The sequence below is a fragment of the Myodes glareolus genome, chromosome 4 (genome assembly GCF_982192425.1).
Source record: "Myodes glareolus chromosome 4, mMyoGla1.1, whole genome shotgun sequence".
Lineage (NCBI taxonomy): Eukaryota > Metazoa > Chordata > Mammalia > Rodentia > Cricetidae > Myodes > Myodes glareolus.
In genome coordinates this window covers 104,893,837-105,016,634 of record NC_142029.1, presented here as the reverse complement: position 1 = coordinate 105,016,634, position 122,798 = coordinate 104,893,837, and the positions used below count along the sequence as shown (strand labels likewise).

At 50.2% G+C, this 122,798-nt stretch overlaps 4 protein-coding genes and 2 long non-coding RNA genes across 18 annotated transcripts; 3 read left to right on the top strand and 3 right to left on the bottom strand.

The window, feature by feature from the left end:
- Nucleotides 1-7,941: 7,941 nt before the first annotated feature.
- On the bottom strand, nt 7,942-20,022 carry Cdc37 (cell division cycle 37, HSP90 cochaperone). Of its 2 annotated transcripts, none has more exons than XM_087905813.1 (8): nt 19,807-20,022; nt 13,672-13,950; nt 13,175-13,430; nt 12,976-13,091; nt 12,774-12,896; nt 11,121-11,303; nt 10,958-11,029; nt 7,942-8,516 (listed from the first exon to the last, which is right to left on the bottom strand). In XM_087905813.1, exons 1-8 carry the CDS (start codon nt 19,906-19,908, stop codon nt 8,361-8,363), a joined length of 1,287 nt encoding a protein of 428 aa, XP_087761939.1. In that variant the 5' UTR covers nt 19,909-20,022; the 3' UTR covers nt 7,942-8,360. The 2 variants fall into 2 exon arrangements, with proteins under 2 accessions (XP_087761939.1, XP_087761940.1); XM_087905814.1 differs by having other exon boundaries at nt 13,175-13,283; nt 19,807-20,019.
- Nucleotides 20,023-34,184: 14,162 nt separating this feature from the next.
- Nucleotides 34,185-78,794, top strand: Pde4a (phosphodiesterase 4A). 9 transcript variants are annotated; one of them, XM_085689861.2, is made up of 16 exons: nt 49,653-49,849; nt 52,249-52,290; nt 58,667-58,858; nt 59,735-59,771; nt 59,858-59,928; nt 61,727-61,776; nt 61,894-62,006; nt 65,339-65,432; nt 68,366-68,562; nt 70,292-70,390; nt 70,485-70,649; nt 71,587-71,686; nt 72,180-72,334; nt 72,505-72,627; nt 73,514-73,696; nt 76,245-78,794. In XM_085689861.2, exons 1-16 carry the CDS (start codon nt 49,653-49,655, stop codon nt 76,887-76,889), a joined length of 2,463 nt encoding a protein of 820 aa, XP_085545987.2. In that variant the 3' UTR covers nt 76,890-78,794. The 9 variants fall into 9 exon arrangements, with proteins under 9 accessions (XP_048302413.3, XP_048302416.3, XP_085545987.2 ...); XM_048446456.3 differs by lacking the exons at nt 49,653-49,849; nt 52,249-52,290 and adding an exon at nt 34,185-34,648; XM_048446459.3 differs by lacking the exons at nt 49,653-49,849; nt 52,249-52,290 and adding an exon at nt 34,577-34,648 and having other exon boundaries at nt 58,667-58,985.
- A 10,150-nt stretch (nt 78,795-88,944) lies between these two features.
- Keap1 (kelch like ECH associated protein 1) lies at nt 88,945-101,171 on the bottom strand. 4 transcript variants are annotated; one of them, XR_015737746.1, is made up of 8 exons: nt 100,965-101,171; nt 99,002-99,687; nt 96,032-96,717; nt 94,486-94,691; nt 93,581-93,757; nt 93,061-93,255; nt 91,339-91,460; nt 88,945-89,155 (listed from the first exon to the last, which is right to left on the bottom strand). XR_015737746.1 is itself a non-coding variant. In XM_087905812.1 (7 exons), exons 2-6 carry the CDS (start codon nt 99,638-99,640, stop codon nt 93,089-93,091), a joined length of 1,875 nt encoding a protein of 624 aa, XP_087761938.1. In that variant the 5' UTR covers nt 99,641-99,687; nt 100,965-101,171; the 3' UTR covers nt 88,945-89,155; nt 93,061-93,088. The 4 variants fall into 4 exon arrangements, 3 of the variants coding, with proteins under 3 accessions (XP_087761938.1, XP_048302422.1, XP_087761937.1); XM_087905812.1 differs by lacking the exon at nt 91,339-91,460; XM_048446465.3 differs by lacking the exons at nt 88,945-89,155; nt 91,339-91,460 and having other exon boundaries at nt 92,049-93,255; nt 100,965-101,170.
- Nucleotides 101,172-102,924: 1,753 nt separating this feature from the next.
- On the top strand, nt 102,925-105,732 carry LOC148122414 (uncharacterized). Its single transcript, XR_015737745.1, has 2 exons — nt 102,925-103,057; nt 104,882-105,732. It is a non-coding gene; the product is annotated as an uncharacterized LOC148122414 (long non-coding RNA).
- Nucleotides 105,733-107,258: 1,526 nt separating this feature from the next.
- S1pr5 (sphingosine-1-phosphate receptor 5) lies at nt 107,259-111,755 on the bottom strand. The gene is made up of 2 exons (XM_048446466.3): nt 111,373-111,755; nt 107,259-108,846 (listed from the first exon to the last, which is right to left on the bottom strand). Exon 2 carries the CDS (start codon nt 108,769-108,771, stop codon nt 107,569-107,571), a length of 1,203 nt encoding a protein of 400 aa, XP_048302423.1. The 5' UTR covers nt 108,772-108,846; nt 111,373-111,755; the 3' UTR covers nt 107,259-107,568.
- Nucleotides 111,756-112,466: 711 nt separating this feature from the next.
- LOC146894732 (uncharacterized) lies at nt 112,467-116,177 on the top strand. Its single transcript, XR_015001579.2, has 3 exons — nt 112,467-112,551; nt 113,285-114,887; nt 114,995-116,177. It is a non-coding gene; the product is annotated as an uncharacterized LOC146894732 (long non-coding RNA).
- The last annotated feature ends 6,621 nt before the right edge of the window (nt 116,178-122,798 follow it).

Here is a 122,798-nt window from a genome sequence, read left to right as displayed (position 1 = left end):
AGTTCCTGAGGATCTGGCATTGTCACAGACAAATATGCATTAAAAAAAAAAAAGATGACTTGGGTCCACCTCTCACAGAAGTGATTCTCTCTCTGGATTCCAGAGAGTAAGTACTCTTGTCAAGCAATAGCCCAAGCTTCCCTGCCTATTGTTCATTCTCAAGGGGAAGTTTTAAATTTAAATTTCCTTTAAGTTCATTAACTCCGGTCCCCATTCTATATCTATCTCGGCAGAGTTCCACCTGGCTGGTGGACACCATCCAGAAATTGGCTGCAGACCACAAAAGCTCCAGTATGAGCCCTAGCCGTGCTGAATGCTGATGTGAATCAGTCCAGCTGATGCGATTACTCCCTGTCTCTTTAGCTGGGTCACCAAACCAGATGCTCCCACTGCCCTAATCTCCTTCTGACCTCTGACTAATACATCCTTCCTGGGCCCTGACAATGGTGTCCCAATTTCAGCAGGAAATAGTTAGCGTAGAGTACTTCACCCCTACTCCTCCAAAGGGCTGGAGGAGTATACCTTTGTTATACCCAAAGGAAAGTCCCTGGCAGCAGGGATAAATAGCTACCTGTAATATCCATTGCCATACCAAGATTATATGTGCTTAAAAATTTGTCCTTTCAGACGGGCAATGGTGGCGGTGGTGCACCTCCCAGTACAAAGGCAGGTGGAGCTATGTGAATTGGAAGCCAGCCTGGTCTACAGAGTGAGTTCCAGGACAGGCTCCAAAGCTGCACAGAGAAATCCTGTCTCAGAAAAAAAAAAAAAAAAAGGAATGCTAAGACCCTATCAAAGATTTGATAAGGACACATAAGACATAAATCTTACAATAAAAACAAACTAGATTCATTCCTGTTTATGATTAAATCTCTTTTTCTCAAGGATTGGGCTATGCCCAACTTGTAACCTTAACTAAAAATAATTCTGCGCTGCCTGTTCCAGGAAATGGCAATCATGTCTTTGTTTCAAAAAGCTGCTGGGCGGTGGTGGCACACACCTTTAATCCCAGCACTTGGGAGGCAGAGGCAGGTGGATCTCTGTGAGTTCAAAGCCAGCCTGGGCTACAGGCTAGAGAATGAGTTACAGGACTGCCAGGACTGTTTCACAGAGAAACCTCGTCTCGAAAGAATCTACAGGAAAAAAAGTTATAAACATCTTGCAAACCTACTATTGTTTCAAAAGGCTGTTCTGACTACCTGTTGCTAAGGTCACCTTACAGTCACATCATGACTGACTTGTTAATGCTTATGTTCTGCTTAAAACCCTGGCTATTTTGCCTGCAGATCCCCCATTTGGAAACCCCCTTACCCTGAGCTGTAAAGACCTTGTCCTCCTTATGTATGTCCAAGGTTGACCTCTCAAACCCCACCTTAGGGAGAGGCAGCCTGTGTACACAAATAAAAAAGCTTGCTTTAATTAATTTAGTCATGATGATTTGTTGTTGTTTTTTTCCCATCTTTGGGATTAACATCCCATTTTTGGGATTAACATCCCATTTTTGGGATTAACATTTTTAGTTACTTTTCTGTTTGTCTTCCTTTCTTTCCTTTTCTGTCTTGAGGCAGGGTTTCTCTATGTAGCCCTGGCTGTCCTGGAACTCACTCTGGAGACCAGTCTGACCTCGAACTCAGACATCTGCCTGCTTCTGCTTCCTGAGTACTAGGATTAAAGGTGTACATCACTGCCTGGCTTTTCTTTTTAAGATTTATTTATTCAGTATGTATACAGTGTATACTGCCTAGCAGAACTCATTGTAGATGGCCACCATATGGTTGCTGGGAATTGAACTCAGTACCTCTGGGCCTCTGAAAGCCAGTACTCTTAACCTCTGAGTTATATCTTCAGCCCAGAATCCGGGCTCTTAGAGTACACCCTTGGTGATGTACTTCTAGCAAGGCCACACTTCCTAAGCTTACCCAGACATCTACAACTGGGGATCAAGTATTCAAATGGTAGCCGGGCTTTGGTGGCACATGCCTTTAATCCCAGCACTCAGGAGAGACAGACAGGCAGATCTCTGTGAGTTCGAGGCCAGCCTTGTCTAGAGAGTGAATTCCAGGACAGGCTCCAAAGCTACAGAGAAACCCTGTCACAAATAAATAAATAAATAAAATTAAAAACAAAAAATAGAAAACAAACTATTCAAATGCTCAAGGTGATGGGTGACTTCATCATTTAAACCACCAGAAATAATAGATCAGACATCAGACTAAAACATACAAGCTCAGAGCTTTTTGTCAGCTTTGGGCTGGAACCTTGTTCTTCTTTCTTGAGCCCTTGTCATAACACGGAGGCGTTTTCTTCTCCACCTCTAGTGATGCTACAGAGTGGACCTTGGACCCAGAGCCCGGCACTTTCCAGCCAAGTGTTTACTGCTTACAAACATATTAGGCTCAATGGGAATTTCTTTTCACCTCCTCCTCCCCTCTTCTTTTTATTCTAAGTTATACTTTCAGATTTATTTGTGTGTGTGGGTACTTTGCCTACTTGTGTCTCTGTATACCACATACATGCTTGGTGCCTATGAAGGCCAGAGAAAGCACTGGATTCCCTGAAACTGGAGTTATAAATGGTGTGCACCATGTGTGCTGAGAACCAAATCCAGGTTCTCTCTAAGAGTAGTTAGTGTTCTTAACAGTCGAACCATCTCTCTGGTCCATAGACATCTCTTCTTGAGACAATTTGGCCTGAAATCCCCTGTGTAACTGAGGATGACTTTGAACTCCTGGTCCCCCTGCTGAAATGCTGTGTGTGTGTGTGTGTGTACGCATGTGCACACACTTGAGGATGGGACTCGACACCAGGTTCATCAGCGCGGAGGCTGGAACCTGGGTCTTGTATACACTAGGTATAGGCAAGCGCTTTGCTCATTGAGCCCTGGCCACTACAAATTTCTTTGAGTACCTGTACTCTTTCCTATTCTAGAATATCTGACCACCAGGGAGGGGAAGTGGGAAGACATTGAGTAATGTGAGCTGGAGACCCAGGCTGTTGTACTTTCCTGCTTCTGAAGGGCTGGCTGTCTTCGCCCTGCCTGACCCTCTGTGGTGATCAGAATGAGAATGGCCCCTTAGGTTCAAATATTTGAAGCCTGGCCCCCAGTTGCTGAATCTGTTTGGGAAGGATTAGGAGATTTGGTCTTTTTTGAGGTGTGTCACCTAGGGTGGGCTTTGAGATTTCCCAAGGCCATGACATTCCCAGGTAACTCTCTTTCTGCCACTTCCTGCTTGTCTATCAGGATGTAAGTTCTCAGCTATTGATCCAGCGGCAAGCCTACCTAACGTCATGCGCCTCACCATGATGGCAAGGGACTCTAGCCTTCTGGAACTTCGCCCTCCCCCCCCAAAAATATATGCTTTCTTTTATAAATTGCCTTGGCGCACGCCTTTAATCTCAGTAGTGAGGAAGCAGAGGCAGGTAGATTTCTGTGAGTTTAAGGCCAGTCTGGTCTAAAGAACTAGTTCCAGGACTAGCCCCATAGCTACTGAGAAACCCTGTCTTGAACCACCCCCCCTCCAAAAAAAAAATTGCCTTGGTCTCTTCATGGCAATAAAATTAATTAAGAAAACCTCTTCTGTCACTGCCCAGGGCCACCAAGAGCTCAGCAGCAGGAAGCAAAGTGTGCCAAATTCAAGAGTCAGCTCAGATGGGCGTAGCCCCCCTGGAGTTCTGAAGCTAAAATAGAGCCTGTGATCCTGTATCCAGCACTTCAGATGGTGACTCATAGCAATAATGATCATAATAGTCACAGCGATAATAAACAATAGCTCATGCCTGCCAGGGGATGCTGAGTCATGGGCCAGGGTTTGGCATTCTCCAGTAGTCCTGAGGTTTCTCCTTTCTTCATTGGTATTTGTGTGTCGTATTCATGCAGGTGTGTATCTGCTTGAGAAGGGCAGGGGGAACCTCCACTGTCATTCTTTAATTGCCATCCACTTTGCTTTCCTGCGACAAGGTCTCATTGGCCTCAACTGTCCCTGTTGGGTAGGGAAGCTGGCCAGTCCACGTCCATTTCCCCACACTGGGCACTGAGTAGGAAGCACCCCACCTGGTTTTTTGGTGTGTTCTGTGGCTCAAACCTCATTTCCTTCACAGTTCACGTTTTAGACTGAGCTACCTGAGTTGGCTGGCTTGGTTTCCTCCCTCCCTTCCATCTCCCCCCCCCCCTGTCACTGCATTTTTTTTTTGGAGGGGGGCAGGGTCTCTAAAGTTCACTTTGTAGGTTGGGCTGACCTCAGACTTAAAACCCTCCTGCTAGCTGGGCGGTGGTGGCATATGCCTTTAATCCCAGCACTCAGGAGGCAGAGGCAAGCTGATCTCTGTGAGTTCAATGCCAGCCTAGTCTACAAGAGCTAGTTCCAGGACAGGCACTAAAGCTAGAAAAACCCTGCCTCGAAAAACAAAACAAAGAAACAAACAAACAAAAAATCTCCTGCTGTCTCAGCTTCCCAGATGTGAGTGCCATCTCAATCCTGAGGTTCATTCCACGCAGGACAAATTCTTCTGAGAAGAAAAGGTACCCTAGGCTACTGGAAGGGCCTATGTTTACTCCTCAAGAGGTCTTGTAGAACTTTTGCATCCTAAATCTGGCCTGTCCAGGGATACCCAAGGGGTTTCCCCAACAGGGATTTTCCACACTAACAGGGGACAAACCCAGGCTAGTTAGATAATTTTCAGAAATGGCATGGGGGGGGGGTTTCCCCCTAAGCAGGGCAGGTTTTCAGCGAGGGGCTTCCCTAAAGTTACCACCAGGCCTGGGAAAAGCCAATTTAAGAGATTTAAAACAAAACCCTCTGTCTTCTGAACTGGGGAGGTCAGGGGACACTCAGGCCTCTCTCCTGAGACCTGTGAGGTGACTTGCTGTGAGACTGTCAAACACGGTTTCATGTTGGACGTGAGTGTGAAACCACATTCTCCAGAAAGCGCACAGCAAGCACAGGCAGCAGGGCCGCAAGAGACAGCTCACGTTCCAGCCACTCTGCTCTGTGACCCCCATGCAGCATCTTGACCTTGCTGTGTTCTCCTTCCCATCTCTGTGAAACCAGAGGTATATGTGAAGCACCAACTTAAATTAGTAAACGTGGAGAGCTTGGTGGTCGGCAAAGGGCCTGCTCTGCCCTGCAAGGAGACCCAGCTCAGTCCCCAGGACTTAGTAACTGTAGTACAACCTCAGGGCTAAGGCAGCAGGGACAGGCCACCAGAGGCTCAGTGACCAGTCTCTAGAAGGTGCTGAGATGGCCCAGAGGGTAAAGGCACTTGCCACCAACACCAACATCCTGAGTTCACATGGTGGAAACAAGACAATTCCACACATGTGCGGCCGCATGCATGTTCACAGGCACACACAGTAGATGCCAATAAAACTTTTAGACCTATATTTGTGGAACTATTGTTATGAAAAAAAAACCATAGGTTGAGACAAGATACCTACCCCAAGCTGGTCTTAAATGCTCTCCATGTTCTTGCCGCAGCCCCCCAAGTGTTGGGATTCTAGGCATGAGTCCCCTCACCCAGTTGTGATAGCTCACGGGACTAGGACGGTGATACAATAAAGTAGTCAAAGCAGCTCAACTCATGCTCATCACAGAACCCGCGAGAACGAGGTAGGATTGCCACAAGTCTGAGACTAGTCCGTGTTACAGTGAGTTGGTCTCAAAAAACATCATTGGAGTTGGAGGAATTGCTTAGTGGTTAAGAACACTGATTGCAGCTGGGTGGCGGTGGTGCACACCTTTAATCCCAGAACTTGGGAGGCAAGGGCAGGCGGAGGACAGCCTGGTCTACAGAGACAGTTCCAGGACAGATAGGGCTATAGAGTAACCTCGTCTCAAAAAACCAACACTGATTGCTCTTAACCTGGCTCAATTCCCAGCACCTACATGATGGCTTAGAATCTTTTCTACTTCTAACTTTATATATCTGGGATGTGCTGTCTGCATATACGTCTCTACATGCATTTGGATCCCCTCAGTTTGAACACTGAGGCTGCAGAGCTGTGTGGCTCACTGCTACCCCCTGGTGGAAATTCACTCGGAAAACAGCATTCAGGCTAATTCATCCTTCACTGCTTGGCCTATCTTTGCTGCTGGCCTACTGTGGCTTCAGGCCAGTGCTGTCTGGAGGAGAGTGTGCTAAGTGCTGAAGCTGCCTACAGTCCACAGGATGTGACAGCACCCAGGTTGGTGAGGCTGTCTGGACGGTTAGGTGTTGACAAGCTCAGAGAGGTTCTGGGACATTTCTGTAATGTGGTGGCACTGAGCCTCAACCAGTTAAAATGTTCTAGCTTTTTTTTTCTTTTCCTGATATAGGGTCTTATTGTGCAGCCCTGGCTGGCCTGGAACTCATCATGTAGAACAGGCTTGCCTCAAACTCAGAGATCAGCCAGTTGTTGACTCCCAAGTGCTAGAGTTTAAGGTGTGTGCCACTGCCTGGTGCTGACCTGGGTCTTGGTGTCAAGCAGCTCCCAGAGTGCAATGTACCCTGGAAAGGAGGGTGAAGGGGTCAGACATCTGGAAAGTCATGCCTGTTGCTGATGTCAGCTGAAGCAGCTCACTGTACCCTTTTTTCCTGTTTATTCATTTGTTCATCTATCTTCTGGGTATGTGCACATGTGTGGAGCTCAGAGGACAACTTACAGAGCTGGTTCTCTCCTACCAGGGGAGTCCTGGGAAGGGCCTTCAGCGGCTGGGCCACCTACCCAGCTCACATTAATTTACTGATTGACTTACTCTGACATGCTGTGTGTATTTGTAGGGTCCAGAGGATGCTGAATGCCCTGCTCTGTCATGCTCCTTTTTATTTCCTTAGACAGAGTCTCTCACTAAATCTAAAGTGAGACTAGTAGCCGGCATGCTGCGTCTCAATCCCCAACAGCACCAAGGCGACATAAACGCATATGGTCATATCCAGCATTTTCTAGTGGGTGCTAGTATTTGAACTTTGGTTCTCTCAGGCCTCTGCATCAATAGCCACCTTCCCAGTCAACTGGTCCTCGACCTCGGGTCCTGGGGCTGCAAGTGTGTGCTACACTCAGTTTATGCAGGCTGGGGCTGGAAGTCAGAGCTTCCTGAACCAGGCTCAACTTCCACTGAGACAGGGTCTCACTGGTCAGCCCAGCCTGGCCTTGAACTCAAGACCCTCCTGTTTCATTCTCCTACCTGCCGGATGATAGGTGTACACTATTTTTTGTTTGTTTGTTTTTTAAACAATGCTGGACTGAAAACTACACATTAAACTAAGCTCTCCATAGAACTCCAGCCTGAGTCCCATCATGTTCTTTTCAACAGCAGAAACACTTTCCAAATCCTTGAAACTGCTTCTCCAGTGGGCATGGACAAGGGTCAGGGCTGCAGAGGACACTGGTTCCACCGGAAGAAGCCACGTGGTGGGCTTCCAACACCTGTAACTGCAGTTCCAGGAGACACTCCATGTGCTCACACAACACTCACACACATAAAGTAAAAAATGAAAATTTAAGCCGGACGTGGCTTGTGCTTTTCATCCCACCACTTGAGAGGCAGAGCAGGTGGAATCTCTTTGAGTTTAAGGTCAGCCTGGTCTTTATAGTGTGTTCAAGGACAGTCAAGGTTACGTAAAAAACCTGTCTCAAAAAGATACACGCATGCACACACTCTCACGAGCACACATATGCACATACACAGAAACATACAAATCAATATTTAGAATAAGAAGCTACCCAAGCAGAGGCAAAGGCTACGTATTTTTCATGTAGCCCAGGCTGCCCTCAAACTTGGGCCTTTTGCCTCCATGGAATGCTTGCTAGGTGAAGAGAGGAGGAAGAGAGAGGAAAAGAGGAAGGACAGGCTGAAAAAGACAAGGAGCTGGAAGGACACTGAGGGCCGAGAGCACAGCTGTCAGGACTCTGGTCCTCCCCATCTAGGTTCACCCTCTGCCTCAAACAGCATTGAGCCATTGGCATCCAGCACCTGGAACTGTTTATTAGACATTGTTGCCAGTTGCAGGATAGAAAGCTAGACAGAAGAAAAACAGTGACCACAGATCCATAGGGACAGACCCTGCCCATCTGGGGACACGTGTATACTCAACCCAGTGGACCAATCTGGCAACTGTTGCCCCTCCCCAGACCCCCAGGACTTTGGCATAATGCTGATGGGGGGGAGGGGCTGCAGACAGTAGAGCCCCTCAACCCGAAGCAGGAAGTCTGATGAGTGCTGGGGAACAGGCTGGAGGAGAGGGGACATGGGGCACGCCAGGGTTGGGATATGAGGGGCAGCAGAAGTGAAGGAAGTCAGGAGCTAGGAACATGGTGTCTGGGTTTCCTTTTCTGGAGAAGGGCCCACAGAGGCCTGCAGGCCAGTGGCAGTGGCTGGGGCAGGTCACGCACTGATGTCTTTCTCGTTGCCCGCTTTGGGGACGGCTTCCAGCAATGGGTCCCCGGGGCCCGCCTCCTCCCCCTCCTTGGCCTCACCAGACTTGGAGTTGGGGACCCAGAGGCCAGAATCGATGCAACGTTGCATGTGATACTTGGCATCCTGTGGAGATAAAGCACAAACAGGTGAGGCTATGCCAGCATCATGGTAGCCCCACTGTCTCTGGCACCTTCTTCCAAGGTTGCTCAGCACCTACTCTACCCAGAATTGTCTAAAACAACAGAAAGGGCTGGTACTGTGGCTCAGCTGGTAGATCACTTGTGTTCCTGAGGCTCTGGGTTCCATTCCAGCACCACGTAAGACCAGATATGATGCACTTGTGATCCATCACTTAGGAAAGGGAGGCAGCAAGGTCATCTAGTTACATAGCATATCTGAGGTCAGCTTGGGCTACATGAGAGCCTGTCTCAAAAAATAAACACATGCACACAAAAAGGAGTAGGGGTTAGCTACTGAGTAGGTGGCTCTGCAGTTAAGAATGCTTTCCCTCAAATCATTAGGACCAGAGATCAGATCTTAGCACCAAAGTAACAAGTGAGGTTTCCTGAGCACTCAGAAAACAGAGGCAGATGTGTGCATTTGAGGCTAGTCTGGCCTAGATTTTAAGTGCACACTAAGCTGACCAATGCTGCAACCCATTCGCTGTGAAGCACAGCTATAAACAGAAAGGTATCCAGAAGCTGGAAACAGTCAAGATGGGACCATGTCTCAGCAAACATTATCTATGGTGCTAGGCATAGAGTCCAGGGCTGCACAGAAGCTTTCTAAGTGTCTACCACTGAGCCACAGATTTGTCAAAAAATTAGTCTTTACACTTCTTTGTCTGTGCAAGCATGTAGAGGTCAGAGAGAACTTGTGGGAGTCAGTTCTCTCCTCCACCATGTAGGTCCCTAAGATGGAATGTGGCTACCAGGCTTGGGGGTAGGCACCTTCTTCTGCTGGGTATCTTGTGGCCTTCACTTGCTTACTGAGGCAGGGAATCAGAATGGAGCCCACACTGGTCTCAGCTCACAAGCCTCCTCCCACAGCTTGAAAAGCATATCAGAACACCTGTCTTCTAATGAACTACGTTTCTCTTTCAAACAATTTTATGTGTATGGGTGTTTTGCTCATATCTCTGTCTGTGCACCAGCTGCATGCCTGGTGTCCACAGAGACCAGAAGAGGGCACGGGATGCCCTGGGACTGGAGCTACAGGTTGTTGTGAACTGCCATGGGGGTGACAGGAATTGAACCTGGGTCTTCTAGAAGAGCAGTCAGAGCTTTTAATGACCAAACCATCCCTATAGTCCTTCTCTTTTGGTTTTAGTGACTGTCCTTAATGTATCCCAGGCCTCACTATGTTAGCAGACTTCATTCCCAATCGTCCTGAGTGCTGGGACTGCAGGTATGTACTGCAGTGCTAGGGACAGAACCCAGGGCATCCTGCATGCCAGACAAGTGTTCTGCAACTGAACTGTAGCCCAGTCCTGGCCACCAAACTTTTCCTCTTTGTTTTTTCGAGACAGGGTTTCTCTGTATAGTCCTGACTATCTTGGAATACGCTCTGTAGACCAGGCTGGCCTCACACTCAAAAGACCCGCCTATCTCTGCTTCCCACCACTCCTGGAGTAAATAGTTTTGATTCTGTCATATAGTGTTGGTCATAAGTGACTCTGAGGTTGTAGAACAAAAAAATCAATTGTAAATGATGCATAAAGTAGCATGGGGGCAGCGTTTCAATTACATTTGCTCTACAAACCTAACTGGCAAGTCTTCCACTGGAGTTTGAAAACTCTGTTCTACATATGCATTCCCACGGAAGCTTCTAGAATCCCTAGTACTGGTCTTGTGTGTAGAATGTTTACACAGATAAGAAAATTAAGGTAGCTAAATTAGAAGCCAGCTGACAGAACTGGCAACAAACCAAGTTGTTAAAATTCAAACCTGATTTGGATATCTGGCTCAGTGGTAGAACCCCTGCCTAGAATCCCCCAGTGAGGGGCTGGGATGTGACTCAGTGGTAGAGCTCCTGCCTAGAATCCCCCAGTGAGGGGCTGGGGTGTGGCTCAGAAGCAAACTGAGTGTGTGGGAAGCATTGGATTACATTATCAAGAGTCACTGAAAAGAAAGAATAAAAGAAAAAAGCTCAACATTCCCTACTGATGACGAGTGTATAGCAGGTACTCAACAAATCGTGCCTGTCAGGAGTGCGGGGCCTCTCCTATCTTAAGAGAAGCCCAGGAGGACACTATCTTTCGTTTTCTTGCATGGCTGGGATGAAAACAGAGCCCCAGATGTAGGAGGCAAGGACTCTACTCCTGAACTACACCCCCCTCCTTCTATTGTCACTGAGATAAGGTTTCACTGAGCTGCTCTGGCTCATTTTGGACTCATCCTGTCTAATCTTGGCCTTGAACTTACAACCCTGCTCTTAGCCTCTTGGGATGACAGGACTGCACCCCTAGGCCCAGCCAAGAGGGCTACTCCTTTCCATCTTCTGCAGAATCTTGGGAACCAGGTCTAGAACACAAGCAGTCTTCAGGACCACTTATGGGAACTCACAGTAGGATCCATCTTGCTGATGGCGTCTTGCAGCATCTGCACGTCCTTCACATCAAAGCATTTCTGCAGCTCCTGGGGTACAGAGGGGCAGAGTGAGGTATGGGGGAAGGGACGGAAATGCTCACAGATCACTCCCCTCCTCCCGAGCCTTGGAGAGTCGCACCTCGGGCAGGGACTCGTAGACCTCCACGGGGTCCAGGCCACCAGGGCCCAGTCTCTTCTTGCGCTCCTCCTCCTCATATTCCTTCATGGCCTTCTCTATACGCAGCTTGGCGCGGCCCCGAACACGCTCCTTAAAGGCCTCCAGTTCATACTTGAAGCCCTCCATGTACTGGTGGTCGGCAGTCTGTGGAAACAGGTGGGTGCTGTTCACTGGACAGCTGACACCCAGGTGTTTGGGGGTGAGGTCTGTCTGCAGCTCTTGAAAGCCTTCTGTGGCTCCCTGAGGCTTTTCCTGAACTGCCCATGGCACCTCAAGGTTTTACCTTGCTCTCCTGTACTGAGAGTCCCTTCCTTCTACCTTGTGGCCCATCTCCTGATGGCCAGCTGCGTGGCCAGCCAAACAGCGCAGGCCTGGTACCACACCCACAGGTGTCCTCCAGCAAGGTCTTATAGGCACCGCAGTTCTGGATTATTCTACCCTGCCCTGCTCTCAAGATTCCCTAATTTTTCAGAGGACCATGTTCAGTTCCCAGCATCCACATGACAGCTTAGGAACACTAGTGATTCCAGCTCCAGGGATCCAGCACCCTTTTCTAGCTTCTGAAGATACCTGAATGCATACAAACTCGTTCAGGCATGCACTGTCAACAAGAAATAAAGGAATAGCCGGGCGGTGGTGGCGCGCGCCTTTAATTCCAGCACTTGGGAGGCAGAGGCAGGTGGATCTCTGTGAGTTCGAGGCCAGCCTGGTCTAAAAGAGCTAGTTCCAGGACAGGCTACAAAGCTACAGAGAGAAACCCTGTCTTGAAAAACAAAAAAACAAAACAAAACAAAACAAAAAAAAGAAAGGAATAAATATATAAGTAAATAAGAACAAATCTTTAAACAGGGTCAGCAAGGTAAGGTTCAGTGGGTAAGAGTATTTGCCATGCAAGACCAACAGCGTGTTTGAGCATGGGAACCCACATAAAGGTGGAAGGAGAGAATCAACTCACACAAAGCTGTCTTCCTATCACATGGGTCCACACACACATCATAAATACACACCATACAGACACATCTACATACATACATACACACCACACACACACACACACACACACACACACACACACCATACACATACACAATCTTAAAAATTAAAAAAGAGGGGGCTGGAGAGATGGCTCAGAGGTTAAGAGCACTGCCTGTTCTTCCAAAGGTCCTGAGTTCAATTCCCAGCAACCACATGGTGGCTCACAACCATCTGTAATGAGGTCTGGTGCCCTCTTCTGGCCTGCAGGCATACAAGCAGACAGAATACTGTATACATAATAAATAAATAAATAAATATTTAAAAAAAAATTTAAAAAGAGCCAGGTGAAAGCCGGGCTGTGGCGACGCACGCCTTTAATCTCTGCACTCGTATTTTTGTGAGTTCGAGGCCAGAGGTCTACAGAGTGAGTTCTAGGACAGGCTCCAAAGCTACAAGAAACCCTGTCTTGAAAAAAAAAAAAAGAAAGAAAAGAAAAGAAAAGAAAAGAAAAGAAAAGAAATGAATATGATGACCATATTCAGTCACTGTATTCCCCACACCACCCTGAGCCTTTCTGATAAAAGATCCGACCCCAGGTCCCTAGTCAGTGTGTACACTTGGTAGTACGGGAGCCCATACCTTGATCTTTGTGAAGAACTGCCGGAAGCAGGCGCGAGGGTCGACTTTCAGACTCTTGGCTAACTCCAGGATAAACTGCATCACCATGGTCTGGTGAGCCACCTGCTCCATCAGTGCACACTTCTGCCAGGACAGAGAGGTAGGGTGTCACCAGGCAGCAGTGTCTGGGACTCTTTCTGAAGCTGGGTCAGGTTTTACGTACCTCCTCCACTTCCAGGTCGATGCACCAGATAACCAGGTAGTTGGCTGTCTCCTCACACACCAGGTGGACGTTGTCCGACAGGTACTTCTGGCTATCATCCCAGCGGTGGAGCATGCCTGCAGGGAAGGATGTTGCAGAAGCCACTGGAAGCCCTTCTGCGGTCTTGACTCCCAGCTGGAAGCCCTGAGCAGGAACTTACCAAAATGTTTGATTTGTTTCTCGTACTTTTCAACAAAGGTCTTGTGTTTCTGCTCTCTCGCCTCCTCTGAGTCTTCCTCTGCCTTCTCAGGCTTGGTATTGACCATGCTCTGTGACAGGGCGAGAGGGCAAGTGGGCTGGGGCAAGGCAGGGGTGCGCCTGGGGTGCGGGGGCCGTGGCCGCCGCGCCCATCCTGTCCACATCGGAGGCGGTGGTGTCGCTAAGTGCATCAAGGTGGCAGAGGCGTGGCCGCGGGCCTTCGGGCAGATCAGAGGGTATGGGTGGGCTTCACTGGGCTCCACCAGCCAATCCCAAGCTCAACCTGCCTCCCTTGTGGCTTTGCCTGACTCTCACTGTCACAATTCTTCTAATTTACAGGGATGGGGAGATGGGGGGACCTGGGGCCTTCACAGTTCACAGATAGGTCTAGCCCCCACCATCAAACCATGCTCAACCCCAGTCTGACCACACTCCGCAGTGTTCTTGCCCGTGTCCCACCTTGCTGAAGCCATCTTTGCTGAGAGTGTCCACGTTCCAGGGCATGCTCTTCTCCTTCTTGCGCATGTCCTCCAGCTTCTGCTCCCAGCTTCGCTCCTCCTTGCGCAGCTGCTGTGCCTCAGCTCGCAGACGCTCAAGCTCCACTTGGCCACTGCCCTCTGCCACTTCCAGCTCCCTCAGCTTGCGCTGGCACTCAGCTACCTTGCGTTTGCATTCACGGCAGCCCCGGTCCAGCTCCTCCTTCTCTTTCTGAAACTGCTCCATGCGCTCCACTCGGGCCTGCAGGCAGGGACACGCAGTGGTCACTTAGAAAGAAAAACTTTGGGAGCCAGGCATGGTGGCGGTCACCTTTAGTCCCAGCACTTGGGAGGCAGAGGCAGGTGGATCTCTGAGTTCTACAAAGAGAGTTCCACGACAGTCTAAGTTACACAGAGAAAACCCCTGTTCAAAACAAACAAATAAACCAAAGTGAGAAAGAAAGAGAGAGAAAACAAAAGAACACCTTTATCCCCTGACCCCTGTCAACCCTGGGGTTTCAATCTCTGCACTGGACACAACCCCAGGATATGTATGCACCAAAGTCTAAGCTATGGCCTCCCAACTTCCACCCTGCGCACCATGGAGGACCAGACACACCCTAGTCAGGGATATAGCCCTATGCGCTACCTGCTGGTGCCCTGATGCCACAGTTTTAGTTTTTCGTCTCACCAGTATCAACTTTTCTACATAGTTGAGAATATAAACTCCTAATCCTCCTGCCTCTCCAGTGCAGGTGCAGGGTAGAGCAACAGGAACTGGTCATGATAGGGGAGTAACTCAGCAGTAGAGGCCTTGCTCAGCATTTTAATTTGAAAAAATAGGTTTAATCAATTTATTTATTTGTTTATTTGTGTGTGTGTGTGTGTGTGTGTGTGTGTGAGCTCGCACACAAAGAGAAAATGTAAAGGTTCCACCGTGTGGGTGCCAGGGATTGAACTCAGGTTGTCAGGCATGGTAGCAAGTGCCTTCACCCACTGAGCCATCTTGCTTTGTTGTTAGCCCTTGCTTACCATCTTAGATATCTCGGGGGCTGGAGAGATGGCTCAGAGATGGCTGTTCTTCTAGAGGTCCTGAGTTCAACTCCCAGATTCCCAGCAACCACACAGCAGCTCACAGCCCTCTATAGTGAGACTTGATGCCCTCTTCTGGCATTCAAGCAGACAGAATATATATACTGTATATATAACAAGTAAACAAATCTTTTTAAAAAGACATCTTGGGGGCTGGAGAGATGGCTCAGAGGTTAAGAGCACTGACTGTTCTTCTAGTTCTTCTAGAGGTCCTGAGTTCAATTCCCAGCAACTACATGGTGACTCACAACCATCTGTAATGAAATCTGGTGCCCTCTTCTGGCCTGTAGGCACACATGCAGACAGAATACTGTAAACAAAATAAATAAATAAATCTTAAAAAAAAAAAAAAAGTATCTTGAACTGCACCAGCACCATAAACAAAACCAAAGAAAAACCCAAGTGGCCATCGTGGAGTGCTCTGGTGACCAAGCACTCTGGGAGTTGAAGTAGAAGACTGAGCACCTACCAAACCAGCCTAAGCAACTCAGGATCACCTGTCTTGAAATAAAAGTTAAGGCCAGGTATGGTAGCAAAGGCCTTTAATCCCAGCAATGGGCAGATGGAGGCAGGTGGATCTCAATAGGAAGTTGGAGACAATACAGGAGACGGCGACAGTGAGAGCGTTAGCAGGGAGACAGTTCCCAGGGAAGAACACTGTGCAAGGGTAAGCCCAAGTTCAGGTCCCCAGCATTCAAGAAAAAATTGTGCTGCCTGTAACCTCACCACTGTAGGGAGCAAAGACAGGAGGATGGCTGGGACTTGTTGGCCCCAGCCTAGCTCCAGGTTTAGTGAGTGACCCTGTCTCAAGGGAATAAGGCATAGATGTCAGGGGCAAGACTCTGACATCCTCCTCTGTCCTCCGCATGTGAGCCCACACTCACATTCACACACGACAACAAAAATCCCCTTCTATGGCAGCCCTGGCCTGTGTCATGTTCTCCTAGGGCTCGAAGGTAAGCGCCTCACTAGCCCCACACAGCGGCAGGAAGCTGCCAGGCTGCTGGCATTCTGGAGGGTAGCCACTATTCTCCCTAGTGTCCTCTGAGTAGCTGCCAGGAAGGCTGAAGCTAAAAAAAAGGTGGTGTGTGTGTGTGTGTGTGATGTTGGTAATAGCAGTCACCTGCCCGACCAGGCTTACACCTTCCACATGGCAAGGGCAGCAGCAGGCTGACCCAGGCACAAGTAACAGGGTGGTGAGAGTGTCCCTTACAGAAGGGACACTGACAGTCTCAGAATTTTGACACCATGTAGCTCACTGGAAGGAGTCAGAAGAAACTCCACATGGCACATGTCTGGCCACAGAGCCTAGGAAGTGGGGCTGGGAACGCACTTGCCCCTTTCTCAAACCTCCACATCTTTTTTTCTGGTGGTAGCTCTACCAGGGCCTGCACCCAGTACCCCACAACTGCGCCACAAGCGGCCTGCTACCAAGCTGCACACGGCCTTTCTGTATTTCATAGTCTGACATGGTTGTCTCCTTACATTGCTGACACTGGCCCAGACCTCACTCTACATTTTTGAGGATGGTCTTGAATTTGTGATCTGCCTCAGTTTCCTCAGTAGCTGGAAAAATAGGCCTACATCACTGGACCAAGTTGAGATTTTTAAAATTTCACTTTTGAGTTCACTGTGTACGGTGCAGGAACAGATGTGTGCACAGTGTGTGTGTGGAGTGTGGAGGTCGGAGGACAATTCCAGGTGTCAACTCTCTACCACGTGAACAGCGAGGATCAAACTCGGGTCATTAGTGCCTTTACCCACTGAGCTATCTTGCTGGGCCCTTACCATTCAGTTTTAGACAGGGGCTCATGTAGCCCAGGCTGGCCTCCATTTGCTATGTGGCCACAGATAGCTTTGAATGACAGCCATGCACCTATCATATCTGGCTTCGAATATGTTTGGAAACTGCAAGGCACACCTAAAAAGTGATGACAGTAACTATTACTCCACAAGACACACCTCAACAGTGATGACAGGAATACTAACCCAAGGGAAACCTTGTTAAATACTAGGAAACTTACACCAACCCCCTGGGTCACAAGAATCCTACCCACATTCTCAGACTGAGGCACTGAACAGTCGAACAGAGCCTGCAAGACACAGCACATCAGGACCACAGACTGGGAATGCAACCTGTCGGGCTTCTCGGCTCAGAGCTTATGAATCCAGCCCCATCACAGATGGATGCAGGAATAGCCTGTCCTCTCCCATGTGCGGGGGCAGAAGACCCCACTTCTCTCCTCGGGATTACAGTCAAAGCAGTAAGACAGGAAGCAGGCTCTGGACTAGTCAAAGGGAGGCCTCCCTCCTACCCAGCAGCCCCCAACTGTTTTCCACACTGTCGGAAAATGAACCTCTTCATACGTCAGAAATAGGTGCTCCCGAGGGGGGTCTTCAGTGCTTCCTCACACAATGCTACGAGAGCATGGATGCTGTGCTGGCACCCAATGCCATGCACTAGCAGCCTACATGGAAACTGGAAGGGATACATGTGCACGTGGGGTGGAGAAATTTGGGGAAGATGGGAAAGGACCGTCTAAGAGCTTCTAGATAAATGAGCAGGAGCTACCTTCAGGAAGGTGGGGTGCAAAATCCTAACTGGAAAGGACCTGCCCCCAGCTTGAGAGAATAACAAGCTAAGGAGCCAGTGAGAGCACACAGTAGGTAAAGGCCTGCATTTGATCCCCAGAACCCATATGGAGGAAGTTACCCTCTGATCTCCAGAAGAGTATCAGGGCATACACATGTACATCTGCACAGACATACACAAATGAATAAAGTGTAATTTAAACACAGAGTATATTGCCGGGTGGTGGTGGCACACGCCTTTAATTCCAGCACTCGGGAGGCAGAGGCAGGCAGATCTCTGTGAGTTTGAGGCCAGCCTAGTCTACAGGAGTTAGTTCCAGGACAGGCTCCAAAGTTACAGAGAAACCCTGTCGTGAAAAAACCAAACCAAACCAACCAACCAAACAAACAAACAAAACCCAACAAAAACAAAACACAGAGTATAACACACACAGGTATGCAGACATAGATGCTTTGATTTGGGAGGGTAGGTTAGATCATCTCTTTATGGTGTGCTAGGGATGGGATCCAGGACCTCCTGCATGCTTGGCAAGTGCTGTCACTAAACCACACCTCAGACCACCCTTAGGTCTCGGTAGCACACCACTGTCCTGTGGGCAATGCTGGGCAGAAAGGAGAGGAGTGGAACACGGCTCAAACACACTTGGGATTCTAAGGTCTGAATCTGGGGGAATCTGTTCTGGACAGATTTTTTAAAAAAATGTTTATAATCTTAATTTTATTTGCTTGGTTACTGACAGGATTCCATATAGCCCACGTCAGCCTCAAACTTACTATGTGGCTGAAGGCTTTGAACTTCTGATCATCCTGCTTCCATCTCCCCAGTGCTGGGCTACAGGGCTGTCCTATCATGGCAAGCTTTTAAGTAGTACTGGGGCAGAGAGCAAGGCAATGACACACAACTGAGCGTCAGCCTACTTGGTTTTTGAGACAGTGTCTCATGTAGTCCAGGCTAGCCTAGAATTTGACACGTAGGAAGAACTGACTAAATTCCTCATCCTTCTACCTCCATCTCCTAAGACCTGTATTTACAGGTGTGTGCCACCATGCTCAGCAAGTAAAGTGACACTGGTATAAGATACAGGAGGTCCCCCATTAAGTTGGGTGATCTGAACCCCGGAGAGAAGCCAATGAGGTTGGAGGGGACAGTTTGAGTTTGGGGTTCTGAGTTTGGTGAATTTCTTTCTATCTTTTTTTTTTTGATTGTTTGTTTTTGGAGATAGAGTTTCTCTGTGTAGCCTTGGCTGTCCTGGAACTCACTTTGTAGATTGGGCTGGCCTCGAACTAGCAGGCCTCACTCTGTCTCCTGAGTGCTGCCCAGCTCCCAGTTTGATGAGTTTTCAGTGATGACCGAACTTCATACAGAAGCCTGGGTGGACACGATGGGGGTCTAGTTACTATAAAAGAGCAGAGGATGTGGCTGGAAGTTGAGTGGGTGGGGTTTCCTGGAACAATGAGAAATAAGAGTCTACAGGAGGTGAGAGTAAGGAAAGCCACTGGAATTGGATGATGGGCAGGAGTGGAGCTGGAAATCAAATGAAGAGAAGGGGGCTCCAACAGTTAAGTCCTAGGTATGACCGAAGTCCCTAGTGAGGCTCTGGTCTATACTCAAGGGAAAGGGGTCCTGGGTAGCGGAATCCCGGTTGAAAGATTGAAATCGGGAGATTAAGGATAGGATGCAACCCTCATTCAGTCTGGGGGGTCGAGGGTGTCTCTGGACATTTCCTTCATGGAAATTCATGCTTAAGATCCTGGAAGTAGACGCCACAATCAAATCAAAAGTATTGTGCATCCATATTCTAGGGGGTGAGGAGAGGCAGAAGGGAGATGCTCAGCTAGGATAAGGGAGAACCTAACAGAACTTGAGGTCTGGACTCCAAGAAAGAATTCTGAGGCGAGGCCTACCTTCTGCCAATTGTTCTTTAATCTACAAACGCAGGCTGTGCCGCACGCACACGAGACACACAGCACAATAAGTAAACTAACAAACAAATGTACAAATAAACTAAAAGAAACAGCAGAGGCGGGTGGTAGGTATATTCCTGTAGTCCTGGAGTGGAATTTAAAGGTTCAGCCCCACACGACCCCACACGACCCCACACGATAGTGCATGTCTTTAATCCCAGCACTGGGGAGGCAGAGGCAGGCGGATCTCTGTGAGTTAGTTGCCAGCCTGTTCTACACAGCAAGCTCCAGGCCAGGCATGGCTATAGTGAGATCCTGTTTCAAATTAAGAGAGAGAGAGAGAGACAGAGACAGAGACAGAGAGACAGAGACAGAGACAGACACCAGATTGTGGAACAAGAGGCTCCAGATGTCAATAATTGAGGTTCCCCCACCCCTGCCAGGGCCAGGGCGGCCAGGGTAAGAGGTCAGAACTCTAGAGCGGGGGTCCCGGGAGTGGGGGGAAGGGGAAGAGCGCGCACAGCCCCACCTGGTGCCGCCAGCGGAAGAGGCTGGCCGTGTCGATGTTGGGGTGCGTCTCGTCCTCATCGTCCGACACCTCGATGTGATCCCAAACGCTGTAGTCCACCATCTTCGCCTCGGAGGCCCGGATCGACTCCCGGCTCTACACAAGGCCGGGCGCTGAACAGGGACCCACAAGGGATAGAGAGTCCGCTCGCGGAGCCCCGCCCCTTCCGCTTCCGGACCAGTACACTGCGCATGACAGCCCCTCCCCAGCATCCGTGCGTGACATCACGTCCTTAGCAACGGGAGTCGGCGGCACTGACAACCAGCGGTGATTCTTAAAGGGCCAGGCTCACGTGGTGAGGCCTTCTGGGAGTTCCCGCCGAAACCCAACTGAGCTCACTTGGGAACAAAAAAGAGTGGCAAAAGCAGTTCTAGGCCAGCCTGATCTACATAGTTCCATGCCAGCCAGGGCTACACAATAAAATTGTGTCTCAAAAAAATCAAAATTGAGGCTTCAGGGGTGGCTCAGTGGCTAAGAGTACTGGCCGCTCTCCCAGGGGACCCGGATTTTGTTCCCAACACCCACATGGTTGCTCACACCATCTGTAACTCCTGCCTCAGGGGATCTTACGCCCCCTCCTCCCCCCTCCGCCTCTGCCTACACTAGGTATGCATGTGGTGCGCAGACATACTCGCAGGCAAAACAGCAATATTCATTTTTTTTTAAAAAAGATCTTTACTCTCATTTTTTTTTTCTGAGTCAGTGTCTCACTATATAGCCATGGGTGTCCTAGATCTCACAATGTAGACCAGGCTAATCTCGAACTCACAGATCTGCCTGCTTCTGCCTACCAGTCCTGGAATTAAAATCATGCCAGGTCTGCCTTTAAAATTTTTTTTAAAGTTATATTTTAGGGACTGAAGAAATGGCTCAACAGTTAAGAACACTGGCTGCTGTTCCAAAGTACCCAGGTTCAATTCCCAGCACTCACATGGCAGCTCACAACTGTAGCTCCAGCTCCAGATTTAACACCTACATGCAGACAAAACGCCAATACATATAAAAACGAATAATAGGTTTTATAAATTACATTTTATTAATTCTGTGTGTATGTGTACACATGTGAACGTCAGGACAACTGGCAGAAGTCAGTTCTCTTCTTTCTCCATGTTACAGCCCTGTTCTCGCTTCGGGATCAGAAGTGGATGGTGGCTGACAAGAGCGAGTCTTTAGACTCCAACCCCATCTCGCCCCACTTGTAGGTAGGAACCACAGCACCTGTAGCCCTCTGGAATCACCCAGAATACCCCACCTGAAGTGTCTCCTTGCACAGCCTCTGGGTGTCGCTGATGTCTAAACCAGCGACAGCGTTACCAGTTCTGAATTCAGCGGGAATTGGAAGGCACCAGAGGGGGCTTTCCCCACCCTCTGGGGCTACCCACAGCCTCTTCCAGCTCACCTGAGCCCCCTGAATTTCTGCTGGCGTTTGAGGGAATCCATTTTTTCCGAGCTTCAGATACTTCCCATGCTTTGATACAGGATCTAGAAACTGGCGCTGCAGCCGAGGGCCAGGATTAGCTCAGATTAAGGGGTGTTATTTGAGATGGGGTCTGATGGAAAGAGAGGAGCATTATACATATGGCTTGGTGGGGAGGTCCTCTTCCCAGCTCGGGAACTGTTGGAGAGGGGCTGTCTGGAGCGAATAAAGGTCTGCATAAATTGGGGGGTGTCCCCGTTCATGGGGGACAGTGGTGGGGCAGAGGGGAAGAAGTGGTGGGCATAAAAGCTTCTTCCCGCTATGACTCCTCCCCCTCTCGCTTATTCAAACTCCAGAGTGGGCGGGGGTGGGGCCGAGGGAGCCCCGTTTCTCTTCCCCTCCTTCCCCAGCTTGGCAATCCACCACACCAGCAGTGGTCTATCCCAGCCCGGGCACGCGCATGACGGACCTATACCCGGAGGGTCTCCCATACACCTACGCACACCAGCAAAGAATCTGGACACTGGTTCCCTCCTGCTGTCCCGACCCCAGGTCCGAGAGGGCCTGAGACGGCCTCCTCTCTCCAGCTCTTTTTCCCAACAAGGTAAGTTCTGGGGTTGCTAGCTGTGTTGGGAAGAGGGGGGAACCCGACTCCCGGGAGGAAGGACATTAAGATCATGGGGTTCCTCTAGCTGTCCATGAAAGCTGTGATCCCTCCACCTTTGCCTTGGTACATTCTTGTAGGGTCTCCATCCCACCACTGACTCTGTATGTGTGGTGTGGTGTGGTGTGGTGTGGTGTGTGTGTGTGTGTGTGTGTGTGTGTGTGTGTGTAGGAAACCGTGGCTGTTGAGAATTTTCTGGTAGGTGAGGGGATGTTCCCTACTAGGCTTCTGACAATGGGGGTGCCTAATGGCAGGGGACCTGGGACCAGGGCTCCCCGAATTCTCATCATCACCAAGCATTCCTAATCTGTTACCAGCTGTGCCCAGCCACTGGGGTTAGGGAGAGACACAGCCCCGAGTTGTTTAGAGTCGTTTCTCAATCTCATATCCCTGATAACCCACCTTCCCCACAGGAGAACCCTACTGTTAGTGCTGGACTGAGGCTGTTGGTGGGAATCCCTACCGCCAACACCTTTCCATCTCAAGGATCCCAGCGGTTCCTTGGGCATTTCTGAGCCTCTATTTCTTCAGCTACGTATAGGAGTAACTACAGGCTGAGACTAAGGTAGACCAGGAGCCCAACGTGTCTTAATTTCTTCCTTCATTTCCTTGTTATTTCATTCCTATTTCCTAACTACGTACTGTAAATGCCAGCCACTTTGGCCAGACAGTAGTTACAGCAAAGGGGAGACACTTACGAGTCCTTGTTCCTGGTTGGCCAGGGAGCAAGATCCGCATATAAACAAGTCTTTGTATATAAACTTGACCATCACAATGGAAATTCTGCCAGTAATGAAGGTGTTGAATGCCTGACCTCAGCACTTGGCAGGTAGAAGCAAGAAAGAGGATCAGGAGTTCCAGGTGACAATGACTTCAAGGGATTTGAAGCCAGCCTAGGTTGCAGGAGATCCTGTCTTTGAAAACAAAACTCTGTCTTGGGATGGTAACTCTTACCTTTAATCCCAGCACTCTGCAGGCAGAGGCAGAACAATTGTAAGTCAGGACAGCCAGGAACACATAGTGAGACCCTGAAAAAAGAAAGTTCTGATTAAGTGAAGGAAATTAAAATTCAGACTAGATTCAGATAACTGGGCAACAGGAAAGAGGGTTATCATGAACCAATTAGTCACTCTGCCCCCCCTTTTCTTTTTGAGTCAGGGTCTCACGTAGCCCCTGGTCCTCCTGCCTTTACCCCCATCCCAACTGTTGGCATGACAGGTCCTAGTCATCCTGACTTGCTGTCTTACATAGGAGTTGAATCCTCAACTCCTCAAGTTGAAACCTTGAGACAGGGTTTCTCTGTGTAGTCCTGGCTATCCTGGAACTCGCTCTGCCTGCCTGCCTCTGCCTCCCCAGAGCTGGCACTAGAGGCTTGCGCCACCACTGCCTGCGAATCATCATTCTTATAAAAATGAGGAAGGGGCCACTGAGATGGCTAAAGGTGCTTGCTACCAAGTTTGAAGATCTGAGTTACATCTCCAAGACCCACATGGTGGAAGAGAGAGCTGACTCTTGTCAGTGAGTACACTATGGCATGACGGTTGTGCATGTGCACGGCCATCTTCCCTTCCCCACATAAATAAATGTCATTTTTTTCTTTCCTTTTTTTTTTTTCCAGACAGGGTTTTTCTGTGTAGATCCTGTAATTTGATCAGGGGGTTGTTTCTCTCCTTCTACCATGTTAGTTCCCAGGCTTGAGCTCCAGTCTCAGCAAGCACTTCTATATGTTAAGTAAGCCATCCCGCCCACTGCAACCCACATCTTTAACCACTGGGAAATACCGCTTCCTGCTGCATCCACGCACATGATCCCAGCAAGCACACAGCAGGGTCACTCGGCCATCTAGCTAGCCTTATGCCCAGTCCACTGATACTGTTCTTTTCTGTCCATTCTGTAGTTTGCATAGCTGTCCTGGAGCTGAGATCTGATCTCAACTGGGCAACACTGGGATTCATAGACCATCCATCCCAGGGTGCATGGCACATGTCTGGCCCTCCAGGAAGCCGCATGCAAATGTAAACACAAGTATACATGGCTGGGTTCTTGAGAGGCCTGTGGAGGCCTGCTTCAGCTCCAGAGGTGGAGCAGAGGTGAGAGCGGATGCACTGGGCTATGGTGTGAATAGGGGTCCAGACATGAGAACTGTCTCTGCAATAACACAAGAAAAGTACAGTTGACAATAGTTCCTTCTGGTGCCCTTCAGTGCAGTGGTTGAGGGCAAACAGTACCTAACTGCCATGGAGACCTGTGATCCCAGCTACTCAGCAAGCAGGACACACACTAAAAGCCCAGAGCAGCCTTCTGTACATCAGGACGTGTCCCCATTCGGGGTACTGTCCCAAGAAGGAAGCCTTGGGATTGTCTGTGTTCTTCCCTAGCCTATGTTTGCAAAGCTTTATATTTGAGTGGACAGAGCTTGATGTGGCAGCTGACAATTTTGATCCCAACACTCAGGATCAGAGTCTGGTCTACACGCTGAATTCTAGATCAGCAAAGGCGATGGAAAGAGGTCCTATCTACAAAAATCACTGGCATTTATCTGGACAATAGGAGGGGGCTGGCCTCCTATAAGTTGTTCTGTGGCCCCCACATGTGGGCAGTGAAACCCACACACACTCTTACAGTTCACACACACACACACACACACACACACACACACACACACACAAATAACAAGGCAATTTAAATTTTAAAAGTTAACTAACACCAGCAGCAAAAAGGGATCCAGGATTAGAAAGAACACAGAATGTCTCGAGATACTTTCTAGGCGGCAAGAAGAGCGTGTGCAAAGGCCCTGAGGTCTGGACACTTTCTGAGTGAGGAACAGTGAGGAGGCTGCCGGGGCCAACCTCTCTGAATGTCTTATAGTCTCTCAAGTACATCTATAGCTCTATGAAGCAAAATTACTATTTTTCTTGTCTCTCTGGCTATCCTAAAACTCACTCTGTTGGATTTTTCATTGCTTTGTTGTTGTTGCTGCTGTTTTTGAGACAGGGTTTCTCTGTGTAGTTTTGGAGCCTGTCCTGGAACTCACTCTGTAGACCAGGCTCCCCTCAAACTCACAGAAATCTGTCTGCCTCTGCCTCCTGAGTGCTGGGATTAAAGAGGTGTGCTACTATGCCCAGCTCTAACAATTACTATTGCAGTGAACAGGAAGATGACCAGCATTTCCTGAGTGCCTGGAAGATGTGTTCAGAACATCCTGTGCCTTGCCTCGTTTTATTTTCACATCCACCTCGGCATATGTGAGTGCAACGGTACTTTATTGTTATTTCATTTTTATTCTTAGTTTTGGTTTTTCAAGATAAGGTCTCTCTATATCTGGATGTCCTGGAATTCACTTTGAGGACCAGGCTGGCCTTGAACTCAGAGATCTGCCTGCCTCTGCCTCCTGAGTGTCAGGACTCAAGGCGGTCACCACTACCTGGCTAACTAAACAGTACTTTTATGTTACAGATGAGAAAACTGAAGCATCCAGAAAGACTGGATGATTTATCCAGGGTCACACAGCCAGGAAGTGGCAGAGGGAGGGTTTGACAGTAGCCATGCTGGTCTGATTATAGAATCTAGGTGTCATACCACCAGCTCTGTTCTCTACGGGACTGGACATATTTATCCATTTATTTATTTTGCAGTTGAGCATTATTTTATTTTTTTAAAAAGAAAATAAACTATCTTTTTTCATTTTACATACCAATTCCAGTTCCCATTCCCTTCCTGCCTCCCATTCCCTCACCTTCCACCCAACCCCACCCCCCATGCACTCCCCAAAGAGGGTAAGGCACATTGCTCCAAGGAAGAACCAAGGCCCTCTCTACTATATCCAGGCCAAGCAAGGTATCCATTCAGAGAGAATGGGTTCCAAGCCAGTATAAGCAGCAGGGACAAATCCTGATGCCACTGCCAGTGACCCCGCAGTCTGCCCCAGCCATAAACTGTCACCCACATTCAGAGGGTCTAGCTTGGTCTATGCTGGTTCCTTCATTTCCAGTCAGAGCTGGTGAGCTCCCATTAGCTCAGGCAAGTTGTTTTAGTGGATGTCCCCATTATGGATCTCTCTGCTCGTATTCTCACTCCTTCCACTCAACTGGACTTTGGGAGCTCAGCCCAGTGCTCCACTGCAGGTCTCAGACCCTGTCTCCATCAGTTGTTGGATGAAGGTTCTATGGGACATTTAAGATAGTCAAGAATCTGACTATAGGGCAAGGCCAGTTTGGGCCCCCTCTCCACTATTGGGACTGAACATATTTAGCTGTGTATATAGAAAAGGCACCTTTCTTTCTCCTTTTCTCTCTTCCTTCTTTTCAGAACCTGCAAAACTGAACCCTGTTACCAGACTCTCTTGTAGCGCCCCTCCCTCCCTCCTTCCCTCCCTCCCTCCCTCCCTTCCTTCTTTTCTCTCTCCCTCCCTTCCAGAACCTTCAAAACCCAGTGAATTATCAGCCTCTCTTGCAGCTACACTCATTCCTTCCCTTCCTTCTTTCCTTTCAGAGCCTTTAAATGTCAAAACTAGGTGACTAGAGAGATGACTCAGCAGTTAAGAGCACTTGCTGCTCTTGCAGAGAATCCAGGTTCAGTTATCAGAACTCACATGGCAGCTCACGACTTCCTGTAACTCCAGAGCATTTGATGCATGCACAAGGTACACAGACCTACATGCAGACAAAACACCTACACACATAAAATGTAAATAATAAATCTGACTTCCATATGTATCTATCCCCAAGTGAATGTACGCCCCACAGGTTCACACAAATGAACACCAAAATGAAAATAGAATATCAGCGCCAGATGTGGTGGCGCACACCTTTAATCCCAGCACTCGGGAAGTAGAGACAGGCAGATCTCTGAGTTCAAAACCAGTGAGTTCCAGGATGACCAGGGCTACATAGCAAGATGCTTTCTCAACACCCCCCCAAAACAAACTATACTACCAGAGTTTCTTGAAAGTTCTTGCCTCCCTCCCTCCCTTCTGTCCTTCCAAAGCCTTTAAAACCCAGAACTGTCCTATCAGAATCTCTTGTAATTACACCACATTCTTCCATCCCTCCCTTCCTTTAGCAATCTTTGAGTCTGTCTGTTGGTGCACAAGGAGTGGGTGTCATTTCCCCATACAGTCAGAAGATGTTCACATTCAGCTCTTCTAATAGTTCCTGCATCAAGGTCTCAGCCATTGCAACAAGACAAGAAAAAAAATAGGAAGAATTAATTTTGCTGTTCTATATCATGGAGGGGAAATGACAGTGTACAACCATGTCTCACTGGGCACCATGGCACTTGACAGTGGTCTTAGAAACTTGGGAAACCAACACAGAAGAACGTTTTTGTTTTGTTTTGTTTGTGGGACATGGTTTCTCTGTGTAGCCCTGGCTGGACCTGGAACTCACTCTGTGAACCAGGCTAGCCTCGAACCCACAGGGATCTGCCTGCCTCTGCCTGCACCCGAGTGTTGGGACTAAATGTGTGTGACACCACCACCTGGCCTCAGAAGGGCTTTTTTTGTTGTTTTTTGTTTTGTTTTGTTTTGTTTTGTTTTTGTTTTTTTGTTTTTGGTTTTTCCAGACAGGGTTTCTCTGTAGCTTTGAAGCCTGTCCTGGAACTAGCTCTTGCTTATAGACCAGGCTGGCCTCGAACTCACAAAGATCTGCCTGCCTCTACCTCCCGAGTGCTAAGATTAAAGGCGTGTGCCACCACCACCTGGTCAGAAGGAATTCTTGATCCTAGGAGTTGGCAGCCAACTGGACAACACAGAATGATGAAATCTCAAAAAGTAGGAAGATTTGGGCTTGTTGGTTCACATCTGTAGCCTCAGCACTTGGCAGGCTGAGGCAGGAAGACTTTGAATTTGAGACCATCCTGGGATACATATCAAGAGTTCTCTCTTTCTTACACCACATCACACACCACATACAAAGGAGGGAGGATCTTATACCTTAGTAGTAGCATGCTTGCCTGGCATGCAGGAGGAAATCCTGGCGTTAATACTTAGCACAGAACTGCCCCCAATAATCTCATTTCTGATATACTGGAAATTATCTGAGTGAGTCCCAGCACACAGAAATAACTTAACTGGGTGTGGTAGGTATAAACAACACATAAAAAATGGAAGCACACTGGGTGGATGGCACACACTCACCACTCAGGAGGCAGAGGCAGGCAGATCTCTGAGTTTGCAGCCAGCCTGGTCCACAGAGCTAGTTCCAGGGCAGCCAGGACTACACAGAGAAACCCTGTCTCGGGAACAAACTTGGAGACAGGAAGATCTGGAGTTCAAATTCTGCCTGGACATCATAATAAGCTTGAAGCCAGCCTGGGCTATGTGGAATCCTGTCTGCTCTATTTTCTTTCTTTTTTCTTTTTCTCGAGACAGGGCTTCAGTATGAGTCCTGGCTGGCTTGGAATTCACTATGTAGACCAAGCTGGCCTCACACTCACAGAAATTGATCAGCCTGCCTCTGCCTCCCAAGGGGTAGGATTAAAGATGTATCCCACCAAATCTGGTTCTGACATTCCATTTTTCATTTTGGTGTTCATGTGTTTGTGCCCGTGTGTGTGGGTGCATTCACATGTGGGTGCATATGGCGGTCAGAGGTCAACAATAGATGTGTTCTTCTATTGCTTCTTGCCTTATTTTTATTTTAGAGATAGGGTCGCACTATGTAGCCCAGGCTGTCTGCCAACTCACAGATGAGATCCTCCTGTGTCTGCCTCTGACCACAAGGATTAAAGGCTTGCACCACAACACTTAACATATTTTTTGAGACGGGGTCTCTCACTGAATTTCAAGATCATAACTTCTCTAGACTGGCTGGTCACTGAGCCCCACGATCCAGATGTATACCTCCCATCCCAGCATGGAAAGTTACAGGTATACCCCACCCCACCCAGCCTTTACGTGGTTCTGGGGATCTGAATTCCGGTCCTCATGCTTGCATAGCGAGCACTTTTCTCATTCCATCTCAGTCCAGGCTGCAGCTGATATTCCAGTGTAGGCAGATTATGTCATAAATGTAGTAAAAAAGTAACACAGCAGCATTGTGGCCGTCCCTATTACAGAAGCAGGAGAACAGGAGTTCCAGGTGGGCTTGTAATCGTATATGAAGCAGAAACCTACCCGATGAATGCCTATAATCCTAGTACTCAGGAGGCAGAGCAAGTGGATCTTTGAGTTCAAGACCAGTCTGATCTACATAAAAAGACCTTGTCAAAAAAAAAAAAAAAGCCTGGATATGTCTCAGTTGATAATGCACTTGCATAGCATATTGTAGTCCTAAATTGGATCCCTTAAATGGGCTTGGTGTTGCAAGCCTGTATTCCCGGCACTGAAGTGGAGGAAGGAGGACAAGATGTTCAAGGTCATAGGGAGAAGTCTGAGGCTAGCCTGGAAAGAAGAGGGAAACTGAGGCTCTGGGAGGTTAAGTCGGAGACCCATGCCACACCACCCACATCTTCAATGTCAGGGTGTGAAGGTAAAATGAGCCAGCCTCTCCCTCTCCTGTCACCGCAAGCTGCGTCTGTGTCCCTGTCTGTCTGTTTCTATTTCCACCAGTCCCTGTCTGTCTCCGCGCCTCTGCCTTGTGCGTCCCCCATCTGTGCCCAGAAGCCGCCGTCTCTCTCCGCGCCGGCCCCCGCACACCGCAGCTATTTTGGGCGTTTTGGGTGTAGCAGAAAGCCCAACAGCTCGCAGGAACGCTTCCTCCGGCCCCCGGCTCGGACCACGCGCAGCACGCGGCCGGCTCCTCCGTGGGATTCCCGGACGGGGAAGTCCCAGCGTGGGGCCGCGAAGCTCGAGAAGAGGGACCACCGCGCCCCCAGTGGTCAGCCGCCGCACCTACACCAGCCCGAGCGCGCGTGCGTCACCTATCATCATGGTAACGGAAGGACGTCATCTCCCGCAAGCTTTGAGTCAGCTGCTTGCTGACGTGCGCCGACGTCACACACACCCTTGGGAGAGATGAGTGATAAGCAAAGGGGCTTGGAAGATTCCAGACCTGGTCTTCAGGGGGAACCGGCGGGTTGTATGGGAAGTTGTCCCTCGTCCTCCGCACAGGCAGGCTCATCTAGGGATGAGCTAAGGGAAACTGAAGAAGAGCAGTGGGGAGTCAGCGGGCCCGACCCAAGCACCCGGACCTGGGCGTGGGGCGGGGTTTAGACAATAGTCCCCGAGGAGACAACCCTCTAGCCACTGTAGCGGGGCGAACTTATGCCTCAGTTCACTCCTTTGCACGCGCGCGCGCGCGCGCACACACACACATAAACACACACACACACACACACACACACACACACACACACACGCTTTCCAGATTTACAAATTCTCAGTACAAAGATAGTGCACAGGGAGAGCCAGGCAGTGGTGGTGCACGCCTTTAATCCCAGCACTTGGGAGGCAGAGACAGGCAGAGCTCTGTGAGTTCGAGGCCAGCCTAATCTACAAGAGCTAGTTCCAGAGAAACCCTGTCTCGAACCCCCCCCCCCATCCCTGCCAACACATACACAAAAGGTGGGCCGGGAGCCTTTCTTGTGGCTTCTCAGGTGCGGAGACAGTTTTGACCAGCTGATGAAGGAAAGTCGCCCAGGATGAGGTCTTGTGGGTTTCACATGCAAGGAAAACTAAGATGGAAGGGGGAAACTGCTTAGAAAACACGAGGAGATCACTTACGAAGGGTGATACTGAATGCAGAGACGTAGGCCTTTAATTTCAGCGTTTGGGAGGAGAATCAGGCAGTGATTTCAAGGCCAGCCTGTGCTACATAGCACAACTCTGTCTAAAAGAAGGAAAGAGAACTAGGGTAGAAAAAGATGATGAAATAGGGGCGTAGAGGCGCAGAACTGTAACGCCCGCAGGTGGTAAGCTGAGGCAGGAGGCCAGCCTAGGCTACATAATAAGTTCCCCCACACTTAAATTATATGAATTAAAGAGGCCCTTTCACACCTAAGTGTGGGAGGGCACTCTCCAAGGGAGGCTCAGAAATGAGAGGCCTGTATGTGCCCATTAGCTGCTCCCTGGGGTAGTTAAGTAGTTGTGTTCCTGGGGGCGGCATTTAGACCTGCAAGACACACCCCAATTCCACCCATGTCCCTCCACAGAGGCCCAGGGAGCCACAGAGTCCTGCTGTGTCAACATGCTAGGGGCGGACCTGCACCGCCCTCGCCACCATCTCCTTGTCAGGGCTGGGCTCAGCCCGAGTCCTCAGATCCTGGGGTCCCTTCGATGATAAGGCGGAAAGGCTGATCCTGCCTCGAATATTTATCAGCAGAGCGGAGGCCAAAGGTAGATAGGAGGGGGATCTAAGTGGAAAGTGAGCACGGAGGAGTAGCCAACCAGGACTTCCAAAACTTCCTGAATTGCCAGCGTTTTGTCGCTGATTCTGGCTGGGACAGCTCTGTTCAGAGGTGCCCTGGCAGCCTCAGCAAGCATATTTCCCCCACCCCCCCCCCCCAAGTCGCCTGAGTCAGCAGGGACCTACATAGAGGAAAAGGGTTTGCACACCTCCAGAGTCTTCAGGACGCCCCTAAATTCGCAGAGCTGAGGGGCTGCGTGTGGTGCAGCTGCTTCAGTTTCGCTGCTGGCACCACTCAAGATATCGCAGCTTTAGCCAGGATGGTGGCAGCTTGGAATAGGTCCACAGCTTGTGTTTTTCACTGGGATGAGGGAGGCGGCATGAAAAAGGTCTAAGTCCTATCTGTACTTTTTTTCTTTAAAAGTTTTATTACATTTATCTATTTTTATTTGTTTGTCTATTTATTGTGTGTATGTGTGTGTCTTGTTCAGAGGACAACCTTGAGGGTCGGTTCTCTCCTTCTACCATGTGGGTCCTGAGTATCTGACTCACGACGTTAAGCTTGGCAGCAAGCGCCTTTCCATGCTGAGCCATCTCAGCAGCGCACTAGCTGCGCTTTCCGCTATTTCTCATGGGGGTCCTCCCAGGGCAACCTAGCCCCTACTCCCACTTCTTGGCTGGGAGCTCAATTAGAGAGCCAAACGGTTGAACTGGCTGGCTCTGTCAGTCCACCGCTGCCCAGACCTCACTCCCCTAGCCTCCATCTTTGTAATAGTCTCGCCTAGTCCCAGCCCCCATCCACTCCCAGGAGGGTCTCTGCTTAAGTCATGATACTTCTTCCAGATGAGAGGAAAAAGTTCCTTCTCCCACCCTCCAGGCTGTGTTTGGTTCACGTTCAGCTTGATTCACCTCAGGGCTTGAGTCTTGGCTCACAGCTTCGAGCCTTCCACCTGCAGCTCCCCCATGCCCCAACTCGAGAATCACAAGACCTTGACCCTCATCATCCAGAGTTGGAGCCAAGGCTACACCTCTCAGCCCCATTCCCAAAGACTTTGGTACAGCTGGGCACCCTCAACACTTGCAAATCCCTCTTAGATGCCTGGGGGAAGGTTCCTGAGAAAAGTGGGGGACTTACAGTTCTGGCTTCGCGGAACACCTGGGGCTGTTGGGGGGGGGGCAGTTCTTTGGCTGCGTTCATTAGCCCACGCTTGGAATCCCCTCCAGCTAGAGAAAAAGTGGTTGAATAAGTTGGAGACTGGGAAAGATTTGTTGCCTGTATGTTAAAAGGAACAGGGGTTGGGGAGGCAAGAATGTAAGGCTTGTCCCCCTAGGCGATGGAGGGGGGGGGATGTGCGGGGGCGAGGGATTGGGCCGGGGACATTGCAGTGTCTGAGCAAGGATCCAGCCTGGAAAGGCGGTGGGGCACCGCGGATAGCAAGCAGCAACCCCCCCCCCCCACCCAGCCGCCATCAGGGCTCAGCCAGAGCTGGGAGGAGGGATGGGGATGCGCTTGAATCCCCGCTCACTCTTTGCTCGTTCGCTCGGCACGGCGCTGAGGGAGGCGGGAGCGTGAGTCACGGCGACTCCGGATTTAGGTGCCGGAAGGGGGGTTCTGAGGGCGGGGAACGAGGGGAAGAGGCTCCGCTTGTTTACTCGCCTAAAAACGACAGAGGTGGGGTGTACCCTCCTAGACTCTCGTGTCCCAGCTACCCCTCTCATCTGCCTCAGTTTACCTTCTGCAGAAAAACTTTAAAGTTTTTAATAATTAAAAGAAGAGGGGGCGGCGATTGGGCCGGCGAGATGGCTCAGCGGATAAAGGCATTTGCCTCCAAGCTTCCCGGGGCCTACAAGGTGGAAGGCGAGACTTGACTCCCGTGGATTGTCCTCTGACCTCGCCTCTCCGAGGCATCTAACGGATATTCGCAAGGACTAAGGGTGCACAGCTGGACCAAATCTTGCTTCAGGAGTTGAGTTAGTAGCATTTGGATGGTGAGGTGGGGGACATGCGTACACACACAAATAATGTAATACATTTTTTTCTTAAAGATAAAAAAGGGGTAGCGATACCTATTTTTCAGTCACAGGGGGACCCAAAAGGACACACCCCCGACACAGACACACCTCAAAAGCCCGACCACAGAGACTTGCACTAAAATACACCCTCAGGAGTCACAGACAACAGAGGAGAAATTCCGTGGACAACTCGTACCAGCATCCTCTTATCATAATCACAATACAGGGCCCGAGCGTGTGGGAAGGTGTGCGCAGCCCGGGGTCACCGGAACAGACCCTATGGGATGCTCCGCCCTCCCGACGGGCCGCACACGTGCGCGCGCATCCTTACACCCCCCCACCCCCCACCCCCACCCCCCCCGACAGCAGCAGCGGGAGCAGCCACCACGTGCGCGCACACACTTCCAGGCGACATCGAAAACACTGACAACCCTCGGAAGAAGCCACGTGCGCTCACATCCCGCCAGGCTGTGGGGGAGCCTCACGCCTTCACTGTCCTGTGCGCTACACTACTGGCTTGCAGACACTGCACCATGGAGGCACAGGGACCACTCCCCGAAAAGGGAACCTGGGAGAAAGGGTGACTGGGGTTCTAGAGACGAGGAAACGACAGCCCCTGACTCCGCCCCAGCCTTGATGGATGGGGCTGAGTGACACCCCGCCAACCAGTCGGATGTCTCAGTCCGAATGCCATTAACCCTTTAACTCTTCGGTCCCTGAGCGTGCCTGCTATTCTAAAGGGCTCTCGGAGATAGGCGAGCGGCGGCACCCCCTCCCCGGCGGGATTGGGCTGTGCGTGGGTGCGAAGGGCCGCCACCCTCCTCCTCTTGGAGGAGGAGGGGGTAGTGCTGTGACAGTCGCCGGGCGGGTGGTGGGGCAGGGAGGGGCGGACCGGGGCGGGGAGTCGCGGCTGGCGCCGGGTTCCGAGAGCGTAACGGGCTCCAAGCGCCGGGAGGATTCCGGCACCGCTGCCGTCCGCGCTCTCCGCTCTTGCGCGCCATGGCCCCACTGAGGCCAGGAGCCCCCGTGGGTCCCCAAGCGCCTCGGCCGTGGCGCCGCTGATCTCGGACAGGTCAGGGGACGCCTTGCCCCCCGAGCCCCGCGAGACAGAGCCGGAGCCATGGAGCCTCCGGCCGCCCCCTCGGAGAGGAGCCTATCTCTCTCTCTCCCTGGGCCTCGGGAGGGCCAGGCCACCCTGAAGCCACCCCCCCAGCACCTGTGGCGGCAGCCAAGGACCCCGATCCGCATCCAGCAGCGCGGCTACTCGGACAGTGCCGAGCGCTCAGAGCCGGAGCGCTCGCCGCACCGGCCCATGGAGCGCGCCGACGCCGTGGACACTGGCGACCGGCCAGGCCTGCGGACTACTCGCATGTCCTGGCCCTCGTCCTTCCACGGCACCGGTACCAGCGGAGGCAGCAGCAGACGGTGAGACTCCCCGGCGCGCAGAGCGCCCAGGCGCGCAAGGGGCGCCACGCGCAAATCTGGCCAAAGGGGGCGCTGTGGGGCGGGTGGGGTCAGCGTGACCCGCGTGGGTGGTGAGAGGGGGAGCCACTGCACCAGAAGCTCTTCTACTGTTGAAGGTTCCAGAGCGAAGTTGGGGTTTGGGGATTTCGTGTAGCTTCAGGGCTCTCTACAAGTTTAGCCAGTTATGGTCCAGAGCAGCTGCCGGAGAGAGGGTACCACTTGGAGAGACTTCCTGGGGGCTGGGGTCATTGTGTGATACCCATTCTGTAGGGATGCTTGCAGAACCACGCTGGTTACTTCAGGTGGGGTAGCACTCTTTGTGGAGTGGAGACATACATCAGGGGAGCCCTGCAGTAACTGGTGTTAGGAATCCAGGGGGTCTTCTGGGGAGCACTATCTGGTTTTGTATTAAGATTTGGAACAAGCCCCCTACCAGACATTGAGGGCTCAGTGGAATCCCAAGGTGCTCCATGGACCGGTGCCAAGGGCATTTGAGGTCCCATCAAAGAGCAGTTCCCATCCTTCTGAACTGACGGGTGAAGGAGTACAGTGTGGATGGATCACTGCTATGGTCGTCTAAGAGAGAGGGTCCTTAGGTATGTGACTGGCTTGGGCTGCCTGGATTCAGGGCTCTGCCTGACTGCCTTGGGGACAGTTATTGTGGCAGAGTGGCAGTGTGCTTCTGACTGTCCCAGGGTGACCATGTCTGTGTCTGTCATCTGCGTGGCTGTATCTGCACCCAGGTGACAGTGATAGTTGTCTGTGGCGGTGACAGAGTAACTGTGTCTTAATGTGGCACAGTGGCTATGTGCTTCCAGAGCAATAAATATATGATGATTTCCATGTTCCAGAGGACACCTCTTTGGTGTCAGGGGCTGTGATGTGTGCCTATGACCTGAGACCCTGTGAGACAATGTGACCACCCTTGTTTGCCTTTTTTTTTTTTCAAAGGAAGTAGCCTGGCTAGCCTAGAACTCAGTAGCGCAGGTTGGCCTTGAATATGTGATAGTCCTGCCTCACCTACCATGCACAGTTATACTGTCACTTGAGTTTAGTGACAGTTCTGACAATCAGCACTCTGGTAAGCCATGCACCATCTGCCCTGGGTCCCCTAATTACTAGTATCTTCTTGACTAGGATAGTCCAAGTGATTGAAGCCACTGTAAAAGGTCCTGGTCACCCCCCCTCCACTGGGAGGTCTTCAGGCCGCTGGGTGATTGACAGCTAACATTTGCCACAATTGGCTGTTTCTTTGGAGCATCAGTAAGATGTCATATCTGGCTTTCTCATGCCTGGAGTCCCCAAGCAAGGCCCTTTAGACTATGACTGCAGCCTTCCTAGATCCTTTTGAGACACCCCCTCCCCCAAGTTCCTACAGCTCTTTAAGGACCCCCGTCTTCATTTTCCCCAGTCCCAGCTGCCTGAGTCGCTACCAGGAATGAAGAGTCAAGCTCCTGAGATTTCTCAGAGGGAACTAGGAGAGGGAAACTGAAAACAACAAAACTCTCTCTCTCTCTCTCTCTCTCTCTCTCTCTCTCTCTCATACAAAACTCACATCAACAGGAAATGCCAAGCCAGAGACTGGAAGCCCTTGAGATGGCGCAGGGGGTGGAGCGCCAGGAAACCAGGCCCTATTCTCTTTTAAGGCCCTAGGGACTTCCTGGCCCCCTGTTGTCTGATGAACAGTGGCTGAGTGGTAATAATTATAATTCATGTGCCCTTTCCTTAATGGTTAGCTAGCTCTTGGACTCCAGGCCTGGGGCCTTTTCTACACACACAGACACACACACACACACCACACACACCCCTTTACCTATTTACCCCACTACTTGCCAGTACCTGGAATCCCTGTTGGACTGATGAGGAAATTGTGGATCAAAAATTCCTTTCGATGCCCTCAAGCTCAGACAAATAGCTCCGAGTTTCTGGTTCAAATATCCCAGGTACCTTTGCAGAAGTTAGGCACTACCCGGGAGCAGTCAGTTTGAGAGTTCTGAGCTCTTGGTGTGTTCGAAGGATTTGCAGGGATTGTTGCTCAAAGCCCCTGAAACTTGGAGGAAAACGGAGGAGGCCGCAGTGAAAGCGGCTTGTCCTGTAGTGAGAAATCAGAAACAGGAATCTCAGCTCATCCCTGAACCAGCTCGGGTTTCAGTTTCCCTGCGGGAAGTATGTAGCCTGCAGAGGCCGCAGCTGGGACAGCTGAGTGCCTTGTGGACTGAGAGATGGCATTGGTGCCAGCGCCCTGTACAGAAAGAGGAAGGGAACCGAGAACAGACGCAGTTGAGCTTGTGCGCACACAGGCGATCCCGACACTCTCCACCGTGGAATCCAGGCAACTAGTGCAGCAAAGGTGCAGCCACCCTACTAGGCTTATAAGAACCCCAGAAAGACGCACTTTTCCTCTTCGAGGTGGCGTCTGCACTAGGTCCTCAGATCTGGCGAGGGGTGCGCGAGACGGCGCTCCTGGCGCGGCCTCTGGGGCTGAGTCACATTCCCGCTGCGATCTGTCAAAAGACAGATGGAGGAGAGGCAGAGGCAGGGGAGAGAGGGGGCACTGGGTTGGCCTCTTACCACACATTGGACCTTCCCACTTTCTCTCCTCCAGAGGAACTCTTTCTGGCTCCCAAAGAGACATGTGCACACAACCAGGCTGGTATCTCTCTTGTAGGTGATGTCTGTTTCCATTGGGGTCCTCTGCCCTTGTGTTCCCTGCTGCGCGCCCACAGGCCTGGCCCAGAGCTGGGAGCTGGGCTCTTGGAGCGCCCTCTGCTGGACTGTGAGAGACGTGCAGCGTTGACTCATTATCATTTCATGCCTATTGAAAGCCTGGGGAGCTGGGCGCCAGACTGGCCAACCGCAGGCTGGGACAGGGTTGTGTCCCCTAATTCCACTCGCCTTAGGCCACTGCAACAGGAACAGCCTCTTGGCGGACACTCTTGGTGGAACTTGAAAGAAAAGTTGGCCCAGGAACAATTCCCAACCTGTCCTGCCTCTGAGCCTGGGTCCCAGCAAGCACGGGAGTCCTGACTCCAACCTCTTCGGTGCATCCTCTTTGGCTGTCCACCTTTTATTTTTTGGAGGGGGAGGCAGGTTCTCACTATGTAACTCTTGCTGTCCTGGAACTCACTCTGTATACCAAGCTGGTCTTAAACTCCAAGAGGCCCACCTGCCTCTGCCCTTGGGAGTTCAGGGACTGCACCTCTGTGCTTGCCTTTTGTTGTTTTTGTTTTTTACTTTTTGAGACAGTGTCTCTCTGTGTAGTCCTGGCTGTTCTGGAGCTGGCTGTGTAGACCCAACTGGACTTGAACTCATGGAGATCCTTCTGCCTCTGCCTCCTGAGTGCTGGATTGCAGGTGTGTGGCACCATGCCTGGGTGTTTGAATTTTTTAGACTATATGTGTTGGGAGGTGGGGTATGCATGTTAGTGCAGGTGCCCACGGAGGCCAGGGACATGGGATCACCTGGAATACAATTACAGAGGGTGTAATTGTTGTCTGCAAGACCAGTACCAGCTCTTCACCCCTGAGCCATCTCTGAGAGCTTCTTCCCAGACAGAGGTGGTCAACGTCCCGGAGAAACAGGATTGAAGTTACAGACAGAACCAGGTCTCCGCTCCAGTACTTCAGGGAGATTTGAATGGTGTCTTCCCTTTGTGATCTAGGAACAAGCACTGTTTCTCTCTGAGCCTTAGTTTTGGTGTGTTGCTTTTGTTTTGTTTTTTTCAAGACAGGATTTCTTTGTGTAACAGCCCTGGATTTCCTGAACTCAGTTTGTAGATCAGGCTGATCTTTGTGAGTTCGAGGCTACCTGGTCTACAAGAGCTAGTTCCAGGACAGGCTCCAAAGCTACAGAGAAACTCTGTCTAGAAAAAAAAAAAAAGAAAAGAAAAGAAAAGAAAAGAAGAAAAGAAAAAAGAGAAAAAAAAAAAGGACTAGTTCCAGGACAGGCCCCATAACCTACAGAGAAACCCTGGGGGGCTGGAGAGATGGCTCAGTGGTTAAGAGCACTGCCTGCTCTTCCAAAGGTCCTGAGTTCAATTCCCAGCAGCCACATGGTGGCTCACAACCATCTGTAATGAGATTTGATGCCCTCTTCTGGCCTGCAGGCGTACATACAGGCAGAACACTGTATACTTAATAAATAATTTTTTAAAGAAAATCTTTAAAAACCCCATTAATTATTATTTATACTTATTAATTATTAATAATATTTGTTTTTATTGTGTGTGATCTGGATATGATTTTTGGCACAGTGCAAATGTGGAGATCATAGGACAACTTTAAGGAGTTGGTTCCCTCCTTCCATCATGAGTTCTGTGGATGACACTGGGTCCGTAACCCTGTGTGGCAAGTGTTTTTACACATTGAGGTATCTTGGCAGACAAAAAGACTTGTTTTATTTTATGTGTATGGACCTAAGTGTGTGCGTGTGTACTGGCGTATGTAGGTGCCTTCAAATATCAGAAGAGGATTGTCAGATCCCCCAGCCGGAGTAAGAGGAGCTTGACCTGCCCAGTGAGGATGTTAGGAGCCAGACCCAAGTCTTCAAGACCAACAGATGTTCTTAGCCGCTAAGCCTGTCTCTAGTCCAACACCTTGCTTTTGACATGTAATCCTCCAATAAACCAGCTTGGCTGCTGACCAGCTCCCCACACAGGTGTTCTGTGTGAGTGGCAGTCACAGTCACCTTCAGTTTTAGTTCTTCCATAGCTGTCTGTTTTTGTTTGTGTGTCTGTCATAGGCCAGGCTGACCTCAGAGGTTTGTGCCCCTACAGCTGGGTGACCTGATTTTTGGAGGCAGTGTCTCCCCAGCCTCCACTCCTCCTGGTTCAGAGATTACAAGCTGTTGTCCCTGCCAGGTTTCTTTCTTTAAACATTTTTTCTTTTTCTTTATCTTATGTGCATGGGTGTTTTGCCTGTAGGCATGTCTGTGCAGCACATGCATGTTGTGCCCGTGGAGGCCAGAAGAGGGTATTACATCAGAGTTGCAGACGGTTTTAAGTCCCTGTGAGGGTGCTAGAAATCAAACACTGGGCCCTCTAAAAGAGCAGCCAGTGCTCTTAAGTGCTGAGCCATCTCTCCAGTCCCTAAATCCCCCACCCCCCAGCTGAGGACCAAATCCAGGGCCTTGAGTTTGCTAGGCAAGGACTCAACCACTAAACTAAATCTCCAACCCCAGTTTCTTTGTTTCAGTGTGGATTCCTGGACCAAGGCTCTCTCCCAGCCTTATTGTTGTTTGTACTTTGAGTATGTGTTGCGAATGTGTGCTCCTCCTACAGAGGCCAGAGGAGGACACTGCTCTCCTGCTTTCTTCCCTTGAGACAGGGTGGATCCTGGGGCCCTAAGTTGTTGCTGGATTAGCTGACCAGTGGACTCTCCAGTTCACTGACTTTCAGGGACTGCCCTCTCTCTGGCCCCCACCACTGGGTTACAGGCCTGGCTTCTGCTTGAGTGTGAGATTTGAACTCAAGTCCTCATGCCGGCACAGAGAAAGCTCTCCTCCTGGAGCTGTATCTTCATCCTCTGCTGTTGTTGGCTTTTGTTTGTTTGGTTTTTGTTTTGAGTTTTTGGTTTTCTACATAGCCCTAGCCGTCCTATAACTCACTTTGTCGACTCAGCTGACCTTGGACTCAGAGATCCACCTGCCTCTGCCTCCTGAGTGCTGAGATTAAAGGTGTGTGTCATCAAGTCTGGCCTCCCTGCTATTGTTTTTTGAAATGGTTTCTTGTGCAGCTCGGGATAGCTTTAAACTCCAGATGATTCTGCCTTCTTTTCCTAAGTGCTTGAGATTACAAGTACAGATCACTGTGTCCCTTTCACTTGGTACAAGAGGTGGAACCCAGGGCTAAAGGGGTCCTAGGTAAGTGTGCTACCCCCGAGCTTCATCCCCAGGCCTTGGGCCTCTTTCTCTCATCAGACAGAGCTAGAATGAGTAAGAAAAGCCTATCCCGGGCCTGTGGTCTAATGATACGGGGCCTGGGCAGCCAAGGATTCTTTGGAAAAAGCATTTCCTCAAATGGTATCAGTCAAAAGAGAAGTCCCTCCCAGCTGCAGAGTCTCTCTTGCCAGATGTGGTGGCACACACCTTTAATCCCAGCACTCAGAAGGCAGAGGTAAGCAGGTCTCTGTGTGTCTGATGCCAGTCTGGTCTACAAAGCAAGTTCCAGGACAGCCAGGACTGTTAGACACAGAGAAACCCTGTGTCAAAAACCAAAAAGACAGAAAAAGCACTGACTCCTCTTCCAGCACCCACATAGCAGCTCAGAAAATATTTGCCTTAAACCTAGGACCCATTTCTCCTCCTCTTCTTTAACTCTCCATTCCAAGAGATCTGACACCCTCACACAGACAGACATCACACAGACAGACATCACACAGACAGACATCACACAGACAGACAGACATCACACAGACAGACAGACATCACACAGACAGACATCACACAGACGACAGACATCACACAGACAGACATCACACAGACAGACAGACATTACACAGACAGACAGACATCACACAGACAGACATCACACAGACAGACATCACACAGACAGACAGACATCACACAGACAGACAGACATCACACAGACAGACATCACACAGACAGACAGACATTACACAGACAGACAGACATCACACAGACAGACATCACACAGACAGACAGACATTACACAGACAGACAGACATCACACAGACAGACATGCTGCAAGAACAACACAATGCACATAAAATAAATCATTTAAAAATATTTTAGTTATTTGTATTTTTGATGTATATGGTTGTTTTTCTTGCATCTTATGTCTGTGTGCCATGTATGTGCAGTATGTTCAGTGGTCACAAGAGCACATCAGATCCTCTGGAACTAGAGTTCAAGTAGTTAGTGACCCGTTGGTTCTGGGAATCGAACCTGGGTCCTCTGTAAGAATCAGAAGTGCTCTTAACTGCTAAGTCATCTCTCTAGCCGATTTTACTTCTTATACTACATTTCTTTAGATTTATTTTGTGTTGAGGGAGGTGCGGGGCACCGTGGCAAGCATGTGAAGGTTAGAGGACACACTTGTGAGAACTGGTTCTCCCCTCCCACGTGTGTCCCAGGAACTGAATTCAGGCCCCCTGGCTTGTGGCTCGAGTCTCATGGTATGAAAGAAATCAAACGCAACCACTCTGTTCCCCTCCCTTGCTTAATGTCCTCAGCTTCCTCATCTGTCAGGAACCGTCTCCCCAGACATGTACCACTAAGGCTCTGACTCAGAGTGGCTGCTGTCTGAGCTCAGGTGATGGAGTGCTTGTGCAGCGCTCCAGAAGCCCGGGTTCATCCCTAGCCCCAGGAAACACGCCTGTCATCACGTGTCGTCACGTGTTATCACGTGTCGTCACTGCCACATAGTGAGTTCCAGGCCGGCCTGCTACATAAGATCCTGCTGTTTCAAAAAGGAAAAAGAGAGCTAGGTGTGGTGGCTCACACCTCTAATCCCAACACTTGGGAAGCAGAGACAGGCGGATCTCTGTGGGTTCGAGACCAGCCTGGTCTACAGAGCAAGTTCTCGGACAGCAAGAGCTACCCAGAGAAACCCTGTCTCAAAAAACAAACAAAACAAAAGTGTTGCTGTCTGGAGGTCTCAGACAGTGGTTGAGCAGAAATAATAAAGCCATCAGATAACTATAGAGGACATGTGGGGCAGGAAGCACAGAGGAATCCTGAGGTCAGGCAAGTCCCCTCTGCGGAGGTGACATCTGAGTAGAGACCTAGGGAAGATGTGGTATGGGTGTGTTTGGTGGCAGAGGGAAGGGCAACAAACCGGTGGCTTCTCGGTCCTGAGTGGGAGTGATGCCCTAGGAAGGGGATATAGTTGGGTGGGACACCACACCAAAAGCACTCTGGAGGCTAAGGCTCAAAGAATGATACAATATTTTAATTTTTATTTTCATATGTAGGGGTGTTTTCGTCTGCATGCATGTCTGTGCGCCATGTGCATCCTGGGGCCTGCCGGGGCCAGAAGAGGGCACTAGATCCCCTGGAACTGGAGTTACAAATGGTTGGGAGCCACCATGTGGTTGTTGGGAGTTGACCCTGGGTCCTTTGGATCAGCAGGGGATTTGGTACCCTTTCTGGCATCTGTGGGCACTAGAAACACATAGTGCACATACATAAATGTAGGCAAAAAAACAAAAACAAAGAAGAAGCTGGGCTTATAGCTCAGTTGGTAGAGTGCTTGCTTGAATACGTAAGACATGGACTTGTAGCCCAGTACCGCATGAACCAGGCGTGGTGGTGCCACCTGTAACCCCTGATGTGGAGGCAGGAGGATCAGACATTCAAGGTCTCAGCTCTTACAGTGTAGTCAGTTCTGGGCCAGCTTGGGCTACATGAAACCCTGTCTCAGGCACACAAACACTCCAGGACCTGGAGAGACACTCTGCAGTTAGAGCGCATGCCGTTCTTACCGGAGCCCCAAGTCCAGTTCCCAGCACAGGCTCCCAACTGCCTGTGACCAGAGCTCCAGGAGAAGAGATGCGGCACCCTCTTCCAGCCTCTGACCTGCACTCACAAACACATATCCACCCCCCCCCCCCACACACACAACGCACATCATTAAAAAGAAAATAATTTTGTATTTTTGCTTTTAGAGACAGACTTTCTCTTTTGTAGCCCTGACTACTTTCCTGGGACTCTCTTTGTAAACAGGCTAACCTCAAACTCAGAGATCCACCAGCCTCTGCCGCTCCTGAGATCAAAGCTGTCCACTATCATACCTGGTAAGAATGAAATAAATTTTAAGAAATTAAAATAAATTTATTTTTATTTTTGAAACTCCAGCCCTGGGGGTCTGGAGAGATGGCTCAGCAGCTAACAGCACTGGTTGCTCTTGCAGAGGATCCAGGTTCAGTTTCCAGCTTCCACACGGTAGCTCTGTTCCAAGGGCCTGACAGCCTCCTCTGGCCTCGGTGGTTATCATCAGCATGCACATCTAGGCAATCCGCCTGTAGACATAAAATAAAAAATATATATTTTTAAAAATCCAGTTCTATTTCTTCTAAGCTAGATAGCCCTATCGAAGTGACTTGCCCTTTCCGGCCTCTGGTTTTTGTGTTTCTGAAATAGTCCTAATAAGAACCCACCACCGAGGGGTAGGGGAGTGACTGGAGAGATGGCTCAGCGGTTAAGAGCACTGACTGTTCTTCCGAAAGGACCAGGGTTCAATTCCAAGCACCCACACGACAGCTCACAATTTTCTGTAACTCCAATTCCTGGGGACCTGACACCCTCACACAGAGTATATATATACAGGCAAAACACAAATGTACATTTAGTAGATCTTTTAAAAAAGAACCCACCACCGCCTTTCTTCTAGCTGGGCAGTGTTGGCACACATCTTTAATCCCAGCACTTAGGAGGCAGGCGAAATCTCTTTGAGTTCAAAGCCAGGTCTACAGAGTGAGTACCAGGACATCTAAGGCTACACAGAGAAACCCCGTCTCAAGAAAAAAAGAAAAGAAAAGAAAGAAAGGAAGAAAGAGAAAAGAAACGGAAGCAAATAAGCCACCACCAAGGACTTTCTAAACAACACAATGTAACTACAACAGACTACAGAGGAATGTTAGCCAGTGAGCCCTGCTTCTGGTTTGAACTGGAACTTTCCTGGGTCCTTCCTGATGACTGCCCTGGACCTTAGACGGACTAGGGCAGGAATTCTCAAACCTAAGGTCAGTCTTCTCGCCTTTCAAGGAACTGTGGCCAAGGCTGTACGTATTTCAGCTGTCGCAGACAAAGTGTGCTACTGACCTCTAGTGGGTAAGGCAAGGGGCTGTGTCTGTTGCTACACAGGACAGTCGCCCAGAATGACAAAGGTCACTTAACCCCCAAGTGTCAGTAGGGCCAGGGGTGGGAAACCCAAGTTTGCAGCAATGTGACCCCACATCTGGAGAGAAGGGAGACTGCTTCTTTCTGGGGGTTTCTGTATGCAGGTTTTAAAAATGAAGCTTATTTTCTTTGTTTATTTTATCACACGGGGATGAAACCCAGGGCCTCACACATGCTAGACAAGTGCTCCGCCACTGAGTGACATCCCTAGGTCAGAAGCAAGTTGCACACCCTACCACCACTGCGGCCTATGGCGTTCTGATTGCATCTATAGAGCAGCATGGTTTCCTTCCTTCCTTCCTTCCTTCTTTCCTTTTCTTTTTCTTTTTTCTTTCTTTCTTTTGAAAGGAACTGGTGTCAAAAGTCTAATTTTGAGAAGGCGAAGCCTGATGGTCTATTGGAGTGACTGCAGTTTGAGCAGTGGGCTACTCAGGAGTTGCGATGTATTTACAGTTCAGCTTGTGGTAGATATGTTTGGATAGGAAGGAAGTAGAGGGGATCCAACACCATGGTGGAGTTTAGTGAGGCTTACTGATTCATTACCACTCAGCAGTGACAGACTGTGCAAAAGTCAAAACAAAATCAGATGTGGAATATACAGTTGTGTGTGGGCTCAAAGTGCATGCACACATGTGTGCACACATGTGTACACACATGCAAATGCATGCCCATGTGCACACACACACACACTATTCACACTTAAACATCATAGAAAACATAAAAGTTTGCCCAAAAGTAATAAAATGTATGTCTCAATTCCAAAAAGACAAAAGAAAGTTTTTGCTTGACAAAGTCTCCCCCACCACACATTGAGACTTAACCAAGGATCTATTATTCCCTCTTCCCTTTTCGATGCCTTTTACTTGATTTTTTGGGAGTTTTTAGGTTCCCTTATAGTCATTGGCTCCTTTTCTTTTTTTTAAAAAAAATTGATTTTTATTGAGCTCTACATTTTTCTCTGCTCCCCTCCCTGCCTCTCTCCTCCCCTTCAACCCTCTCCCAAGGTCCCCATGCTCCCAATTTACTCAGGAAATCTTGTCTTTTTCTACTTCCCATGTAGATGAGATCCATGTAAGTCTCTCTTAGTATCCTCATTGTTGTCTAGGTTCTCTGGGATTGTGATTTGTAGGCTGGTTTTCTTTGCTTTATGCTTAACTCACTTATGAGTGAGTACATATGATAATTGTCTTTCTGGGTCTGGGTTACCTCACTCAAAACGATGTTTTCTAGCTCCATCCATTTGCTTGCAAATTTCAAGATGTTGTTATTTTTTTCAAGCAGCATCGTTTCTATATAGATTCAGCACAATCCTCGCCATGACCAGAAAACCTATCTATCTATCTATCTATCTATCTATCTATCTATCTATCTATCTATCTATCTATCTATCTATCTATCTCCAAGATAGGTTTCTCTGTGTAATAGCCTTGGCTGTCCTGGAACTCGCTTTATAGACCAGGCTGGTCTTAAATTCAGAGATCTGCCTGCCTCTGTCTCCCAAGTGCTGGGATTAAAGGCATACACTACCACAGAGTGGCCTTAGAAAACTTTTGTTTTGCAAAAAAAAAAATAAGATTTATTTTTTATTTCATGTGTATGGGAGTTTTACCTACATGTGTGTTTGCTATGGGCCTTCTGACCTGAATGCTAGGAATTGAATTCAGGTCCTCTGGAGGAGCAATACATGCTTTTAACTCTGAACCATCTTTCTAGGTCCAAAAATTAATAGTCTTTTGGTTGTTTGAGACAAAATCTTATGTAGCCCCACCCTGGGCTTGAACCACGTAACCAAAATGACCTTGAATATCCTTACCTTCCTGTCTCTGCCTGACCTGTACCAGCCTCAAAAGTATTTCAGTGTGTGCTTGGGTGCGTCTGAAGATTTGAAATGGCCAGCTACAGGGACACCTGACTATACTGTACAGTCATCATATGGGGAAGACAAGAGTTTTTAAGTCTACAAAGGCCATTTCATAAGGGACTCATAATAAAGGCTGGCAAACTCTTGGGTAGGCATGGTGCCACTCACCTGTCATCTCAGCACTAGGAAGAGAGAGACCAGAGGATCAGGAGTTCAAGACTAGCTTGGGCTAATAGATCTCTTATAAACCAAAGCAAAGAAAAACCACACTGCTTTAGATTCTGACTCAGCCACTCGCAGGTCATGTGACCTTGAAATACTCTTAAATAGATTATCTCCCTTAAAAGCTCCTCCCACCCCCTCTTTAGCCTGGAACTTTGTAAACCAGACTGGCTTCGAACTCACAGAGATCTGCCTGCCTCTACCTCCCCAGTGCTGGTATCAAAGGCGTGCGCCGCCATGCACGCCGGTTACTGCGTGGGCATGCGTGTGGGACAACAGTGACATGGGGATCACTGGCTACTGTGTGGGCATGCGCATGGGACAGAACTGACATGGGGTTAATTTTTTGCAGTCAGTCCTCACCTACCAAGTGGGTCCTGGAGATCAAACCTAGTTTGTCAGGCTTGGCAGCAAGCTCCTTTACCCAGTGAGCCATCTCATCTGCTCTTGTGTGTTTGGCATCACACCGGGAAGTGCTGGATGCACATAGGGTACAGAGAGGGCCAGGTGTGTGGGGCAGTGATTCCAGCACTCAGTAGGCAGAGGCAGGCAGATCTCTGTGAGTTTGAGGCCAGCCTGGTCTACAGAGCGAATTCCAGGACAGCCAGGGCTACACAGAGAAACCATGTCTCGAAAAACCAAAAAAAAGGAAGAAAGAAAGAAAGGGCCAGGTGCTAGCCGTGACCGTCACTGCTACCATGCTGTCGCCCTCGGCTTACACAGTGAAAAGTCAAACATTTTCTCAGATAATAGCAGCTGTAGCTATTGAGTGAGTCCACACTACATCCTGGGTGTCTTTTGGACCATGTAGCCCAGGCTGTCCTGGAACTCACTAAGTAGTTTCATATGGCAGTTCTTCTGTCTCTGCCTCAGGAGTCCCTGGGCTGGCCTGGGGTGGAACCAGGGCTGTGTATGTGCTAAGCAAGCACTCCACCGGCTGTGCTTAGTCCTGCATCAGGTAGACTTACTGTACCTGCTCTACAGTTGGACAAACCGATGCTCTGTGAAAGTGATTTCAGGCCAAGTCGATAAAGTGATCGAAACGCTAGGCCCCAGCTTCCCCTTTGTCAGTCTCTGGGCCCTGTGGCACCGGTGCTCATGACTCCACACAGAAAGACTCTCTGCTCCTTTCTGATATAGAGCAAACGTCTTGCACGGTGAGGCAGAATGTCAGCACCCAAGAAGCCAAGGCGGTTGCATTTCGAGTTTGCAGCCAGCCTGAGCTCCTGGAGGGCAGGGAAGCTGGGGTGGTTTAAGCAGCTGGCTGACTATGTTCTGTCTTCACCCTCTGATGGTTTTTGTCACCAAAAGGGCTTTACCTGGGCCCACTGGGTCACACTGCACATGTGCAGTCAAATCTGGGATCCCAGATGGTCACGCTTTGGGCCTGTTTCTAGGAGCAGGTTGGATTCTTGGGGTTACCTCGTGAACTGTGGGGGACCCAGTCACAAAGTAGGGTGAGCAGGACTTGATGGTGCTTTAGACGTGTATAGGGGCTACGATAGTCTGTGCTTCTAGGGTAGTGCTCTCTCTCTCCCTCTCCCTCTCCCTCTCTCTCTCTCTCTCTCTCTCTCGGCATAGGGCCTTATTATATAGCCCTGGCTGGTCTGGAACTTGCTGTGTTAGACCACGCTGACCTTGAACTCATACAGATCTGCCAGCTTCTGTCTCCAGAGTGCTGAGATTAAAGGTGTGAGCCATGATGCCTGGCTTTCTAGGGTTCTTAGGAGGTAGAAAGAATACTATGCGTGCGGCTCAGTTGATAGAGTGCTTGCACAGCCTGCATCCTAGCTTCCATCCCCAACACCGAACACACTGGGCATGGTGTCTCATGCCTGGAATCCCAGACTAGAGGAGGTGGAGGCAGGAGGACTAGGAGTTTAAACTCAGACTGCCACATAGCAAGTTTAAGGTCAGCGTGGACTGCATGAGACTGCTTAGGGACATCTTGTGAGCTATAGGTGGCACTATGAGGCATTTCCAAGATTGTAGATGTATTATCAGATTATGACCTACAACCTGGGACGGAGGCCAGTGAAATGGCTCAGCGGGCAAAGACGATTGCTGCTAAGTCTGATGCCCTGAACCCCATCCCTGGGATTCCTGGAAGCTGTCCAAAGGAGGCTTTTGCTCTCCACATGTGTACTATGTCATGCATGCATGTTTGCATTCTCACAAGTGGAAATACACACACACAATAATAAAATAAAGAACAGTAAAGAAATAATATAAACTAAGAATTAAAGTCTAGGACTGGTCCAAGAGCCATGGATTAACCTACTCACACCCTTGGTAGTGTCACCATGGTTTGCACCCATGCCTTGTGTCTGGAGATACCCCTAAGCTTATGTTGGAAGTCTCAGCACTTTAGGGGGACATTGTAGGATGCTGTGGAGCACTGCAGGGTGGAGGGACATGTGAGGGAGTATGGAAACATTTCCTGCCATAGGTGACTCTAGGATTTGGGGGATCCAGTTGGCTTGTGGACATTGCCTTTGCCTGTGGGAGGTGCATCAAGGGTGCTGGAGATGGTGTCTGTGCACGCTTTAGGAGAGGTTTGGGAAATCTAGGCTGCCAGCTGCCCATGGTGGCATACACCTTTAATCCCAGGACTTGGAAGGGACTCTGTGAGTTCGAGGCCAGCCCGGTCTCATAGTTCTTGGCCAGTCAGAACTACACGGTGAGACCCAGTTTTAACGCTCCCCGCCCCCCAAAAAGAATAAGTAAACAGAGGCTCATGTCAGTGGCCTTGGTATCAGGGGGATGTCCATGGGCTCTCAGAGCATCACCCGGATTTGTGGGTGCACTCTGAGAATTCTGGTGTGCCCTGGTCTTTGGGAGTGGGATGTCTCAGAAAACAGTGGCAGTGCTAGGAAAAGGGGGACACTGAGGGGTCTGTGGCTACCCCGGGCGGCGCGCCTTGGAGGAAGGTGGTTGGGCTTCCTGAGGTCTGAGGCTCCCCGGCCGGCCCCGCCCCGAGGGCGGCCCGAGCGCAGCCGGAAGGGCCGAGGCTGCGGGAGGCGCATGGCGCGGCGGGGCTGGGGCCGCATCCCTGAGCCGCGCGCGGCGGCCTGCCTGGAGGCGGCGGCCGAGGACGACGCGTTCCTGCCCGGGCCCTCCGCAGCCTCCGCGTTCTTCGGCAACACATCCTCCACGCCCCACAGACGCTTGCGGCTCTTCCGTGGTAGCGTGCAAGACTGGGGTCGCCAGGCGTGGGCCGGGTGAGTGCTCGCCGCTCCGGCCACGGGTTCGAGGCCCTTCTGCGCTCACCAGCATGACCGTCTGTTGGGCTTGGGGAGGGGGCTTACTGCAGCCTCGCTTTTCCTCTTCCGTATGAGGTAGAGATAAAAATCATTGTGCCCTCCAGGGTTGCTGTGGAGAAATCTGATAGGGCATACTGTAGGTGCTCAATAAATGCAGGGTCTCTCACTTCCTGCGCCTACTTGAAGCTGTGGTTATGCCTTGGGGGACTTGAGGCCAGCCCAGCATCCGGTGTGACCCCAGGACTTGTGTTCTTTTCTTTTTTAGGGGCTGGAGAAATGGCTCAGAGGTTAAGAGTACTTGCTGAGGTTCAGTTCCCAATACCACATCACACATAAGGGGCTCACAAACACAGGTTCCGCCAGCTACATAGGACCAAATCCCTGTATTCAGTGGCTTATTCACTCTCTCACACACACAAGCATAAATACAGGATTTCTCTTTTAAGTTATGTGCTTATATGTGTGTACTTGAGTTCAGGGTGCATGTGGAAGCCAGAAGAGAAAGCTGGGTCCCCTGGATCTGGAGTTAGAAGCAGTTGTGAGGTCCAGTATGGGTGCTGGGAACCACATTCAGTCTGGCTGCTCAGCTCTATGCAGACCAGGCTGGAATTAAAAGTGTGTGCCACCATGCCCATCTCTTTTCTTTCTTTCTTTGATTTTGCCTTTTTTTTTTTAAATTTAGCTTTTTTTTTGTTTTTAATTTTAAATCTTTTGTGTGTGTGTGTGTGTGTGTGTGTGTGTGTGTGAGAGAGAGAGAGAGAGAGAGAGAGAGAGAGAGAGAGAGAGTTTTGCTTGCATGGGCACCCTGTGTGTGCCTGGTGCCTGTGGAGGCCAGACAATGACATGGGGTCCCTACAGATCCATGTAGATACTGGGCATCTAATCCCAGGCCTCCAGGAGGAGCTGCCAGTACTTTTAACTACTGAGCCATCGCTCCAGATGTGGTTTTTGGACCTTGTTTTGAGACACAGGCTCATGTAACCCAGGCTAGCTTCCAGCTCACTGTATAGCCAAGGATGGCCTTAAACTTCTGATCCTGCTGCAACTACTGAGTGCTAGGGTTATAGTCACAGCACACCATGCAGGTTCAGGCCGAACCCTTTGTGTGTGTTAGGCAGGCACTCTACTAGCCGAGCTGTGGCTTTTGAGATAAAGTCCCGCTCTGTAGCCCAGGCTGACTCAAGATTGCTAGAGTTGCAGGCATGAGCTACCACACTTCGGAACAAGTTTGTGTTGAGTTCTTCTAGCCTCTGTCTGTTGAATGACGTTATTTTGTTGCCTTTTGCGGCTGGGTTTGTCTTGTGTCCCTCTTCTCCCTAGCTCTGCCTCCCAGCATGTCACCCAGTCCCTCCCCTGGGTCTTATTTGGTAGTGATACCATCCCATGCCATGAGGGATGGATGATTGCTTGACCAGAATGTGATGGGCTGTGGGGACAGGAAGCCTGAGGGAGCCAGGCCTAGAAACCACATCCGGTGTGCCTTCCAAACATCCCTTTCTCCTGGAAACTGAACTTCGTGGTAGCCTGGAGATCGGCCCAGGTTTTTGCTGGGTCTCCTCCCCGCTGGCAAGGTCCTCTGTTCTCTATATATACTTGCTTAGGACAGAGACTGTTGGAAGCCACTCTGGGCACTGGGCAAGAAGCAGGCAAGGGAAAGAAGAGGAGAGGCCTGACCTTTGGGATGGGGCAAGGTGTGGGGGACATAAGTGTCTCTCGGGTTTGTCTGTGCCTGTTCCGTTTTTTTGTCCCTCCGCTGCCCAACTCCACCTCCCAGCATCTGTCACCTAGTCCCTCCTTAGGGTCTTGATCACCCAGCCTTGCACTCCGCCTCTGGGGTGTGTCTGGTTCCCCCGCGGGCGCATGGTGGCGATCTGAGACCTAGAGGTGGCACAGCTCGACGTCAGGCCGGGGAGGGGTGGAAGGCGGGGCCGGGGCAGAGGGGAGGGCCGTGGGCTAGAAGCCGGTGAAACCGGAGCCCCGGGCGTCCCTAAAGTCCGGGGAGGGACCGGCGGGAAGTGGGTGCTCAGTTTCACAGGGCCCTTCTGCAAGAGGGAGGCAGGCGCTGTGGACACACACGCGTGAGGAGGAGGCGAGCACCGGGACCGTGTCCCTTGGGGGGCCACAGGGGTGGTGCCAGAGGCTAGGACACGACAAGTGTGGAGGCGGTGCCGGTGATCTCTGGCGCCTAAGGCCTGGCGTGCAGCGCCGCACACCCCTTGTGCAGCAGCCGGTCCCCAATGCCGGCCCCGACGGCGCTTGGCTCCCATGCGCTCCAGTGCAGCACCCCGGGCCCGGCCCCGACCCCCGGCCTTGGCATTGCCCCAGGGACCAGAGTCACTGACCCACTTCTCCTTCAGCGAGGAGGACACTCTTCGACACCCTCCCCGCAGATGTGTCAGGTGGGTGGCCTGCAGCCAGTTGCCTTTCTTTGTGACTTGAAGGTGTTCTTGCATGTTTGGGAAAAGAGGACCCTTTCTAGAGTAGCCAGCTTCCGGGGAATCCCCTAAGAAACTTCCCACATCTAGCAAGGGCCCCTGCCCCCTGCCCTAGCCTTAAAAATATGGGTGCCTGCGGATGGTAGGGCTCCAAAAGTGGGTGCTAGTTTCCACCTGTCTACTCAAGATTGGGGTTCCATGGCACTTCCCATTCCCCTCAACCTGAGTATCTAGCACTCTCCCCGGCAGCAAATGTGGGTGTCCAGCCTGGCACCTGGGCTCCATTCCCAAGTCATTGGCCAAGAGCCAGGTCCCTAAGGCCTTACATGGTTTCTCCACACAACTCCCCTGAGCTGGGGCTGTCAGACGGCAGGCCAAGCCCTAGCGTGTGGGGGAAGGTGCCTGAGAACCCAGAGGGCATTTTGAACTGGATGGGTAGAGCTGTGGCCAGGAAGTGACCTTTAAGTTGGGAAGTCCTCCATGCCTCACTGCACAGTCTGGTCAGACACCTTGATGGACACAGACACCCGTGTCCAGTGAGAACACACGTGGCCACACATACCTTTGGGTTAAGCCAGGTCACAGGTATTTGCTGTTCTAGACGTGACTGGGGTCTTCAGATTAGTCAAGGAGAGAACCCACAAGGGACCTATAGCCATGACAGGTGAACACAGATGGTAATACCTACAGAACAGCCCGGTATACACCTTGCTTCCCAGAAAGACACTGTCACCTCTTGTATACACATTCCTGCAGGCAGGAAAGACTTCCCCCTCCCCCACTTCATAACCACTTGGGTCAGGGACAGCCACAGTGTTTTTGTGGGACATTCTCATGAGGTCACAGGAACATGGAGACAGACAGACACCTGGGCAGTTGGGACCCCTTGTGCGTACCTCTGCATGACAAGTGTGGACACACAGGAATCCCCTGCCTAGACTTATCACATGCTCTAAGCCTTGACATCCAGTCCCACAAACATCAGTGGCACCTGGCACTGTGAGCCCGCCGCAGACACTTGCCAGAGCCGCCACTCAACCTCCGTGTGACCTTCACAGAGCAAACCAGTCCTTTTCATGGAAGCTTTCTGGCACCTCCTCTGAGGCAATCAGGTGGAGACAGGCAAGGAGCCTGGAAGACCACAGGCTGGGCCTCTGTTTCTGCCCCCAGAGTGCAGGGCTCAGCAGCCCCAGGTTCAAAGACACTCCTGACCAACTTATTTAGCCCTTTTGTCTGCTTGTTTAGCAGTCAAGCTGGCCTCTAGTTTGCTGTATAGCTGAGGAGGACCTTAAACAGCTGGTCATCTTGCCTTCGCCTCTTGGAGTGCTGGGGCTGAAACCCAGGTCTTTGTGAGCGCCAGGCAGTACCTCACCCCTGAGCCAGGTCCAGCCCTGCTTATCCTCTCTGACCTCCTCATTGTCAGGTTTTTGTTTGTTTGCTTTGGTTTTTCAAGACAGGGTTTCTCTGTGGCTTTGGAGCCTGTCCTGGAACTAGCTCTTGTAGACCAGGCTGGCCTCGAACTCACAGAGATCCTCCTACCTCTGTCTCCCGAATATGGGGATTAAAGGCGTGCACCAGCACTGCCTGGCCATTGTCAGGGTTTTGTTTGGTTGGTTGGCTGGTTTTGGCCTGGAAAATGGGGCAGTAATGCCTATGGGGACATATTTAGCACCTAGCATGGGGCACTTAATAGCATTTGTTTGTGTTCAGCTTCTCTTTTATTATTTTATTTATTTATTTATTTAATTTCTTGGGGTGATACGTGCAGGGGTTGATGGACAATTTTCTCTTCCCTTGGGTCCTGGGGATTAAACCTTCACCTTACTTTCCTGAGACAGGGTCAGTTATGGAACCTGAAGCTCCCTGATTGGCCAAGGCTCCGTGGTCAGGGAGACCCAGGAATCTTGTCTTCATCTTCCCAGCGCCAGTCTGTCAGGTGTGCACTGCTGCTGGACCTGTCTCGTCCCTCAGGGCTGCTGCTGGCAGTCCAGTCTTAGGTCTCCCTGTGGCCAGTACTTGACTATGTGGCCTCTTGAGATTGAAGCCAGCGTCTACTGCAGGTCACTGTACCCGTGCTGACCAGACCGGGGGCTCTAGTGCCAGCCTCCGCTCCTCCCTCCGTGTAGCTTGTGACTTTGCCTCCTGTTGAGATTTCTTTGGCTGACTTTGGACAGGATAGGCAGGGGTCTTTTTTCCTTACATTTGTATGTATTTTGTGTGTGTGTGTGTGTGTGTGTGTGTGTATAGATGTGCATGGGCGTGTGTATGATGGTAGCCACGTGGAGGTTAGAGGGCAGCTGTGGGAGTTATGAGTTACTTCTCTTCCTCCAGGATGTAAGTCCCAGGGATTAAACTGAGGTCTCCATGCTTGGTTGCAGTGTAGGATTAGCTGACCCCTTGTGTCGCCCCGGGCTTCAGTTCAACAGCCCAGTCTTGTCCCCTGTGCCTGCCCTCAGCTCAGGGGACATTCAGGCCTGAAGCACAAACAACAGTGCCCAAGGGACCATCTGCTTACCATGAAGGCCCATGAGCTCCTACTGACGTTCACTGCTTCCCTAGGGGTAGGCAGATTTGCCACCAGGATGTCAGCTGAGAGCCCTCTCAGGTCTGTGTGGATCTCATCCTCCCTAAACGGCTGCCTAAGCTCCTGTGTAGAGGGCCAAGGTCCTCAGTGGGAGCAAACTCGGGATGTGGTCATCAGGCAGCTCGGCCCCCAGTACCCACTGACACTTTGTGCCTCAGGTTTCACGTTCTTTGGGATTTTCCCAGGCCCCACCTCAACAAATGGTGCAGAAATAAATGGGTCAGTATATACAGAGCATTTTCACAGGAGCAGGCAGACAGCAAGGGTATGAGGAGGAGGGTGGGCCAGATGGCTCAGCGGGTAGAGACTTGCCACTGAGGCTGACTATTGAGCTCCACGGTAGAAGAGCGCAAGGCCTCCGACCTCCCAGCCGTGTGGCACCAACACTCTCTCACACACAGTAAACAACCAAGTGAAATGTAACCGCGTGGCACCAACATTCTCACGCACACAGTAAACAAACAAGTGAAATGTAATACCTTTTTTTAAATGGAAGTCAGTTACACGTTTAGGCTGGAGTCCTGTGCCCAAGATATGTCATTATATGAAGACCAACATGCCAAGTCTAGAGACAGTCTGAAATCAGAAACGCTGGTTGTGGAAATGCAACCGAGAGAAACATACACCTTAGACTATGCACGTGATGCGGTAGGTACTCACAGATGAGCCCTGCTGTCAAAGGCAAAAGTTCATCTGTGGTTTTGTCTTCAGGGCTCTTATTTTACCATTCTTTGTCTTGAGACAGGGTTTCTCTGTTATAGCCCTGGCTGTCTGGAGACTCACACTGTAGCCCAGGCTGGCCTTGAACTCTGAGAGCTGCCTGCCTCTGCCTCCCCAATGCTGGGATTAAAGGCGTGTCTACTATGATCAGCTTTTATTTTTATTTTTAAACAAGTATGTGTGTGTGTGTGCACGCCTGCTGAGGAGTGTGTGGAGGTCAGAAGACACCTTTTAGGAGTCAGTTCCCTCTCCACTGTGTGTGTCCTAGGAATCAAACCTTTGTAAGCTTGGCAGTAAGCCTCTTTCCCACCACCGCCACCCCAGCTATCTTGCTGGCCTCTTCATCTTTCAGAGCTAGGTGTAGAACCCAGGGCTTCAAAGGCAAGTGCCTTACCACCGCCCTAGGCTTTGATTCCTTTGGGTCTTAGTATGTATGTGGTCCTGCTGACTTTATACTTGCCATCCTCCTGCGTCAGCCTCCCTGATGCTGGAATTATGTTGGGCTAGTTCTGTGAGTTTTGACATGTATAATGTAGCATGAATATACTCTAGTTTTGTCCTTTTCTTTTTGTGTGTATATTTGTGTGTATCATGTATGTGGGGCGGATGGGCACATGTGCCCAGGTGTGCATGTCTGGAGGTCTGAGGTCAGCATCTGGTGTCTTCTATTACTCTCCATGTAGATGTATGCCACTGCCCCTAGTTTTTACATGGATGCTGGCGACTGGGACTCAGTTTCTTGTGGTTGAACAGCAGATGTTATATCCACTGAGCCATCGCCTCATCCCTGCCTTGTAACTTTAACAAACTTCATTTGAGCCGAAAGGCTGAAGGTTACTCAGCAGGTGAAAGACTGGCAGTGAATCCCCAGAACCCACACGGTGGAAGGAGAGCTGACTCCCTCAAGCTGTTCTCGGACCCACAGGGGCCATAGCACACGTTCACGTGTGTGCATCCATAGCGTACACTCACATGTATGTATCATAGCGCACGATCACGTGTGTGCATCCATAGCACACGCTCATGTGTGTGTGTATCCATAACGCACATTCACGTGTGTGTATCTATAGGGCATGCTCACGTGTGTGCATCCATAGCGCACGCTCATGTGTGTGTGTCCATAACACACATTCACGTGTGTGCATCCATAGCGCACGATCACGTGTGTGCATCCATAGCACACGCTCATGTGTGTGTGTATCCATAACGCACATTCACGTGTGTGTATCTATAGGGCATGCTCACATGTGTGCATCCATAGCGCACGCTCATGTGTGTGTGTGTCCATAACACACATTCACGTGTGTGCATCCATAGCGCACGATCACGTGTGTGCATCCATAGCACACGCTCATGTGTGTGTGTATCCATAATGCACATTCACGTGTGTGTATCTATAGGGCATGCTCACGTGTGTGCATCCATAGCGCACGCTCATGTGTGTGTGTGTCCATAACACACATTCACGTGTGTGCATTCATAGCGCACGTTCATGTGTGTGCGTCCATCGTGCACACTCACGTGTGTGTATTCATAACATGCACTCACGTGTGTGTCCATAAACACAAACAAACAAATAAGACATGCTCAAGTTTTGTGTGTCAGTCATCCATTTTTTCACGATGTACACTATTCCACAGTCTGAATTTGCTAGACTATATCAATTCATCAGTTGCTGGATTGTTTTGGTTAGTTTGGGTTTGGTAGCTGACAGTTGTTGTGGACATGTTTGTACAGATTTGGCCTTTGGCCTTTTCAATGGTTTTTTTGTATTTTGCCAGCCAAGTCTCTCAACAAGATTTTACTTTAAAGAAACTTTTTTTTTTTTTAACTGATGAGTGCTTTGCCTGCATGTATGTCTGTGTACCACGTATGTGCCTGATATCTACAGAGGTCAAAACAGGGCATCAGATCCTTGGAACTGGACTTACAGACAGTTGTGATCATGTAGGTGCTGGGGGATCAAACCCTGGTCCTCTGTGAGGACAACTGGTCCTTCTTAACAGCTGAATCATGCCTCTAGTCCCTCAGGTGACTGTTTGTTTTGTTTTGTTTGAGACAGGGTTTTTCTGTGTAGCATTGGTTGTCTTGGAACTGACTCTGTGGACCAGGCTGACCTTGAACTCAACAGAGGTCCACCTGTCTCTGCCTCCCAAGTGCTGGGATTAAAGTCCTGTGCCACCACCACCCAGCCCCTCAATTTATTTTTTAAAAAAACTTTTCTGCTTGGTTTTTGTTTTTGAAGACAGGGTTTCTCTGTGTAACCCATTTCTCTGTCCTGGGACTCGCTCTATAGATCAGGCTGGCATCAAGCTCAGAGAACCGCCTGGCTCTGCCTCTTGAATGCTGGGATGAAAGGTGTGTGCCACCGCCGCCTAGCCAAAACTTTCTTGAAGGGGGTGGTCTTGCCAATGAACTCAAGGTCACCTTGGTTTGCTAAAAGCTAGAGCCAAGGTTTATCTTCACATCCCCCTTCCTAAGAGCTGACATTTCGCCAGCAGCATGCCGTCAGCCCACAATACTTTTCTTTGATTCTCTGTATGGGCACTTGGACTGTGAGCCGTTGAGACAACTTCAAACTGAGTTTTTATAATTAGTACATTCTTATTTACTTCGTGGGGACATGTGTGGGTACAGGGGTGTGGAAGTGGATGTCAGAGGACGGGAGCCATCTCAGTGGCCCTTAAAAAATTAAATTAATTGACCTTAGACGGGGTTTGGCCATATACCTAGATTTGTTTCAAATTCGTGGCAATGCTCTTGCTGCTTCAGCCTCCCAAGTGCTGAGATTACAGGTGTGAGCTAGCACACCAGCTGTGTGCATGTGTAGAAAATAAAAGTAAAGCAGCCACCTTCAAGGACTGAACGCAAGTCTCTTTCACGCTTGCGTGACAAGTTCTTCACCAACTGAGCTGTCTCTCCACGCCCGCCTGTCTCCCTGATCTTTGCCACAAACCTCCCCTGCCTCTTTCACACCTCTTAATCTCGCCAGCACCATCTCAGTCCCCCTGACACTCTTCCCTCTGTCTCTTACAGCGTGGAGGCAGAAAATGGGCCAACACCGTCCCCTGGCCGCAGCCCTCTGGACTCACAGGCGAGCCCCGGTCTTGTGCTGCATGCTGGGGCCGCCACCAGCCAGCGCAGAGAGTCCTTCCTCTATCGTTCAGACAGCGACTATGACATGTCACCCAAGACTATGTCCAGAAACTCATCAGTCACCAGCGAAGCGTGAGCAAACCCTGCCCTCCTCACCAGATCCCCTAAGCCTGGCCCTGCCACAAGCTGTCCTTCCCAACAAAGAGTGGGGCATCCACCACCCCCGTTTGGTCAGTACACACACATTGTCCATTGAAGGGTAAGCCGCCCCTTTCTGTCTTACACAGGACTTACAAGATTATAAAGTTTGGCCGTGCCCACTAGCTCTGCTCACACCCAATCATTGGTTGTTTTCAAGTCTGGCTCTCGCCCTCCTCCGACTGTAAACAGGGTCTGTAGCTTCCCAACTAGCTGAAGCTCCCGCCTCCACTGCTGGAGCGCTGGGGTGACAGATGTACACCACCATGCCCTGGTTATGCAGTTCTGGGGATTGAACCAAGACTTCCTGTATGCTAGGCAAGCTCTCTACCAACTGAGCTGCATCTCCATGACCAGGCAAGCTAACCGGAAATTTGTGACCCTCCTGCCTCAGCCCTCTGGTAGCTGAGATTCCAAGCATATGGTACAGACTGGCTCTTTTTAGTTTTCATTCTTTACTCTTTTGTTTGGTTCTGGGAATGATTCAGGGAGTTACCATGTGGTGGGCAAGACCGTACCCCTGAGTTGTATCCCCAGCACAGCCCTATGAAGTTGTCTCTCCAGCAAACGAGCAACCCCACTTCTGGGACCCCCTCTGGCCTGCCCTTGCTCACAAGCCCCTATTGAGATGGGGGTCCCATCTACCACCTTCCTTTCTCTGGGCCCCATGTCCTGTGTATACACTTCCCACTCTGGCCTCTATGGTATGTTCCTCCTGTTGCCTTGTCCTGTCTCCGCCTTGCTAGTCCTGACCCCACAGTGTCCACCCTGAAGACCTGGTTCCTCATCTGCCCCTGTTCTTACTTTCAGGCAGGCCGAAGACCTCATTGTGACACCGTTTGCCCAGGTAAGACCTCCTCCCCTCATGGGAAAGGGGGACCCTGGTGGTCCCTGCAGGTAGACGTCTCTCCTTACAGCTGTCCCCCACTCCAGGTGCTGGCCAGTCTCCGCAGCGTTCGAAGCAACTTCTCACTCTTAACCAATGTGCCCATCCCCAGTAACAAGTAAGTGGAGCTGAGTCCCCAGCACCCGCACTCATGGGTGTGTAGGAGTGAGCCGTCAGGGATGCGGCTCAGTGAGCAGAGTGCTTGCCTCTATCCCACCCCCAGCAACCCATAAATCGGGGTAGTGATGCACACCTGTCCTCAGGAATGGAGAGAGAAGAACCAGGAGTTCAAGGTCATCCTTGGCTACATAGGGAGCTTCAGGACAGCCTGGGCTACAAGAGACCTTGCTTCAAAGTGGAGGCAAAGAAAAAAAAATCTGGATTCAGTTTTCAGTCCTGCCTTGTGACCCCAGATGAGCCAGTACTTGACTCCTCTGTTGAAGCAACCCTTCTAAGACAGGACCGTGGTCAGCCTCTAGGCTCAGGCTCCAGCCCTGAGCCTCAGGTTGTGACACCAGCTCGCTAGACATATGGTAATTAGGGTGCCTGTGTTTCTCTGCTGTCAGATGAAAGCTGCAGAAGGGCTTTGATTAGAAGGCTTCTGTGAGAAACCCAAAAGACGACATGCAGAAAGACTTAGAACGTTGCCTGGTACATAGTTTATGCTCAGTCAATAAGGATGGCTCAAGTCAGGCAAGATGGCTCCGTTGATAAAAGGAGCTTGCTGCCAGACGTGGCAGCCCGAGTTCAACCCCCAGAGCCCACAGTGGAGAGAGAACTCACTCCCACGGGCCATCTGACCCTCACATGTGCACACAGCCCTCATAACCCCATCCACATGATAAATGTGGGAAAAAAGTTTTTAAAAAAATAGGTATGAGGACTGGAGAGATGGTTGAATGCCTAGAGTGAGTGCCGCTCTCGCCGGGGGCTTGAATTCAGTTCTCAGCACCTGCGTGGAGCAACTCACAGCCGCCTGTAACTCCAGCTCTAGGGTGTCCAGTGCTCTCTTCTGGATTCTGGGGGCACCTACGCTCATATGTACACAAGCACACACACAGTTAAAAAATAAAATTAAAAATTGGTATGGGCTGGGCATGGTTGTGCACACCTTTAATCCGAGCACTCTGGAGGCAGAGGCAGGGGGAGCTCTGTGTTTTCCAGGCCAGCCAGGGCTACACAGTCAGACCCTGTCTTAAAACAAAGAGGAGGGAGAGACAGTTCTTATCTTAGGCCAGAGGGGTGGCTGGGGTCACCAGTCCCTGAGGGTAGTGATGGCCGTCCTCAGAAGTTTAAAAAAGTTGGGAGGACAGAAAATTTGAAAACATAGGATCTGGCCCTACTGCAGAGCACCGGTGTAGCCTAAAGCGAATAGATTCCAGGCAGCTGTGGGAGCCCTCGTCTGCCCTCCCAGCGCCCAGGAGGAGACTGAGGCCAGAGTCCCAGTCCAGGCTGTGCTACAGTGAGGCTCTCTTACAAGCATTGCCTCCTGCAAAAGAATTTCGTGTCACTGATTTGAACCTCCATGTCTTCCCTGTTTGGGCTCTTGGGCTGGGTATATAGTTCAGGGATCAGAATTTAAACCAATATAAATAAGTAATAAATGCCTGGGGTGGGGCTCAGATTGCCTCCCATGCATGAAGCCCTGAGTTCTTATCCCCCACACTCCACACACAGGGAAAGGTGGTGCACATCGGCAATCCCATCGCTGAGAAAGTGGGATTATGAGGATCAAGGTCATCTTTGGCTACATAGTGAGTTTGAGGCAGCCTCAGCTGAGACTGTCTCACAAAAAGACAAATTCAGGCTCTGAAATTCTGTGAGTTCAGAACCAGGGAAACCGGTGTTGCTTATAGAGAGGGAAACTGATTCTGAGAGAACCCAGGCTGACATTGGAGTCCCATTTTTTTTTTCAGGCGGTCCCCACTGGGCGGCCCACCCACTGTCTGCAAGGCCACGCTGTCAGGTAGCTATGTCTAGAGGTTGGGGAAAGGCCCCCTCACCCTGGGTGGACCCTTGTCACTGGGGTGGGAGGCTGCCTGGGGGACCCTCTGGATCACTTCCCTGGACACCCGCTTCTCAGAGGAGACATGCCAGCAGCTGGCCCGGGAGACCCTGGAAGAGCTGGACTGGTGTCTGGAACAGCTGGAGACCATGCAGACCTACCGCTCCGTCAGCGAGATGGCCTCGCACAAGGTGGGCGGGGCCGGTAGCAGGTGGATGTGGGGTGGGCAGGGCTGCAGGGGAAATAAAAATCCATGGGTGGACCCAATTTCGTGATCGGACCTCTATGTTTATCCTGGGGCATGGTTTCTGAATGATGCCAGAGGCTTACAGGTCCAGTGTGACAGGACCAGCTGATCCCTGTGTAGGGAAGTGGAGTGAATGCCAGCCCTGCAGCAGGACCATGTGCAAAGCTATTCACCAAATTCACGTGGTGAGCAGGGCTGAGCTCTGAAGCAGGAAACTGGGTCTGTCATTTGACTGTGCCTTTAGAAAAACAAAAGTAGCTTGTACCTCAGGCTTTGCTCCCAGCCGAGGAAGCCAGGTGTTGGGGGAAGGTGCTGGGGTGTGTGTGTGGAAGTGTTGGTTTAGTTGTACATAGTTTTTACAGATGACTGTCTCATGGAGATTGTGTGGTTGTATATGGCCCTGGCTTCCAACCTGTATGGCTACTGACTTTTTGACTACTCATTTGCAAGTGTGTTTGGAGTCATTCTGAGGGGTGTGTGCAGGTGTGTGCCTTCAGAAGGGTGTGTGGCTGTGCACAAGTAGTCACATAGTGTGCTGTGGGTGAGCAGGCTGTGCTGGAGAGGTGTGTCTGGAGGTGTGAGTTTGGTCTGGGTTTGAACCTGAGATCCTCTGGATTTTACAGTTCTAGGCCTCGAAAGGGGAGGGCATGGGGCTTCCCTGGCCAACTATGTGAAGCGTGTGGGGCACCATTCAGTAGGCGAGGCCCCATGAATGAGGGTTCTGGGAGCTGTGCAACCCTTGTGGGCGGATGTCTCTCAGGAAATGAGTGTTCAGGTGGGGGTGTTCTTCAGGAATGCAGAGATCTGTGTGGGTGGAGGCTTGTCTGGAAAAGGAGTTCAAGGACAAACGTGTCCCTATAAAAGTGTGTGCATGTGTGAGAGTACACACTTTCTTGCACATGTGTTTCTGTGGTAATGTGTGTTGATTTGCACCTCATGTGTCAGGTTCTGGGCAGTTGTTCCTCAGTCTGCTGCCTGTGGGCTCTTTAAGGAAGTGGGACTGAGAACCTTTATGTGCTGTTTAAATGTACAATCAGGGCTATATTGTGGCCTTGAAGTTTTGGGGTGTGTGTGTGTGTGTGTGTGTGTGTGTGTGTGAAAGCATTTCATTTCGGTGTCTGGCTGTATTCAGTGTCTGGTTTGAGGACGGTATGTCTCAAGACGTGTGTGTGGTATGGAGTGTGTTTCTTTATCTGTCCATGTCCCTGGATATGTGTCCTCAGAGAGGCTTGAGGGCCTCCTTGCCTTCCCGCAGCAGCCTCCTCTAAGTCCTGACTGAGACCCGTGGGCTCCGATGCCCCTTTAACGCCCCCCCACCCCCAGCACCACCTGACTTCAAGTGCAGCCTCCAGTACCGCAGTGAGAGCGCGCGCATGCACACACACACACACACACACACACACACACACACACACAGTGCACATGCGGAGGCTCCTCAGCACAGCTTTTTTCCCCAGGACTCTTATCCTGCCTGTCCCCATGGGCACAGGTTTCCCACTGCCTCCCACTGCTGCAGAGGGACCTATCATGACCAGGAGCTGGCAGACCATGTAACCAGGGCTGCTATTGGGAGCGCGGAGGGGAGGGGGCCCCCAGTCCTGCTGGGCTGGCCCAGGCCCCTCCGCGGCTCCCCTTGGAAGTTGTCCCCACCTGCCCAGCTCCCCCTAGTGCCCCCAGTCCCCAGGCATCATTGACCCAGGGACTCAGCCAAGCCTACTTTACTCGTTTGCCAGCCCAGAGCTGAGCTGAGCTTCCAACATGCCTCTGGTCGACTTCTTCTGCGAGACCTGCTCCAAGCCCTGGCTGGTGGGCTGGTGGGACCAGGTAGGGGAGTGCAGGGTCTGGGGGAGGGTGGGAAGGGGCGGTGACAACGATGACATCATGGACTTTTGACCTCATGGGATGGGCACTTGGCTGCAGCTGTGTTCATGTATGGGTGGGACATATAACATGCTTTGTGGTTTCTGTGTGACCCAGGGCTGGGTTTGGATGGCAATGTCTGTGTTTAAGTTTGTGTATGTGGGAGTCTCACTGGGGAAGGTGTCTCTCTGGCTAGGTGTGACTGACCTGTACCTGGATGTGCATATGTCTGTGATAGCTGGGTGTCCTGTCTGGTCCTGGAATGGACCAGACATTATGTGTTGGGGTTTATTTGTTAAATGTGGTGCTATCTGATGTTTCTTGGGCTGTGTGACCCCCAAATGTCAATGACTACTTATTGGGGTGTGTGCCTTTCAGCTGGTGTATCTGAGCTATGTGATGATAGATAGATAGATAGATAGATAGATAGATAGATAGATAGATAGATAGATAGATAGATAGATGACAGTCCGTGATTATGTGCAGCTGTGTGAGATTGTGTGCGTCTATTTCCAGGGTCTAAGTAGCACTGAGAAGAGTGACCACCCCTTGCCGGTGTGGGTCACCTCCTTCTGTCTGCCACCCCTCTGCCTTGCCCACATGAGTCTGTCTCTGCTATGGGGTGCTGGGGGTGGGGAGCAAATGCCCTTTCTGCTCCAAGCCCAATGTCACAGAAGATGCTTGTGTGGAGAGACATGAGGTGGCCAGGAAGGGACCCCCAAACCCATTTAGGGACATATTTCACCCATTTGTACATTATCTACCCCCCTAAGGAGGAGGGGGGACTTTGATGTAACCCCCTTCCCCAGGTGATGGGACTGGGATTTCCTTGGCTCACTCATCCCTTGTGTCTGGCCAAACCCTCTCCTCTCCAAAGCTTGGGCGCTAAGAAACTTGTAACCTTTCAGATTCGTCTGGGGCTGAGTAGTAGACCCCTCATCCTTCCCCTCCAACTCCCTCCGCCCATTGAGATCATGTTTGGCAACACCTAGGCCCTGGAGTAGCTCTGGGAAGGCAAGGGTTAAGGGGCCTCAGACTTGCCCCCCTTTTCTGGACTCAGCAGCTGGTTGGAGGGGGAGTTGCTAAGGAGACTCCCATCACCATGGCGACAGGAGTCTCCTGGTGTGCTATTGGTTCTGTGGTTAGCAGAAGCCCCTCCCTTCCACAGGTGCTCCTCTTTGGGAGGGGGTGTCTTTTTACTCAACTGGGAATTCCCTTCTTCCAAGTTAGGGCAGTCCCCCCTCCAGAGCCAAGAAAAGGGGAAAAGCTAATTGCACCCATCAAGCAGTCTAATTGGGGGCGCTGAGTCGAGAAATTGTGGAGCCTTTTAGGAATTTGCTGGGAAGGGCTCTCACACACTCGTGCACCCCACAATGATCCCCCATCACCCGTTGTTCCTCGGCTCCTTCTCCTCAGTTCAAAAGGATGCTGAACCGGGAACTGACACACCTGTCGGAAATGAGCAGGTCCGGAAACCAGGTCTCAGAGTACATATCCACAACCTTCCTGGGTGAGTGCAAGGCAGCAAGGATGGGGGTGGGAACTGGGGCAAGGGTCTCCTGTTCCAGAGCTCCCCATTCAGGAGCTGGCCTCACAAGGATGAGGTTTCGCGTTCAGATCCTTAGCACCCATGTAAAGAGCCAGGGCCACACTGTACACATAATGATCCAAGCGACCATGTAAAGAGCCAGGGCCACACTGTACACATATGATCCAAGCACCCATGTAAAGAGCCAGGGCCACACTGTGCACTTAATGATCCAAGCACTGAGTAGATGGAGACATTGACCAGGCAATGCAGCCAAATTCATGAGCCCTGGGTTTGATGAGAGACACTGCCTTAAACAAGGTAGAGCTAGCCAGAGGTGGGTGGTGGCTGCACCTTTAATCCTATCAGGAGGAGGCAAAGGCAGGAGGATCTCTGTAAATTTGAGGCCACCCTGATCTATGTAGCAAGTTTCAGGCTACATATGTCTTTAAAAAAAGAAAGAAAGAGAGAAAGAAAGAAAAAGAAAGGAAAGAAAGCAAGGTAGGCAGTGTTGGAACAGCGCTGAAGGCTGACCTCTGGCCTCATGCACGCGTGTGTGCACAGATAAAATACCAATATAAAATCAAAATCTCCATAAGAATTCAAATAAAATTCTTGTTTAGTTTTCATTATTTATTTATTTATTTTGAGACAGGTTTTGTTGTATAGCTTTGGCTGGCCTGGAACTCGATATGTAGACCAGACTCAAATAGAATTCTTAAACTTTGAAAAGCCTCCAAGCGGTAGCCAGGAAGGTGGGTCAGTGGGTAGAGCTACTGTCACGGTATGCACAAAATGCTGGGCTCCTTTACCCAGCATAGCAGAAACCCACCCTGGTGGCACAGGCCTGTCATCCCACCACTCTGGGAAAATAGAGAAAGAATTCAAGGTCATGGTTTGCTCCGTAGCTGATTGGAAGCCGGCTGGGCTTAAAAAAAAAAAAAAAAGGTGCTGTCTGAAAACTAAAACTAAACCAAACACACACAGTAGGGCAAAGAGCAGGGAGTGACTTCACACACTTATAATCCTAGTGCTCAGGATGTTAAGTCTAAGAATTGTTCATTTAAGGACATTCTGGGCTGCAAAGTGAGATGCTGTCTTAAGAAGCCAAATAAGAGAAATAGAACATCTCTGACACACAGCCTTTAACTTGACGGTTAGGAGTAGAGGCAAGAAGACCCTGTGTTTTCATGGCCAGTATGGTCTATAAAGAAATTCCAGACCAACCAAGGAGAAACAGACGCTGTCTCAGAATCAAACAAGAGCGTGGAGGAAGTAGAGGAGTGACATCCAAGATTGTTCTCTGACCTCTGCGTCCACGTGGCCTCATGTGCCGTAAACGCAGATACATATGCCTCTCCTCCCACTCACCCAACCTCACCCCCAAGACAGGGTGTCTCTGTGTAGCCCTGGCTGTCCTGAAGCTCACTCTAGAGACCAGACTGGCCTCGAACTCAGAAATTGACTTGCCTCTGCCTTCCAAATGCTGGGATTAAAGGTGTTTGCCACCACCGCTGGACAAATAAATACTTTTTAAAAATTAATATAAAGTGAGCCAATATGGGGCATCATGGCACTCCAAAGACCAAGGCAGATGGATCTCTTGAGAGTTCTAGCCAGCCACAAAGATACCTGATCTTGAAAACCAAAACAAAATAGAACAACAAGTTAATCACGGGGCACGTGGTGTGGTGGCACGTGCCTTTAATCCCACACTCTGGAGGCAGAGGCGGCTATGAGTTCAAGGCCAGCTTGGTCTACAGAATGAATTCCAGGACGGCCACGGCCACACTGTCTCAACAAAACAAAACAAACAGTCACTAAAAGAAGAAAATGGAGCTCTGGAGAGATGGGCTGGTGATTAAGAGTGAGTGTTACTCTTGCAGAGGGCTCGGTTTGGGTTCCCAGCACCTACATCAGACAGCTCACAACCACCTGTAACTCCACTTCCAAGGGATCTGATGCCCTCTTCTGGACTCCCAGGGCCAGCACATACATACAGGCACATACATACACATAAAAGAAACCTTGTTTTTTTTTTTTAAGTACATATAAAAATAAACTTTAAGAAAGCTGGGATGGTGGAGCACACCCGTAAAATCCTGGGATGGTGGAGCACACCTGTAAAACCCAGGATGGTGGAGCACACCCGTAAAATTCTGGGATGGTGGAGCACACCTGTAAATCCCAGCACTCGAAAGGCTAAGAGGCTGAAGGAAGAGGATCCCAGGCCAGCCTGGTCTACCCTACAAGACCCTGTATCAAAATATGTTTCAAAATTGGGAGATTTCGAGTATTAAGCCTCCCTCCAATAGTGAGTGTGTGGTATGTCTCAGAATTCTGAGGATGCAGCCAGTGGGAGGGCAGTATGCAAATTAGGTTCTCCAAGGTCATAGTAGATTAGGTCTGGTGGCCCTCAGAAGCTCTAGAAGAATCTCTGGGACTGGTCCCCAGGCTGGCTGGTGTCAAGGGGAGGGGGGGTCATGGACCCAAAGACCCCCCTTCCCTCCCACCTACCAGCGACTCCCCTTCCCACCACCACTCCCTGCCATTATAGTGGTGTCTTCCCTAGCCAAGAAGGTCCCCTGGCTATCCAGAGTCAGCAGCAGCTCACTCTGGGACCCCCCTCCCACCTCCTCTTGTCTCATACCATGTTGTGGCCCAAACTGGGCGCCAGTCTGAGGGTAGTCCGTAGTCCAGGACCATCCCTAAGCTCCCCACGCCAGTGCGGCATCTCTCAGAAAGCTTCTTACGTGTGCCCTGGCCTCCAGCCTCAGAAAAGAGCCCAGCGTCACCACCAGAAGGGTTGCCTCATATCAAGTGAGATGTCCGCGGACATTGCCAGGAGCTGAGGGATATGGAGCAGCCTCCTTGAAAGGAGGGGGTCTCATGCTTTGTTACTTGATCTTTGACAGACAAACAGAATGAAATGGAGATCCCCTCACCCACGCCACGCCAGAGAGCCTTCCAGCAGCCCCCACCACCGCTGGTGCGACAGTCCCAGCCCATGTCTCAGATCACAGGGCTGAAAAAGCTGGTGCACACCGGAAGCGTGAACACCAGTATCCCGCGGTTTGGAGTCAAGACAGATCAAGAGGAGCTCCTAGCACAAGTAGGTGGTGGGGGCTCAGCGGGGTAGCGTTGTCTGGGAGACCTCCAGCAAAGGACAGGTCTTTGGGGGCTCATCTAACCCAGTGTCCCAGGACACAGAGCCTGAGCTGTTTCAAAATGGAAGTAAAGGATGGGCAGGGGATGATCCCAGGCTTGACTCAACAGGGGCCTAGAGCAGACAGCCATTCATTCTAACTCACTTGGAGCAGCTCCAATGTCCCCACGGACAATCCCCCATTATAACCAAGCACCTGCAGTGTGCTGCATTTCGAGGAGATCAGTATTCCTGCCCTTACCCCGACACTAGTTGAGGTTTCATGATCAGGTTAGCTTAAGTTTGAACTCAGCTTGGGAATCAGCCTACCTTGAGTTCCCAGAGTCCATTCTTAGCACCACATAAGCCAAGTGTGGTGGCCCACGCCTGGGATCCTAACACTGGGGAGGTAGAAGGTGAGGATCAGACGTTCAGGGTCATCCTCCACCACAGAGTGAGTTCAAGGCCAGCATGGACTGCAGGAGACCCTGTCTCCAGAAAAAAAGATAGGGTTTAAAGTGTAACCTGAGTTCAGAGCCTCAGTACTCACATACAAAACCAAGGGTGAAAACAGGACGGGACAGTCCCTGGGGCCAAATGGGAGCCAGTGTGGCCAAACCTGAGCTCCCAGTTCACTGAGAGAGACTGTCTCAAAAATCACCAAGCCTGATGATCTGAGTTCAGTACCCAGGACCCCAACACGAGAAAGGGAAAAGCGACTCCCAAAAGTTGTTCTCTGACCCCTACACACACACACACACACACATTAGGAGCTAGAAAGATGCCTCCGCCAGTGAGGCTGCTGTTATGGAAGTCTCCAGTTCAATTCCCAGCTCCCCACGATGGAGAAAGCAGGGACTCACAACTGACGGTAATCGCAGCTCCAGGGGATTTAATGCCTCTTCTGGCCTCATTGGGCAGCATGCACACAAGAGGTACCTAAAAAATATTTTAAATATTAAAAACAGTCCTAGCTGTCCTGCAACTAGCTCTTGTAGACCAGGCTAGCCTTGAACTCACAAAGATCTGCCTGCCCCTGCCTCCTGAGTGCTGGAATTAAAGGTATGCACCACCACCAACGCCTGGCTTTTTAAAAAGAATTTTAAGAAGGAGATTTGCTTGACCACTGGTCTCCATGGGCTGCACCCCGCACACACATACGCATACACTAACAAATACAGTACTGTATTAAAGTCCATGAGTCTGGTTGGCTGTGATGGTGCACACCTTTAATCTCGGCACTCAGGAGGCAGAGGCAGGTAGATCTCTGTGAGTTTGACACCAGCCTGCTCTACAGAGTGAGTTCTGGGACAGCCAGGACTACACAGAGAAACCTGTCTCCAAAAGCAAAAGGGGGGAGGGGTGGTTAGAGAGATAGCTCAGTGGTTAAGAGTACTGACTGCTCTTCCAGAGGTCCTGAGTTCAATTCCCAGCACCCACATGCAGCGCACAACCATCTATAGTGGGATCAGATACCCTCTTATGTCTGCTCTTTTCTGTTATGCGGGCATATATGCAAATAGAATACTCACATACATGAATAAACAAATCTTTTAGAAAAAAAGTTAAAAAAATTAACAAAGTCCATGCAGTTGGACAGATTTTGTTAGCAGTAATGAGGCTCAGAGTCCTAGGATGCGGCTTTCAGGTCCCTAGGCCATGCAGGCTCCTGACCTCTCCCCCCCATCACTGCCAGGAACTGGAGAACTTGAGCAAATGGGGCCTGAACATCTTTTGTGTGTCGGAGTACGCCGGAGGCCGCTCGCTCAGCTGTATCATGTATACAATATTCCAGGTGATGGGGACAACAGGGAGCTGGCTGGGGTACAAAAGAAGGGGACAGGATACTGGGACAACAGGGGTCACTGCCCTGCCCTGTTGGCTCCCAGGAGCGGGACCTGCTGAAGAAATTCCGCATCCCCGTGGACACCATGGTGACTTACATGCTGACACTGGAAGATCACTACCATGCTGACGTGGCCTACCACAACAGCCTGCATGCAGCCGATGTTCTGCAGTCCACACACGTGCTACTGGCCACGCCGGCCCTGGATGTAAGTGCTCGCCACCTCCCCTTGTCACAGTCTTCTTTCTCTGCTGGTCCCCTCTTCCCATTTATCCCTCTGATCTTCTCTATCCTGTTTTTCTCTCTAATCTTATCTTTTCTAGTTTTTGCTTTGTTTGTTTGTTCGAGAAAGGATTTCTCTCTAGCTTTTTTTGGAGCCTGTCCTGGAACTCACTTGGTAGACCAGGCTGACCTCAAACTCACAGGCCTGGCTCTGCCTCCCGAGTGCTGGGATTAAAGGTGTGCGCCACCACTGCCCGACCTTTTTCTAGTTTGTTTTTGTTTTTTCCCATTTTTTGAGACAGGGTTTCTCTGTGTAACAGCCCTGGCTGTTCTGGAACTCTCTTTGTAGACCAGGCTAGCCTAGAACTCACTGAGATCTGCCTGTCTCTGCCTCCCGAGTGCTGGGATTAAAGGCATGCGCCACCACCGCCTGGCTTATTTTTGTTTTTATCTTGTGCTCAAGCATGTGTGTGGTGGGGGTACTGCACATGTGTGGAGGTCAGAGAACATGCCTGTGTGTCAGTCAGTTCTCTCTTTTCAGCTTGTTTGAAGACAGGATCTCATTTGTTGCTGCACAGGCCAAGCTAGCTGGCCCAGAGCTAAGCTGTGCTCTGATTCCCATCTCACTGTAGGGACACTGGGATTATAGATATACACCATGGCTTATTTATGGGTTCTGGGGATTCAGATCATACTTACAAGACAAGTGCTTTACCCACTGAGCCATCTCCCCAGCATCCCCTTTTTGTACTGAGATATTCTCAGCTGAAACTCACTCTGTAGAGCAGGCTGGTGTCTTACTCACAGAGATCCACCTGCCTCTCCCTCCTGAGCGCTGAGATTAACACCTTGGTTTTTGAAATGGGATCTCTCAGTGGCCCCATCTCTGTCTGTGCTCCCTCACCTCTTCTCCTTGCCCCCAGGCTGTGTTCACAGACCTGGAGATTCTTGCTGCCCTTTTTGCTGCTGCCATCCATGACGTGGACCACCCTGGCGTCTCCAACCAGTTCCTTATCAACACGAGTGAGTGACATTTCAGGGTATAGACAGACAGACTCAGGCTAAGAGAATGTTAGTCTAGCTGAGGATGGGCTGATCCGGATGAAGGTGGAGCCAGTTATGCTGTAGAGACTGGACCAGCTGGCTAGGGTAGGGGCTAGCAAAGCTAGTTTTGGGGGCTTACTATACTGATGGAAACCAACCTGCCTGTGGGCCTGGTTTATGGACATGAAATTGAACCAATTGAACTAGGGGTGGAGCCAGCCAGATGGGGGGGGCATGAGTGAATGGGATGGGCCAGTTGGGGTAAAGCCCACCAAACGAGGTGGGGTGGTGAAGGAAGAGCCTAGGCGGGTCAAAGTCAACCTGAGGGCAGAGCTTACGAAGATATTCTCCTGGACTTGGGTGGCTCCTGCTGGGGCTGGTCATACTGAGGGTGGAGCTAGTTGGAGAAAGGCGCACACTGGGCGGGGCGTGGTACCCAAAGTCGCCTCCCCTGACCTTAGTCTTGCCGCAGATTCGGAGCTGGCGTTAATGTACAATGACGAGTCTGTGCTTGAGAACCACCACCTGGCTGTGGGCTTTAAGCTGCTGCAAGAAGAGAACTGCGACATCTTCCAGAACCTCAGCAAGCGCCAGCGACAGAGCCTGCGCAAGATGGTCATCGACATGGTGGGCGGGGCCAGTGCGGTGGGCGGGGCTTAGAGGGCAGGGCCTTGGGGGGCGTGCAAAGGGACGTTCAGAGGCTCCCAGTTGGGCAGAGGAAAAAAGTTCCAAGGCCTGGGTGGGTGGCAACGGGAGTGTGGGTACGCTTTCACCACTTGATACCACCTTTCCCGCAGGTGCTGGCCACGGACATGTCCAAACACATGACCCTTCTGGCTGACCTGAAGACTATGGTGGAGACGAAGAAAGTGACCAGCTCGGGAGTTCTCTTGCTGGACAACTATGCCGACCGCATCCAGGTTCCCCTGCGCTCAGTCCCTGTCTCCTGAATGGCCCTTGCTGTCGTCCTCTTCCATGTTCTTGGTTTCTGCCTCTCCCGTCCGTTTTCCTTTTCCAACACATGCATGCCCTCCTTCTCTCTCTTCTCACGCTGCTTTTTGCCTCTCTTAATGAAGCCCTTTATCCTCTCTAACCCCCACCCGTCTCTCCACAGTCCTCTCCGCCGACCCACCCCTCTCTCCACAGTCCTCTACACTGACCTACCCCTCTCTCCACAGCCCTGGCCCACCCCTCTCTCCACAGCCCTGACCCACCCCTCTCTCCACAGCCCTGGCCTACCCCTCTCTCCACAGCCCTGACCTACCCCTATCTCCACAGCCCTGACCTGCCCCTCTCTCCACAGCCCTGGCCTACCCCTCTCTCCACAGCCCTGACCTACCCCTCTCTTCACAGCCCTGACCTGCCCCGTCTTGCCCCACATTTCTCTCACCTCTGCATTTCCCTCACATATGCTTCTCGCCTCTACTTTTTCTTTCACTCCATTTCACACACACACACACACACACACACACACACACACACACACACACACGGTGGGATTACGAAAACATTAACCCCGGTGAGTACCTGTAATCCCAGCATTCCAAAAGCAGAGACAGGAGGATGACCACAAGTCTGAAACCAAGTGGGACTCCATTTGGAGACCCTTTACAAAAACAAAACCAAGCCACTAAGAACTAGATCTGAACAGTGTTATATGCCTTTGATCCCAGCACTTGGAAGATAGGGACATGTTCAAAGTTCCAGGTCATCCTTAGTGACATAGTAAATCCTGTCTCATAACACGGGGAACAGTCAGAGGCCCCCCGAACCAGCCTGGTCTCTGACAGACCCTACATCCACCAGGTCCTCAGGAACATGGTGCACTGTGCGGACCTCAGCAACCCCACCAAGCCCCTGGAGCTGTATCGACAGTGGACCGACCGCATCATGGCCGAGTTCTTCCAGCAGGGTGACCGGGAACGGGAGCGTGGAATGGAGATTAGCCCCATGTGTGACAAGCACACAGCCTCTGTGGAGAAGTCTCAGGTACAGGGCCAGGGCTGCAGGGCACAGCACAGGGATCGCTTGGCCTTTTGCATCCTCTGTGGGGAAGGAGCTGTGTTCACTCCTCCGTAGCACGATCCTCTGGGGCATTTAATCCTCCCATGTTTGATGGCTCGTTTTCACAGATCTCTGACACTTTTACACCTACCACAACATCCAGGTCTGCTGCAACCTTAGGCAGTTTTCAGAGCAATGCTTTGTCTGGAGTGCAGTGGGGTGTGGGAACAGGGTTGTTGTTTGTTTTACATTTAAGCCTTGAACTTGCTATTGCTAAGGATAAATTTGAATCTCTGATCTTCCTGCCCTACCTCTCATACTGGAATCATAGGCCTTCGCCACCGCACCTGGTTTATGTGGTGCTGGGAATGCAACCCAAGGCTTCATGCATGCTAGGCAAGCACACTCTACCAGCTGAACGACAGCCCCAGTTCCCCTTTATGGGCTTAAAAAAATCAAGCTGTGTTACTAATCTCACCGAGGAGAGGAAGATCACTACCACAATTCTTGAGCCAACTTTGAAGCAAGTTTTATTAATTACTGGCCAAGATGATGGACACTGGCCAGATCCGTACCTGGGTTCCCGGATGATGGACACCAGCTAGGTCTGTACCTGGGTTCCCGGATGATGGACACCAGCTAGGTCTGTACCTGGGTTCCCAGAGCTGCAAACCACATTCATTAGAGGCTCATGAAGGCAAGACCATAAGGCTACATTCTTCTTACCTTTGTCCAGTCAGGGTCAAGGGTACGTCCTGACATATGTCCTGCCTGTGTACCTCCTGCCTACATGTGATCAAATGTGTCTTGTGTAGTTGCTTGTTCACAGAAGCAAAAACACATGGCTTGTTTATGTTACATGACAGCAGTCGCCAGCATTCCAGGAAGTTACCTGTCCTCGGGCAAGTGGGGCTTACAGGTTAGAGGCGTTTGTGCTTTGTAGATCTCTTAGGCACAGTAATTAAAGTGTAAAACATAACGCGAGCCCCACAGTTTCAGTGTATACCTGTGTTTGCACTGTGCAAGTGACACTTCTTGCAGTGCTAGCTGCTCTCCCTACTGAAGCAGGAGGTATAGTTTAGACCAGAACTTCGGGGCAAGCTGGGACCGCATAACAAGATCCTGTCTATGGGTCAAGGAGATGGCTTAGCAGGTAAAGGTGCCGGACTGGATGGATAGAAATGAGTCCTCAAGACTGTCCTCTGACCGTCACACCATGCCAAGGAACACACGTGCCCCCAAAATAAATTAATTAAAATTTGATAAAAATGATTTGGGGGCCAGCCAGTGGTGGTGCATGCCTTTAATCCCAGCACTCGGGAGGCAGAGGCAGGCAGATCTGTGAGTTCGAGGCCAGCCTGGTCTACAAGAGCTAGTTCTAGGACAGGCACCAAAAACTACAGGGAAACCCTGTCTCAAAAATAAATTTAAAAAAATTGGGTTTTATTATTTTGTTTTTAAATTTTCAGACCAGGCCTCCTCATGTATCCCTGGCTAGCCTGGAACTTACTGTATAAACCAGAGTGGCCTGCAACTCAGAGATCTGCCTGCATCAGCCTCCCAGTACTAGGACCAAAGACCAAGTGTGCAGGTGTATGTCTTTTTAATCCCAACATTCAAGAGGCAGAGACATGGCTGGAAAGATGGTGGCTCTTCTAAAGAACCTGGATTTGACCCCTAGCAGCCTCATGGCTGCTCACAGCTGTGACTCTAGTTCCAGGGGTCCAGCTCACTCGTCTGTCCCCCTTGGACGTCAGGCACCCACTTACTACACATATGTACATACATACATACATGCAGGCAAAATGTTCATACATATAAAATTAAAAATAAATAGGAGGCAGCATGAGGCAAGATCTCTGGGACCACATGGCCAGCCTGGTCTGCATAGTGAGTTACGGGGCAGCCATGGCTACACAGTAAAAGATAGTCTCAAATAAAAAAAAAACAAAAAACACTAGATGTATGTATGTTTACCATACGTGTGCCTGACGCCTGCAGAGGCTGAAAGAGGCCATCAGATCCCCGGAACTGGAGTTACAAATGGTTATGAACTGCCATGTGGGTGCTGGGAACTGAACCCCAGTTCTCTAGAAGAACTAGTGTTCCTAGCTTTGGAAAAAACTTAGTTCTTAGTCTTGGAAAAAATAAAAGAGCTAGTCTTCTTAACTGCTAAGCCTCTTTCCCAGCCCAATACAGAACGTTTCAAGTTTTTCTGGCTTGCTAACTGTTCGGATTTTGAGGCAGGGGCTACTATAGACTAGGGTGGCTTAGAATTTATGGTAATCCTGCTGCATTAGAAGCCTGTTTTGTTTTTTGAGTTTTCAAGACAGGGTTTCTCTGTAGTCCTGGATGTCCGGGAACTCTCGGTAGACCAGACTGGCCTTGGCCTCAGAGATCCTCTGGCCTCTGTCTCCTGACTTCTGGGATTAAAGATATGTGCCATCACCGCCAGGCTAGAAGCTTGTGTTTTGTTTGAGTAGACCCTGCTGTTAACCACACCATTTCTTAGACACTTGCCCCTCTTCCCTAGGTGGGCTTCATTGACTACATTGTCCACCCGTTGTGGGAGACGTGGGCAGATCTCGTCCATCCCGATGCCCAAGACATCCTGGACACGTTGGAAGACAACAGGGATTGGTACCACAGTGCTATCCGGCAGAGCCCTTCCCCACCCCTGGAAGAGGAGCCCGGAGGGCTTGGCCATCCAGCCCCACCTGACAAGTTCCAGTTTGAGCTCACATTGGAGGAGGAAGAGGAAGAGGAGGATTCCTTGGAGGTTCTGGGATTGCCCACAGCTGAGGAAATCTCCAGAGCTCCAGGGGACGGCCCAGCTCAGGCTACAGAACAGTCCAAGGTCAAAGTCGCAGCTGCCAGAGAGGGAGAAGAGGGTCTGAGGCAGGGGACAGTCTCAGCGTGTGTGGCTCCCAAGGAGTCCATGGAGGCTGTGGGCTGCTCCTTCAGCTCTGGAACCTCCATTCTGCCTGACTTGAGGACCCTGTCCCCCTCAGAGGAGGCCCCGGGCCTCCTGGGCCTCCCCTCCATGGCGGCAGAGGTGGAGGCCCCGAAAGACCTTCTGGCTGCCACGAGGGCTTGTGCTTGCTCTGGGCCATCAGGAGACAACTCTGCCGTCGTCTCAGCTCCAGGCAGGTCGGGGTCAGGTGGGGACCCTGCCTGAGCCCTGTTCCCTTCACCTGTGGGTCCTCCCCCCTCCCCACTCTCCCCACTCACCACGGACCACCTCAGCGACTCCTGGCCCTCCTGAGAAAAAAGAAAACAGAAAAGTGGGTTTTTTTCTCTTTCTTTTTTTACCCTTCCCTGCTGCCCTTATCTACAGGGCTTTTTTGTGGAGGTGGGGTCTGGGGAGCCAGGAACTGAAGTCCCCAAAAAGGGATTTTATTTTTTGAATTTTAATTGTAACGTTTTTAGAAAAAGAACAAAAAGAAAAAAAAAAGAATGAAACACAGCAACTGTAGATGCACCCCCATTCCTGGTCTCCCCATTCCTGGTCCCCCCATTTCCCCTCACCCATTATGTCAACCTCAAGTCCAAGGCGCCATCTTCCTGCCTCTCTTGAGACTCAAGTCTAGGCGTGGCACTGCCTTTTGGGCTGTTCTGGGGTTCAGAGGACATCTAGAACCCGATTGGAAATAGCTGCAGGGAGAGCCACAAGGAGGGGACTGGTTCATAGGAGGGGTCCCTCTCCCTGGCTCACTGTCCCCTCCCATGATGTCTTCCATCTCTTCTTCTTTTTCTTATCTTTTTTTCTACAACCCTGGCCATGTGGATGAGAGGTGGTCGGAAGAGCTATTGCTTTAGGTCCAGGGACCCTGGTTTCACCCCTCTACCAATCTCAGGCCCGGGGGCTGAAGTCCCTTCTTCGGATGGCATCTCCTTCCTGGTCCACTTTGGGTCACTTTAAATTCTCTCCGTTGGAGGAAGGGGGCTCTGTCCATGCGCACGAACATCCTCCTTCCAGCTGCTTCTTCCTCTTGTTTCTGCCTTAAAGATTCCTGTGGCCGTAGATGAAGTCTCGGTGACTCCCTCCTGTTCTCTGAGTGGGCAGGGCCCTGCCCATGACACCCCTTCCCCAGCATCCACTCCACTACCTTTTCAGAGTCTCATCAGCGCCCCCCCCCAACTCTCGTTGCCCTAGGAGGAAGCAATAATGGTGTGCACCACATCCTCTCCTTCTGGGCAGTCCTTTCCCTCCCAGCACCAAAACCATTCCTCCTGTTCTCACCTTACTGAGCCTGACCTTCCCCAACCACCCAGCCACAGGCCGTCCCTAAGCAATATCATAGAGCAAGGCCATTTTCTCCAAGCCATGGGGTGAGGGGACTTTTAAAAAGGAATGACCCCGTTTCCCCCCTGCCACCTCCAGCCAGTCCGCAGCAGGGCGGTGGGGGAGCTCTTGTCCCTTGCTTGCCCTGTTGCATTTCTGTACACGGTACTGTAGCCCTCCCCCCAATTCCTTCTCTGCTGTCCTTCTGTCTAGCCCACTAACCCATGCTCCCAACCCACAATGCTTACAGGGTTTTGTTTATTAAGCAAAGGTAGTGTCTGTCCTAGCTGGTGATGAGAACAACCCCTCTCCATGTGTGTGTGTGGTTTTTTGTTTTTTTGGTTTTTTTTTTTTTTTTTGTACATACGCTAAGGTTGGTATATAAATTATTCTAAGACAGAAAGGGAGAATGAACTTGCCTTTCCCGTTGGGAAGGTGAGGAAGGGGATCTCCAGGGAGAAGTAACCCTTTCCTGCTGTATTATACAAACTGTACCATATTTCCTGAATGGAGGGTAGGCATGCTGCCAGTTCATGCAAAATTGTGTCATCATACCTGAGGAGGGACAAGGGCTGGCCAGTGCTTGCACCATGTCCCCTTCTCCAAGATCCCAGGATGGGGTTGGAGGAGGCCAGACCCCTGGACTCAGTCAGGGCTCCTCCCTGCCAGAGTGGGTGCAGGGCCTCATGAGCTGCCTACATGTTGTCCCCATTGACAGTTGATCAATTGGTCTGTGGATTGACAATCAGTCCTTCGATCTTGTCCCTAATTAAAGTGAGGTTCTCACTGACGCTTCCAGCTGCTGGCTGCTGTGGCTTCATTTGTTTCCTGGGGTTTTTTGTTTTGGTTTTTGAGGTTTGTTTCTTTATGTGAAAGACTGGTTATCTGGGGGCTGGGGACACACGCGGCAGTGCACGCTGAGGTCAGAGGACGGCCTCTGAGACTCCGCTACTTCCTTCCCCTGCCAAGCCACCCTGCCTGTCCGTTTTCTCTGAAACCTGGCTTTCGTGTAGCCCATGCTGGCCTCAGACTCTGGAATTGCAGGTGTGTGCCACCGTACCTGCTGTCACTCAGCCAGTCACTGTAAGACATGGTCTCACTCAGCAGGGTCTGTGGCTTGAAGCCAGCTGTGTCGCTTCTCTTTTCTCTCCTGCTCTCAAGGGTTGTAGTGCAGAAGTGTTGAATGCAAGATCCTTCTGCTTCTGCTCCACGAATGCTAGGCCGGCCTTGTGTGACCTTGTGTCTCCACGTCGCATCCCATTTATCCAGTGCTGGGGTGGAGCTCCTAGCTACAGCGTGAAGGCATCTGGTCAGGATGGGTGACTTGAAGCTTTAATCCCAGCTCTCTAGAGGGTGAGGCGGGGAGACTCTCTTGAGTTCAGGGATAGCCTGGTCTACATAGTTCAAGGACAGTCAAAGCTACACAGAAACTCTGTCTTTAAAAAAAAAAAAAGCAGTTATATCAAGAACCTTTGTCTTGCCGGAAGGTGGTAGCATATGCCTTTAATCCCAGCACTCGGGAGGCAGAGGCAGGCAGATCTCAGTGAGTTCGAAGCCAGCCTGGCCTACAGAACTAGTTCTAGGACAGCCGTGGCTATTACACTGAGAAACCCTGTCTTGAAAAACAAAACAAACAAAAATCTCCCCCAACAAACAAATAAACAAACAAACAAAGAACCTTGATCTCAGAAAAACAAAACAAAAAGAAAGAAAAGAGAGGGGTTGGAGAGATGGCTCAGAGGTTAAGAGCACTGACTGCTCTTCCAGAGGTCCTGAGTTCAATTCCCAGCAACCACATGGTGGTTCATGGCCATTTTTGATGAGATCTGATGCCTTCTTCTGGTGTGTAGGCAAAATGCAGACAGAACACTGTATACACATAAAAGAGAGAGAGAAAGGAAAGAAAGAAAGGAAGGAGAAAGGCAATGAAGAAATGTATGGCATTGGGCTGGGCACATGGCTTAGTGGCAGAGCCTGCTGAGAATCCCCCATAAGGCTAGGGAATATGGGCCAGTGGGAGAGCTCCTGCCTGGAATCTCCTGTGAGAGGCTGTGGAGGTGGCTTGTTGGTACAGCCTTTCCCAGTTCTGTTCCACCCCAGCACCACAATAATCAAAGACTTCAGGAGTTCAAGGCCAGCCTGGTTGGTCTATAAAGTTTTAGACCATCTAGAATTATTTATTAAGACCCTGTCTCAAAAAAGTGGTCTCTCTGACTCAGTTGTCCCATCTCTGAGGCAGGACAACGGGAGCCCAGCCCAGTGATAAAGTACATACTTACGGCACAAGTCCTAGTACACCAGGTGTGTGGAACAGCATTCTCAAGACTTAGGGGTGCCCTAGGTCCTAGCAAAATCTTTGCCCTACCCCCACATGTAGATTGAACTATGTAACCTTGGCTGGCCTAGAACTTAGCATAGACCAGGTTGGATTGAAAGTCACAAGATTTGCTCCCTCAAGAGCCGGGACTAAGAATGTACTCTACCATGCCTGGGATTTCCCCACTCCTTTCTTTTTTTCTGTATGTTTCTTAGTTTCAGACTTACATGGAACCCGGCCTGGCTTTCAGTGTGCTGTGTGGTGGCAGCTGACCTTGAACTCTTGATCCTCCTGCCTCCACCTGACACATGCTGGTATAACAGGCATTCATCCCTACTCCCAATTTTGTCTGTTTCCTTTCTATGAAGTAGCCCTGTAGCCAGTGCTGGACCACACTGAATGGTTTTGGACATTCAGGACAGGTTCTTCTATGCCTGGAAAGCTTCCCAGGAGAACGCCATCCCAGAGGACGAGGGACCAGCGTGGACCCCAGCTAGAAAAGCAAAACTGGAAAAAATAGAAATTTCCAGATGCTCTCAAACTTTATACAGGAAGCAAAGAGAAGACCCAGACACTGTCCCAGGAGATCTTCAAAGGCTGGCGGGGTAAAGGAAAGGTCACTAGGCTAGAGGTCAAAAGGCCACAAGTAGTTCTGACCTGCAGGGAGTTATTGGGAGTCGGGCAGTGAGACCTAGGTGGTGAACTTATTTGCTCCTATCCTCAGTTTCCCCAAGTGTAAAAGGGTTGGTGGGGATACTAACACATCAAAGATAGGGGCACAAGCTGAGCATGCAAGGAAGGATCACCATCAAGCTGCCTCATGAGGATGGGGTCCATCTTTCCTCAAGCAAAGCAGCAGCAAGACCCTTTAGGGAAAAATGAGGGTGAGAGAGACCACCATCTGCCATCGCCGCACTCGGGAGGCAAAGGCAGGAAGATCTCTGAATTTGAGGCCAGCCTGCTCTATAAAGCAAGCGTCAGGACTGTTACACAGAGAAACCCTTTCTCAAAACCACACACGTGCACACACACCACACAAAAGCTGGGTTTTTATTTGGGGGAGAATGAATGTACCTGTGCCCCACTGCCTGTGTGCAGGTCAGAGAGCAACTCAGGGGTTGGTGCTCTCCTTCCACTGTGTGGGTTCCAGGGACTGAGCTCAGGTCATGAGACTTGGTGGCAAAAGCCACCTCACAGCCCACTTTTAAAAATGTACTTTGCAAATGTAAAGTTGGAGGCCAGGTGGTGATGATGCATACCTTTAATCCCAGCACTTGGGAGGCAGAGGCAGACGGATGTGTCTGAGTTCGAGGCCAGCCTGGTCTACCAGAGCTAGTTCCAGGACAGGCTCCAAAGCCACAGAGAAACAACCCTGTCTCAAAAAACTAAAAAAAAAAAAAAATGTACTTTGCATGTGGTAGCACCCTTAATCCCGGCACTTGGGAGGCAGAGGCAGGTTAATCTCTGTGAGTTTGAGGCCAGTCTGGTCTACATAGCAAGTTCAAGTTCCAGGATAACCAGCGCTACAAGATTGGACCCTATCTTAAAAAAAATTATTCAATTTTATTTTGAGTTATATGTGTATTCATCAGTACATGTGCACACCTGTATGTGTGCACGCTGGCTGTGTGCAGGGCTCACAGAAGCCAGAGGAGAGTCCCAGGACTGAGTAAGGGAGGTGTGGGTTGCCATGTGGGTGCTGGGAACCAAGCCATGTTCTCTGAAAGAGCAGCCTGTGCTCTTAGCCACCCAGCCACCTTTCTGAGCGCCCTTCTGTTTTTCTTTAATAAAGATTTCCGTTTTTAGTTACGTATACATGTGTATGTGTGAGTGCAGTGTCCAAGAAGGCCATAAGGGGCGTCAGATCTGGAACGAGTGCTGGGTCCTCTGGAAGAGCAGTCAGTGTTCTTACCAGCACCATCATCTCTGCAGCCTGCGAGGACGGGGAGACAGATGGAGAAAATGTGTGTGTTTGTGCTTGTGTAGTTGGAAGACCACTTGAGGAGTCACTTCTATCCACTAGGTGGGTTCCAGAGATTAAATTCATGTCATTAAGCTTGTGGGCCAGGGCCTTTACCTGTTAAATCCTATTGTGTGTCCTGATTGGGGTTAAACAGGGTTTTACCAGGTGGTGCGTACGCCTTTTAATCCCAGCTCTAGAAAGAGATGCAGGCAGATCTCTGTGACTTTGAAGCCACCCTTGTCTATTTAGAAAGACCCTGTCTCAAAATAAAAACAAAAACAAAAACCTAAAATAATAATAAACAGGGTCTCACGTAGCCCGGGCTGTCCTGGAACTCTATATGTAAACGAGGATGCCCTTGACCTCATCAACGTCCTGTCTTCACCTCCTAAAAGCTAGAAATAGTCTTATCCCACTGCAGCAGGCTTGTGAACAGTCTAAACCAGTCAGCTCATCTCCGTAATTTCCCTTGCTGTCAAATGCAATGACACTACTCTCGGGCAGACTCCATGCTGGGCCCAGTGTGTTTGACCACATTATTACCCACAGTCTGTATTATTACCAACAAATTCTAATTATGAAGAGTCCCGGGACAAACGTAAGGAGCCAGTACCGGGAGCGCAAGCATTCGCGCGTCCCCTGGTGGGTACCTGTGGAACTACACCAACGTCAGGAAGTGGCGCAGCAGGTGCAGACCATCCGAGAGGCGGAGCCAGGACACAGACAGTTCAGAGTTATTATTGGCTGAAATCACTGTCACTTGTGGAGAAAATAGACGCTGGGGGTTGCGGCTCGACTTCTGAATCGGAAGGCTGATCTCTGCAGCTTGTAGTCCCCAAATGACCTTGCAGTCGCTTTGATCTTGAGCACGACCCAGTGTCACCTTCACTGTCGTAGACCGCTCCCTCCTTGGGAATACCCTGGCGTGAGTCTTACTTTGAGCGAGCTCACAGTGCTGCTCATTTTCTTAAGGGGAACCTGCTCACAATCCTGGTTGCCGGCCCCCAACAGTGCCCTTTCTTTCTTCAGAAAACCATCTCTGTGTCATAGGGGCCCTGATACCATTCCTCAGAGGACCCTGGAGTCATTCACCCCTCTTCAGGGCTCCTCACAATGGTCCTCAGCTCCCCACACATGGGATCCTGCCTTGTTCCCCATATCCTCGTGATTTCCCCAGATCACCTTTCCCACACTCCTCAAAATAGTCAGATACCTTTTAAAAAAAAATACGTTGAGGTTTTTGTTTGTTTGTTTGTTTTGGGTTTTGTTTTTGTTTTTTGTTTTTTGTTTTTTTTTTGATGGCTTTCAATCCAAGGGGATCTTTGCAAAGACTCCGGTGGTCCCGTGAACAAAAGAAGACACAAAGCTTTCCCCTCCCTAAACTGGGAAGGAAAAACCAAGACAGATCACCTCCTGAGAGTAGAGTGTTCAGTTGGCAGAGAGCTGGCTCGCCAGGCACAAAGACCTGGGCTCCATCCTCAGCACTGTGGAACTGATCTGCCCTTGCTCTCTGCAGGAGAAAACAGGATGATCAGGTTTCCAGGTCACCCTCTTCTTGGATTCATAGTGAATTTGAGGCCAGCTCGGGATACAGGAGACACAGGAAGGAGGGCAAAGCTAGCTGGTAAGGGAACTTAGCATCATGCCCCATAACTAATGGGACATTGCTTGGGGAGCTGGACTGTTGTTTCTTCATAAATAGCCACAGGAAGGATCTAACTGCACTCAGCACATATATTTTATAAAGGACTTTTTAAGGGTTTTAGTTTTTTAAATTTAGGTTTATGTTTATTATTTTATGTATTGAGTGTTTTACCTGCTGTGTGTCTATGCACCAACACATGTTCACCTGGTGCCCAAGGATGTGGCAAGCCTCCTTATGACTGCTAGGAATCAAGCCTGGGTCCTGGAGCAAGAATTAAATGATTTTAATCACTGAGCCAACTCTCCAGTACCAAGTTTTTAAATTTTATTTTACATATGTGGGTGTTCTACCTGCACGTGCATACACCACAAGGATGCAATATCGAAGGTCAGACTAGGGTGATGGATGTCCTAGACCTAGAATTACAGACGTGTGAGCTGCCATGTGGGTGCTGAGGAACAAACCCCAGTGAGAGCAGCCAGCGCTCCTAACCATTGCACAGCCTCTGTCTCCTCAGTGAGAGAGCAGCCAGTGCTCTCAACGATAGCACAGCCTCTGTATCCTCAGCATACTTGGGGATGATCCTCAAGCATTATGACATGTCAGCAGGAGGTAACACGAGGGGGGTAGAAAGGGCTTGTCCCGGTGTGGTGATAAAATTCCTGCACACACAATAGCTGTTCTCCAAAGGTTCACACACTAGCACAATCAACTAGGCAATCTAGCCAGTTCCACACAGCCCCACATTGGTTTGGGATGTGTATATGTTCAAAGGTGGAAGTGGGTGAGATTGCTCTTGTACATGGTGCTGGAGGTCAACACTGGGTGTCCTTGCCTCTCCCCTCTCTGCCTTTGTATGTGTGTACATGTGTGGGCATGATGCACCATGGCTGGAATAACCCAGTCTGAGGCCGAGTCTCTTTCTTGCTTTGTTTTGAATCCTTCCTTACTTAGTTGTTTGTTTGGAGCCAGGGTCTCACTGTGTAGCCCTGGCTGTCCTGCAGCTGGCTGTGTAGAGCAGACTGGTCTCAAACCCAGAGACCTGCCTTCTGAGACCTCCCCAGTTCTAGGACTAAAGATGTATACCACTGGGTCCCGCGCCTTAGTTTATATTTGTGTATAAATTGTATTGTATAGATACGGAAGCATGTGTGCCCACATTGTTGGATCCCCTGAAGCTGGAGTCCCAGACGTGGTGAGTTGCCCAGTGTGGGTACTAGGAACCTAACTCAGGTCCTGTTCGAGAGCAGCCTATGCTTCTATTCTAACTGTGAAACATCTCCCCAGCTCGGTCATTGTTTTTATAATATTTGAGCATTTATTAGGTCTGGGAACACACTAGTGTGTAGAGGCTGGAGACCAGCTGTCAGAAGTCATGCTTTCTACCATGGGGTCAAATTCAGACCATGAGTCTGGACAGCGAGCATCTTTACCACTGAGCCATCTCTTTGACCCTGTTTTGGTTTCTGTTGTGTATCATATATATTACACATATATGTATGTATATAACAATTTTATTTTTTATATTTCTTTATTATGTATAAAGTGTTATTTATTTATTTTATATACATACTTATCATGTATGTAGTGTTATTTGTTTATTATGTATACAGAACTGAACTCAGAGCCTCTGGAAGAGCAGCCAGTACTCTTAACCTCCGAGCCATCTCTCCAGCACAACAATTTTAGTTTTTTTTTTTTTTTTTTTTTTTAAATATTTATTTATTTATTATGTATACAATATTCTGTCTGTGTGTTTGTCTGCAGGCCAGAAGAGGGCACCAGACCTCATTACAGGTGGTTGTGAGCCACCATGTGGTTGCTGGGAATTGAACTCAGGACCTTTGGAAGAGCAGGCAATGCTCTTAACCACTGAGCCATCTCTCCAGCCCCACAACAATTTTAGTTTTTAGAGGCTTATTTACTTTTATTTTATGTGTATGGGTGGTTTGCCTGCCTGTATGCTTGTACACCATAGGCCCTTGGAGGTCAGAAGAGGGCATCTGACCAATCCCCAGGAACTGGGGTTACAGAAGGTTGTGAGCTGTCATGTGGGCACTGGGAATTGAACCCGGGTCCTCTGGAAGGGCAGCCAGTGCTGCTGTCTCTCTAGTGCATAACATAAAACTAGTGAACTTCGATTCTCAGCTTAGTCCAGAGTTACTAGGGGCAGTCTCATTGAAGGAATAGCCTCAGACCAGATTAGCCCTAGGCATGCCTGCGGAGCATTTTCTTTTATTTGTTTTTGAGACAGAGTCTCTCTAGGTAGCCCTGGCCTCTGCAGACTGAGTGCTAGCGTTAAAGGGCGTTCAAGGACAACACAGGAGAACATGAACTAGAACCGATGGCTTTGCTAGGAGCTTCAAACCCCCGCAAGTCCTCCCTCCTTCCGGCTGAGCAGTTTGGACCGGCTCTGAGTCAATGTCTCTTTGCACTGGGTTGAAGATGATTTCAGCCCCAGGAGCATGGCACCTTCTGAGTTTTGCCACCCAGACTTCAGCCAGTTCCTATTAGTCTGGGAGGGAGCTGTGTTGTGCTGAGGTTTCCACTTGACACAGGCTTCGTTTTCTCTTTCTCATTGATTATTTTGGCTTCCCTTTTGTTGCTGGCCACGGGCACTAAGGCCTGTATTTGCCATGCTTGGGCCTGCTAGGGCCCCTTACTGGGTCCCCTTCCATGGCGCTGTGCTCGCTTCACTGCCCAGGGCCTCCCCTCTGGTTTTGTCCCATTTGTAAATGCAAACGTGCTTCATAGATGGTGTGGCACTGGCAAGCAGCCGTCAATGCCTGAATCTGCCGCGTTGTTACTAAATGAGCTTTTGCCGGGCTGACCCCACCAGAATGCCATCCTCAAAAATCACAGAAAAGAGCTGGCTGTGGTGGCGCAGCCTTTTACCCCAGCACTCAGGAGACAGAGGGAAGTGGCTATCTGAGTTTGAGATCCTATGTAGTGAGTTCTAGAACAAGCAGAACCACAGAGAAACTACACACTGTGTCCAAAATAAATAAATAAATAAATAAATAAATAAATAAATAAATAAATAAAAACAAACAAGGGTTGGAGTGAAGCCCTAGAAGTGAGAGCACAACACCCCCATTGGGTGGCTCTCAACTCCTGGAGCAGAACCCCTGCCTTTCAAGAATTGAACAGTATCATGTCTTTAATCCCAGCACTCAGGAGGCAGAGGCGGGCAGATCTCTCTGAGTTTGAGGCCAGCCTGGTCTATAAGAGCTAGTTCCAGGACAGGCTCCAAAGCTACAGAGAAACCCTGTCTTGAAAAACAAAAACAAAAAAGAAAACTAGGAAAAGAATCCCCCAGTGAGGGGCTGGAGGCATGGCTCAGTGGTGGAGCCCCTGTCTAGAATCCTCTAGTGAGGCCTGGGAGTGTGGCTGGGCAGTGTGCTTAAACAACGTGTACAAGATCTTGAGTTTTTGAGTTTTAGCTCCGGCATAGTAGGAGAGAGAATGGCGGACTTGTTAATCATCTATCATTGGCTTCGCTCTATCCAATTAGCTTACTTGTATTTTTCCTCATTACGTGCCTGCCCACATGCGCTGAGCCTGAATCACCACCACCTCTCCCCTGGATGGTTGCCAGCACCTTTGGCCTAGCTCTCCCTAATGCACTCCTGTCCCCTGCCAGGCCAAGCTGACCTAAGATGACAAGCACATGAATGCTGAGGTTTAACTTTGACCCTATCCACCTGCCCCTCCCGTGTTAACCAATGAGTTTATTTACAGACATGCTGAGGATGGGATCAGGGCTTTGCGTAGGCTCAGCCCACATTGTATCAGAGAGCTCCACCCTCTGCCCTACCTGCTTGCAATCCTTCCTTGTGGGGTGACCAACTAGGATCTTGTTTCTCATTCTTGCATGTGCGCATGTGTGGTATGCACACAGATGTTTGCGGGGGGAGTGCTTTTCTGTGGAGGCCTTAACTGCAGGTCCTGGGGGAGCTTCCTCCACGGATCTCCACCTTACTTTCCAGGCAGGGTCTCAGGGAACCTGGAGTTGTGGGGTTCAGCCAGGCAGCTGTGATTATAGGCCACCACCTGGGTGCAGAGTACCCAAAGTGAGATATTCCCCTCAAGTAGTTAAGTGCTTTTTCCACTGAACCAGCTCTCTCAAGGCCCTGTTTTTTGTTATTGTTTTGCTTGAAACCAAGATCTTGGGCTGGCAAAATGGCCAACAGGTAAAGATGATGCCCCACTCAGCCTGATGCCCACCGAGCCTGACCTGAGTGGATTCCCAGGACCCACATGAGGACTGACTCCTTCGGGTTGTCTTCTCACCTCTACCCTGGTGCTCTCCTTCCTTCCTCTCTCTTTTCCTCCCTCTCTCTTAAATGTAATAAAAATTAAAAGTCAAATTAAATGAAAAACGGGCTCTCTCAAGTTCGTTAGCCTGGAATTCCTTGGAATCCTTCTGCTTCAGACTTCCTGTTGCTGGGATTACAGGTGCAAGACGCCATATTCAGCTCAATGAGATTTTTTTTTAAGATGTAGGCTGTGGCTGGGCGGTGACAGCACAAGTCTTTAATCCCAGCACTCAGGAGGCAGAGGCAGGCGGGTCTCTGTGAGTTGAGGACAGCCTGGTCTACAGAGTGAGTTCCAAGACAGCCAGTGCTACATTGAGAAACCCTGTCTCAAAACACCAAACCAAACCAAACAAACAAAAATGTAGGCTGAGCACCACGTGCATGCAGTACCTGTGAAGGTCCCCTAGAACTGGAGCTAGGAATGGCTGCAAGCAACCTTGCAGGTGCTGGGAAATGAACTGGGTCCTCTGCAAGAGCAACAAGTGCTCTTAACTGCTGAATCATCTCTCGAGTCTAGTACTCAACTAGATTTTGACTGACCTAGATGAGTGGTGAGGGTGTCCAGGGCTGCTGAGTTTCCAGTATTCAAAATGAAAAACTCCCAGGCCTTGTAACCTGCACACATGGAAAACTGAAGTTATCAGATCATGAGTTCGGTGTCAGTCTGGACTTCACAGGCAAGTGGATCTCTGTGAGTCCCCAGATCTGGTTTTTTTTTTTAATTTTTAAAAAAATTTATTTATTTTTATTATGTATACAATATGTCTGTGTATATACCTGCAGGCCAGAAGAGGGCACCAAGCCTCATTACAGATGGTTGTGAGCCACCATGTGGTTGCTGGGAATTGAACTCAGGACCTTTGGAAGAGCAGGCGATGCTCTTAACCACTGAGCCATCTCTCCAGTCCCCCAGATCTGTTTTAAAAAACAAAAACAGAAGTGAGTCACTTGTAGTCACAAGCAGTCAGTAAAATGCTTGCTGCACAAGCAAGGGAACCTGAATTAGATCCCCAGTACCAAACTAAAAATCCAGGCATGGGCTGGGCAGTGGTGGTGCACACCTTTAATCCCAGCATTTGGGAGGGCAGAGGCAGGCAGATTTCTGAGCATTCGAGGCCAGCCTGGTCTACAGAATGAGGACAGCCAAGGCTGCATAGAGAAACCCTGTCAAGAAAGAAAGAAGAGAGGGAGGGAGGGGGGAGGGGAGAAGGGAGGGAGGGGAAAAGAAATAAAGAGAGAAAAGGGAGAAAGGAAGAGAGAGAGAGAGAGAGAGAGAGAGAGAGAGAGAAAGAGAGAAAAAGCATGCAAGAGAAGCTAAATGCTACTACCTTGGGGCGGAGGTTGTAGCTCGGAGGTAGAGAACATAGCGTGCAGCAGGCCCTGGGTTCAAGCTCCAGCACCACCCTCAAAACCCGCCCTTGGTTGATCCAGCTGCTAATGCAGGGTGTGCTGCCTGAGAGATGGCCAAAGTCCCATCCTCACAAATAACAACAGATGGTAAATGCACTTGATTCTGAGAATCCGGCAGCTTTAGAGTCAGGAAACTGAACCTGACAGTGGGGGCTGTAACCCTCTACAACAAAGATCACCCACTCAAGAGACAGGGGTGGCACCAGGGAGTTAATCGCCTCAGCTGTCTGGACCTTTCATTGCTGGTACGAAGACTTAGTTTCCCCTACCCAAACGCTGAGCAGAAGCACCAGGACGGAGCCAATGAGATGGTTTGTGGGTAAAGGGGCTGGCCACCAGCCTGATGACCTAAGATTGACACCTAGAACTGACTCCTGTATGCTCTCCTTTGACAGTCATACAAGTGTCACGGTGGGCTTGCTCCCCCAATGTATAAATCAATGTAACTGAAGTAATAAAAAGGGAAGATATATCAGAAGTGCTAAAAGGACTACCTAGCGACATCTACAACATTCCTCAAGGCTACACACGCAAACCAAAAGTATGCTAGCAGGCTTCCTTGCAGCTATCCAAATCCTCCTTCCTTCTCTCTCTATATGTGTGTGCATGTGTGCTTTTCTGAGTTTGTTTGCACCACAAGCTTGCAGATGCTCATCCAGGCCAAAAGGATCAGATTCCCTAGGACTTGAGTCACAGGTTCTCGTGAATTAAACAGGTGCTTGGAACTAAACCTGGGTCCTCTGCAAGAATGGTCTCTCTCGCTCTCTGTCTCTCTCTGTCTCTGTCTCCTACTCCCTCCCTCTCCCTCTCCCCTTTCCCCTCCTCTCCATGGTCTTTCACTGAACCTGGAATTTACCATTTCACCCAGGCTGGCAGGCTATTGTCTCTGCCCCCAGTGCTAGAGTCACAGGCATGCAGCTAGACCTGGTTCTCACATGGGTGCTGGAGATTCATTCATGTCCTATTGCTTGCTTACCGCAACCCCTCACTGTTAGGTTTCTTTCTCTCTTTTTTCTTTTTGTTTTCTCTCAGTGAGGACCAGGCTGGCCTCAAAGATCCACCTGCCTCTACCTCCCAAATGCTGGGATTAAATGTGTGCACCAAGAATAAATAAATAAATAAATAAATAGCCAAGCATTGGTAGCTTTCACACCTTTAATCCCAGCACTCAGGAGGTAGAGGCAGGTGGATCTTTGTGAGTTTGAGGTCAGCCAGGTCTTCAGAGTGAGTTCCAGGACAGCCAGGACAACACAGAGAAACCCTGTCTCAAACAAAACAAACGATGGTGTAAGGGCTCTACTACTGAGCTTCATTTCCTGCTTTCTGAGAGACTTTCAAAAGGTCACATATGGCCACATGTTTGTCTGCATGTGTGCATTTGTGTGCAAGTGCCTCAAAGATAGCAGAGGCATCAAAGCCTGCTCTTGTTTTGAATCAGTTCTGGTCCTTGGGAAGAACCGCTGAGCCACCTCTGCAATCTAGTGTATACAACATATGTCATTTGTTTGTTGTCTGGAGAGATGGCTCAGTGGTTAAGGACACTGACTGCTCTTCCTGAGGTCCACAGTTCAAGTCCCTCATAGCTGTCTGTAACTCCAAGATCTGACACCCTCACACAGACATACATGCAGGCAAAATACCGATGCACATAAAGTAAAAATAAATAAATTATTTTAAAAAAATATTACCAGCTGATTAGGGCTGAAGAGGTGGCTTATCAGTTAAGAGCACTGGCTGTTCTTCCAGAGGACCTGGGTTCAATTCCCAGCCCCTACATGGTAGTTCACAACTGTAACTCCAATACCCATGGCTAAAACACCAAAGCAGATAAAATAAAAAACAAATTAAAAAGAAAAAAGAAGCAAACAAAAAATATTACCAGTTGGGCACAATGGAGCACACCTTTAATCCCAACACACAGAAGGCAAAGGCAAGTGGATCTCTGTGAGTTCGAGGCCAGTCTGGTCTACAGAGTGAGTTCCAGGACTGCCAGGGCTGCTACACAGAGAAACTCTGTCTTGAAAAACAAAAATAAATAAAATAAGTAAAAGTATTAACAGGAGTGCATGCTTTTAGTTCCAGCACTTGGGAGGCAGAAGCAGGTGGATCTCTGAGATATAGCTAGTTTTAGGGCAGCCAGGGCCACACGGGGAAACACTGTCTTGAAAAATCAAGTGTGTGTGTATGTGTGTGTGTATAAAATATAATTAATACTATTATTTTTGAGATAAAGTCTCGTGTAGGTCAGGCTGGCCTTGAGTTGGCTATACGCTCACACGACTCTGAACCCAACCCTCCTGCTGCTGTGAACACAAGTGTGGGTTAGCAGGGTTTATATGTGCTAGGGATGGTACCCAGGACTTCATGCATGCTACATTAACTATCCACTGAGCCACACTCGAGGTCCCAGAAATCTTTATTTTGCTGCTTGGGTACAAAAAGGACAAGCAGGAACCAGGTTTGATGGTATACAACTGTAATCCCAGCTCTCAGGAGGCTGAGGAGGAGGGAAGGTCAGGTGTGCAGGATCTGAACTGAAGGTCATCCTGGGCTACACGAGACCATGTCTCAAAGTCAAGTAAAACACAGGAGGCCCCAGGGGAAGTGGCACAAAGTTAGGTCATTGGCTTCTAATGCACCTAAAACTGACAGACGGCTGTGTGGCCCACGAGGGTGCAAGATGCCCCATATGAGCAGAGTGCACAATGGTACGCGGAGAAAACAGACAGGTTTCAAATGCCAGCCCCGATCAAGATCCGAGTGTATTTCAATAGAAGAACTGTCTCTCCCTGAGGGATTCCAACCGCCCTCTGAGGACCTATGTACAAGACACTGCTAAATCCGTTTTTAATTTCCATGGGAAAGTTAAAGGGTTCTTAACACAGGGCGTAGAGGCCCAGTGTTCTCTGTGCAGGCTTGTCCCTGGGGATGGCAGCTTCTGAGAAGCCTCAGCCTCTTGGCCTCACCTGGCCCCTTCTTCCCCTTGTCCCGTAGATTTGATCACCAAGTTGTAGGGACCAAAGAAAACACGTATGACCCCTGTTTTTCCTGTTCCCCCCCAAAGGAATCTGAGTGCTGGCGGCCTCATCCCCAGCCAGAGAGTATAGGGGCCTCTCACTTGTGAGGGTGCCCCTTCCATACCACACCGCAGGCAGACGTCCTGGATGCTCCAGGGGCTGTGACAAACGGGCATATGGATTTAGTTCTGGTCTTCCACAATGTCATTTCCACAGCATCCCAGCCGCCCTTCCTGGAGAGGGATGCTTTCTTCTGCTGCCTCCTGTCCCTGTGTTCTGTTTGTGGGTTTGTTTGGTTTTCCTCTTTCTTTTTCCTTCCTTCCTTCCTTCCTTCCTTTCTTCCTTTCTTTTTGTACAAAGACAGCGGTGGTCTATATGGACTGTTTTTCTTACTTGTCAGTGTTCAGGTAACCCAAGTGCTTCAGCAGGTACAGTTCTGTTGATCAATTTGCTTCCGACAGGGTTCCATGGTGACGGCAACACCCACCCCACTGCGGCCAGATGTCATACGTGTCACCTCGCTCCAGGTGTCAGTGTCTGGGTCATAGCATTCCACACTGTCCAGAAACGTGTGGCCATCATAGCCTCCTGTAGAGAGAATGAAGATGGTCACCTCCCTCAGAGGACTCGATCTAACTTCCATGAAAAGACAACAGAAAACAGGAAGGGGAAGCCACCCGTTTGTAACACATGGGGATGAGGTGGAATGAAGCCCAGTGATAGAACCCTTGCCTAGACTTCCCAGTGAAGCAGGGTGGAGGCGTTGGGGGTGTAGGGGAGTAGGGAGTGGCTGAGTTACAGAACACTTGTCAAGCATTCAGGTGTTCCTCAGGTTCCATCCTCAGCACCAAATCTTAAGAAGAGATATGGACAGAAGAGTCTTTTCCACCCTCGCCCACTTCTTAGCCCTCACCAAGGACATAGATTCTGCCCTGGTGCACAGTAATCCCCAGTGCACTCCGTCGGTGCTTCATGGGGGCTACAAAAGTCCAGGTCTCTGTCTCCACGTTGTAGCGCTCCACGCTGTTCAGCTGGTCCTGCCCGTCGTAGCCCCCCGCCGCATAGATGCAGTTGTGTAGCACACAGACCCCTAAACAAAAGCACACAGCGGAGAGTCACTCTGAGGTCTGGTTTAAGGGGGCCCTCAGGAGCCACCTTCCTCCCTCCATCACTCTTTTCAGGAGGAACCCCTTAGAAATCAAGCTGGAATTTGGTGTGGAGGAGCAGGCCTGCCGTCCCAGTGCTGGACAGGCTGGAGGATCATGAGTTCAAAGTCGTCCTCAGCTACATAACGATTCTGAGGACTGTTACAAAAGCAGTGGCGGGCTGCATTCCCGCCAGGATTCCGGATCCATGGCTAGTTTACACTCGAAATAATTACTCAGAAACTGTATTCTTTTAAACACTGCCTGGCCCATTACCTCCAGCCTCTTATTGGCTAACTCTCACATATTGATTCAACCCATTTCTAATAATCTGTATCTCACCACGAGGTCATGGCTTACCGGGAAAGATTCAGCATGTCTGACCTGGCAGCTTCATGGCGAGTGGCTCTCTGTCTCTGCTTTCATTCTCCCACAATTCTGTTCTGTCTTCCCTGCCTACCTATGTTCTGACCTATCAGGCCAAGCAGTTTTCTTTATTAATTAACCAATGAAAGCAACAGATAGATAGAAGACCCACCTACATCAGAGGACAGACTGTTTGATCCTGACTCAAACAAAACAAAAACAAAACAAGAAGGAAGAGAGAAGGGCAGAGGAAGGAAGCCTCTTCCAAGACTGGGCTGGGTGGGGTCTTTCCAACACACCCACTCACCTGCCCCACTTCGGATGGTATTCATTGGTGTGATCATCCGCCACTCATTCCTCTCGGGATAGTAGCACTCTGCTGAGTTGAGCCGGTTGGTCCCGTCAAAGCCCCCCACTGCATACAGCAGGCGGTTGAGCACGGCCACTCCCACGCCTATCCTCCGTGTCAACATTGGTGCCACTAAGTGCCACTCATCCCGATCTGGCTCATATCTGCAAAGGACACGATCCCACCATGGTCACCCCAGGAACTACAGCTGGCCTCCTTACAATAAGCCCCTACTACCACTTTTTTTTTTTTTACTCTATTTTAGAGCTAGGGTCTTGCTGTGTAGTCCATGCTAGCCCAGAATTCCAGATCCTCCTGCTTCAACCTCCCCAGAGCTGGGGTGACAGGCAGGCAGCACCTGCTGGCTGATGCTTTATTTCTCTCAAGGGAGGGTGTTAGCAGCTCCATTTCCAGAGGAAGAAACTGAGGCTCACAGCCATCAGCTACGGAAGTGACAGCCAGGTCCTGTCCCCTTAGCAAGTTTTCCCTTTGTGCTGCATCGCCTGTGTGGGCTTCACCTCATCGGAGCTCAGGACCTCACATCATGAGGTTTGCATCAGAAATGCGGGGTAGAACATTCAGGATCACTAAGTGACATCAGTGCATGTGTCCAACTCCAGAATCCAAGAAAGCCTGACAACTAGGCTACTGCTCAGACAGTACTCCTCCAAGCAACATGATCAGAGATGGGGTGAACACGTCCGGTTGGCCCGGCAGCATCCAGTCCATACCTGTGTTCCTGGAGTTATTAATAGTGTCCCTGTCCTTCTTGAAAGCGCCCCACTCAAGGTGACACATCGCCCCACCATCCTATTCACAGACCATACACATTAGAGGCCCCTAGGGCATAGGTTTAAAATTCCATTTGCAGGTTGGGGGTAGGGTTAGCTCAGGGGTAGAGGGCTGGCCTAGCATGCACAAGTCCCTAAATTCTATTCCCAGAACCATGAGTATTTTTCAGTTTTTCTCATCTTCCTACCTTGCTCCAAGTCCTAAATGTGTGGGGGATAGTTGTCTGTCTGGAGACAGGGTCTCTTATATTTCAGGTTGGCCCAGAATTTGCCATACAGCCAAAGATAACTCTGAATTCCTGACTCTCCTGTCTCCACCTCTCAAGCGCTGGGATGACGGGCATTATGGCTTATGTGGTGCTAGGCAAAAGCTCCGCCAGTCACATCCCTGGCTCTTTTCTTTCTTCCTTTTTCTCTTGGTAGTATTGGGGTTAGAACCTAAAACTGGGTGCAAGCCAGGGACCAGAGCTCTACCACTGAACTACATCCCAGGTCAGATGATACATTTTAACGTAATTACACACAATTAGCATAACATATTTCACATATTGTGGTAATTCCCATAGTCCCCAGCGTGCTAATGATTCCTATAGGTTTGGGACAGCCCCTCCAGTATTTCCCGAGTCTGGACACTGAGGATGAACATGCCATCTGCTCAGCCTCCTCTGGGGGTGGGAAGAACAGGTGCCCTCCCTTTGGGACCCCGTGCTCACCTCTCCACGCTGCTGTGGTGGATGCAGCCGTGGGACCCCCCGACTGCGTAGATGTGGCCGTCTATGACCCCCACCCCGATCCGGTTGCGTGGCACGCTCATAGAGGCACAGGGCGACCACTGGTTGGTCATGGGGTTGTAGCAGTCCAGGGCGCTGGAGTCGGTGTTGCCATCGGGTGAGTTGTTGCGGCCGCCCACAGCATAGAGCAGCCCGCCCACCACGCAGCCAGCCAGCCCGCTGCGTGGCACCTGCAGATCGGCCAGGCGAAGCCAGGAGCTGTCGCTTGGGTTGTAGGCCTCCAGGTAGCTGAGCGACTGTCGGAAGTAGCCGCCCGCTGTGTAAATGAGGCGGCCCACCTTGGGCGCGCGGCAGGGCACGGATTGCGTGGGCTTGTGTAGTGTGAGCTCCTGGAAGATCTGCACCAGGTAGTCCTTGCAGCGCGAGTCAGCCTGCAGGATCTCGCACTTCTGCAGCTGCGTCTGCAGGAAGTGTGGCGTGAGCGCGTGGCAGCGCACGGCCCGCAGCAGTGCCTGCACGTAGAAGCGCCGCTGAGAGCAGTCGTACTTGACCCAGTTGATGCACGCGTGGAACACCTCCGACTCGCAGCGCACATTCAGATCATCGCGGCTGATGAGCGTGGCCAGCTGGCAATGTGATAGGTTGAAGAACTCCTCCTGCTTGGCCACCTGCAGGGAGCGCAGGTGAGAGGCTGCGCTCTGGGAAGCCCTCCAGGCTGAGCAACCTCACAAAGGGCACAGGGCACACAGTGGGGTCTCTTTAAGCATCTGTATTGTTTGATTTGGGTTTTAACTTTTAAAAAATGTATAGCTAGGCATAGTGGTATACGCCTGTAATTCCCCCATCACTCAGGAGGCAGAAGCAAGAGAATGTGAATTCAAGGCCAGCCTGGGCTATGTAGCCAGTTCCAGACCAGCCAAGAAAACACTGTAAGATCCTGTTTCAAAAATAAATAATTGAATCTAGTCTGGCCTTTAATCCCAGCACTCGGAAGGGAGAGGCAGAAGAATGTCTGTGAGTTCCAAGCCAGCCTGGTCTACAAAATAAGACCTGCTCTCAAAACATATTTTTAATTACATTTGTTTATTGGTTTATTGAGTATGTGTGTGGAGCATGCCACAGTTCATGTCTTGTGGATAGTTTCTCGCCTTCCCCCATGTGGGTCCCTGGGAATTGGTCTTCAGGCTTGGCAGTGAGAGCCTTTACCAGCTCAGAAAGGGACTGGGTTTGTTTGCTTGGTTGAATGGATAGTTTTTGAGGACTTCACTTCAACCCCCAGGACTCATATTATGGAAGAAGAGGATCAACTTCTGCAAGTTGTCTTCTGACCTCCACATGAACTGTGGCACATGTATGCCCCCCTAAATAAACACAATAAAAACCTTAAATTAATAAGAAAAAATATAGGCGGTTAGTGTGGGTGGTACACGCCTTTAATCCCAGCACTCGGGAGGCAGAGGCAGGGAGATCTCAGTGAATTCAAGGCCAGCATGTTATGCCTGTTTTGACCACCACCCATTTTGTGAGGTCAGGTGTGGAACTGCCCACCTGAGGGTGACATATGCGTATTCAAAAAGGTTTTAGAGCATTTCAGACTTGGGATCTGGGGACTGGTGATGCTCAGAATGCACTGTCATGCCCAGGGCACGGCCTCTCTGGTCACTGCCACCTGTGCTGCTGACTGTGACGTTTGCCAGGGACTTTCCTCTTACCTTCCCTTGAAGACTTCCTGCACTGAGAAATGAAAACGAAAGCAGTAACATTACGTGAGACCAAGAAAGACCAAGCAAGGCTGCAGCGTGAAGTTGCTGGAGACATGTTGACTGGTTGTTCAAATGGAATCTCTCTCTCTCTCTCTCTCTCTTTCTCTCTCTCTCTCTCTCTCTCTCTCTCTCTCTCTCTCTCTCTCAAGGTAAGGTCTCACTGTGTGGCCCAGAGTGGCCTACAACTCTCAGTGATCCACCAGCCTCTGTCTCCAGAGTGCTGGGATTAAAAGCATTGGCCATCACATCTGTCTTCTTCCAGCTTCTGACCCCAGAGAAAGCAGGCTGCTGACACACTGTGAGAACTTATCTTCCCTGTTCTTAGGGTCTCCCAGATTAGGGGCTCATAACCTGAGTTTTCAGTCCAGCAATATGGCTTTGTAGGTAAGGGCACTTTCTGCCAAGCCCTATGACCAGAGCTAACCCTAGAAGCATATATAAAGTAGAGAGGACCAGTTCCTGCCAGTTGTCCTCCGACTTCCACACAAGACCAGCCTGTCCATGTGTACAAGCACACATGTCAATAAATGTACAAAAAGTTAATTTTTACTTTATCAGGGTATGGTGGCACGTGCCTCATGATCTCAGCACTCAGAATATGACAGCAAGAACAGGAGTTAAAAAACAGCATCAGACTGGGCAGTGGAGGTGCATGCCTTTAATCCCAGCACTTGGGAAGCAGAAGCAGGTGGATCTCTGTGAGTTTGAGGCCACCCTGGTCTACAGAGCAAGTTTCAGGACAACCAGGTCTACCTGTCTCCAAAGAGAGACATTGTCTCAAGAAAAAACAAACAGACAAACAAACAAAAACCCCCAAAACAAAAATCAAAACAAAACAAAAAACAAAACCAACAGTACACCTAAAGAAGACTAATTAAAAAAATGAAGTCCTGGAGCTGTGGCTCCGCGGGCAGACTGCTCACAAAGCCTGGCTTCCACTTCAGTCAACTGTGAGCGTGAATGTCTGTAATCCCAGGACTGAGGAAACTGAGACAGGTGAGACAGCTACATAACCAGATTAGGCCAGCCTGAGCTACATGAGCCCCTCTGCGGGGACAGGAGGAAGGAAAAAGAAAACACCAAGAAGCTTTCCAACAGACTTGAATGACTTCCAATTTCAAGGGGGGTGGGGTGGCTAATGATGGCCTGTCCCACTCCTTGCGACAACTGAGCCCTAGCCGTCACTCACCTCCCCGAAGTGCATGTAGATATACTCCCGGGCACGCTGGTGAAGTTCAGTGCAGCCAATCTGCTCAGCGAAATTGGCGATGCCAATGGCGTTGCTGGGGTCCAGCTGCTGCACGAGGAAGTCGCTGCAGGCTCGCACCACGCTGTCAAACTGATACATGACCGCCCCGTTCATCACATGCAGCACGCACTTCTCGCCCACGGAGATGGAGGCCGTGTAGGCAAACTCAATGAGTCGCTCCATGACCTTAGGGTGGATGCCTTCAATGGACACCACCTCCATGCCCTGCTCCCGAAGCCCATTGGTGAACATGGCCTTAAAGACCGGGCTGGAGGAGGCCAGCACCACCTTGTGAGCCATGAACTGGGCAGCTGGGGTGTCCTCGTATTTGACCTGCAGCGTCACGTCACAGAGCTGCTGGCTCAACCGAAGCTCGTTCATGATGCCAAAAGCCTGCTTGGTGTGGTCCTCTAGCGTGTAGCTGAAGGTGCGGTTGCCGTCCAGGGAGGGCATCACCTCGGCCTTGCACTCTGTGGATGCGTACATCACCGCGTCCCCTGACCCCTCGGGGCACTTTGACCCTAGAGGCAGGAACTGGCTGCTGCGGGGAGCCCCGCTAGGCCTGGGTTCTGGCTGCATGGGGTTCCTGGTGACAAGGTACAGTTCCACCACTAGCAGTTAGGGGCCTGGAAGGAGGGAAAAGGACAGGGCTGGGAACAGCAAAGTTAGACCCTGCAATGCTTCCTTTTTCTTTTTTTTTTTGATCCTTTCTTTTTATTGATCCTTCTTTGTGCTGGGATTACGGTGTGTGCTACGGTGCCCATCCAGGCTTCCTTTTTGAAAAAGTAAGCAATGGTTTCTAGAGCAGTTTGCCAAGTCAAGTAAATTGGACACACCCGGCTCCATTCAAACTAAGTTCTCCCCCAACTCGCTAGCCTGAAGGCCCGGCTAAGAAACGGGCCACATCATGCCCCTTTCTGCTCAGAATCGTCCAACACCTTTCACCAAGCCCAAGAGTGGAAACCCACCTCTGGCCTGCCAAGTCCCATGTAGTCAGCCCCTTTCCAACCTCTTCACTCCTCTGTCCCAGCCTTCCTGCCCTTCCTTTCCTCCAACAAGTCAAACTCCTTTCTTCAACACCTCACCAAAATTTAGAGAGCCTGCCAAGTATGTACTAGACACTGTTCTGAGCTCCAGGGACACAGCAGGAAGACAGAGAAGGCCTGAAAATACAACAAAGTGTGTAGAGGAAACACGAAGTGCCCAAGTTCTGGGACAGAGTGGAGCATCAGGACCGCCCACGGTGGGCAGCAGGGATTGAGGAGACCCTTTGGAGACCTGGGGCCAGGGGCCGTGGAGAAAGGGTCTGCAGCTGGCTCCCCAGATTCTGGGGCTCAGCCTGGAGTCGCACCCCGCCCCCCGTGTTGTGTCTATTAGAGCACCGTGGGGGGGGGGGGCGAAAAATGCTCCCAGGGCCCCAGTAAGTGAGGGACTGTCACGCGTGACCACACTCTGCTGGAGCTCAGGCCTGGCATTATGCAGGGGGCTGTGCAGCGGCGACCCGGTGCCTGGCGCCTGCTAGAGCGGCCACCCAGTCGCTCGGAGGCGCAGCCCAGACGCCTGGAGAGCCCGCAGGGCCTGGTCCGGGGCCCGGCCCGGTGCGGCGCACTCACCCCGCCATGGCCGCGCTCCGCCTCCGCCTCCGCCGCGCGGGTCACGGTGACTAAGCACAGCGCGCCACCCTGTCACAATAAGAGTCCCGGGGCGCCGGCCGCGGGCGACCCCTACCCTCCACTCGCCGGCCGCGGCCGCCACCCTGCGCGGGCGGACGGGCTCGGCGACCAGGGTGCGCACTTGGGGGGGGACACGCGCTCCCACCACCACCACGTGCACGGCCCCACGCGCGACCGCGGACGGCACTCGGAGCTGACTCCCCACCGCATCTCCGCGGGCGATCGCTCACCTCCGTCCCACCCCCCGGGTGTCTCTGTTGGTGCCACGCGTCCAATCCGCGCCGCCGGGCCGCCACGCGCCACGCTTCCGGGAGGAGCCGAGGGGGACCCGGGGGGCCTTGGATCTGGGGCAGCAGTGCTGCGGGGTCGCGGGCGGCACGCGTGGGAGGAGCGGGAGGGCGGAAACGAACGGCGGGCACACAGAGGCGGTTCCAGCCCTTCCTGCAGGTGCCGGGCGGAGGGAGCAGGGCGTGGGTCTGGGCGGCCCTAGGAGCCTGCCTCCGGGTTAGGCTGTCTGTACTCCTGCACCCTCGGACCCTCCCACACCCCACACGGTCCAGCTAGCCCCATCAGCCTGGTTGAGATATACAAATATTATATAGCTATAATATATATTCTTTTAAAATAACTTTTTAATGTTATTATTTCAATTTGTAATTTGTGTGTATGGGTGTATGGGTGTTTTGCCTGTGTGTATGTCTGCACAACGTGCGCGTGCAGTGCCTTCTGAAGTCACAGGTGATTGTGGGCCACCATGGAACTCTGGTCCTCTGCAAGAGCAGCAAGTACTCCTAAATGATGTGAGCCATCTCTCCAGTATATAACTTAATTTTTTTCATTTATTAATTTTATGTATGAGTGTTTTGCCTGCATGTATGTATGTTTGTATGTACACCACATGAATGCTTGGTGCCCACGGAGGTTGGGAATCCTTGGAACTGGGGATACAGATAGTTGTGAGCTTGCGGGAGCTGGAAATCAAACCTGAGTCATCTCTAAGAGCAACCAGTGCTCTTAACTACTGAGGCGTCACTCCAGCCCTGTAGCTTCTTTTTGAGGCAGGGCCTTATTGTATATCCCTGGCCGGCCTTGAACTCACAGAGTCCCTTCTACCTCTGCCTCCTGCGGAAACCCGTCCCCAGCTTGCCCTCTGTGGGGGACCTGGACAGAACTCATGCTGTGTAAAGCTGGGCAAGCAAGCACCTCCACCTGCTGAGCCCCCCCCCCCTCTCTCAGAGGTGCGGTGTTCTCTGAGGGCATTTGAATACCCAGATCTGCCTCTGTGTTTCTCACAAACTCTTGATATTTTTATAGTAATAGATACTTATGGCATTTATGATGGAAAGTTATTTCCTGAACTGTCAAGATGACTCGGTGGGTAAAGATGCTTTTGCCAATCCTGGCAACTTGAGTTCCATCCCTGGCATCCAGATGGTAGAAGGAGAAAACCAACTCCTACAAGTTGGCCTCTGACCTTCATATACACCCATAAAAATTAATCTTGAACAATAAAGGTGTTTCTTATTGGTGTTTGGCATGGGTTGTTGGGTCCTGGAACTAGAATTATAGACAATTGCAAGCTGCCATGTGGGTGCTGGGAATTGTACCTGGGTCCTCTTAACCCTTGAGCCATCTCTCCAGCCCCCAACTGTACTTATTTATGCTTGAGACTGTGTAGCCCAGGCTGGCTTTGAACTCAGAGTGAGTCTCCTACCTCAGCCTCACAAGTACTGGGGTTTTAATACAGCCACCATGATTAACTATATACTTTTTAATTAAGTGTATTCATTTTAGCACCTGTAAAAGAAACGCCAGTGGGAGAGATGTTGGTCTGTGTGGGAAATTCCTGGAAACCCCAGGTGAATTCCACCTTTTCAGGACTTGGAACTAAAGGAGAAGAAGCTGCAGTTCCAGGCTTCTCCAGGGGTGGTGTCTTATCACACTCTGCCATGTTCTCTAAGGCTGGCTAAGACCACAGTATCTATATCTCAAAGTTCAATCTACAGGCCCTGTGAACTGGCTGAAGAGATTTATTAAAACTCATTCAGCTGGGCGGTGGTGGTGAACGCCTTTAATCCCAGAGGCAGAGGCAAGCAGATCTCTGTGACTTCAAGGCCAGCCTGGTCTACAGAGCAAGTTTCAGGACCGGCTCCAAAGCTAGACAGAAAGCTGTCTCGAAAATCCCCCCCCCCCGAAAAAGGAGAAAAGAAGAAGAAGAAGAAGAAGAAGAAGAAGAAGAAGAAGAAGAAGAAGAAGAAGAAGAAGAAGAAGAAGAAGAAGAAGAAGAAGAAGAAGAAGAAGAAGAAGAAGAAACCTCATTCAGGTATTTATTTATCACATGACAATGTAACGGGCAAAGGATTGGACTCAATTCCTATATCTTAATAGCTGGAGGTACTTTAACTTTAACAGCCATTTAAAAGAAGTGAGATAGAGCTGAAGTTGGGGATGCAGGCCTGTCATTTCAGCTGCTTTGGAGGGAGTCAGGAGAATGAAAGGCTCAAGGACAACTTGGGAAACATTAAGACCTTGCCTTGCAATTATTTAAAAAGCAAAAGAGAATGCTGGAGAGTTGGCTCACCAGTTAAGAACTCACAGGGACCAGAACTCACCCATGCCAGGTGACTCACAAGTGCTTGTAACTCCAGTTCCCAGTCAATGCCCCACTTCTAACCAGTACACACACACACACACACACACATTTTTAAAAGAAACTTTTTAAAAGCCAGGCAGTGGTAGCCCACACCTTTAATTCCAACACTTAGGAAGACAAAGGCCAGCCTGGTCTACAGAGCAAATTTCAGGACAGCCAAGGCTACCCCAGGAGACCCTTTCTCAAAAAAGAAAACTAAACAAAAATAGGAGTTGGAGAGATGACTCAGTGGTTCAGCGCACTAGCTGCTTTTGCCAAGACCAGAATCTGTATTCTATTCCAAGTACCCACACGAGGGCTCACAGCCATCTGTAGCTCCAGTTCTATAGGACCCAAGGCCATCTTCTGACCTCTATGGGCACCATGCAGGTAGGTGGTGCACAGACATACATGCAAGCAAAACATACACATAAAAACATAAATAAACACATCAAAATAAAAAATAAACCTGGATGGGGTAACGCACATCTGTAACCCCAGCATTTGGTAGGATTACCTCCAGTTCAAAGCAAGCTCGGCTACCTAGCAAGACCTTGTATCAGAAAGCAAGAATAAATGATGAAAAAAGAAACAAACATTTACCACAGAGGACTATGGAACAGAAGGGTTGAATGTCTGAGAACAGCCCACGCTACATAGTAAGACTCTAAGGAAAAAAACATCCAGGTGCCATACACCTTTAATTTCAGTACTCAAGAAGCAGGGACAGGGACTGGTGAGCCATCTCTCTAGCCCATGATTTTGTGGAGGGGCAGGGGAGGGACAAGGTTTCACTGTGTAGCTTTGTCTGTCCTGGAACTCTGTCTGTAGACCAAACTGGACTGGCCTTGAACTCACAGAGGTCTGCCTACCTCTGCCTCTGGAGTGTTAGGATCAGACATTTTTAAAAATAATTAATTTTTTTGTATTTTATGTGCATTGGTGTTTTGCTTGCATGTATGTCTGTGTGAGGGTGTCAGATTCCCCAAGCAATGGAGTTACAGACAGTTGTGAGCTGCATGTGGTTGCTGCGAATTGAACCCAGGTCCTCTGGAAGAGCAGTCAGGGCTCTTAACGACTGAGTCATCTCTCCAGCTTCATAGACTCTGAAATTTTAAGGACATTCTTGGCTACATAGTGAGTTGAAGGCCAACCTGGGTTTCATAATGAGACCCTATTTCAAAAACAAAAAACAAAATGGGAAAAAAATTTGCATTTCAGGTCATTTTCCCACAGAATACTTCTGGAAGTTCCCTACAAGTCCCAGCTTTTTAAAACTACTATTTAAATAGGGAACTGGGCGTTTTTTGAATTTAGTATCAGAGTATCTAAATTCTTCACTACCAAACCAACACACCAGGAAAGATAGGAGAAGTGTGGGAGGGATTCCTGGTGTGCCCCTCAGCCTTCACAGGAACCTGCCTTCTGGGAAAGACACTCGGTTTTTTTTTTAAGGTCTATCTATCTATCTATCTATCTATCTATCATTTATCTATCTATTATGTATGCTTGCAGTGTTTTGCTTGCATGTATGCCTGCACACAAGATCTCATCACAAATGGCTGCGAATCACCATGTGGTTGCTGGGAGTTGAACTCAGACCTCTGGAAGAGCAGCCAGTGCTCCCAACCTCTGAGCCACCTCTCCAGCCTTGTTTTTTTTTTATTTTTTTTATTTTTTTATTTTTTATTTTTTGCGCCTGTGGCCTGAAGCCCCAGCCTGTGCTTATCACCATCACCACCGGCTTTTATGATGCTTGTAGTTTCCAAGATTACCTCAAGGAGGCGCTCTGCACCTTATCCCTCGGCCACAAGTCCGCTTCTGACTGATGCGATTCCCAGAGCTGCTGCAAGGTGGCGCGCTGCACTTCAAACAGCTGCCGACGTCCTTCTCCGACTCATACCCCGCTCCCCGAGCCCGCCCACCAGCCATGCAAGTGCCAGGGATCATGAACGAGTCTGGAGTCTGGGACATGCTAGGGATGGCATGGAAAACAAGCGTTTCATAAACACACATCAGACCTCTGTATCGCCCCTAGACAACAAAGCATAATCTTCGAGGGAGAGTTAGTCTAGTCTAACCAGACCCCTCTAAGAGCAAGAAATACGAGACAGGCCCCTCCCGCATGCCCCCCATCGCACCCCAATCCTCGCCCCAATGTCGTCTTGCTAAGACACTGGCACGAGAACTCAGAGTTTACAGTTTTTTCATCTACTGAGATTGTAGCTCAGTGGAGCTCTTGCCTAGCATGACTCAAGTCCGGGGTTCCATCCTAGCACAGCAGAAGCCACGTGTGGTAAGGCACACACCTTTACCCACAGGAAACAACTCACAAGTTTAATAAAGTTGTCTTTGGTTTCACAGCATGTTTGATGCCAGTCTGAGCTACAAGAAACGTTGTCTCAAAGTGGGTTCTGGGGTGTGCGCTTGCTTTGGACCCGGAGTGAGCTGGCCTTGACATAAAGAACCAATGAGTCCAGGGACCTGCACACGGCACAGAAATGCTCAGTAAGCCACTGCCTTATCGGTGCCAAAGACCATGCATCCTTCCAGATAAATATGGCTGAAATTGAGACGGTCACAAGCAGTGGAGGGAGAAAATGGAGGAAAGTTGCCCTCTGATGTGGCCGCTGGGTACCCACATACATAACAAGGGCACAGAATACGTACAAAAATAAAAGTTTTAAAACGGGGTCTCTCCCAGCACTTAGGAGGCAGAGACAGGCAAATCTCTGTGAGTTCCAGGCCAGCCTGGTTTACAAAGTCAGTTCCAGGACAGTCAGGGCTACAGCAAAGATACCAAACACCAAAACAAACAAATAGAATTAGAAAAATAAAAGAACAGGGTCTCACTACGTAGGTCAAGCTAGCCTGAACTAACCTTCAGTTTTAGCACTCAAGAGTTCCAGGCCAGCCTGGTTTACATATTGAGTTCCAGGCCCCCAAAATATTGAGTTCCAGGCCAGCTGGGGCTGCACAGTGAGAACCTGTCTCAAAATAAATGAATAATAAACAATTTTTAAAAGTTTTTAAAAAGATTTATTTAGTTCATGCGCATGAGCGTTTTGCCCGCATTCGTTCTGTGTACCATTCGAACGTCCAGATGTGGACAGTGGATGTCTTGGAACTGAAGTTACCAATGGTTACAAACCACCACTTCGGTGCTCAGAATGAAACCAGGTCATCGGCAAGAGCAGCCAGTATTCTCAACTGGTGAGCTATCTCTCCAGACCAAATAAATCAAACTTTTATTTGTTTGTTTGTTTACTTATTTTGTTTTTCAAGGCAGGATTTCTTTGTGTAGTCTTGGCTATCCTAGAATTAGCTCTGTAGACCAGGCTGTCCTGGAACTCACAGAGATCCGTCCGCCTCTGCCTCCCAAGTGCTGGGATTAAAGGCCTGGACCACCATTACCTGGCAAATAAAAGCTTAAAGATGATGATTAGGGCTCTCTGGTGAAAATAAATAAATCGATGAATGCATTTATTCTGAAAGATCCCAGTGAGACCAGCAGCTCGAATGGTTTTATTGCAGTTTGTTTGTTTGTTTGTTTTGTATGAAGAACCTGACTCCATGCTCTGAAAGCTCGGCAGCTGAGATCTGGCAAAGGCTCCAGGGTTAAATTTTTGGAGCCAGGCTTGCCTTATTATCTTTCTCCACAACTCTGCCAGTCACTCATTCTGCCAACTGTTAGCACACCTTACCTATCTAGACTTCAACAGCTTCTGAGCACCCTTTGCCCCTGGATCTCTGGGAGTCACAGGGTACCTGTGGAGGTCTGAATCCGGGTAAGTCCCGCCTTTGTTCAGAAGTCTCCTGCCTCAGAGCCAGATCACAGGCCTTCCTCAGAATCAAAAACCACAACCTGCCCTTTCATCTCACAAACCACAACCTGCCCTTTCATCTCACGTCTCCCCATGGTACTGCTCAGCTTCTGCTCCAGCCACACTGAATGGCTGCTTCGGGGATTCCCATCTCAAGTTAAATCACTGCCTGTCCACTTTTCCATCACTCACTTCTGATGGTCCATGTCAAACCTGCGAGGAGCATGCATTTTGTCTGTTTCTGTTAAGGGACATTCAATCCATTTCCCTTCCTTTTTTTCTATCCCTGCTGTCTGTCTTCGTCTGTTTCCTTTAGATGATGCACGTATTCGGGGAACCAATCTGCTCTTGCAAAGGGCCACAGTGGGTTGAGGAACATCAGTCTGAAGAAGCAGGCACCAGGGTCCGGTCGGCGGTTGCTGCTCCCGGACTGCCGGTGGAGCAGCTAGTGTCCACCTTGTCTCGATGGGAAGAAGAGTGTTCTGATGGGCTGGAGCTGCGATCCAGGCTTGGTGGCAGGCAGTGTCTCAGGCCACCAGCCGAAGGCCCAGCAGCACTCGGGGATCGCTGCATGCTGTTGGAGGAGCCTTGGCTGCAGGGCCGACGGCCACAGCAGAGCAGTCGCAGGAGCGCATGACGCAGGTCTCGGTTGGTGAACGTGTAGATGATGGGATTCAGGAGCGAGTTAGCCATGGCTAGACCCAGGAAGGGGTCGGCCTGCAGGAGCACGGGACACGCGCGCGCTGGGCACGCTACATCCAGCAAGAGCAAGAGAAACAGAGGTCCCCAGCAGACCACGAAGGCCAGGAGCACCACGCTGAGCGTGCGGAGTAGGGCCAGCGACCGTGGCGTGTGCCGCGATCGCGAGGATGAGGTGGCCCTGCGGGACCCGGGCCGCGCACGCAGGCGACGCGCGTTGGCCCGCACCTGGCAGTAAATCTTTGCATAGAGTGCACAGATGGCAGCCAGGATGCCCAGAAAGACCAGCACGCAGAAGAGCACGTAGGCCTTGGCGTAGAGCGGCAGTACAGTGGAGCAGGTTTCCAGGCGTCCCAGGCAGTTCCAGCCCAGCGCTGGCAGCAGCCCGAGCAGCAACGACGCGCCCCAGGCGGCCACCGCCATCGCCAGTGTGCGAGCGCGACCAGCGGCGGGCGCGGGTCCTCGACGGGCCATGGTGAGGTGGCGCTCCAGCGCAATGGCCAGGAGGCTCAGCACCGACGCGGCGAGCGCCACAAAGACACCCCCCTCGCGCGCGAACCAGAGTGCAGGCGACAGGCGCAGCGTGAGAGGCCCTGACAGCAGGATGTTGGTGGCGTAGGCCGCCCCGGCCAGCAAGTCCGACAGGGTGAGGCTGCCCAGGAGCAGAAACATGGGCGCGTGGAAGCGAGGGTGGCGACCCAGCACCAAGAGCACCGCCAGGTTCTCCAGCACGATGAAGGCGCACACAGCCAGGCACACTACCGCATCTGCGCGCAGCCCCGCGCCGGGCTGGTAGCGCGCCCCGCGCAGCTTGCCGGTGTAGTTGTAGTGAAGGGCGATGATCTCGCTCACCGGCGCGGGCCGCAGCAGCCCAGACTCCATGGGCCGCCCGCCGCTCACTGCAGAGAGGTCGCTGCTGTGTCCCGCCGGTTGTCCACCAGACCACTGTGCGAAAGTCTACGGGAGGCAAGGACAGTCAGGATCTAAAAATCCCGGAGAAAGAGCCCTGGAAGAGGGTCCCTAACCCCTGAGCTCTCCCACACTCCCAAAATTGTCCTCTGATATCTGCACATGAAAACAAGCTAAATAAAGTTAATAAAGTATTTTTTTTAATAACTAGCCCTGAAGCCAGGCAGTGGTGGCGCATGCCTTAAATCCCAGCACTCGGGAGGCAGAGGCAGGTGGATCTCTGTGAGTTCGAGACCAGCCTGGTCTACAAGTGCTAGTTTCAGGATAGGCTCTAAAGCTACAGAGAAACCCTGTCTCGAAAAACAAAACAAAAAAATAACTATCCATGGTGGCCATATCCCCCTGATTCCAGCGGTCCAGAAGCAGACAGGAGGACAGTCCATGGGAAAGATGGTGGAGGAGTAAGCAGGGCCTTTTGGTGCACACCTGACAGATGGAGGCAGGAGGATCAGTATGATCAGCTACATAGTAAGTCTGAGGCCAACTTGGGCTCTGAGACCCTGTGTCAAGTTGAAATAAAATAAAAAGGAACTCCCATAACACAGAAGCATACTCACTCATAAACAAATGAGAATTCAGAAAATCACGGCTACACAGACAACCCCAAGACAGGGACACATAACAAGGAAGGAGTGTCACACAGTTGAGGGCACAGATACACCGCCCAGCTCTGGGACGGTAGCTCTGTGGAAGACTGTATGCCTGCCCCTGGGAGGCCCTGCGCTCCAGTCTCAGCGTTGACCGCTCTCTCTTAACCCCCCCCCCCCCCCCCGCAGGGAAACATGAGAATACATTTCTACATTCACACACAGATTGGACGACAGAAGCCACCACAGCGGCTCAGCCCTGGGAATGGTCTCACACCCAGGAGCACAGGCCACAATTTCACAACCTCCACCCACAACCAGCCTGGGGCCCAGCGCCCCACACCACGGATGCTTTGATACACATTGACTTTGCATTTTTTTTAAAAAAAAGAAATGTCATCCCCATAAAGCCCCAGTGAAAAGTTGATTGTGGCCACTCCCTGCCCAGTTTCACAGCCACTAGACAGCAGATGGGAACCTCGTAGAGGGGCACATGTTCTTAAATCACAATGACTCCCCTAAGCTGCCAACAACCCTTGGATCCTCTCAGCAATTCTTCCTTCAGTTCCAGTCTACAGATGAGCAAAAATGGGTTCTTAAAGAAACACCTTGCAAGGTGGCTCAGGGGGTAAAGGCACTTCACCCCAGCCTAATGACTTCAGTTTCGTGTCTGGAATCCACACAATGTAAAGAACCAACTCCCACAAACTGTCCCCTGACCTCCACATTTGTGTTGTGGCATGCATACATTCACTCACACCCAACCATCCACCAACACACACACACACAAACACACACACAAATAAGTAAATGAGATTTTAAAAGGCTTTTTTTGTTTTGTTTTGTTTGGAGACAAAGTCTTACTTCTGCCTCCCAAGTACTGGGATTAAAGGTGCACACACCGCCACGTCCTGTAAAATTTTACAAAAAGAAAAGCCTTGTACAGAAGCCTTGGACTCAATTTAAAATAAAGTGCAAGGCTGCGGGTTCCCTATGCTGGCCTCAGACTATGCAGCTGAAAATGACATTGAATTTCTATCCTCATGCCTCTGCGTCCTGAGTTAGGAGGTAACAGGAGCATGCCACCGTCCAGTTTATATGACATTGGTCCATGGACTCTCTGCATACTAGGCAAGCCCTCCACCAACTAAACCGAATCTTGGATCCTCTTAGTCCAAAGTAGACCCACGCCAGGTATGGTGGTGCACACCTTTAATTTCATGGATCTGGAGGCAGAGGCAGGTGGATCTCTGTGAGTTTGACACCAGCCTGATCTACAGAGTGAGTTACAGGACAACCAGGACTACACAGAGAAACCCTGTCTCAACAAACAAGCAAACAAAACAAAAGTAGATACAAAGGTGTCCGTTCTCTCACACAGTCCACAAAAATAGTGACAGAATTCACAGAAGTACCCTTAGCAGATGAGAAAACCCAGGCCTGGGGGACAGATATTTCTCAATACCAGGAAGGCAGAGGAACAAAGAAGGTCCTAGACAGTTTCAAAGTCGCACAGGGGACCAACTGAGGAGACAGACAGACTTGGAGCTACTGGTTGGGCCTCTCTGGGTTCCGGAGAGGCATCAAATATAGAGACGGTTGCACAGCATTTTCTGCTCTGGTACACTCAGCAGAGGGTCAGGACTTTGGTACCAGCACCCCAGTCCCCTGACCTACTTGGGAAAATGAAAAGTTTGTAGGAGCCCAGCAAGGCTGAGGTAGAGGATTCCTGGGGTCCACACTCCTTACCAGCAGGGGACCTGCGAGTACCTCTGGGGTTTTTAGTCTTCTCTGCTGGGGGACCGGGGGAGGTCTGTAATAAAGGTCCTAGAAACTTCAGCGAAGAACGCTGTGCCCTTCCAGCCCCACAATCGCTTCAAGGAGCCCAGTCCCACTTCCTGCAAGGTCCCCAGTGTTGGACACTCACCTCTGCTCCCGGGTAGTGCACCCAGGGCTGTGCGCCTGGGAACACTGCACAGCTGCTACGCGGGCGGGGCTGGCTGGAGGTGGCAGGCCTGGGGGCGGGCCCGCGAGGTGGAGTGCGGGCAATCGCCAGCAATTGCCCCCTCCTCCTCCCAGCCCCGGTTGCCAGCCTGTGCCACCCGCCGCGGCACCGGAGAGCGCCCTAGCGGCGGCTGGTACCAGCAAGTCCTAGCTTCTCCCTCGCGACCCCTCCCAGGGACACTCGGGGTGGGAGGGCCCAGAATCGCGGGGAAGGAAGGGCCTTTCCAAGTGAATTACTCCCCTATTCCAATTAAGGGGTTCAGTCTGTCCTCTGATACCTAGACTCCTGATCCTGCGTCCCAAAGACACCTTAAGGGCGCAGTACCTGAGCAACTGCAATTTATGAGATAGTTTGAGTGGGCGTGACCGCAGCAATCTTCAGCCCTCACCAGAGAAGACAGGTCTCCTCCGCTCTAGCAGCACAGGCCCCTCCTCCATTTTTAGGACTCTCTCAAGGGGCTAAAGAGGGAGGGAGGCTGCAAGCAAGATGAGGATGGGGGAACTTCCAGGTCCCCAAATAAGTAAGATCTGATTCCTCCTGCCCTGCAGCTTCTCTGTCCCGGCCACACTTCTCTGAACCTTTAAATCTCAACCACAGGATATAGCATTTGTTGTGCTTTGGGAGACAGGGATTTTTGTTTTGTTTCGTTTTGTTTTGTTTTTCGAGTCAGGGTTTCTCTCTCAGTAGCCCTGGGTGTCCTGGAACTCGCTTTGTAGACCAGGCTGCCCTCAAACTTCCGCCCCCCAAGTGCTGGAATTAGAGGCGTGTGCCCCACCGCCCGACTGGGGACAGGAATTTGACGTTGCCTTGAGTACTTTTGAATAAGTAAGGTAATGAATAGATGTCTATTTGCTGTGTCTCTTCCCTAGGTCTATTTTTAATTTTCTTAAAATTACACTTATTTATGTATTTTGTGTGCGTGCATATGTGTATCATGTCACATGTCATGTGTGTGGAGATCAGAGGACAACTTGTCGAAATTGGTTTTCTACTTCCTCTGCTTGTAACTCCCCAGGATTGAACTCAGGTTGTTGGGCTTAGCAGCAAACGCTTTTACGCACTGCACCGAGGCATCTCTCCGGCTTCTTTCAGAGCTTCTTGGTATGTTGCACTCTGTCTCCCTTCCTCCCCGTCTGCGTCGCTTTCCCACGCCTCTCACGGGCCTCTTCTCCGGCAGGCTAGCCTCAGCTGACTCTACACCCCCACCGCCTTTAATTCCCAAGACGTTCCTGCCAGGGCCCACAGTCTGGTTTCCGGTGACATTCCTGGGACCACACTCTTTGCCCAGGGTCACCAGCCTCAGCTGGTCAGATATCGGGGACCTGGAGAGAGCTGAGCACAGTTGTTCCCGGTGGGAGGAAACCTAGGCTAGGTTGTGCCTCTGGTGAAACCCCTTGAAGAGGTCTCGAGTCCTGCCCCCTAATGTAGCCCTTTGGGGATCCCATGGCTTCAGACCCAGCTGTTCCCAGCGGGCAGAATCGCTCTTTCCAGTTTTAACCAATCGAAACCACCCACTCAGGCAGCGTAGCCAATAGGATGATTGGGGCCGGAGCTTAGGTGCCTGGTTGTTCACAACTCCAAGGCCCAGACATTTCTCTGGGTGCCTGGGAAATGAGCCCCCGGGTCTTGCCTGGTAACCAGCAGGCGCTCAACAAATGGTTTTCTTTATCAGAGGGGAAGCAGTGTGGGAGGTGGCTGCTTCACACCTCCCAGGCGACAATATCACCTCCTGTGAGTTCTGCCAGGCACTGAGACTCTTCAGAACCGCCACTGGCCATAGGTCCCAGACCCAGCGACCTCTGTTCCTGCAGGCTCCTTGCTTTCTTTTCTACAGACTATGACTGCGGGACTCGTTCTGCTGTGACCTGAACAGATGTCACGAGTTGCCTGGACCACCCATGCTTTTGCCTCTCACTTTACACCTGGAGCCAACACTGCCACTGGAATTTTTCCCTCACCTGCTCCAAAGCCTGCCATGACTCCCTAAGTCACTCCAACTAGGTAGCCCACTCAACCCGGCTTCCTGACAGCTACATTCTTAGTTCCAGCCCTACTAATGGCTTCCTTATTCTTCAAGGAGCCTGGGCCAGTGAGATAGTTCAGCCATCAAAGCACTTGCCGTGGGTCTGCCAGGTGGTCAGCCGGCTACCAAGCCTAACGACCCGAGTCCGATCCTGGGACGAAGAACCAACTCCACAGAGGTATCACATGACCTCCACAAGGGCACCGTGATGCTGGAGTACCTGCATACACATACTCATCTCACACGCACATCCACACACGCACACTAAATTCTAACACATAGCAGAATAAAAACAAAAGCGGAACTTTAGAATCGGTCAGCACTGTTTCCTGAGTGCACCTCCTCACACGGGCCTTTTATAATTTAACCAAGAGGAGGATTGGCATAGAATATGAAGCCAGAGTCAGTCGCTTCGAGGCTGCTGAAACAGATATTTCAGGGTTCAACTGGACATTGTCTGTGCCTAAGTTCTGTAATTTTGAGCGTGGGTACTATTTGTCACCATTGTATCTCAAGAGAGGAATTAGGAAGGGCGACAACCGCACCCCAGGCATCCACAACACCGCACCCAGTTCCCACTGCCACCCACAGGTACAGCTAGAATCCAGCCCTGGCCCCCACACTCCTGCCACAGCCTGCCCCCAGGCTTGTCTAGGCCACTCACCTGCCCAGCCTGTTCTACAGCAGGATCCTCAGGCACAAAGGCTGCCACGCCCATGCTGTGCCCACTCTCTGCGAGGCAGGGCTACGCCTCACCAAGGGGCAGAAATGTGCTCCCCTTCAGACCACCAACAGCCTGCATCAGAGCCAGAGGGATGTGAGGGGCGCTGATTCTCACTCTTCCCCCTGCCTCCTTCAGGCCCAATGGCAGCAAGTGTGGCTAGAGGGCCACGCAGGAGCACTAGCTCCAAGTCTACTCTCAAGCGTGGCTTCTCAGCTCAATGCCTTTCCCTCAAATGGCAGGGGATTACTGTCATTTGTTTCTCTTTGATTTCGTTGGTGTTTTTCTGAGGAAGGGACATACACACCTCTACACCACATGTGCCTGTGGGCATCAGAGGCCAATTCTCTGGAGTGGCTCTTCTTCCATGTGGGTTCTGGGAGTCCGACTCTGGTTGTCAGGTTTGATGGCAAATTCCTTTACCCACTGAGCCATGTTGCTTTTCCAGGACTTTTGTTTTGGGAGACAAGCTCTCATGTAGCCTAGGCTGACCGCCAATTCCGGATCCTGTTGCCTCCACTTCCCAGCGCTGGGATGACGGGCGTTTTCTGTTCTAAAGCTAGAACCCAGGACCCTGTGCATACCAGACAATGCACAGGACCCTGTGCATTCTGCCAACTGAGGTCCAGCGCCAGCCCTGCTGTAGTTTGCTTTTCCTGGGGGTCCCCTGTGGTCTCTAAGACCAGTGTGGAGGTGAGGACAGGGTAGCATGGTGCTGGGGGACACACCTTCTCCAAGACGTTGAGTGAGTCTGAGGAAAGACTCCATCCATCCCTCTGCTCTCCCCTGTCCCTCCTCAGGCTTGAAGAACTCTGCAGAGGAAAATCTAAGCTCACCTACCTACAAGGGCCCTCCTGTAGAGCTCAGGCATGTTTCAAAACAAAAGCCAAGCACTTGTGCGGAGAAGAGGCCCTGATCGTTTCCTCACGGTGACCCCTCGAGCCCCCTTCCCTCTCAAGTACTAGATTTGGAAGCCTGGCATCAGCCTTCTCATTCCCTCTGTCACATTCATTCTGCAGGCTAGGAGAGAAAGGGAGGGGAAAGGACAATCGTGCAGAAGCCTCGGACCAGCACACTCAAGACCTGCGGGCTGGAAAGCACCTACAGTAAAAGACACTGAATTCACTTGGCATGATGTGAGACTGGCTGAGGGCGAGGATGGAACAGGGAGGGTGGAGGTGGGACAAGAATCAGGTCTGGCAGGGCCTTGAATACCAGGCCTAAGAAGTGTGACTACCTCCTCACTGTGTGGCTGGGCACTGCTTGCTCAACCTCTTTGACCTCAGTTTTCTCAACGGTGAAATGGAGACACGAGAGTGGTTTTTTCTGACAGTGCTCACTGGTACCTTAATCCCAATCATGTCAGTGAGAGAGAAGCAGAAAGACGGGGTTTAAGGCCAGCTTGTGCTCTGTACCAAGACTGTGTTAGAAAATAGAATTTCCGCCCTCCTCAGCCAAAAGTAAAATTGGAATTTCAGGGCTGCGGCCGTAGCACAGTGAGCAGAGTGCTTGCCCTGCTTGCAGGTGCCCTGGGTGCCACCCCCAGCAGCGCAGGAGCCTGGCATGGTGTAGCACGGCCGTGATCCCATCCCTTCTAAGATGGAGGCAGGAGAATTAGAAGTTAAAGGTCATTTTCAACTCAAAAGTAGCACGAGACAAGCCAAGACACATGAAATCCTGTATCAAAAAAACAATAAAGGGGCCCGATGTGGTGACAAATGCCTTTAGTCCCAACATTCAAGAGACAAAGGCAGGCAGATCTGTGAGTTCAAGTCTGGTCTGGTCTACATGGCAAGTTCCAGGACAAAACAGTGAGTCTTGTCTAAAATAAAAAGTACTAACGGGGCTGTAAAGATGTTTCAGCAGGAGGCTGGAGAGGTGGCTCAGTGGTTAAGAGCATTGACAGCTCTTCCAGAGGACCTGGGTTCAAGTCCTAGCACCCACATGGCAGCTCTCAACTGTCTGTAACTCCAAGATCTGACATCCTCACACGTACATACATGCAAAACACCAATGCAAATAAAATAAAAATAAATTATAAAAAAGTAAAAGATGGCTCAGCAGTCAAAGACACTTGTTTCTACTGCGGAAGGCCCATGTTCGGTTCCTGACAGAAATGGTGGGGCGGCTTACAACCTCCTTTAACTCCAACTCCAGGGGATCAGATGCCCTCCTCTAGACTCTGCATGTACTGTACCCATGTGTACAGACACAGACACATAGATAAACACAAATACACATAAATAAAAACAAATCTTTAGCCAGGTATGGTGTCACAAGCCTTTAATCCCAGCACTAGGAAAACAGAGGCAGGTGAATCTCTGTGAGTTTGAGGTCAATCTGATCTAAAAAGCGAGTTCCAGGACAGCCAGGCTGCTACACAGAGAAATCCTGTCTCAAAAAACAAAAACAGAAAACAAAACAAAACAAAAAACTTTAAAAGGAAAAACCTTAAAGGACTAGAAGAGATGACCCAGAGGATGACAATGCCTCAGTTTCTGGGCAGTGGTGGCGCATGCCTTTAATCCCAGCACTCCTGAGGCAGAGGCAGGGGGATCTCTGTGAGTTCAAGGCCAGCCTAGTCTACAGAGCAAGTTCCAGGACAGGCTCCAAAGCTATAGAGAAACCCTGTCTAGAGAAAACAAAAAGTAAAACAAAACAAACAAACAAATGTTTTCAGTGAAGCCCGATGACCTGAGTGTGATTCCCAGGACCCACATGGTGGAGGAGAGAACTCACTTCTGCAAGGTGTCCTCTGACCTCCACATGTGGATGTGCCATGGCACAGATGAACTTGTACATACGTGCATCTACACACAGATTATACATGTGTACACGCACACACACACACACACACACACACACACGCACACATATATTTTATATATATGTGTAGTCCTGCCTGTCTTGGAACTTGCTCTGTGTAGACCCGGCTGACTTCAAACTCAGAAATCAGTATGCCTTTGCTTCCCGAGTGCAGGGATTAAAGGCATCTGCCTCCAAGCCTGGCAGAATATATATATTGTTTGATTTTTGCTTTTGTCTTGTTTTCCGAGGCAGGGCTTCTCTGTAACTTTGGAGCCTGTCCTGGAACTCACTCTGTAGACGAGGCTGACCTCGAACTCAGAGATCTGCCTGTCTCTGTTTCTTGAGTGCTGGATTAAAGGCGTGTGCCGCCCCTGCCTGGCTAGAGTGTATCAGCTCTGAGATGATAGAATTTACATGCTGTAAAATTCTAGGTCAAATGTGCTGGTGCACTTCTGTTATTCCAACACTCAACATTCAGAAGGTGGAGACGGAAGAATCAGGAGTTCAAGGCCATCCTCAGAGATACTCTGAGGTGTGTGGGACTTCTCTCACCACCCCCAAAATAATCAGTTTATTATCTTATTATAACCATCTACCGAGAAGGAAGTGATATCTCACTGCTTTGAGTAGTTACTATCTTCATTAATTTTTTTTATCATGATGTAGCCCAGGCTGGTCTCAGACTCACATAGATCCTCCTACTTCTGCCTCCAAAGTGCTGAGATAAAAGGCGTGCGCCACCAAAGCTGGTGCCCACCTCATTTTGTTAGTTGTACTCTCTGTCAGCCATTCCTACTTTGTTTTGAGGTTGTTGGTTTTGTTTTAAAAGTTTATTCATTTATTTGCACATGTGTTTGTATCTATCTGAGCACGTGTAAACCTGTGTGTGTGGTGTGTCTGTGTGTGAGCCTGTATATGAGCATGTCTGTGTGTCTGTGTGTGAGCATGTGTCTGTGTGAGCCTGTGTGCAAGCCTATGTGTGAGCATATGTCTGTGTGTGAACCTGTGTGTGGGTATATGTGTGTGAGCCTGTGTTTGTGTGCCTGTGTGTGAGCCTGTGTGTGGACACATGTGTGTGAGCCAGTGTATGAGCCTGGGGTTGCCATTTTCTCAGTGAGGCTGGAGGTATGTTAAGCCCAGTGATCCTCCCCGTCCTGCCTTCTTTGAAGTTAGATGGTTGCTGGATCAGAGCTCAGAGCCTCATGGCCATCTCTCCTGTCCCTGTTGTTTGTTTGCTTTTGTGTTTCTGAAGCAGGGTCTCTCACTCTGTTATTCAGGCTGGCTTGAAACTATGTAGACCAGGCTAGCCTCCAACTTGAGGCAATCCTCCTGCTTTTGCCTCCCAGTTGTTGAGATGAGAGGCAGAGACAGGCAGATCTCTGTGAGTTCAAGGCCAGCCTGATCTACAGAGTTGAATTCCAGGACAGGCTCCAAAAAGCTACAGAGAAACCCTGTCTCGAGAAACAAACCAACCAACTAAACAAACAAACAAAAAATCCACCCATTGTAAACAACCTATCAGCTGGTATAGAGGAAAATAGGCTGCTCTGATTGGCCAGGTTGAGCAGGCTGGGGTTGAGCTCTCTCAAGGTTGGTGAGCAGCTCTGTGGGCCCTAAGGAGTCTTCAAATGATAGTAAAATTGCCTCTCGACGTCTGAGCTAAAAAGCCCACAGGCTCTGGAAGGTCAGAAGTGCAGGCAGGGGTTGGTTGGGTTTGAGATGCCTTCCAGACATCACGTGGTTCTACTGAGTCACTGACCTGAAACAAGCACACACTTGATGACTTGGTGTCTCATAATGTTTTTATTGCTTTTATGAAAACATAATTCCATATTGCTTTGTGGAACACAATTGAAAATTATAATTAATATGAGGTATCATTTTCCTACTGGGAGCTACCTGGCCTCCTTCCCCTTCCTGCCTCGACTTGACTTTTCATTGCATTTCTAGCTGTACAATTCAACTCCGTTTTCTTTTTTTTTCTTTTCTGCTTTTTTTCTTTTTTCTTTCTTTCCTTTTTTTTTTTTTTTTTTTGATTTAATTATTATGTTTACAGTGCTCTGCTTGTATGTTTGCCTGCAGGACAGAAGAGGGCACCAGATCTCATTACAGATGGTTGTGAGCCACCAAGTGGTTGCTGGGAATTGAACTCAGGACCTCCAGAAGAGCAGTCAGTGCTCTTAGCTGCTGAGCCATCTCTCCAGCCCCTGGTTTTGTTTTTTTCAAGACAGGGTTTCTCTGTGTAGTCCTGGCTATCCTGGAACTTCCTTTGTAGACCAGGCTGGCCTCAAACTCAGAGATCCGCCTGCCTCAGCCTCCTGGGTTCTGGGACTAAAGATGTGTGCCACCTCTGCTTTGCTGTTTTTTATTTTTGAGACAGGTTCTCACTGTGTAGCTCTGACTGTCCTGGACATACTCCTGACTCTGCCTCTGCCTCCTGAGTCCTGAGACTAAAGTCGTGTCTGGCTAAGCTGGTGTTTTTGTGTTTCTTAGTTTATCCTTTTACTTTGGTGAAAGTAACTTTCACTTTCACAGAACGTGAGAAGTAGTAGCAGTTTTGATCCATTTCATGTTGTGAAATGCTTTGCTTGGTTGGTCTTGACACTGAGTCTATGTTGTATGTACGAGATTGCACCCATGACTGCCCCCAGTCCCAGGGAAGGATGTCAACAATCCTGCTCGGCTGCTCTCTGCCTTGTCCAGCAAACCCCAGAGTTCCCCACAGCACTGGTGTTACAGGCACACTGGCCACACCCAGCTTTGCTTGCGGGTGCTTGGGACTCAGGTTTTCATGGCTGCACATCGAATGTTCTTACTGTGTGCGTGTGAAATGGACCATGTGTGAAGGTCACAGAACATTCGGAGGTCTGTTCTGTCCTTTTGCCATGTGGGTCCTACGGATCAGACTCAGGTCATCACATTGGCAGCAAGCACCTTTCCCCACTAGGCACACAGAAGGCCCTGTTTCTCCAGTCTTCTGTCTGGCAAATGAGGCAGTTAGCTGCAGCCAGTGCAGGTACAGGGTGGGGGAGCTTTGTCTGCCTGGACCCTCTGCGTTTGCTGTGAAGCAACATTAGACAAAAGCAATTTTATTGTTTGTTTGTTTCTAAGACAGGGCTCATGCAGATCAGGCTAGCTTCAAACTCCCTGTGTAGCCAAGGATGATCTTGTTATTCCTGAGTTGTTAGATTAGAGGTCTCTCTCTCTCCCTCCCTCTCTTGTCTTTCATTTTCTCTTCTTTCTCTTTTTTCTTTCTCTATCCTGCCCTCCCTTTCTCTCTCCTTTTAACGAGAGACTCACCTCAGGCACCCATGCTGTACAGACAGGAGAGGCATAACAGTGTGACTCTAGACAGACATAAGGCAAGTGGTACAAAGCAATGGCTGTGAGAATGTGCCTCCGTCTGCTTGCCATGTCTTTAAGCCTGTGTCTTTTATGACAACAACTACTCTCCTGGGAGAGACTTCAAGGTGTGACATATTTCATCCAGGGCGTGGGAACTGGCTGGAGGTGAATGGAAGTATTTTTTTTTTTGGAATGGCAGAGAGACTTTACTAATTTGAGGAGTTAATGTCACAATGTCCTTGGTGAAAACTCATCTTATAGAGAGCCATTCCATGGCAGCTGTCATTTTTGCATCCCATGCTGCCAGATGAATTTCTTTTTCTCTTTTCCCCTCTTCCTTCTTTCCTGATATTTCTGATGGAACCCATTGTCCTCAGCAGGCTAATGCTCACCAAGTGTGTGAGGTAGTGGTCACAATCTTGAGTCAGAGTCTCTATCACACTCAGGACACTGAGGCAGGAAGATTACTGAGTTCCAGGCCTGTCTGGGCTACAGAGTTAGTGCCAGGCCAGAAAGGTTCACATAGTCAGGCCCTGTCTGGGAAATCAAGGGCTGCAGCAGGTGTGGGAGCTTTTCAAGAGCAGGTGGAGGGACTGGGGCTGCCACTCAGCTCTTGAAGAGGACTCAAGTTTGGTTCCCTGCACTCAGAAAAGGTGGATCACAACTGCTTGTAAGTCCAACACCCTCTTCTGGCCTTCATGGGCACCTGCACACACACACACACACACACACACACACACACACACACACATTCTCTTTCTCTCTCACACGCACATACACAGACACAGAGAATTTAAAAAGTCTTAAGAAACAATATAAACAGGAACGCCAACTGTGAGAGGCTGGGTTATGTCTCAGGTGGCACAGTGTTTGCACAGCATGTGTGAGCCCTGGGTTCCATTCCCAGCCCCACATAAATAAGTGTGGTGGTACAGACTTGTCATCCCAGGATGTAGGAGGTAGAGGAAGGACCAGAAATTCAAAGCTGAAGATGATCAGACAGCTCAGTGGTTAAGAGAACTGGCTTCTCTTGTAGAGCTCTTCGGTCCAACTCCCAGCACCCACAATTTGACTCACAATCATCTGGAGCTCTGCTCCAGGGAATCCAAAACTTCTGCCAGCCACAGGCACACACGTGCTACACATACATACTTGCTGGCATTCACATATATAAAATAAAGATAACTAATTTTTAAAACATTGTCCATAAAAGAGTGTTCAAAGCCATCCTTAGCTACTACACACAGTGAGTTGGAGCCCAGCCGTGAGTGTACAAGACACTACCAGAAGGACTGGATGCCATATCCTTCTCCCTCCAGCCAGGTGTGCTGTGGCTTCTGGGATATTTTCCCTCACCATCCTGTGGGTGGCTGAGTGCCAGTCTTCCTTCCCCTGCTCAGTATTACAAAAGAGACCTATGGTAAATGTCAGCCAAAGAAAAGGTCAAAGTTCGAGACTAGAGGCACATTTCCTTCAGAACCCCGGTCGCTCTTGCAACATATTTCTACCAGGAAATCAAGATGGGGAATCACCGGTGCACATCTCAAAACAGCAAATGGTGGCAAGAACTCCTTTTGTTGCTGTTGTCCGAGTCAGGGTTTCCTTGCGAAGCCCAGGCTAGCCTCAAAGTCACAAGGCTGATTTTCAGCTCACAGTAGTTCTCTTGTGTCAGTCTCCTGAACGCTAGAATAGCAGCTTGAGTCACCACAGCCGGCTGAATTAATGCCACTAGAACATGAGGAAGAGGGCTGGGGATGTAGCCTGCTGCAGAAAGTAATAAAGTCTTCTCTTTTTGCATTTGTGTGTGTGTGTGTGCGTATGTGTGTGTGTGTGTATGTGTGTGTGTATGTGTGTGTGTGTGTATGTGTGCGCGTGTGCTAGCACATTACAGCATTTATTTGGAGCGGCAGAGGATAACTATTTTTTCCCACCACTTATTTTATTTATTTTAATTAATTTATTTATTAAAAATTTCCACCTCCTCCCCGCCTCCCATTTCCCTCCCACTCCCCCCATTCCCCCTCCCTCTCTAGTCCTAAGAGCAGTCAGGGTTCCCTGCCCCATGGGTCCAAGGTCCTTCCCCCTCCATCCAGGTATATAAAGGTGAGCATCCAAACAAACCAGGCTCCCACAAAGCCAGTCCATGCAGTAGAATCAAAACCCAGTGCCATTGTCCTTGGCTTCTCAGTCAGCCCTCATTGACAGCCACATTCAGAGTGTCCAGTTTGACCACATGCTCCATTGGTCCCAGTCCAGCTGGCCTTGGTGAGCTCCCATTAGATCAATCCCACCGTCTCAGTGGGCGGAAGCACCCCTCGTAGTCCTGACTTCCTTGCTCATGTTCTCCCTCCTTCTGCTCCTCATTTGGACCTTGGGAGTTCAGTCCAGTGCTCCAATGTGAGTCTCAGTCTCTATCTCCACAGAAGATAACTTTTGGGAGTTGGTTCTCTC

Bases quoted from the DNA above. Each gene is read 5' to 3' on its own strand.
- Keap1 (XM_087905812.1), bottom strand. From the start codon at position 99,640: ATGCAGCCAGAACCCAGGCCTAGCGGGGCTCCCCGCAGCAGCCAGTTC. The intron at 94,692-96,031 runs GTGAGCACGGGG...TGTCCTTTGCAG, and splicing joins CACCACAGCAGCGTGGAGAG to ATATGAGCCAGATCGGGATG. The intron at 93,758-94,485 runs GTGAGTGGGTGT...GCTTTTGTTTAG, and splicing joins TACCATCCGAAGTGGGGCAG to GGGTCTGTGTGCTACACAAC.
- S1pr5 (XM_048446466.3), bottom strand. From the start codon at position 108,771: ATGGAGTCTGGGCTGCTGCGGCCCGCGCCGGTGAGCGAGATCATCGCC.
- Pde4a (XM_048446456.3), top strand. From the start codon at position 34,344: ATGGAGCCTCCGGCCGCCCCCTCGGAGAGGAGCCTATCTCTCTCTCTC. The intron at 59,929-61,726 runs GTAAGTGGAGCT...TTTTTTTTTCAG, and splicing joins GTGCCCATCCCCAGTAACAA to GCGGTCCCCACTGGGCGGCC. The intron at 70,391-70,484 runs GTGATGGGGACA...GTTGGCTCCCAG, and splicing joins TCATGTATACAATATTCCAG to GAGCGGGACCTGCTGAAGAA.
- Cdc37 (XM_087905813.1), bottom strand. From the start codon at position 19,908: ATGGTGGACTACAGCGTTTGGGATCACATCGAGGTGTCGGACGATGAG. The intron at 13,951-19,806 runs GTGGGGCTGTGC...CCCTGCCTGCAG, and splicing joins TCTTCCGCTGGCGGCACCAG to GCCCGAGTGGAGCGCATGGA. The intron at 13,092-13,174 runs GTAAGTTCCTGC...CCTTCCCTGCAG, and splicing joins GAAACAAATCAAACATTTTG to GCATGCTCCACCGCTGGGAT.